This window comes from Strongylocentrotus purpuratus, unplaced genomic scaffold (assembly GCF_000002235.5).
Source record: "Strongylocentrotus purpuratus isolate Spur 01 unplaced genomic scaffold, Spur_5.0 spur5_scaffold_2, whole genome shotgun sequence".
Taxonomy (NCBI): Eukaryota; Metazoa; Echinodermata; class Echinoidea; order Camarodonta; family Strongylocentrotidae; genus Strongylocentrotus; species Strongylocentrotus purpuratus.
The window spans coordinates 17,302,109-17,433,919 of NW_022145605.1; the positions used below are offsets into that span (position 1 = coordinate 17,302,109).

At 38.5% G+C, this 131,811-nt stretch overlaps 4 protein-coding genes across 4 annotated transcripts; 1 reads left to right on the forward strand and 3 right to left on the reverse strand.

Moving 5' to 3' along the window:
• The first annotated feature begins 6,611 nt into the window (after positions 1–6,611).
• LOC574629 (tetratricopeptide repeat protein 28) lies at positions 6,612–49,169 on the forward strand. The gene is made up of 16 exons (XM_030991841.1): positions 6,612–6,808; positions 16,352–16,499; positions 22,829–22,975; positions 28,294–28,419; positions 29,145–29,303; positions 30,044–32,851; positions 33,642–34,214; positions 34,582–34,820; positions 36,363–36,562; positions 36,964–37,516; positions 38,555–38,789; positions 39,554–39,630; positions 43,311–43,422; positions 44,158–44,265; positions 44,921–47,019; positions 47,332–49,169. The coding sequence occupies exons 1-15, from the start codon at positions 6,782–6,784 to the stop codon at positions 46,999–47,001; spliced, it is 7,593 nt and encodes a 2,530-aa protein (XP_030847701.1). The 5' UTR covers positions 6,612–6,781; the 3' UTR covers positions 47,002–47,019; positions 47,332–49,169.
• A 3,361-nt stretch (positions 49,170–52,530) lies between these two features.
• Positions 52,531–63,888, reverse strand: LOC574754 (conditioned medium factor receptor 1). The gene is made up of 9 exons (XM_011673314.2): positions 63,614–63,888; positions 61,017–61,241; positions 59,561–59,697; positions 58,271–58,545; positions 57,658–57,837; positions 56,811–56,900; positions 55,876–56,020; positions 54,619–54,695; positions 52,531–53,795 (listed from the first exon to the last, which is right to left on the reverse strand). The coding sequence occupies exons 1-9, from the start codon at positions 63,788–63,790 to the stop codon at positions 53,578–53,580; spliced, it is 1,524 nt and encodes a 507-aa protein (XP_011671616.2). The 5' UTR covers positions 63,791–63,888; the 3' UTR covers positions 52,531–53,577.
• Positions 63,802–66,023, reverse strand: LOC115926404 (cell wall integrity and stress response component 4-like). Its single transcript, XM_030991088.1, has 3 exons — positions 65,832–66,023; positions 63,939–64,303; positions 63,802–63,813 (listed from the first exon to the last, which is right to left on the reverse strand). The coding sequence occupies exons 1-3, from the start codon at positions 65,947–65,949 to the stop codon at positions 63,802–63,804; spliced, it is 495 nt and encodes a 164-aa protein (XP_030846948.1). The 5' UTR covers positions 65,950–66,023.
• Positions 66,024–92,293: 26,270 nt separating this feature from the next.
• LOC100889265 (uncharacterized protein K02A2.6-like) lies at positions 92,294–95,608 on the reverse strand. Its single transcript, XM_030991089.1, has 2 exons — positions 95,538–95,608; positions 92,294–94,994 (listed from the first exon to the last, which is right to left on the reverse strand). The coding sequence occupies exons 1-2, from the start codon at positions 95,606–95,608 to the stop codon at positions 92,294–92,296; spliced, it is 2,772 nt and encodes a 923-aa protein (XP_030846949.1).
• Positions 95,609–131,811: the final 36,203 nt, after the last annotated feature.

Genomic DNA, 131,811 nt, shown 5'->3' on the forward strand with positions numbered 1-131,811 from the left:
TTCTCATTAGAACTGACGGATGGATTACTATTAACTCAGGACATCTTGCAGAGCCAATGAACTGAGTAGATTTTAGGGTCATGAGGTCAAAGATCAAAGGGTCATATATGTACGTGAGAAATTGCTTGTAATCACGATATTCTGAGAACCTGTTAATGGATTACAATTGAACTTGAATTTAAAAATATTTCTTCTGTTTTGGTTTGTAAAGTTGCTCTATGACGGAGGCATCATTTTCGACTGCGCGCAGTCGAAATTCCATCTAGTTTCCTGTGTTTTCCTGTTTTTTTGTGTGTGAAGGAATTTGTAGGAATGGTTTTGTGTGTGATCAACTGTCAAGCATGGCAAGAGAAGATGCTCAAAAATCATGCAAATTGATTGGAATTGCAAATTTTAGACTTGTCAGTTTGATGTTGTGATGTTTTGCCTTACCAGGGTAATGAATGTGTGGGAGTGACGTAATGGAAATAGATGTGGCAATGTGAAGAATGTGTACTGGCTTATAATGGAGAATTTTGAATTGGAGATAGATGAGCTGGATTATGTTAATATTGTTAGCTAAACGTTACCCAGTTCAAAGAAAATTTTATAGCAATTTGATTTCCGATGATGTTCGATAGATGAACTTTCTTTCAACCACCATACCTTATGCTTATCATTATGACAATCGAAGTGAATGGTTTGATGGATAAAGGCAGGTTTATGTTTACTACAAATTATGGAGTGTGAAGGAAGCGATGTTTGTCCTCACTTCAAACAATTCCTCACCAAACCTCATGATTGATACAGAACAGCTGACAAAAAGTCTTGATTTGTAGCAATATTTGTTTGTACCCATCCATTACGTTCTCGCTATGTCAAGGTCGCGACGTTATGTCCTAGATTGTAGGTTTATTTTGGGGTATTTATTTTTGCGCAAAAAGGTTGTGGTACGTTACATGATTATTTTCATTCAACTCGAGGATGTAATGTTTTTCTAGACAAGTGTTTTCTTGAGTAGTGATGGTGAGCAACGTTGTCACCCCCCCCCCCCACCCCCCCCCCCCCCCCCCCCCCCCCCGTCTCTCCCTTTCTCTCTCTCTCTCTCTCTCTCTCTCTCTCTCACACTCTCCATCTCACCCCTCAGATCCCCCCTCCCCCTTTCTCTTCCTCTCTCTCTCTCTATCCCTTTCTCTTTCTCTCTCCCTTTCTCTTCCTCTCTTTCTCTCTCTCTCTCTCTTTCTTGATGGATTTTAACTGAGGATCCTTCATAGCAGACAAGGTGAAACATTGGAAGCACCTCGTAAGGAGTACCCCACCAACACTAGAGCAATAAATCAATACTAAACGAGTGACACTACCCTCACTGCCCTCACCCCATGACACGAAACTGTACCTCTGCACCACTAAAAGAAATGCTCCTGAAACCCTTTTGCATATAAATAGATGAACTTTTTATATGGGATTCTCTCCACTGTGCTCAGAGGTTATATGTACAATATATCGTCCCTATTTTCACAAAGTGACGGTAGTGAGAAAAATCGTCACGCAAAGTGAATGCAATTTGTGAAAACAGCGACGATATGTCTCACTCATCCTTTTCTAACTCCCCATGGAGGTGTAGTGGAATTGTTGTGTTTAGCGTTGTTTACCTGCGTTAATCATCTCTTGGGCCCATTATCGTGATGCCCTCACAGCTCTGAAAGCATCCGTAAGAATCGAAATCGTATTTCTTGGATGTTGCCTTTGCAGTTTTTCTCATTGTTTACATTTCTCTATTTTCACATTATTTATCATCATTGAGTCATGTGGTACAAGGTGTCTTTGGCTTGTAGAGCTCAACCTCTTGTGGGTTTTGGCAAAAGAGTAAAAAAAAAAATTAAAAAAAATTGCAAGTCAAAACCATGAAAGACAGCACAAATTTGTACATATGGGACAACAATGAAAGGTGATGGACATTTCTAGAATAACTGTCTAGTATAACACATGTCTTACCGACAACTATGTGTTATATTTTTTAAATGAAGGGCAAAGTTTTGTCAATCTCGTAAATAAAATTCATAACTTACCAACCAAACTCTACTGGTAGATCTCGATTGATTTGGTCTGTGAAATAAATCTTCCTGGCAGTGATGTCACTGATGAAAGTGTTCCTAAAATATTCCTATGATATCATTGGAATTCTTAGTTCTATGTTTTGTCACACACAGTATTTCCATGGTAATGGTATTTATATTTTTATTTAACTTTGTGTGAAATGGGCTGGTTCCAAGCCAACCGTGGCGCATTCTATGGGTCAAAGCATATATTTCACTGAGACGATCTGTTGTGAAGATGAATCTTTGAGTTAAATCTACCAGTAGGAAAAGGAAATCAAATTGTCTCTGAAGAGCCAGAAGGCCACTGACTCATACATGTCCACCTAACTTACAAAGAGTTGGTGACTTCTGGTTCTTAACATACAAAATACTTGTACAAGTTTAGGGAGTCTGGAATAATCGATCGACACTTGCGTAGAGATATACAAAGAATGTAGGTCTGTAGGCCTGTATAAGATCCATCCCGGTATCATATGAATTAACCTGGAGGAGTTCCTCCAGGGAAGTCCTTCAACTTTCAAGTTGTTACATCCAACCCTCTTCACCTACCCGGTTGTATCTCCAAGCTCTTCACCTGCATCTCGTATTGCGCTTGGAGGCCACATGACATTAATGTCACTTCTTGCTTCTTTCCATGTCATTTACATGTATATCATTATCCCCATTCAGACGAAAAGAAACTTTGGTTCACTATTCAATGTTTTGTGACATCTGTGAATGGGATTTCAGTTGGGATCTTGTTTCTGTTTATATGACCAGGTTGACACGTTTGGCTATGGGTCGTAACGACCTGTAGGACATCACACTTTTCAGAAAACAAACTATATTTTATTGATAAAGATATAAGAATAAGAACTTTCAACTCTCGTGCAATTGCATATAGATTTAGAGGAGGATTTGAAACGAGCAATTATCGATCATTTTGAATAGCGTTCTGTTGTCAGAAAGTAGTGAGAAGTAGTTGATATATAGTAAAAAACTAATGGAAGACTGCGATGTTGAAAGTATTCAATTTGGATACAATATTCATATGAGGAAAAGTAATTACTTATCATAAGAGTTATACAAAACGTAAAGCTTTCATCATCTGAAGGGGGGGGGGGGGGGGGGGAAGCTGATTTTGAAATGATAGAGTTAACACAAATGAATTTGATAAGTTATCATATAACTGACATGGTGTATAGTTTCCATGTCTGATTGGGGAGGGGAGGGGGGGGGGGGGGGTAAGCAGGTTGGTTTGGGGGATGATGGAGTAGTACCCTTCTTTATACTTGATCCCATTCTATCATCGATAGAGCATGAACTGTCAAGATGGTTGCTCCTATCTGCACCCTGTAGAAGATGTCCCACTTTGATTTTTTTTCGAATCGCAACTGTAGAGGTCTCGTAATCGAGTTGCCTAAGCACTTGACTTGAAATGTGAAGGTCTTGGATTCGATCCCAGGCATTGATCTACATTTGCCGCTCCATACCCAGGAGAGAAATGGGGGCCTGGTAGGATGACACAAGCCTTTGTGTTAGTAATTGCTACCTTGTACAGTTTCCTACAGAACGAATAAAGACTGAAGTTTACAAACAGCGTGAGGAATCACCAGAGTTTTGGAAAATTGGAAATGATATGCTCTTTTGAGAACTCCTCATGGCAAAATGATATATTGCAGTCACATACTTTAGAGATGTGCAGTGACTTTCATACAGGTAAGAAATGTACCTGTAGTTGCAGGAATCATAAAGTTTGTGTCTGGCTTTCCGACCCGAAACTTGAAAATTTGTGACTCTTTGCTCGCAATGAGGGTTAGCAATTCAAAGTATGTGAGGTATGTAGCGACATCTGTGAACTAAGTTCAAGTCTGGATCGTGTTTCTGTTTATATGACCAGGTTCACATGTTTAGCTAAGGTGTGTAACAACCTGTAGGACATCAGTCCCTTCAGAAAATCGACTATATTTTATAAAGGAAAAAAAGAAGAATTAGGAATTGTGCCATGCTATTTCAAGGAGATCTCGAAAAAAGTTTCAGATAAGAGAGATTTTAGGAGCATACAGTGTATATCTATAGATCATTTCAAAAAGCATCCTGTATTATATATTTATTGGAATATTGAGTCAATTGTGAATAAAGTAACAGAAGTCCATTTTGAATTTTCACTAGAATTTATTTTGAATATGCCTTTTAAGATTCATCTGTATGGATAAACAGTATTTTGTCCTGTTTTGTTAATTTAGTTTTCACATATTATTTTCCACTTTCATACATCAAAGCAGCATCAAATCATTTCTGTTAAAGTGCTCTTTTGTATGTCTTATTCCCTACATTGACTTTATTCTCTCTGGTTTCTGTACGAGTTCCTGTTGTTGATTTAAAAAAACATTGTTTTTCCCTTTTCTGTAAAATTGTCTTTCGGGAGCATTAATTGTCACTCTGTGATTTGTTTAGCTCTCTGTGATTGTTGATTGATAGTTGAGGCTGGTGCCATAGCAGACTGGAGCCACTTTATTAGTCAAGCACTCTGATTGGCTGAAGAGTTTCTTTATCAATGAAAATTGAGATTAGTCTCCAAGCAAGCAGAGATGTAGTTGTGTTATCAAGCCCAGTTCAGTCTCGTTGAAGCTCCTAGCTCAAACCTTCATAAATATATTTGACATTGGATAATTGATCAGAATGTCAGTAATTTCCAGTAATCTAAGGCATTGTTTACTATTTTGGAACTGATCAATTAAGTTGTCTTTCTGTGAGGAAAGGTGGATGAATATTTCAGTTTGCAAAGATTGTCTGGAGTTGAAGACTAGCTCGTCCCCGCTTATACCATTCAAATCACAAGCATGAAGTATGCAAACAGATAGTGTGTTGTGGATGTTATCTACTCAGCATTCAGCGAGGGGAGGGCTTGTAGTGTTTTTCTGATGCCAGTAGTGTCTCAGAGCGTTTTATTGCTTTCTGGACGGGAGTACCCTCTCCATCCATCTCCCTAGTGCCTGACACCTCAAGTTATCCCTTTCCTGTCGTCTAGGAGCCCCACTTTGGTTAGGATGCCAACCCTGCTCCTTGTGCCTGCCTCCAGAAACCTAGAGAGACAGAAGTTGGAAGCAAATGAGGTTAATTTGTCACACTTCTAGGAGAGCCTCTTCACACGTTTGATCATGAGAGACTTGTAGAGACTAGAGAGAGATGGGAGTGAGACAGAGAGAGAGACAGAGAAGCATCTTTGGTTGCTAGCACCGATGCCGTGGTTGTCTCAGGTCGCCCGATGACCCGCTCCTCAAGTATTCTGTAACTGTTGATTGATGCCGGCCTCCCGAGGTCATCGTATAAGAAAGCAGAAAGTCATTTCGCTCACTTGGGGGCTGCTCCGCCATGGAGCTGAGCAGCACGAGTCTCTAAACAACACCTAAGGTTTCAGGAGGGAGAGAGGAAAAGGAAGAGAGAGAGTGAAAGAGAATAAAAAAGCAAGAGGGGTGAAAGAGAGGGATATTCAAAGCATGAGACTTGATCTAAACAACACCTAGAAGTTTTAGCAGACAGAGGGAAAGAGAGAGAGAGAGCGATTAGGGAATACAAGGCAGAGACTATAGCTGCCTCGCTTGCGGAGAGAGAGAGCCGGAGAAAAGCAAGTGGGAGAGAAAGAGAGGGAGATTCAAAGCATTCATCACATGCACTGCCGTCACCGTCATCTCGTCGCAGCCAGCACGACTCGAGGCAGCGTGTGAATTAGCACAGAATAGAGCATTGGTGGGAACTCGAGCAGAAAGGGGGAGCAGAACGGTCCGGGGAATCGCAGAGCGACAGCTAGCCCTCGGAGCTGAGACAATAATACCCTGATTGATACATCGGCACGACCTATTCACGGCTCTCTCATTCAGTCTTTCGCTCAACCGAGCGCATTGTGTGCAATATCTTTCTCCTCTTTATTGGATCATCATCATGACAGTGTCACCGACATCTGATAAAGCATAGATAGTGGATTACAGATTAGCTATTCTCTTCATAATAGACCCATATTATTGAATCCTTGTACTTTATTATGAGATTTTTTCATTAGAGGAAGGGTTTTGTTATGACGTGTATACCGATGCTTCTTTCATTAGTGCAATCAGGTGGAGGGAGTTAGCACATTTCTCACGTACACCTTGCATCTTCTCTGACGTCGTCGACTGTGTCGAAGCTGATTGTTTCTGGAAAAATCATTTTCATGCAACATCCATGAGTTATGGAATTTGGAGAGACATGTGTATACATCTCTGACAGGAATTTATTTTAAGAGTGTCTCCGGGGAGCTCATATTATGTTTTGATCGCTGGAGTATTACTTGGATGTTTGTATTCATCGCTAAACTCTCCCGCTGGAATCATATTTTGGATTTATTCATATTTAACTTCATGTGTTTGTTCACATCTGATGAGTGATTTGGTGTCGCACTTCTGTTCATCTATTCATTCAAAGCTTATCTTCAACTTCCTTAACTTGTAATTTAATAAACCAGATAACACCAGCAGATTCCTGCATGAATTCTTTCCACGATGAATTTCTCTGATGCAATATGAGAGAATTTCCGTCCAGAATTCTACAAAGATGACCTGGAAATTTATTTAATTTGGGGTGATGGTACTCTTGAAGAAACTATCTTACAATAGTTGCCAATTTGCAATAGTTGCCAATGGTTTGTGATAGAGGATTTCTAGCGAGGAGGCCCCTGATACACAAGCATGATGAAATGGCAGCCAGCAAAAAAGGTAATATCTCACAAGTGAACTAAACCTCAAATAAGTTGCATTGATCGAAGAACAAAATGTCTCTAGCTGGCTCATGGTTATATTTACTGTTGAGAGCCAGCTAGAAAGGCATTAATCCTATATTACAGTATATCAGTGAATGTCCTTTTGATTCTCAAGAGGCTATATGAAAGCCAGACACAACGACCTTTGGCATCTCAATGATATCATCTGCAAATGGCCGTAAGGTTGTCAGCTAAATGTACATGAATTGGGGTCAACAATGATATTATAATTATCTGCAATTTATGTAGTGAATAACTATTTATAATCATAATTCTTTTAATTGACACTTCTTTCTTTTTTTTTCTTTTTTTGGGGGGGGGGGAGGGGGGGGGCAGCTGCTTAAAGACTTAAGAATTCATGTTTTATTCAACTAATTGTAAGTTGGTGGTAAACTAGTAGCTGTACAAAGCAATGGTATTACTTTCCATATGCTCGTAACTCAAGTGTTACAATTCCAATTTAGTTCCCTCAAATTCACCATCCATTGTATTGCTACACTAATTAGAGCCAACCACATGCGATATTTACATGTAAGCTGTAAAGGGACGCCAAAACAGTGCTCTCCACTCATGTTAGCGGGTATCGTGTTCTATTTCCAATTGACTTTTCTCTAAATTTGGAAACTTGTTTGTAGTAGTAGTAGCAGTGCTTGATGGTGTTCACGACACCAATAATGAGTACCTACTCACTTCAAGTCTTCATGTCCGGTTTGTAATTCATACATGATCAATCAACACTCAAAAAACGTGTGTGTCTTGCTGGTCATTCCACTCCCCTCTCTCTCCTTCTATCCAGGTCTCTCTCTCCCTCTCTCCCTCTCCCTCTCCCTCTCAATCTTTCTCTCTCTCTCTTTCTCTCTCTCTCTCTCTCTCTCTCTCTTTCTTTCTCTGTGTCTGTCTGTTTTTTCTTTCTCTCTCTCTCTCTTTTTTTCTCTGTGTCTGTCTCACTTTCTCTGTCTCTCTTACTCTTTCTCTGTCTCTCTGTCTCTCTCTCTCTCTTTCTTTCTTTCTCTGTGTCTGTCTGTCTCTTTCTTTCTCTCTCTCTTTCTTTCTCTGTGTCTGTCTCACTTTCTCTGTCTCTCTTTCTCTTTCTCTGTCTCTCTGTCTCTCTGTCTCTCTCTTTCTTTCTTTCTCTGTGTCTGTCTGTCTCTTTCTCTCTCTCTTTCTTTCTCTGTGTCTGTCTCACTTTCTCTGTCTCTCTTTCTATTTCTCTGTCTCTCTCTCTGTCTCTCTGTCTCCCTGTCTCTCTGTGTGTGTGTGTGTGTCTCTCTCTCTCTCTATCTCTCTGTGTCTTAAACACAAAGATTATTCTAAGTTATTTAAAGGTGAATGAGATCGTCGTGTCAACACTAAATCATCTGTTTTGAGCCAGAAGGGCATGAACTCTTGTATTTAATAACACAGTGTTAATGCTCTTGTAGCTGTAAAAGACAAAATATTACCTGCCAAAATCATACTGTAAAAATTAACTCTATTGAACCAATGGATGAAACCCAAGTTCCTTTGGCTAACCCGTTCAGCAATCCCTTTACTTACATTCATCTTAGTCAGGTCACTCAGTCGATTTGCCATGTAATGATTCGTGTCAAACAGAAATTGTTCCAAATCTGCCAAACAACAATACCTCACAAAATGATCGGCATTAGAAGTCTCTTTCAGTCCCTGAAAAATTTGAGAAAAAAAGGTAGCCGTACTGGGGGCCTTGTGTTCATTATATGCCTATCCCGTGTGCAGGTTTAATTGCTTTTGAACGCGATATAAGCAGGTTCTTGGTGGCGAAAAACGATAATTTTACTTCACCTGTGTGGAATTGAGAATGCACACCTGAGCTTTCAGGGCTTCCACCTGTAATTACCGTCTATTCAGTGAAAATACCTCCCTGATCATGGGTACAAGCATGGTAATAATGAGTTTTATTGAGAGGTAAAAAGGCATGAGATTGTATCAGTATTTAATTTGGCAATTACTATAAGGGAATCCTGTCTAGGGGATATTCTGTAATCTATTCATAATTATCAATTTAACAACAAAACACTTTTCACACTGAAGTCGGTTGATGACCGTACATCCATTCGGTCATGTCTCTCCACCGGTACTCGCCCTCTTCAACCCCCCCCCCCCCCAAAAAAAAAAATAATAAGGGTGGAGAGAAAAGTCACACTAAAAATATTACGCTCCATAAATTGACCTCTCATATATGTTGCATTGAGCATTGATGATAGTCTCCCGATTCTTATCACTGCGATATTCCTGGTTGCATCTTGATAATGGTTTAGGCAACTTATTTTTTCCTTCATAAGGCTTTATCTCAAAAAGTCAGGCAATGCATTTCTTAGACGTATAATCATGATACCAAATGCTACGCAGAAAGTCTCTTTATTGCAAGTAATACATTTAGTATTGAACGTTGGCTTCCGTTTCAAAGCCGATAGAAACCAAAGCTATCTCTTATCATTCTTATAGTTGGAAAAAAATCTTGAGTTACAGTCTTTGGAAATTGACGAAAAGTCGTAGGGAATTGGAATCTCTCCGAGGTGTTGCCAACTTGGCCATTCAATCTCAATTAAGGAGCGCTTACCTACGCGAGGCGTTCTTACTATAGGAAATCCTAAACTCTGTAATTTATTTGCGCTGGGAGCATCAAATGTGTTGAGTTACTCAGAGAGCAGTACTTGTTGAAAGGGCCCTTAAAAAATGTAGAAGGGATAGCAACATTTTACAGTACCGGGATGTGAGAAAAATTCTTGTTTAAATTTAAAGGTAAAGACCAGTATTGGAAACGCCCCAATTTCAAAAAAATAAATGGAAGCTCTCATTACCAATCATGTGAAAGAATATGTTTTGACTAATACATGATGATAAAAAATTTGCAGGGAAACCGCCTACTAATTCATATATTTGGTCTGTGAGAGATATAGGGTAGTCCCATATACATATTTCTGTGTATAGTGCTTGTAACTTTACGAAGAATGGGCCAAATTTCTTATCATTTTGATGATTCCAGAACCTTGCAGATGCTAGATGCTAGATGATCAACCTTTTCTGATCGATTCCACAACGTTTCTTTCACAATGCAATCGCATGACCATAACTGGTCTTTACCTTTAAATATGTTATTTGGATTTGGTAGTAGGATTATTAATGAAAAAGAGAAGAAATCATCAGTTTGGAGCTAGAAGGGTGTTAACTCATATAAACTTTAAAACAGAGTTTAAGTTCTTCTGGCTCTGAACTCTGAACAGATGTTACGGAGATTGGATGGTGAAGGGGAAATATTGACCCCCCCCCCCTCCCCCCCCAAAAAAAAATATATATTAAAAAAATTAAAAAAATAATAATAATACTTTGCAATAGGATTTTTAACTGAAAGAGCAAAAGAGAATAAAGATGGGTGGGTAAAAAGAACTAGAACCTGCAACAAGGACAAGAAGGGATTTTTTTTTTGAGGGAAAGGGTTAGGTTGAATAGCAAGTCTTTGCTGTCACATTTTTCATAGGAAGTTTTGTTGTAAGATAGAGAGAAAGGAAGATAGCCATGCAATTTGACATGAAATGAACTGTCAGAAGGACCCCATTTTAAATTTCTATTAACTTGACTTTTTTTGTAGTTTGCCCATATTGGGTTACTTCAGTGTTAGACTTAATACGAGGCACTCAATTTATACGACGGAAATAGTGTGGTGAACATATCATCAATATTTCATGACATGAATTTACAATTTAATAAAAAGCACTTGAACATGACAATTAGGGTGCAGATGCAGTCCCGAAATTGAATTTTATTAGTCATCGGGACTGGAAATCAATTTCGTCTAACCAAGCCAGAATATCTCAATTTGGTAAAAATATAATTATGTCCTGAAATGGGGAAAAGAAAGGGAAGATATTTTGTGGCAAAACCCGTGAACATCTGTTAATATCAAAAGCAACATGGATCAATCGTAATTGAATTCTTTTTACTTTTTAATTGACATTAGGTACATGTATGTAATGAAATAACATTTTATTAATTGAGCGATCCCTTTGCTAATGAGATTATGCTGTTTTATTTTGTTTGCTGTGCAATTGATTCAGACAGCTTATTAATGGACAGTTACAAATTTCGATGTGCCCTGAAACACTGGCCTACATGAGCAAATTATATATTGAAAGTCTACCATGTACTGCATTTTATTGATCTATTATACAGAAAACTAGGTCAGAATTATTACCTAAAAGCACTATCCCTACATATATGTACATTGTATTAAATGAGCATCTATGACAAGTGCTGAATACTTTAAAAGATTGATATGATTGTCAATGTCTCTTTCCTACACCACAATAACCACCATCACCAGCACAATGCAATTTCACTGCTCTGATATTTGTAGTAGATGTCTGTGAGGATAATCCTTCGCACCTCTGTCGTCTACAAATTAACTCCTTCTGGCGTCTTCTCCCAAGCTCGACGATTAAACAACATCACATTATTCTTTTATCCTTTCAATAAATGTATACCAGATAGATTTCAGTTTTGACTCCTCTCCCTACACAGTAATACTCTTGTTGGCGTCTTCTTGCTGGCACTCATGCAGTGATTGTAGAACTTCACAATGTTCTTTTTTATTTCAATCAATACCGGATGGCATTCAAGTTTGACATGTAGCACATCTATAGAGGTCATCATTTATAGCGTCATCGTAAAAGCCTGATTGTGGATTCATTGATGAACTTGATACCCCCTGCTAAGGGGGGCGAAGAGTCCCCATCTGATAATCACAATACCCCCATAACACTTTTGTAGGCTTCCAGACTTCCCTGGGGGGCTTTCACACTATCCCATTCTTATTTTAAGATCGATTTTCAAAGATTAAATCATTAAATGATATCGTTAAACATTTGGACATTGTGCTGAAAGAAGTTTTAATTGTTTATTGATTTGTCTGAGAATGTATTGAAGGAATAAACATCTCTGAAATTTACAAAGAAAACTGTCACAAAAATATCTTGATAGAAAAGGTGAGAATTCTATTTGTACCATAGTATGAATGACCCTGTAAATTGCTGATATCATGATAACAATGAGTACATTCAAAGAAGTCCTCTCAATTTTTGCCTCCCATTTAATCTTGCTTTCCTTCACCTTTTATGGATAGATGTTTTTCACCATGTATTTCAAAAGTTGATTAGTACTTTTAACCGTGAAGAAATCAGCATGAAGAAAGAAAAAAAAAAAAAATTTGCACTTGTTGAAATAAGTTTCATAATGTGTAACATATTGAAAATAAATTTAGGTCATTTATCACTGATTCACCTGTCATTTGACTTGATTACATTTTTTATTTTTTTTATTAGCAATAAGTAGGGCGAAAAAGAAATAGATCTATATTAGAGTGAAAGTACCATCTATCATTTAACTTGTATTTTTTTATGGCTAAAATATAGGCAAGTCAAATTAGGTCAAATACTAACAATTTCCCTGTCTTTTATGACCTGATCGTCATAGCTGGGGTAATTCGTGATCAATAAAAAGGCTAGATAAAAAATAGATTTACGATCGTGTAAATGCACCACTAATAACCTTGCGCAGCTCATCATCTACGACTCTGACTTTCCATTATGGATTCCGTGATTTTCAGTCAACGCCCTGGCACGATTCTAACAAAGATCAACCCTACGCCGAACGTGACTTATCGATTATTATAACGCTATGTACATCCATTATCCCTTTTTTTGTATTGTTTTGCTTTGTTTACATCTGCACCTGCTTGTAAGGTGACAACGTTGGAGAATGGAGATTAGAATGTACATGCGAAGAGCTTGAGTGCATTAGTTTTCTTTTATAGTGATAATGCTCTTTTGACTCACAGCTAAAGAAAAATTACCAGAACATCATACATGATGATTTGATGTCTCTTATCAATGTGCATTCATGATTTTCCCACGCTTAGTCATTTAAGAAAAAAAAAAATCATTTAATGGCTAATGTACCCTGCCCCACAATCTTACCATGAATGCATGTTGTAAGTTTTTATGAAAAGACATGATCACAGAGAAAAATATTTAAAAATCTACCTAATTATCAATAGCCTTGTCAATCACCGAACTTAAAACGTTCAAACATTACAGTGATGAAAATTGTATACCATTATCTCCAAATTAATACATGATATAAAAGACTATTATTATTATATCATAATCTAAAGCATGGAGTTGCCCTTTGTGTCCTACAAACTTTTTGTTCTAGTTTTTCCTAGAGCTACTGTCTTTAATATTCGAGGGATTAAGATGGACAGGTTCTGTGATGATGGGATGGTCATACATGGTCATCTGAGTGATAGCGTGATAAAATATTTGTGGTCATCTCTTAAGCCCCAGTCCCATATAAAGCCGGACCAGCACGGACGAGCACGGACCACTCCGGACCATCCCGGACCATGGTCTGGGGTGATCCGGGATGGTCCGGGATGTTTTGTTCAAAAAAGTGTGATGCTTTTAAGCTACAGTCCCATATACGTCCCGGACCGTCCCGGACCATCCCGGACCCCATCCGGGGTGATCCGGGATTCGGTCCGTGTTGACACCGTGTTGGCACTGGGGTGGTCCTGGATGGTCCTGGATGGTCCTGGATGGTCCTGGATGGTCCTGGGCGGTCAATAACTCACTCCCGGACTGCCACGGATCAACACGGACCGCCCCGGTGCCACTACGGATGACCCCGGACCCAGCACGGTGGCTACACGGATCACCCCAGATCAAACTATTGTCCCGGACCGTCCCGGACCATCCCGGCAGTTTTTGACCGTCAAAAACATCCGGGGTCGACTCCCGGACCGCCCAGGACCATCCAGGACCATCCAGGACCATCCAGGACCATCCAGGACCACCCCGGTGCCAACACGGTGTCAACACGGACCGAATCCCGGATCACCCCGGATGGGGTCCGGGATGGTCCGGGACGGTCCGGGACGTATATGGGACTGTAGCTTTAGCTGGAGATTAAGTGCTCATCATATCATTTCTATCCTCTACCACACATACAATGGAACACTAAAAATATACAAAGTCAATGTCTTACACTCCTGGTAATTATGGTATGCACTGCGGTGGATAGCACACAATCTTGCTGATAATATGAAAAACAAAAAGGGTGTTGTTAAACATTCTATTTCTCCTCTGGTCAATTCAGTATAATAGACATGAAAGAACAGATGGTATGAGATAATACATAATACTTCTTGCTGCCTTGCTATACTTGAGAAATTTGAGTAATTTTCCCTATTCATAATCTAATATAGAAAATTCTTCTCACATTCTTTCATTATAAATCTTAATGGCCATAGAGATTATTGACCAAATATGGATGGATCCCCCCCCCCCCCCCCCCCCCTCTCCAAAAATGGACTCTGGACATCATGACACAAATGACACTGAGAATAGAAGGAGATATGACATATTGTCAGCTGAGAGTCAGAGGGGTGTTAACCCTCATCCTTTAACTCTCTGGACTGCCATTGTATTGTCTGTTTGGAGTCATAAGGGTGTTAAATCTTATTCTTTTAGACACAGTTAATAGTCTTCTGGCTCTCAAAAACTTGAAATCATCTGTCTAGAGCCAGAATGGTGTTAACTGGGTGTTAAGTGTATGAGTTGACGCCTTTCTGGCTCAAAACAGGAAATATGCTCCAAAGTTTGAAAATGTAGAAGTAGACCAAAGCAGTCTTTTACATGTTTTGTTAGTCAAACGATGTTAAAGGTCCATGTTCATACCAAACGGGAAACAGTTAGTATGGTGTTAATGCCCTTTTGTCTCTCATCCGACCAAATTGTAATCAGTGGTACAGTATGTGTGAGAGATGGGGCCTTATACTTGTAGCGAATCAGTCTACCGGGAATTAGATTAAACAAGACAGGGGCTCAATTTACTTGCAATTCGATTCCATTAAGCAGAAGCTGTCCCGACAGTCTCTTTCGATTTTAGGTCAATGTCTCGTCTAGATTATTCAATCTTAGAAGATGGACGACTGCTGCGATAAGATACGGAAAATAATTAAAGACACTTCTTTTTCCTTCGAATTTAGGTCATTAGGCCTGTCTCCATCAGCCCGCAGTTGCAATTAGCACAATATTTGGTCTAGAAAAAAACCTGAGAAATTTGGTCTTGTTACCGAAATATGCCGCTATTTGGAAAATAGCTGGCTAATTTGCGCCTGTCCGAGCTAGTTTGTGATGCGCGTATCAATCTTTGAAGAGATGACGCCGTGATAAGAAAATGGAAAGTAATTCAACATGCTTGTGTGAAATGTGGAGTAATAATTCACAAACCTGAATTCAAAAGCCTTTTCTTTGAAGGTCAAGTATAACATTCAAAGATTTTGTTGCATTGTGCAATAGATTTTGAAGAACACAATTTAGCAAGTAATGCACAAGATGTAAATTAATGTTATTAACTATCTTTATGCCATATACAAGTGGAATACTGTTCATTGGAATTAGTGTGAAGAATAGGTTGAAAGTTTCATAATAATGGTGCATAATAAGGATTAACTTCATCTACTTTTGTCTTTTCTATGCAAATGAGATTTTGATATGAAATTATGAACAATAATTCAAACAAAATAATCTCTCCTGGATGTTTTGTTTATCTTTTTATCATTTTTAATGTACAATTTAAATGGCCTTGTGAATCATTTGATAGTGTTCCCATGATTTCCTAGTGAAATCTTAAGATGCAAGATATCTTTTTCACGAGCCTACTATCACAATGGAAGGTCGTAAATTGTATCTGTTGCTATGCCAACACCTTGCCAATAATTATCTCATGACGTGCTTTGTAAAGTTAACTCCCAGATAGCATCACTCATTATTCCTATACTCTTAAATTATAATTTTCTTCCATTTTTTTTCTCAAAGAGAATTATAGCCAGAGTATGGCCTTGCAGTTGCCTTGGTAATGGCATGTTGTACTATGTTGTAATTTGTAAATTAAGCTTTAATGACACATCATGTTGGCAGAAATATGTTTGGCCTTTGTTATCTAACATTTTGTTATTTTTATGCAGGGTAATTATTAAAAGGGCTTAACTCCGCAGTACTTTGAGTGTTACAGCAATGCCTTCAAAATTACATGCCAGAGAGTTTTGGAGATGAATCTTTTTCATTAAAAAATCATGTAGCACTACATCAAGAAAAAATAAAAGCATTTTTAGCATTGTATGGTCACATGCTATTATTTTCAGGGCATGCCTGATTGTCAGGTTATCCTACGAATACTCCTATTAACATTTCCTGCATCAGCATCTGAAATCATAATTCTCTTCTTTCGATATCCAAGCCTATTATATCAGGGTGTTGCCCTACAGTGTCTTGGTCATCACCCTAATATCAGCCTTGTCCTGCATGGTGCTGAAGAGCATCCCAAAATGTGTGACATAGGTTACCTCAAACCTGTTAATTCAAGACACGTTGAACTATACCATCTAAACCTGTGATTTCTTCCTTTTTCTTTCATTTTCCAGGCCTATTATCGTCAGGGTGTGGCCCTGCAGTGTCTTGGTCGCCATGCCGATGCGTTGGCTGCATTTTCCTCCGGTCTGGCCCAGGATCCCAAGAGTCTTCAGCTCCTGGCTGGTCTTGTGGAAGCGGCTGTCAAGTCACCACTCAAAGGTAACAATTTGTTTATCTTGCGTGTTGCATCTTAAAGGCATTGTTTGACAATGTTAAATCTCAGATGCACGACTCTACGTGTTATCAGTGTCTGTGATATAATGTAATATTGAAGCTCTAAAATATTGCATTTCAAAATGATCATGAAGTGCCTCAAAAAAGTGTTGAGTGACCGGTTTTACCATACTCATTTTCCATAATAGACTCTAGTGTTATGAAAACCGTTAGGAAAACTTTTTTTGAAATTTCGATTTCCAATCATAGATATCTTGATAATCAGACAGGCGATCGGCTTGTAAAAGTCATGTGATCCCAGACTGACCTCAAGGTTTATAATTATTGCAGCATGAGCTTAATCCAGGATATTGTTTCAGAATCTGAGACAAAGATACCCAATCTCTTTAATTAGTTCTCTTTAAGTACCACTTATTTTTACCTGTTTATTGAAGTAGAAGAATTTCTGTTCTATCGGTCTGTCTTTGAATGTGAGATAAAAGGCTTTCCAGGAATCCTAAAAGGAAATGATGATATTTTAGTATTGAAAGAGGGTGCATTTAAGAAGTTAGTGGTAATTCTTGTTATTGTTTTCAAAAGATGTCAAAGGTTTTGTTTACAAATATAGATTGCTAACATATACTCACTAATCATTTGGTTTTCTTAAACTAGAGTTACCAATCCAAGTTTCATTATTAACCTTTTGGTACCACAAAGTGACAACTTAAGTCATCTTTGAGAAGAAAAAAATTGTCTGTATGTGTATGTATGTGTGTGTAAATAAATCAGCTACATCAAAAGTAACTGAGAAAGAAAAATGTGCTGCATGATTAAAAATGTAGTTCCTCTGTAGTCAATTAAAAACGAAACTAATATAACTAACTAAATAGTACAGGAACATTTCCGCAATCATTATTGCCTAGAGGTCATGTGACACATAAATGACCACATGATACCGACCGAGGTCTTGGACCAAATTCACACCTGGTCCAGGTTGCATACAATGATCCAGACAGATGGAGGTACCGGTATAACATATCCAATAATGTAAGGCAATCCTTTAGCTAAATGCAAAAGGTTTTGGTTCATTTTGAAATGTTCTGTCCAACTATAGGTAGTTTAATGATGGGCCTGTCCGACTGGAATGAGAGAATGTTGGAGATAGAGAAAGAAAGATAGAGTGAGGGATTGAGATAATTAACAACAGATATAAATTGTAGTAAGAAGACATTAGAGAGAGAGAGAGAGGGGGGGGGGGTTGTAAGGGACAAAGAGATTAATAAGGGAGGGGAAAAGAAACTATAAGAAGCAAATACATTTATGTAGAGAAAGAGGGATATTTTAATCAAATAAGAAAAAAATTCAGGAAGAAAATTGACGGAAATGAAAGGTTAAGCTGTCAAAGGAATGATTGAAAGGGTGGAGGATAATAAAAAAAGAGAAATTTCAGAGAGAACGGGAAGGATAGTTAAAGGTAGATGAAGAGCCAGAAAAGGGGGAGAGGCAGGATTTAAAAATAAAAATTGTGAAGCTGAGCAGAAAGTGAAGAAATTATAAAAACCCAGACAGCACCATCATAGATGAAGAAATCACACACAAACATAAGGCAGATGGCACAGTGAAAGTGGAAATAAGCATGAAATACAAGCACAAAGGGGAGAGGATGTTCCAGATACAAGAATGTATTCATCATGAATGCACATTTGATGGATTAGGTTAATGTATGCCTCCAGGTAATGTCAACATGAAATGGAGTGGAAATTGCCCGTGATCAATGTGCTCCCACCTCTCTCCATCTTCCCATGTCCTTTCTCCTTGTCTTGGCTCTTCATTTTCTTTGCTACCTCTTTATAAGCCTTCACATGAATTCTATTTTTAATAATTTGCTGTGCGTCTGTCTATAATTCTGTTTGGATTTCATATTGAAGACTGCACCACTCAGAAACATTACTGGCACTTATTGTTGGTTTTTCAGAGCCAGAAGGGTATTAACTCTGTATTAAAGTATATGAGTTGATGCCCTTATGGTTCCAAACAGATGATATCGTCTGCTGAGAGTCAGTAAGGCATTAGCTGTGTGCAAATGACATGATTGCCCTTCTTGTGCTCAGCTGACATTATTTCGGCTTCTCGAGCCAACTGAATTGAACAAAAAAAATTGCATGCAAGAGTTTGGGACAATAACATATTCATTTTTATGATAATTACACCTTGAAGAAAAAGAGCAGATGGTTTTTCTTTTTAGATTATTGAAGCCATTGCTCATATAGCACAAGACAAAGGTGTCAGATGAGGGATTTTCCCTTTCTCCCTAATCCCTTGAAGGAAAGCCACAAAGAATTAGGAAAAAAACAGAAGGAAAAAAAAATGGACAGGATATTTTTTAATAGTAACAATTAGGATTTATTTTATATATTTTTTATATCTTATGAATTACATGTAAGGTCACCAATTTGTATGGACGCAGCGAGGCTATGTAGGAATCTGTCACTATCATATTCAGTTGAATGGAACCACTCACAAAAAAAAAATGAATTGGATATGGATGAAGACATATACACCCAAAAGTCAAAATGAGATATTCAAGAATCAAGTGGTTTAGGATTCTATAGAGCATTCGGGGGGTGGGGGGGGGGGGGGTGAGATCTTATATCAAGGCCCATAAGGCTGGTTCAACTCAGAGTAAACTTGTACAATTGTGTGAGTGTGTGTGTGTGTGTGTGAGAGAGAGAGAGAGAGAGCATTGACTACTCTAGTCACAAGTTGCCTTTCTCATTATCTAGTGAGTAGTGTGTTATTCAAACATACAATATCTCTTTACTGAAACAAACACGAAACTGATAAGTTTGAATACATTATATAGCGGCATGAAACCCCAAATATGTAGCACAACATACTTCATTGACAATGATCATTTTTTTAAACAATACATAAATCTACAGACATTCAAGAAATGATCTGGATGTATGCCATGGTAAAGTCTGTTCTCTCACTCTCAGTGGCGATTCGATTCGTCATTACAACTCTCGCCACTCTTAATAATAATAACAGTGTCGCAAGCAATCAAATTATTTGTTGATCTGTCCCCAAGCTAGCGGAATGATTGGGTAAATCTACGCGTAAGGTGATCCGTGCTGCGGAAACGGAATAGTGTCAGTTGCCAAGCACTGCAACTTACACAAACAATATCCAAGGCATGTGAGCCCTACTTACTACATGTCTACATGGTCTTGAAAATATATTATTTTCCTTTACATAATGCATTTTCCATTTGTAGGAAGAAAAGTAGCAATTAAATTTGGCATTGGGTATGTATTGTGTTATTGTACTGATAGAAATTGCCCTTTTTTGTGTGTGTCTGTGTGTGCGTTTTTTAAATTTTATGGTACTTGTACTTTCACTGAAAATCTATGTCATCGACAGAATTCATACAAAAGCCATAGATGACTGTTTACCAAATATATTGATAATGATAATAAGAGGCAGATAACTTTATAAGGCGAGCATATTCATTAGGGAATTAAGAACAATAAAATTGTTTCTAACTAGTGTAGATTAATGGTTATAGATCATTATCAAATGGATGAATTTTAAGGCAAGCCATTAGTTGATGAATCAATCATTCCTGTAAACAATCATTCCTGTAAACAATAAGAAAATCAGAATAATATGATATAAATAATATAAATCTGTGCTAGGTGATTCTATTGCAGGGCTAGATGGGTATTAGAACAATGAAAATGGTTTAAAGAAGAAACATCACAAAACAAGACAAACATAAATATAGATTGCTAATCAAGAATATTATTATGATTTTGTACCTCATGCTGGAAAGAAACTTGTCCTTTAAATTCTGACGCCAGAAGACAATTTTGTTCTTCATGTCTTTCAAAATTCACAGTTCCAGTAGTTTGAGGCAGTTCGTTGAGTTTGAAATTTACGATGAACCTGTTTTTAATGCCTCCTCTGTACTCTACTGCTTATCATGTATCATTGATCGACAATGTAGAATTGCAAGCCCCTAAAGAGTCGAGCGAGTGAGCAAGGAAATTGCCATCTCCCAGACCCCCAAAGCAAGGTTCATGTGTTCAAATATTTATGACTTCATAGATGCACTCTAAAGGGGGGGGGGGGGGATATGATGGCTGAATTGTTTAATTCATGAGCGATCGGACATTTATGAAGTCGATTTATGGACTTTTGCTGCAAAAATGGAATGGGGAAGTGCGATTAAAACATCTCCAAATGTACATTGTGTGTTTGGAGCCAGAAGGGCTTTTATTCATATACTTTAACACACAGTTAACATCCTTGTGGCGCCAAACACATTGACATGCTGATCAAGATATGCTTGTCAACTGTCTAAAGAATTTTTCTTTTATTATTTGCTGTCTGGAGGTTGTTGTGTGCCAAGCAGTAGGGCATAAACAGATGCATGGCTAGTGGATGTACTTTACGAAATGTACATAACACGATCGTAAATGACTTGTGAGAAATCAACTTGAGGCGAAGTTCAATACCCTATTTTATCTCCCATAGAAACTGTGTTGGGATTACATAGTACATCGTTGTAATGTTCGCACTTGTCAGTAGATAATGGACAAAGCTACAACTAAGTAGCCTGGATATTTTGAAAGTCTTGGGGATTTTTTTATATTTGGAGTTTTTAAATATCATATTTACTACATCTACACCACACATTTCCATCCATGTATTGTCTTTGTGTCATCAAATATGTAAAGCTACGGTCACAAAGGTTCATAAGAACGATTATTTCGTACGAATCTCCCTGTTTTTCCATTGTCTGAAAAGCCTTCGTAGCAGCCCGTAACGGTATTTGTGACCGAGGCTTAAAACATTGTTTAGTCTTAAATACAGTAAAAACTGTCTGTAACTGTCTGTAAAGGCCACCTGTCTATAGTGGACATGTGTTTGTCACCCTTGAGAAAGAATTGTATGTTGTAGACCCTGTCTAGAAAGGCCACCTGTTGACAGTGGCCACTTTCTCTGTTTCTCCCGAGTGACCTTTATAGACAGGTTTGACTGTACTCTACTGTATTTTGTTACCATTTTATTAAAAAATTTAAAAATACAAAAAAAAATGCATTTGTACCCTTCTACTAAATGTATACTTAAATAATATACATGCTAATCCAGGCACGCTGGTCAACTCTTTGAATTTAGTTGTTTTGGTTTGCCAAAAAGAGGCATTCACTTCTTTCTTTAGTCCCACTGCATTTTCTCCCTGTGGCTCTCTCCCTGAACGAAAAGTGAAAACCACCAAAGTGAAATGAAATGAAAATCATAAAGTTACTTTTTTAGTTTTGTGGCTTTTCACGGGATTCAAGTGATTACCACAATTCATAGAATTTTTCTCCTGCTTTCCCTTGGGGGAAGAGAAAAGCTGGAGAATGAAAGGGTATCTGGCTTTTTCTTCTGATTGGATTGAAACTGCCTAGCCTGCAGGGGGCTGGCTCACCGCGATTTTAACCGACACGCAGAAAAAATATCTCTCAGCAACATTACGATTATCTTTATAATAACAATAACAATATAAAATGCTGTTTATTTTTCATTTTAAACATATTTAAATGTGAACAAATATGGGGGGGGGGCGGGGCGGGGGAGCTCACTATGATTTTACCGACAAGCAGAAAAAATATCTCTCGGCAACATTACGATTATCTTTATAATAACAATAACAATATGAAATGCTGTTTATTTTTCATTTTAAACATATTTAAATGTGAACAAATATGGGGGGGGGGCGGGGCGGGGGAGCTCACTATGATTTTACCGACAAGCAGAAAAAAAATATCTCTCGGCAACATTACGATTATATTCATAATACAATAACAATATGAAATGCTGTTTATTTTTCATTTTATATATTTCAATGTGAAGAAGTACGAATGACTCTTATGTTCAATATAAGATTTTTTTTAAACAACTTGCCTTAAAATTGTGTCCACATTTTGGTACAGTTTGCTTATATTTTGTAAGAGAACAAAAATACAAACCATGCCAACTTCTATTCCTACATTTGGTATAAATAAGCTGGTTATAAAGTCTTAATCTTTCTAAATATGCTGATTATCTATGTGAGTGACGTGCGATACAAGATTATTTCCATCAAAGTCCTATCGCTTGAGAAATGCTTGTTTCAAAACCCTAATTTCATATTCGTGAACTGGACACCTAAAACAAAGTCTGTATTCATTCTCATTCTTATTCTTATTTTTATTTGATTGTAACTCAATGTCCCTTTCCAACACAGTTGTGAGACTTCAATCTAACCCAATATCATTCTCCTTTTTCTCCACATCTAAATTCAGACAACTTCGAGCCGACCTACAAGCAGCTAGTCTCTATGAACCTGGATAAGAGTCCGTTTGTAATCATCTCCGTGATTGGTCAAGAGCTCCTAGCCGCCGGCTATCATGCATCCTCATTGGTCGTTCTGGAGTCTGCACTCAAGATAGGTAAGGTTGTTGTTGTTGTCTGTTTGTGATTGGGTGTTCATTCATTAAGAATATTTATGCCTTTAACTTGTTATGAATTTGTATGATAAGAGTGGTTAATGCTAAGGGAGTCTCGTTAAACTAAATACTAACTATTGTAAACGCTTTGGTCGGTTATGTTGAACTAGTAAAGCACTTTATAAGAAATGGATATTATTATTATTACACTGATGATAATTATGACAAATGTCATTATTGGAAAATGAGATTTCATTTATAAAAAGTACAGAGGGACCAAACCCTAGTACGTACATTTTCTTTCGAAAGTGATATAAATTGACATTTCAATTCACTTTTGTTCCATCTTGGGTATTTATTTTTAAAACTTTATGTAAAATTCAAGTACAGTCTTTGTTTTATAGCTGAAGCTTAGCAGCTACGGGGTGAGTGACAAAGAGGTGAATGTTGTAAATATCAAGGAGTTTTATATCAAGTTACTTTTTTTTTGTATGAAAGGAACAACTTGAGGGATATTTGTGTTAAAAATTGTAAAAGTGTGAGAGAGGAAGAGAGAGACAGACAGACAAGACAGAGACGGACAGAGAGAGAGAGAGAGACAGACAGACAGACAGAAAGTGTGAGAATAGAGCGATGGTGTATGAAAGATAGTGAGAGAAAAAAGTTCCTAATCAATTTATTCTCATTATCAGCTATCAGAGCATGTCAAATTCCATTAAAAACATTGTCTTACCTCACATACCATCTACTGTTAGAACCTAATGGCCCATTTATATTCAAATAATGCATGCCCTTGGCTTACTCCATATTATTTCATTATTACAAAATTTTCTCTAATTTTTTACCAATCTACTAGAAGGCAGGTATATATCCACACTATTTTTTTCTCCCAGGGGCTCCGGGTTTATATATTGGGCCAAATTTAATCTTTTTTTTGGGGGGGGGGAGGGGCATGTGTACAGGGAGCCTCTTGGGGATTCTAGATCTCATTCTGTGCTTTTTGATGGAGCAGATTTTTAATTTCTGTTTTGCTTTTGTTTTTGAGCAACCAATAATGAGATTATAAGAGAGGACAAATTCATATTACTTAATTTCAGTTTTTTAATATTAAAGGTAGTTGAATGCTGAATCTTCAAAATCTATTATTGCTCTCATAGTTTTGTAGGACTCGGGTTTTTAATAAGGTTAGTCTAAATGAGTTAATGTCCTTTTCATTCAGTAGTCAGATATATATTGTAAAGCAAATACATTTACATATACATGTATACCGGAACAACGTTACAGAAGCAGAATTTTGGAATAAGGATGGTAACGATGGTTACAAAAAAAAATGCACTTACAGACATGCCTGTATAACGTAGGCTTACATACTCGTAATTTGGTGATGATCAAATTTCTTTTTCGGGCTGTTAAGGACTTCATGATTTCCCTAGAGGTCTTATATTATTTCACAATACCTATGATTTACTGCTTATCATCTACTGTTATCATTAAATGAATTTCTATGTTTGGGATCGGGAGGGGGGTAGTTGGTAGTTAGTTGCTCTAAACAGTACGTGTACTCATTGTGGGGTCACGTTTCAGGTGATGAAAAATGGATACTTTTGCATGACTGTCAGCTAGGGACTATAAATCATAATTTTTTTTTTATGTGAAACAACCTTGATGTAATGAATGTTGTCCTCCATTACTAATTGGAATCATTTGTCAATTTCAGAAAATAATTGAAGTTCATCATTCTAAAGTGCCAAATTTACTTCCACAGCAGTTTAAACAAGGATTGATATATATGGCTATAACAGATAGTAATACATCAGAATGTTCTCAGTTTTATTAGATTATGGAATTTAAATTACACCCTCGTCCATTTCCATTGCCGGATCATTTCAATCACCTGCATGTTTGTGAATATTCAAGATGTCGGCCGCAGGTTTGCATCAGCATCACTATGGCGATGACCATCAGCATCACCATGACGATGACCATCAGAGTCATCCGATCCCACTCCTGACACCATTTTCTATCTCCTTCCTTCATGCATCATCACCTATAAGCCTTTGCTTTCACACCCAGCTAGACAGACAGGGTCCATCCATGCAAATAGGACTTCACCGAAGGACAGTGCATGTGAACTTGCTCGGATAAACTGGAGAGAGTGGCCTTTCGTCATCGTCTTTTCCTGCGTACATCCACCTATCTCTCTCTCTGTCTCTGCATCTGTCTGCCTCTCCCTCTCTTTCTCTATTAGTTTCTCTCTTTCTCTCTCTCTCTTTATTTTGTTGTTGTATTTACCGCTTGTCGGATGGGGCATCCGTACCAACACAAGTGCTGTTTTTCACAGGGGGGGGGGGGGGGTTGTCCTGTCTCTGTCTGTCTCTCTTTCTCACCTCATTTCTCTCATTCTCTTTCTCTTGTATCTATTTCTGCATCTCATTTTCTGCATTTCTCTCCCCTCTTGTTCTCTCCCCTCTTGTTCCCTCCCATCTCCCACTCTTTCTTCCTCTTCTTCATATTGCTTGTATTTAGTTCCCACTTCTTGTCCCTCTACATCTCTCTGTGTCTCTCTGTGTCTCTTTCCTAGTCTTCCTCTCCACTGTTTTGTATCTCTCTCCCTCTTTCAATCGCCTCTTCTATTTCTTTTTTCCTTGTTTCTCTCCGATTCTCTCTGTCTCCCTGCCCATCTGTCTGTCTGTTTGTCTCTGTCTGTCTGTTTGTCTCTCTCTCTGTCTGTCTCTCTCTCTCTGTCTGTCTGTCTGTCTGTCTTTCTCTCTGTCTCTCTTTCTGGATCTAGCTTTCTATTTCAGTATCTTAAACCTTGTATCCCTGAGAAGTTTATCCATCACACAAACCATCCATCATCTAGTCCACCTCATTAGACTGCTCTCGCTCTTTCAGTCTTGCGTGCCAAAGACTCATTTTGTACAATCTAATGCCCATAATTCAATCTTGTCAGATGGGTTGATGAGTCGTAAGAAAGTACATAAGTTGAGAAAATATCACATTCAATAAATAAAGGCTTCCCTGAAATATTGAGAATATATCACATTCAATTAATTAAGGCTGTTCTGAAGTATTGAGCATCATAAGTTCCATAAGTAGAAGATCTAGAATTGACTGGGAAATAAAGAGAAAAGGGGGGATTATAATTATGAGCATTTTTGCCTCTGATTTTCTGTTGTAAAATCAAATGAACAAAGGTAGTTAGTTAGTAAAGAAAAAGGGTTTTTTTTTTAAGGTTGAAAACTTGAGGAGTACCATTAGAGCACCAGCTTGAGATCTAAAGAAATAAATGAAAATGAATGTAAGTTGGAAAGTATAAATAGAAGTACGATCACTGGGAATTGAGGTAAATTAGTATGAGGAGAATGTGTGAGATCTTGGAGGGCTTGGAAAGGGAGAGGACTTAGAGAAAGAAGAAATAAATAAAAATGAAGGTAACTTGGAAAGTATAAATAGAAGTAAGATCACTGGGGATTGAAGTCAATTAGTATGAGAAGATCGTGTTAGATCTCGGAGGACTGGAAAAGGGAGAGGATTGAGAGGAAGAAGAAATAAATAAAAAAATTAGGTAAATATACATAGAAGCAGAAAGGAAAGAAAGGCATAGATAGTCTTGGTCTGAATTCCCAAAGAAAGATAAAAATGAGCTTTCCTCACCCTTGTATATTTATTTACATACGTTGTTTAGAAGCTAATCCCGTAGTGTTGTAGAGGCGTAATCAGGCCGTGAAGTGAATTCAGATGAAAGCTTGGCCCCGTGCTAATTAATTTGTCATAAGTGATCATATGGCTGAGGGCTAGCGGTGAGCATCAAAGCTCTATGCTGCGCAAGCATTCATACTTCAAGCTGTGCTGATTAACGGTTGAGATTAACTCATACACTACTGCCCAATCATACCATCACACACTAGATGCATGGGGATAATGAGTGAAAGTGAAATCCTAACAGGAGACAGAAATATCGAGCACCGTTGGAGCTGTAAAGGGGGGGGGGGGGGGCAATGAAAATTAGGCTGCATCGGAAAGTTATGAAATTTTCACAACTGAATCTACAAAAGCCAGCTGCCTTTAGTCTATATATTCTTATCCTGTTGTGTTTATTTATGACTGGAGCTATATTTGGATTGACACTGTATAGATGTAGGTCTTTGAAATAAAAGTTGGAAGGTGTAAAAATGGGGAGCACAGCTGAATAACACTTGAGTAACTTTATGGACTAAACGTATTCCAGAAATGGCTCTTGTCATAGGTTGCAAAGTTGGAAAAGCTCAAGAGTACTTTTTTTAACGAGGTGAATATTCAAAATGTGTACAGCATTGGGCTTAAAGTTGTAGAGTTCATTGTACTGTCTATTATCATGTATTATCATGAACAGTATACGGCTTAGAAACGGCTCTTAACATACAAAAATACTTGGAACACCATTGAAGCTAGCAGCTGTGTCTCCCCTTTGTACTTGATGCTCTACTTTGGAGATTGAAGTATTGGTGACTAATGAGCTTTAGGCTTGAAGATGAGGGTTCTAGGGTGGAGGAGAGACCTTTGAAGGGTAGGGAGGAAGGAGTGGATGGGACCGACAAGGGTGTTGAGGGTGTTTGGAAGACGAGGGAGAAGTTGGGAGGATGGAGGGGTGTGATTATAGTGTAGTTGAAGGGGGCAGAGAGAAACTGAGAGAGAGAGAAAGATAAAAAGAAAGAGGGAGAGAGAGAGAGAGAGAGAGAGAGAGAGAGAGCAAGGGGAGAGAATGAGAGAGAAAGAGAGAGGATGGAGGGGTGTGGTTATAAGTGTAGTTGAGAGTAGTTGGGGGACAGAAAGAGACTCTGAGAGAGAGAGAGAGAGCCAGAGATAGATAGAAAGAAAGAGGGAGAGAGAGACAGAGAGACAGAGAGACAGAGAGACAGAGAAGGGGAGAGAATGAGAGAGAGAGAGGGGGGGGGGGGGGGGGGGTGGGAAGAGATTTCAAGAGGAAGATTGGGAGGAAGAGGAAAGGGGATAAAGAAGTAGAAAAAGATGTGGATAGCAAGAGAGGTATAATCAACATCAGGAGACCGTATCGAAATAAGCTTGGAACAGAACAAATATCACTATATTTTGATGAATGATCAATTAATTAATTTCTTTATATAGCATCTTTTCCTGTCATTTTAGATCAAGTGGGCCAGTTTACCTTCAAAGAAGAAGTAATGAAATAGAATATCACTGAGTTTGAATATATACATATATACGCCTGTGCAAATCAAAATGTAACTACAAATATTTTGGATGCAATTACCACCACACATTTCTATAAATTCTTTGTCAACTTCTTTCCTCACTTTCAGGTTCAAGTAGTCTGAAGCTACGAGGCTCTGTCTTCTCGGCGTTGAGCAGTGCGCACTGGGGCCTCGGAAACACGGAGAAGGCTATCTCATACATGCACCAAGACCTGTCAGTCGCAAAATCACTCAGTAAGTTCACCTCGATTGATTCATGTAGTGAGAAGGGCATCATGGAGATGGGGGGGGGGGGGGATGGTCTTTCTCTGGTAAAGAAAAGATTTATATTGATACTGTTTGAAAACTGGTTTGTCTCAACTATCTTGGTCAAGATATGAGTCTTTCTTGTTCTATAGAATATCCTGGGCCTCATTTCACAAAACTTGTCATCAGTGACAAATGATAGTTTTTTTTATAAGGTACTGAAATCCTTGCTTCTGATTGGTTATCAGCAGATTTTTCAGTGACTTTTGTAATTTTTCAAGGAAAAGGATTTGTGAAACGGGCCCCTGGTCTACATGAGGCAGTTCAACCCTTTCGTCACTAATAGAAGTCATAGCAATAGTAAATTCTCTTCAAGTCCAAATTATAGCCAAATTTAATAAAAAATCTTTATCTCTGTTTTGTTAGTATGTTAGGAAGAAATGTTTTCACAGGAACAAGCTTTACAGTACTGCACCTATCTGTTTCTGAAGACAAAACAGCCTTCCTTAGATGCTTTGAATTCTTGGTCAAGATGTACATTTTTGGCTCAGAAAGTGTTGATGAAAGTAATGCAAAGTCTACATTCAAGATTATAAAGTGACATGTGAGAGTTACATATACCAGAGGGTTTCTGATATGCTTAAGATTATTTGAAACCCTTCTCAACATGCATGACAGTATCATAATTTTGCTGCTTCCTTTCTCCCCTCCAGGTGACCATGTGGGTGAATGTAGGGCCCATGGAAACCTGGGAGCAGCGTACTTCTCCCAGGGCAACTACAAAGAAGCCTTAACTCACCATCACTTCCAACTCTACCTAGCTATGAAACAGAAAGACCGGAACGTAGCAGCATCAGCACTCAGTAGTTTAGGTAAGTGTTCTCTCTTTGTTCTCCTTCTCTTTTCTTGTCTTCTGTTATTCCCTCCTCATTCTTTCTTCTCTCCTCTTCTTCTCTTCTCTTCTCTTCTTATTCTCTTCTCTTCTCTTCTCTTCTCTTCTCTTCTCTTCTCTTCTCTTCTCTTCTCTTCTCTTCTCTTCTCTTCTCTTCTCTTCTCTTCTCTTCTCTTCTCTTCTCTTCTCTTCTCTTCTCTCATCTCTTCTCTTCTCTTTTCTTGTTCTTTTCTTTTTGTCTTCTCCTCCTTTTCCTTCTCTTCTCTTCTCTCCTCTCCGGTTCCCCTCCCCTCCACACTTCGAAATTTGTATGATTGCCTGGCAAATTGAAACTAGTTGGACTATATTTAAAAAGTAGGGCAAACTTGCACATCAATAGCTTAAAGGTTTAAGGTACTTATTGTTTCATCATCATCATTGTAAAGCAGAGTAAAACAAATGTTTTCCTTCGCCAAAGTACTTATATAAATATATATTCTTTTGCCTGCACCAGTTTCAAGATGACAAATATGTTTGATTATGTCCGACACTGATCAGCTGCGAATTCAATGTGAGCTCCATCTGCAATAGGGTTAATTTGCTATGTATGCATTTCACTTCTCCTCCAAATCCTCACTAGAATTGTGCTATTCTTATCCCAATACAAATCAGTGGTTTTATGATTAGAAAACATATGATGAAATCACTTGTGGTCACCTCATCGTTTCTCTTTTTATGCAGGTCACGTATACTCAGCAATTGGAGACTTCCCCAATGCACTCACAACACACAAGCAGTGTGTCACTCTGGCACGACAACTCAACGACAAGCAGTTTGAAGCTCGGGAGATTGGCAACGTTGGCGCCGTCCAACTCGCACTTGGAGACTTTGACAAGGCACTGGAGTGCCACAAAAAGCACCTGGACATCGCCAAACAGCTAGAGAATAGAACCGAAGAGGCCCGGGCCTACAGTAATTTAGGAAGCGCTTACCATTATCAGCGGAACTTTGAAAAGGCATCGCATTACCACAGTGAGGTGCTGACGATCGCGAAGGGACAGGAAAATCGTGCAATGGAGGCGAGAGCCTATGCAGGACTTGGCCACGCTGCCAGGTGTTCGGGGGATCTGAACACGGGTAAGCAGTGCCATGAACAGCAACTCAATATATCACTCAGCACCAAAGACAAGGTCACGGAAGCGAGGGCGTGTTCTAACCTGGGGATCGTGTATCAGCAGCAGGGACAATACGAGACCGCGCTGAAGTGGCACAAAGCACATATGAACATAGCCACGGAGATGAACGACCGTGCTAGCATGGGACGTGCGTACGGTAACATGGGCAATGCGTACAGTGCCTTGAACCAGCATGAACAAGCTATCAAGTACCACAAGCAGGAGCTGACCATCTCGCGCGAGGTTAACGATAGGGGTGCAGAAGCATGCACCCATGGTAATCTCGCTGTTGCCTATCAGGCGATGAACATCAAGGATAAAGCCATGGAGCATTATCAGAGCCATTTGTCAATAGCGGGTGAATTGAAGGACAAAGCCAGTGAGGCAAGAGCATTGAGCAACCTTGGTAACTATCACAGTTCTAGAGGGGAGTTCCAACAAGCGATTCCATTCTATGAGCGATACCTTGCATTAGCGAAGGAGGTCAAAGATCTCGAAGGACAAGGCAAAGCATACCATAATCTAGGATATGCTCTCTACTCCTTAGGGAACTATAAGGCTGCTGTTCAATACTATGAGAAAGATCTCTTGCTTGCCAGGGATCAGAAAGACAAAGTTTGGATGGGAAGGGCCTATTGCAATCTGGGTTTGGCTTACAGGACGTTAGGTAACTTTGAGAGGGCCGAAGACTGCCAGAAGTGCTTCTTGACGATCACACAGCAGGTCAAGAATGCTCCTGGCAAGTTTAGGGCTTTGGGAAACCTTGGGGACATCTTCATGGCCAAAAAGGATACAGAAGGTGCAGTGAGGTTCTATGAGCAACAGTTACAACTCGCGAAAGTGGTCAGCAACAAGGCGCTGGAAGCAACTGCGTTTGGTGCGCTCGGTGCTGCTCAGAGAAAACTGAAACATTATGACAAAGCACTGGCACACCACACACAAGAATTGCAGTTGTATCAAGAGCTCAATGATCTTAAAGGAGAATGCAAGGCTCATAGCCACTTAGGTGCTGTACATACCTCCCTAGGAAAATTCCTTGATGCTTTTAAATGCTATGAGGAACAACTGGAGAGAGCACGCGAGCTTAATGATGGACCCATTCAGGCACAAGCCTATGGCAATCTTGGTATTACCAAAATGAACATGAACCTCTTTGAAGATGCTCTAGGCTATTTTGAGGAACAACTTGGAGCTCTTGAACAAGTAGGAGGCAATGTGGTGCTACAAAATCGTGCAAGTGCTTTTGCAAACCTTGCAGAGTGCTATGAAGCACTGAATGATCTTGAGGAAGCAATAAAGTGTTATGAACAGTACCTACTTATAGCACAAAGTATAAGGAATCTAGAAGAGCAGGACAAAGCTTACCATGGTCTAGGGAACGTCCATCGCTCACTGGGAAACCTGCAACAAGCCTCTTTCTGTTATGAGAAACGTCTACTTTTAGCACATGAAACAAACTCTGCAACAGCCAAAGCATCAGCTTATGGTGAGCTTGGTTGTTTACATAGTCTCATGGGTAACTTTGAACAAGCGGTATCTTGTCTTGAAAATCAAATGAGGATAACACTTGAAGCAAATGATAAAGCAGGGCAAGCAGATGCTGCTTGTGGACTAGGTGGTGTGTATCAGCAAATGGGAGAGTTTGAGAAGGCTCTTGAGTTTCATGAGGATGACTTGAAGATTGCAGAGGAAACCAATAACCTTTCTTGTCAGGGTAGGGCCTTTGGAAACTTAGGAGTGACCCATGAATCACTGGGGAACTACCAGAAAGCAATTGTCTATCAAGAACAACATCTCAGTATAGCCGCCCAGGTCAATGATAGAGTAGCGAAGACCTTGGCCTATGCCAGCTTAGGTAGGGTACACCATGCCCTGGGTAACCACACCCAAAGTGTCACCTACTTCAAGCAGGGACTGCAGATTGCAAACCAACTCGGTCGCAGGGAGGACGAGGCCAAGATCCGGCACCGACTCGGTCTCGCCCTCTGGTCTATCTCCAAGCTGGAGGATGCACAACATGAGCTCTACCGCGCTGCAGAGATCTTCGAGGAGATCCGAAGAGACGCCCATGGAAGCGGAGAGTACAAGATCTCACTCTTTGATGCTCAGTCCGCATCCTATCAAGCCCTTCAGCGTGTCCTAGTGGCCCTTGATCGCGCGGATGAAGCTTTGGCAGTCGCAGAGCGTGGACGGACAAGAGCTTTTGTGGACCTGCTGATGGAACGTCAGACTGGAAATGAGACGGCATCTATGGACACGACTCTCATTACCAATGATCAGATACAAGACCTTGTCAGCAGGCAGAATGCTCACATCCTCTATTTCTCTATTGCTGACGGTCATCTGTATAGCTGGCTGATGAATCCATCGGATGGTGAGACCATTTCTTTCCCTTTTGGAATTTCTTTGGGGTTTGAAATAGCTAATCTCTTCAAATTCGAAAATACAATTAGGATTTCAGCTTTATACTAGTCTTGGATTGAAGTGCTTAACCCATTTAATACAAAACCAGTGATATGTGGGAATTGAGTCTGTGGAAAATGTTTGTTTCACTAAAAAGTCATATCCAATCGGTTCAATTCAATTTTCAATTTCAATTTATTATTTCATAAAAAATCACATACAATATATATACATTGAGAATTGTACTGGATCGTTTAACACCCGATAAAGCCGATGGCTTGAGAGAAGTGGGTGTACCCATAACATAAATGACAAATGTGGAAAATACAAAACATTAAAATTCACAATAAAACAAAATGCAAGACGTATACAGGACATTACAAACTAAAACACAATAATAAAACAGAACAACAAAATTTATATGTTAATTGTATGCATCATAGGAAGTCATATATATGTGGCAAGAAGACGCAACTTGAATTTCGACTTAAAAGAACTAAGGTCACATGTTTGATTGAGTTGTCAATATTATTCCATAATTTCCCTCCTTTAAAAGCAGGATATTCGGCTTATCTCTAAATGTAACATTATGCTTATATTTGTATATATAATAGGAACATCCATGTGTTTTCTTAAATCAGTTGAAGTTGCTCCTCGGTCCTTTCCTCTAATGAATAAATCATTAACATAAATATTCTAGAACAGATTAGAAAATTCTCAAACTGAAAATATAATTCATTTTGATAATGTTTACATTGTAGGTATTGTCAAGTTCCATGATTGTGACTTAGCCCACATTGACAAGGACACCAAGGCTGATGACCAATCCTCCACAGCGTCCTCCACCACCTCCCTGCCTTCCCTGAACCTGACCAACGGCATCTCCTACTCCTGCACCGCACTCCTGGAGCAGTACATCAGTCATGCCCGGGAAGCCCTGGGGGTGGACACCCACATCCATTACAACGGGGACATCACCAGCGAGACGGAGTCGGAGGCTGACGATCTCCTGCAGCAGCACTTGGAAGAGCTATCCGCCAAGCTGGACTCGGACCGGAGCGGCTTCCTGCGTCTCACCAACCGCAATAACATCATCAACAGTTCATCCCGTAGCATTGCCAGCCTGGCAAGTCAGCTGAGTGGTGGGTTAGGAAGCCTCAACGGGAGCATCGCCAGACGAGAAGCAGCCAACAAGCTTCTGAGGCACAAGTCGTGGTCTGGCAAGCCTCCGTTGAGGGCGCTGTATGATGTCTTGATTGCACCATTAGAAGATGCCCTGCCACAACCCAATGGACCTGATACGCCAAGAACAGATCTTGTGTTGGTGCTAGAAGGTTAGTATTGGTTGGAAATATATATCTTTTATTTAAAAAACCATTGGATATCTCTAACAATATCTCTCTTGTCCTTATCCAAAATGCTTTAATGAAACATTCCTTTCACAACAATCCAGGTTTTTGAAATCTGTTAGACTACCTAAAGTGAAACTGAATACCTCATGTCATTATCACCATCGTGTGATGGTCGCAGCCAAGATGGAGTTCAATTTGTCAACACCTCTTGTGCTTTTTCATCATAATCTTAGTAATGTCCTTTATTTCAAAATTAAGACTCTGTGCAGTTATATCTATGAAGTTGTGTAATTAAACCATATTTGTTTAAATCCTATAGCGATTTCCTTTGTCATTTTCTCTTCATCAGGAGACCTGTACTTAGTGCCTTTCTCCATCCTCAAGGGAGGCTCCTCCACCGAATCCTTCCACGAGCGCTTCAATGTTCGGATGGTCCCCTCTCTTCGTGCGCTGAACCTTAACATGTACTGGGAGCAGCGATCTCCGACCAGCAGTGGCATGCAGCCTGCCCTGGTGGTGGCCAACCCTAAGCTTCCTACCAGCGTCATCGACAAGTGGGGTTGGAGCGGGATGGCTGGCTCAGAACAGGTCAGTCAATGATCTATGGGAATTCAATTAAACTCATCTTCCACACTTGCGTAATAACAATGATAACGATCACAAATTAGTCTTCACCTCTCCCCAGAACTCAACCTTCTCATTAAATCAATTGGTTTTATAATGAATTAATTTGTATGATTTTTTTTATTCATGAAAGATGGTATGAACAGAATTTGGCGCAAATATGTGAATAATACCTGCAATTAAAACTAAAACAATGTTCAAACCCGCAGCATGATAATAATAGACATTCAACGATGATGATATTATTTTTTTAAACCACAGTAGTTAAAAGAAAAACTTACAACCTGTTTCTTCTCAAATGTTCACATTAAAAGATTTGGAACCTCATTTTGTATACCTAATACAGTCCTTTACACTATTGTTGGTACTGAGATTAAGATTGAGTTGTAGTAGTGGAGAAAAATGAAATTACTCCAATTCAAACTTGGACTGAATTTTGCTAATCCAGACTACCAATCTACTGACAAACTGATAACAATCATTATAACTCAAGCCAGTTTGTTCAAAATACAGTTCAATCAACGTAACCCAAAATCAGCTTTGTTCATTTCAAACATCTCATTGGTATTTAGCTACTACTGTACATCAAGAGATGAAAATCTTAAGTGAAGAATTGCATTTTCCTGCTTGTAAAGAATTGTTTTCTCCCAGCACATCTTTATAATTATTGAAAAATTACACTCCAGAGAACCATACATGTAAATTTATGTATTCCAGATAAATATGGTTTTGTTTGTAATTCAATAATACAATCAAATTATCAAGGGGTTAGAGGGAATAAAAAAGTAGCTAAAAACTTTGCCAGGTTGTAAATTTTCTTTGCCTAAAGGCCTCTTACGGGAATCGCACATATTGACTTATTACAACCAAGGGATATTGTTTAGTTGAGATAAAACTGGTTACATTTATGCCGATTGCTCCTACGGGAGTCGTTAAATCTTGAAATATGATTCATCATTCCATCTACATCCTGGTCGAGTTTCAGCTCGAGTTGGGGGTGATGTACCTGTTGCCATGGTAATAGATCCAAAGGTCAAAGGTCGACCCCAGGACTCTCATGAATGTTTTAAAACAATGCAAAAACTTTTAAAAATTGTTTTTTTTTGCATGTTTTGGTGTAAAGCGTAAACTTTTTACATAGTAGATATAAAAGTATTGTGAATTATGATTCATTGATGATATTTTAAATTTGTTTGTCATAAACCCATAATTGTTACCAGAAAGTTTGATTATAATAAAGCAGCCATCAGTGGATGAAGTGTCCATGAAAGATTTCATCTCCATAGTTGCTGTATTTCTTTATTTAATACGATAAGTAGCAGAAGGATGTGACAAATAAAGTTTAAATGTTAAAAAAATAATTAAATATGATTTAATAGAGTAATTCTGAGTCGAAAATTAGAGAGCTGATTAACCAAATGTATTATATCTTAGAAATACAATATTCCAAAGAAAAGTTATCTTATTTTCCATAAAAATTTTTTTTTTGTCTCTTGCTCGTAATAGGAGGCATCAACTGTATCAGAACTTCTCGGGGTCAAACCACTGACTGGTGCCTCGGCCACCAAAGAGGGAGTCCTTCATGCCATCGAGAGTGCCGAGTGCCTCCATTTTGCTACTCATGTTTCCTGGAAGCTTTCGGCTCTAGTGCTATCACCCAAAGATCCTACCCCGATATTGAGTGCCTCTCCAATCCATCTTACAAGGTAGATTTACTACTTCTACTACATCTACAATTATCATTCTATTGTCTTAACATCTGCTTGTTTGGAAATGGATTGACCAAGCTGAATTAACAAAGCAGTGAATGTTACGTCATTACTAGTGTAGCAGTTTGGGAGGTCATGGTTTCAGCATATTTCCTTGATTCTAGGCTCTTTTCAATGTCAGAACGGATTGCATAAGAATGCCATTTCTTTCACAGATATTAGATATGCTTTAGCAGACAAGCCCTTGACAAGGCTATGTAAACTTTATATAAAATACTGAATCAGTATGTGAGGTAAGTTTTAATGCATTCTGGAAACTGTCTCACAGGTTTGACAGGAATTGATATTTCTGGAGGGAAAACTGATCGCTTTCTTTTCTCTACTTTTTTGCACCTCAGTGCCAATAGTCCCAACTCTCCTGAGCAGCTGGACCTGAACGACATGAACAGTCCCGAGCCCCACGCTCGCAACGGCTCCCGCTCTGACATCCCCTCGCTGAGTGACTTCCTCCTAACAGCAGCTGACATCCTGGATCTCCATCTCACCGCCAAGCTTGTGGTCCTTAGTCCCTACGGCAACGAGGGGCGTGGTGGCGGCGGCCGCATCACCTCCGACTCTGTCATCGGCCTGGCCCGCTCGTTCCTGGCGGCGGGGGCCCAGAGCGTCTTGGTCCCCCTCTGGTCCATGCCAGAGTCGGCGGTTCAAGTCTTCGTCAGGGCCCTCTACGATAAGCTCCTGGGCGGGAGCAAGGCCAGCGTGGCTGTGGCAGAGGCCATGAAGAGCGTCCGGGAGGTGAAGCAGTTTGCGCATCCGTCCAACTGGGCGGGGTTTGCTCTCGTGGGCTGTGATGCGAGGCTGAGCAACAAGAGCGCCATGTTTGGTAACGCCCTGGGTGATGTCCTGACCACGCCTTCCAAGTGCAGAGATGCCCTGAGAGTACTGCTACATCTGGTTAGTAATCACTTTGAATACTTAGCCATATATATATAATTTCAGTTATATATTTCAAATCCTATAATCTCTTTACTTTGATTTCTTCATTTTGTAAAAACTTGACAGAACTCTCATTCATTTGCTTTAAAGAGATTGGATAACTTTGTCTCAGATTCTGTAACAAAATCCTGGATTTGGCTCATGCTGCTAAGATAATTATAAACTTTTAGGTCAGTCAGAAAGCCCATGACTTTTACAAGCCGATTGCCTGTCTGATTATCAAGATATTTATGATTGGAAATCAAAATCAAATTTTGACATTCGTAAACGATGCCTTTAAGTTGCCTCTTTATCTGTGATTAATTTCTTCTCCCCTTTCTCAGTTTACTCGTGTTTGTGTTATCACTGCTCTTGATTGACAGCAACCTATCTGTCTCTCCCCCCTCCCCTCCCTTCCTTCTTTCCTCTACCCTTTTCTGTATGCAGGTCTATCTCTTCTACCCTATATCTCAGTCTCTCTGTACATCTACTTGTATATCCTCTTTCTGTCTCTATCTCAAGATTTCTTTCTGTCTTATTTTCTTTTGCGTCCTTCCTCCAGATTTTTCATTTTCAATCTTCATTATCCATTTCCCTATTCTTCATTCCCCATCTTCGCATTCCACCACAGCCGGGGGGCATTTCATAAAGCTGTGCGTAAAGTTTTGAATGACTTTACAAATGATTTGAATATGAAGAGCCAAATGGGATGTCCACAGTTTTTCCTGAAAAATTAACAAAATGTGACTGTATTTCCCATAATCTCAATTAAACTGTAGCCAAAAATACACTTTGCATTAAAATGTTTTGTTATTAACGATAAGGTTAATCTACATCTGCATATTTCAACTTTAGCTTATGCAATTAAAAGGATTTGAGTATCCATTTAGCTCTTCATATTCAAGTCATTCGTAAAGTCATACGTAACTTACGAACAGCTTTATGAAAACCCCCCCCCCCCCCCCCCCCCCCCCGTTCTCATATAACCAATCTTATTTCCCCTTTCTCTGCTTCCAGATTGAGAAATCCCTGCAGCGGATCAACCGCGGTCAGACCAACCCCATGTACACCACCCAGCCGAGCATCACCAAGAGGGTGGGGCCGGTCAGGGGGTGGCAGGAGCTTCTCAAGTCCGTGGGCTTCAGATTCGAGGAGGAGATATCTTCCTCCATCCCGCCCTCCGTCTTCTTCCCTCAGTCGGACCCGGGAGACAGGCTCCTCCAGGCGAGCTCCAGTCTCCAGGCATTGCTAGGTAAGTACTTGAGGAAATAGAGTGGTGAAGTGTGACGTCATCAAAAAAATATTTTTTAGAATTTCTAAATTTTAACTTCATTTTCCGAAAGAGCATCAAAAATAATATACAAATTGTGAAAATCAATTTAATATGTTGAGTATTGGCTGAGATATGACCATCTGAATAAATAGAATTCCTATTGGAACTCAGTGTTATTTTGCTCCGGTTCATAACAATGCGAACAAGAGCAAATAACACTAAGTTCCTAGTAAAGATTGAGAAATTCTAAAAATAGATTTTCATGATGTCACAACTTCAGTACTCTATTTATGTTGAAGAGGGTGCTACCAAAGTCAAAGTACTATTTTACATTAGCTTAGTTTGGTTATTGAATCCATACAGCATTTGCATGACCATATTTAAACTTCAGTTTCTAGAATGACCTGAAATTCAAAACGCTTTGTTTACCTAGGCAAGAACAATCATAGGTTTTAGGAGAAAATAAGTTTGTAATATCTTGAGACGACGGTGAGAATGTGTATAGTTATAATGAGTGATAAGGGATGTTTCATAGCCATATTGCTGGGTACAAACGTGCACGTGGTTTGAGAAGTTCATCATGCTTTCTCTGTTAGAGCAATTACAATAAACAGTGCCTCATATGAAACAAGTAAATACATATGACCGCAATATGAACTAGGAAGTCAGTGGAAGATTTTGTCACTAATTTTATCAATAACTTACATTTATGCAAAGCCTTCTCCTCTTTCATATTTTCCCAGGACTCACCAATCAAACCAACCTGGCTATATCCAAGCTTCTACCGTTCCCGGAGGCAGCTTTGGAAATCATTGAAATGGTAAAAATTCATATTTTCTCTTCCTATCTTGGCCACTTTGCTGTATCATTTTGCATTCTCATATTGTCAACAGACAACTAGAAGAGCATATCTGTTCAGAGCCATATATCAATTGCTTTTCCAGTCCTCAGTTAATTTTTCTATGCTGTCAGTAACATGGGGGAAGTGTGATGTCATATTTAAACTTTAATCAGTGGAATTTGGACTTGTAATTAAGGTGAAATGTTTACACTTATGCGCATCATATCATTACATGGGAAACGGTAATTGTGGGCTACATGTCATGTATTCACATCTTTATTTATTTATTTTGTATTAAACAAAAAAACAAAAAACTCATGTTAAATGTATTTATCATCAGTATAGTCATGCATCATTTCTAGATAAATCATTTTTATACAGATTTCATTTGGATCATTGTTTTATGTGTTCATCTGAAGTGTGGATTCTTTGTTTATGGCATGAATGCATTCCATTTTTGTTCCATACCATCTCATGGGAAAAGATGTATTGGTTTAGTTAATGTTAGTTTTCCATATCTGGTATCCCCTTTTCATGGTAAAATGATTTATCTCTGGTATAGCATCACATCATTGAAGAAGAACCCATTTCTATACACATTCCATTTGATCATTTTTTTCCCATGTTCATCTGCATTTTCAAATCCCTTGATTCTTTTTTTGTTGTTAATGATTTCAATCTGTCAAATGCATTTCCTCATTCCATTTTCATGGATTCATTCACCTCCATCGTATCTCCATGTATTTCTCCCCACACCCCACCCTCATGCATGTGCCCACTTGCTCGCCCCGCCCTGCCCCGCCCTGCCCCGCCCCTCATCGCCCGAGCAGCTCGGCATGTTGCTTGTAGAGTTGGAGAAGAGACGCGAGCAGAAGGGAGGGAGTCCCGTGCTAGAAGCCAGTAGTTTACACATCCCTAGCTATCTAGAGTCCCCTGGAACCGTGCAGAAACACATGGTAGTAGAGAGTGTGTCGTGATCTAAATGCACCTGCTTGCTTTGTGTGTATAAAAGCGCACCCTCTAACCCTCAAAGCACTTCGTATGATCTGCATATCTTGCTCATAAATAAGGACAACCTCGTGTATTCTTGCATTTATGAAAAAAGCAGCTAGAAAGTATGCACTTTGTGTATTCCTGCATATAGGGGGATAAAGAATCACCCATATTTTACACAGCACCTAGAAAGAATTCACTGTAATGAACTTTAACACCCAAATCACACCAACATGACAGACACCAGAACCCAGGGCAGCGTCTCACGAAACCGTCATAAGTTCAAGTTCACTGACATCCCATTGAAATGTTCAAATGCTTCTTCTTCATTATTTTTCAACCGATTTTGATTCTGATTGTTTCATATGATAGGGCTAGGAGGGGGATTTAAAATTTCTACACAGAATCGTGAAATTCATTATCTATGCTAATTTATGCAAATTTATTCGAAATCACAAAAAAGGCTTCTTCTCCTTCATTTCTTGACTGATTTTGATTTGGTTTGCCTTATCTGGTAGAGCTAAATTTGGAACACTAAACTTCTACTCAGAATTGTGAGATTTTGCTCCATTGATTATTTATGGTACTTTATGCAAATGAAATGAAATTATGTCCCTTCCAGGGCATCAAATTTTTATTTTTTGACCAGTTCAAAAGTGTACCACATAAAATTTACGATATTTGTTGTTGCGAGATGCGGATGAGCGCTACGTCATTGACGTTCTGGTTTATCATATTGAATTGCGTTATGCAGGCGAGACCGCCGAGAGCGTTTCCCTTGTTTAAAAACATTATCCCAAATGGCCAAGACTCGATGGGTTGTGGAATCTGTATAGACTATGTTCAGCGATGTGACTGGGGTCGTAATTTTGCACTTTATGCAAAGTTGCACCACCTTCAAAGCAGATTGTGTTTCACATCGGTCTTGCATTTCCAGTGTTACTGCACTGGATAAAACTCTCACCTGTACAGAATGAATCATTTGTCTACTGCCCGCATCAAGGCCGTCACTGCCATTGACAATACACAGTTGTTACAGGCCTTACGGCCATCTTACGCACAACCGACCATTTCTTATGTGGATGCAATCTATTTTCTGTATAATTCTTGCACTATCAATTTCAAATGCTTCTTATCTCCACAGTATTAAAACATATATATTGCACTGGAATGCACTTACCGCACACTTTTTCACAATGCTTATGATCATTATTAATGCTATATTCCATTGGTTTGAGGCAGAAGGATATTAAATCTGTACCGGGCACTTAGGTTTTAGTAGCACCTTTCTTGCCCTCACAGTACAAAGGAATTTGTCAGTCTTCTGCTGTTTATTTTCATAAATGAGCATACTAACTCTAACTCTTATCTTCATCTGCTTCTTCAGGGTTTTTTATTTAAAATTTTTTTTTTTTAATTGTGTAGTGAAACGAGCTGAGATTACATTTCTCTTTTTGTGCTTATTGAAAGATGCTTTATGCAGACCTACATTTTTATGTCCTTTTTAAAGAGAGTCAATGGCTTGCAAACAATTCAATTCAATTTAATTCTTTTTATTCATCCAAATTCAAAAGAATACATGGAAATTATATTGATGTGTTTATAATCATAGAAGAACCATCAAAATAAAAGATAGACAAGATGGACAGATGACAGATTTATCAAACATGGAAATAGTTTATAGAGGAAAATGAATGAACTCTGTATCTACTTTTGTCCAGTACAGGAATAAACAGAAAATATTTGTCTCATCTTTTATCTTATCAGTCTAGAGTTTCAATCTGTAGTGAAGAAACATGTTAGAAGTCTGATTAGATAGCTGCTAGAGGGTCATTTCATAATGTGTGGTAGAATGACTTCTCAGAATTGTATCCCTAATGCCATCCCTGAACCTTAAAGGGATAGTTGAGTTCTTGTTTAAGACCGCAAATGCCTTCAGAGTGCATGGTTATTGCTCTTATTCTTACTTATGACATTTCTAAAGCCCTTTTAGAACCTAAAATTGCCATGGAGGTATTTTAGACCCCAAAATAGGTGAATTTAGATTGAATATGATCATACCAATTCAGCTCCACTTTCAAAAAAATATGGTGACTGTTAATTAATCAATTTAATAAAAACAATACACGGGCCGGTTGGTTGTGCGCATTATATAACCAACACGAAAAAGCCAACAAAAAGCCAATATTGGCATTGGCTAGAGTAAAACATATACCTGTACTGCCCTATCTCGTTTTTTAACCGTGCTCAACCGCTGGTTAAAAATTACAGAATATTTGTGGGGTACCACAAATATTAGAGATGGTTATATTTATGGATATTTCAACCATCTCTGAACCGATTTTCATCAAACAAAGATGATTTTGTCATTTAAATTTTATATTCTTTCAAATTTGACACTCGGTTTTTCATTATCTCACAAAATAGTTATTTTGTGTAGTGCCCTCTGCAACAAAACTCAACTATCCCTTTAATTTAAAACCTGATTACAATCCTAACTCTCACCTTAGCCATATATAGTGATGAAGTAAATCATGGAGCAATTGTTGCTAAATGTCAGATCACCCTGATACCCTTGTAACCTTCCTCAGGCCCTGGCTATTGCTCTTTATGTTCCTGAGTGAATAATGTAATAGTGACCCTTTCTCATATCTTCCTCTCCATAGCTCCAGCATGTGCAGTCCAAGTACTGCAGGGATGGAGAGGGGGGCATGCAGTTACCAGTCAACGTCAAGCTGTGGCAGACACCTGGATGTCATGAGCTTCTGTCTTCATTAGGTGAGAGACTAGAACACACTAGAATATGGTTTGGAAGTCAGCGAATTCTATCTTGCGATAAATGACTAGCTAGCCTAACCAAATATATATTGGTGATACTCAAAGGATTTGAGGTTTATTTTTTACCAATTTGTTCTTTAATGTCAGAAGGAAAGTGAAGAGATATATAGTCCATTAGTAATATTACTAATCTTTCTTTGTGAGGTTTCAAACGATGAGGGCACAGAATGTTTATCCTGGCATGTCCAAAGGATTTGGTCAAAAGGTGCTCGATAGGTTTCCAAGTTTTACAGTATTATGAACCTACATTTACATCAGAAAGATCATTGTTCTGTGTGTTTTGTTTGATCAAAACTATTTTAGAGCTATCATCTCAGTACGATTAACAGATAAACAAAAATCTTAGGCATGATCGGTAAGATATGGGACAAATCGAGGGTTCAGTGACTCAAAGACGTAACTCCATATTTTGCCAAAATGAGTATTTGATATCAAAATGTAAAGAAAAATGTGGGCTTTCCAGGAAACACAAAGAATTAACTCCACCCATCACCCCATTGAAGTCAATGGCTAGTGAAACATAGACTACACTCCTTAAGGCCCAAGTGCTCAGTGACACATGAACCACTTTTTCTCAAAATGGCCAAAATGAAGTTACGACTTTGTGTCATTGACCCCTCAAAATTATCTTGGACTTGTCCACTTAACTTCTTTCCTTTTCTTCCTTATCTTCAGGGTTCGATGTGATAGACATGGGACCAGAGGAAGTCCTTCTCATCACAAGGAAACAAGTCAGCAGAAGATCCATCCATTACACCCTGCAGGGATTGCTGGCTATCTTCAGTAAGTACCTCTCAACTCATCATCCTTTGGAAGCTGTTTTAAAGCCCCACTACACACTACTTGTAGCTGCTTGGGCCCTCTATATTGCAAACAATGCCTAATCGATGACCACTGGTCCCCCATGATCCCCTTTTTCTTATGTTAATTGAGAGCTGATCTGATGAGAGAACCACCTGTCAGTGACCATGCTGGGTAGTCTAATCCCACCTGGCAAACTAGTGCAGATGGGCTTTAAGCTTGTGTTGGGACCTGTCTTTATCATTAATGGTGTCAACTGACAAGAAGTAGTACTTGTCAGGTGAAGGAAAAAAAAACGAGAGAAAAATACTTTCTGTAAAGAGGGCTTCAATTTATTTCTGAGATCTCAGCATACATCATTTATTTCCATTCGGCTGGTAACAAATACAGCAAGTGCTGTGGCAAGGAGTATGAGGCTTTTGCTTATTATTTTCAAGAATATTGGGTGCTTACAATTGTATTAATTGTTTTATCTATTACAATTGAATTTTGTAGCCTGAAAAATAAAGAGAAAAAAAAAAAATACATTGTGCCATGGTGTTGAACTTTGTTAGAGAATTCAAATGGGATACAAAATGGAACATTGGATTATTTCTTTTTGATTGAAACTTTCCATTTTTTTTCTTCTCTTTTAAAGATCCATCAGAAGCTCCCAAGACCTTGCCTTTGGAGAGTTTCTCCTCCATGGAGAGTCTGAACTCTGAGACATCCGGTACCTCTATGTCTGGGATGTCAGGGTTCTCCATGTCAGCCATGTCAGGAACATCCATCATCTCCAGTCACTCCCTGAAGTCCGGAGAGGTGGTGGTGTCCAAACCCAACAAGGTCTCATCAAGGTCTATGATGAGAAGCGTCAAGGAAGGCAGACAGAACCACCTTCATGCAACAACTTCCACCCCGAAGGCACACAACTGGAGAGGGGATTACTCCAGTACCAGCTTGACCTCGCTGGGTTTGAACAATCCAGAGCTGTCACCGGTGTCGCCAAGTCCGCCTACCGTTCCTGAAGGGCGGAAGGAGAGAGATGGCAGCAGGAGCGATGAGCGGTTGGGTCATCTGGGTATTCCTCAAGAGGTCCTGGCCTTCCTGCAGGATGAGAACGCCTTCAGTCCGGAATCGGTGCCGCCGCCAATAACGCTGAAGGCCGAAAGCCCTGTGTCAATCAGTTCGCAGAGGTCGTCTAGAGAGTCGTTGATTGGTGGTACGTATTCACCTGTCGCAGGGACTGTTAATCCTGCGTTCATTGATGAAACTGATGATATGGTCAGTGAGCGTGGCTACACTCTTGCAGCCCTGAGACGGATGAGTCCTACAGCCAGAGGAAAGCCTGTAGGCACCAGGCCCAGTAGGTCACCATCACCAGGAGATGTCTTCTTGCCAAACGCAGCTTCTACGAGTCTAGGACAGACGTCAAAGAACAGTAGCCGGGGCAATAGCCCATCAGGAAAACAGGTCGTAGCTGGAAAGACAAGACGTCAAAGTAGCACTGACAGTGTGGAGAGCACCACTAAGGGTGCGAGGCAGAAGAGCAGAACGTCCCCGCTGCAGGCGCTTGGTCATGAGAACATTGCCATGAAGATTCTGAAGGACACCATGAAGCATATGACAGCCGTAGAACGCATGCAGCAGTACTCTGATCTCCAGCACAACAGAGAGAAGCTACGCAGAAACAGCAGCCAGGATCGCGTGAGCCCCATGGAACAAGAGACCAAATTCAACAGTACTTCCAGCAGCAACAATAACAACAGCGCAACCCCTAGCAATAAAAGCGCTGCTCAGGTCAATAATCCTGTCTCTGCAACAGTGGTGGAGAGTAAGATACAACACCATACTGCCAATGCAGCAAGCATGGGCGCCCCTACCACTTCTTTGGTTGGTCGGTTGGAGAAGGCAGGAAAGAAGCCCCCTCCTCCCATCAAAGCAAAGCCTCTCTTTGACAATAAGCCTCGCAGTGGAGCTGGCAATAATCAAACTCCTCATTCCAAACCAAATGGCGTGATTCCAAGTAGGACCAATGGATTTAGTCCTCAGGGAACCAACTCCACCCATGGTCTGACAAGAACTAGTCTAGGACCTATACCTTACAGGACTAACAATAGCCATCTCAGAGAATCAAGGACTAGTGACAGTAGCGACAAGAGTTCTGATTACCCTCGTAGTCCCATCTCAAGTGATCCTGACAGCATCCGTCATACCCCACCATACAACAGCCATTCCATTCATAACAAGTCCACCTTGCCACTCACCAAGCCTATAAGCTACTCTTCACCGCCCGACTACAAACAAGTCATGCTATCCCGCCAAAAGGGCTTAAATCCAAGCCCCAATAGTAGTGTAGATAACTCGAGCAGTTCACCTTCTAACCAAATATCCTCGAGCCAGAATATCAACCGACGACCTGGAAGCGCACTCAGCACCAACAGCAGCCTCTACTCATCTACGTCCTCGATACAAAGCGTCATCCACGTCCCCAGCGTGGGGACTGCAAATAGGCAGACCCCACCCCGACAGCTTGCCATTGCCAGGCAGGGCAGTCTAGACAGCAATGCCTCGACGGATAGTCTAGGTCTTACCATGAGCCCACGCACACCTCAGTCCCCCAACAGGCCTTTGATGAATGGAGGCATCAGGTCGCCTCTCGCCTCCCCGAGGGATCGCACCAAAGATGGGGAACGCAAGATTGTCGGGCAGAGGGTATTCCAATCATCGCCTTGCTAACTGAGGCTACACCTCCAGGGGGGTGTTTCACAAAGATCCTAAGTAGAACTTAACACTAAGTTGGACTTAAAAATTATGGAAAGCCATTAGCATCTTTGAAAATATTTTGTAAAAGTTATTTTGAAAGGCATTAATTGTTTATTCAAATCATTCATATTGTCTATCATCAAGGAGATTTCATGTTCTGGATGTTGAATTTATAAAAAGTCTAAAATACTTGAATTTCTGCTTTTGAATATATTTCATTTTAGGACTCCAATGGCTGTCCATAATTTTTAAGTCCAACTTAGAGTTAAGTTCTACTTAGGATCTTTGTGAAACACCCCCCAGTACTGTAAGATAATTATTGTGTATGATGTCAGGTACAACATCTATCCTTCAAAAGACAACTAAATGAAAACGGCATAGAATCATTTGCTTGGATTCTTGTTAGATTTTGTTCCGACACATGCTCCAAAACAACTCTAAACCAAGAAACAGTTGCCAGAAGTACTCAGCAACAAGAGTCACTTCACAAAAAAATTATTATCCACTCATATACTAAACAGTATGAGTAGGTGTTGAAGTAATCATTATTGCGTTCTTTAATAGATGTAATAAAATTGGAAGAGGAAGTTTTAGCCCTAATTTATCAAAAAGGTGTGTGGCAACTGTTGTCGGTTAGGAAATGAACAATAACAGATGGGGAGAATGTGATGAAGTGAAACACATTTATGTGAATACTTTAGATCTGTTAAATTATGGTGAAGTATATTGGTGAATCAATTCGGCACATGGCTATTATACAAATTTGTACAAATGTACATGCCCACCGACATGACCAAAGACAGAACCCACAAAGATAAACCAAGTGCTAAATAACATAATTCCATGATTTGCTGTTATTTTTAACAAAGGTTACACTTGTATCTTTCCAATTGGTTATCATGAAGACTCTTGTACTGTTGGGTAACTATGATTTCTAAGGATGATGTTTTCAGTTGGTATGACTCTCATTTTTAGAAATCCTTTCCTTTTTTAAAGGAAACTGTAATGTGCAACTCATGGTAAAGTAAAGTGGATTGGTTTGGTATACACCATAACAGGAAAAGAATCAGAATTTGCTGAAATAGAATGCACTTTTTTTAGTGACGCAGGGATCTTTCTATAAGTCCCTACAGGTAATGCACACACTCACATTTTTATGCATTTATTAATTTTGTATTCAAATGACAGAGAGAGATCTGGAAAAAAAGAGTAAAAATAATTGGGAAATAACAAAAATAGAGATAATGAAAGAAGAGTACGGAGTGAATTATTTTTTATGATCCAGAAGGGTCTTAACTCTTTGTAAAATTATAACAGCCCTTCAGGCTCTCAACAGACTGTTTATTACCTAATCAAAAATAAGCAAAAGCCACGCTACTAATTGCTTAAATAATTTCTTAATTTTCATACAACTTGTAATAGGCTTTCCAGGTAGCTTGCACTCTACAAATAAATAGTACTTGTTTCATTGAGTTTACAGGGCCTTCTGGTCGGCCATGGAGGATTCCTTATTTGGAAATAATTTGATTAGATTTCCAAGTGCCTATGTGATGATAATTTCCATTTATGGCATTCCACTTTGTTTTGCTTGATTTTACTGTAATTTTTAACAGTAATAATATTTATACTCTGCCTCCTACAGAGACACGATTTTTATATTCTAATATCTGCTATTTTTGCAAATGTATTCCCCTGTTCGCTTTTGTAACCTCAACTTGCGGTCACAATATATTTATAGGTGTATTCTAGTATTCAATTCCATTCAATGCTTCCACAAACTATGACATTTCAAATGTTATGCTAGAAATTCAAATTTAATGATGTATTATGAGTGTGCAAAATTTATATCACCTGATGTATATACTTTATTAATACTGTACATATGTATATATATATATGAAATGTTGCTCATTTTTAAACCAAATTTTTACTGCATTGCTGACATTTAAATTTAGAAGCAAGGTGTATGTACATTGATGATGCAATGCTAAAGAGCATTCTATTTATGTTTTTAATTCACTATTTAAGGCCGTGTAGTTCCTATTTTAAAAACTTTTATTCTCTGTTTGTGCTTTCAATTTTATTGTGTTGCGTTTTATATTAGAGGGCTAATTTCATATTCTTATAGCTTGGTTTTTGAAATAAACAAACAATATCAGAATTAATATGCCTATAAACAAAATAAAAATCATAACTCACTTTGGGTAAACTGCCAACAGATCCAAAATCAAGGCGTAATTAAATGGAAATATTTAACTCAGACGGATAACAAATTTATGAGCTTGAATATCAGATTTTATCATTTCAAGATATAACTTTGAAAGAGGAATTTTTCAACATAAAGTGAGGTCTGTAGTCACTGTTTCCAAACAATTACATACATGCCAACTGTTCAGATTAAAGAGGAACATTCCTCTTTTTGGGAGAAGATAATTATCATTTTAATGCAGGTGTTCCTCTTCCTGTACAAATTTGTCCGTAGTATTGAATAGGAGAGTTTAATAGGATTGTTCCTCTTTTTTTTTAAATAGCATAATTTGTACAGATTTCTGATTTTCAAATGTTGGCATGTATGCAATTATCTGCTAATATAACTAAATTGGTCAAATGTTACTAATTCTCAATAGATCACCATGCACTTCCAAAATTGAGAATTTTTATATTCTGCAATATTTTCCTTCTTTTAATCGCCATTTTACTTTTTAAACATCCGTTCAATTAAGTCATCCAAATACATTTTATTTTTTAAAGTCACGTCAGTCTGAATGAAAGTACAGTATTACAATTTCCTCATGAATTTTCAAAGTAGGCTTATGTTTGGTTGAGATAATTTGTAATTTCTAATAATGGGTTTGTTTGTTTTTTGCTGGTACTTGGAGCAATTCTGTGTGTGGTAATGGTCTATTCTGTTGCTTGTATTCTCCGTCCAAACATTATTTAAAGTGCACTGATAATTTGCAGACCACAAGTTACGCTTATTCATGTATGATATGTTTTTAAAGTATGGTAATTGTACTCGTTATTTTTGTCATTGGTTCATTTATTACTAGAAGTAGTCCAAAGAATGAAAAATATGCGATAGTTACCATTGAGATGAAAGGTTAATAAATTAGCAGAGATAGTGGGCAGGGGTGTGGGGGAATGATCATAGTTAGAAAAAGGTAGAATTCAATATAATATTGGATTTCACGTTTGCATGAACAAATTTCACCCCTGTATGGTTTTGAGTCAGTTCAACATTGACTGTTATCTTAGACTTGGTTGTTATCGATGAAATTGCATTGAAATTTAGTTTTGAAAGAGCAACTTGTATTCAGATAATTCACCCAATTCATACAGAGACTAAGGGAGATCCAATCATATGTATTCTACTCGATCATATTGCACATTTAATTATGGTGCCCAGTTAAATTGCCATTTTATGCTATTTCATTGAGCTATTCCTATTCATTATGTCTTGCATGAAATGAAATGAAATACTATTTCAAATAACTAATCTTTCTTTAGCTTCTTTTCTGAAATATCTCTTGTTATCGGTATGAAAATGGAATGTGCTATCTTTCGAATGTATGTGTAGGGGAGAAATCTAGGACTTAGCTGTACTCGTTATTTTAAAAAAGATTAATATTTTTGTGATGATCTTTTAATTGTGATGATCTTTAATTCATCTTCACATGTGTCTTTATTCATCCCACCTCGGTTTATGTATTCCAGCTGCTGTTTGTAGGAACATTGTCTACAAAATGTATACTATGGGCTTGCCTTTTGTTATTACTACATCTGTTGTTTTGATGAGTTATTATATTTCTAAAAATTGTATTCCTGTATTGCTTTTTCACAGGAAGGCCAACTAATTGAATTATTAACATTATTTATTGCTATTACAAGTATATATATATATATATATAAATTGAGATTGTTTGTATTAGATAATAACAATGTAAAGTGTTTTCTAAGTATACTCAAATCTCTTGTGCTACTACACACAAGACAATATGCCACAATGATTGAATAAATGCTGTTGTGGTTGACATAAAAAAAATTGGTAATTCTTTGTTTTATTTCATTTTATAAGACATTTGCATAGTACTGATTAGGTTACAAAGTTAAAAAAACTCATTTGGAATGTTTAAAGAAGTTTGTACAATCATATACATTTCAAAATAATTGTTTTATGAGAAGACAGAAAAAATATTATGGCACATTTTGAAAGGGAGAAAGAGAAAACAGAGCAAGATAAGGGGGAGAGAGAGAGAGGGAGGGGGTTTAATATAAAAAGAATACACCCTTTCACGGTTACAAGCATGCGCTGACATCAGCGCCATTCTAATTTACGAGTAAAACAAAATTGTTTACTCGTAAATTAAAATGGCGCTCATGTCGATATGTATAAAAAAGCAGAAATACAAAGTTGTAAACCATCTAGAGACTTCAAATAAATTGCGATACTGGCCTTAATTAATTACTTGTTTACAATTTTTTATTTTCAGTTTACTTTACGGATAACTGATTTTTCTTATATAACTGAAGATATGGCGTATATATTCAGTACTGAATGAACGCCATAAAACTACTACCAACAACAACAACCCTCCACCCCTCTCCCCCCCCCCCTTCCACACCGCTCCCTGTCTCCATAACATCAGTGTCCCCTCCACGTATGTATCCCCATTTATACAACTGTCCAGTATTGTAATACCCTTTTCACATCTACCAAATATTGCTTAACCCCGGGAAATAGGTGGGGCTAAGGGGGCTCTTAGCCCCACCAATTCCTTCCTTAGCCCCACCAATTACCCGGGGTAATTTTAGCCGGCTTTCTGTTCACATTACGTTTTGCCAAAGTGGGCTAACCCCACAAATAGTACGGGACTATCTGGCCCTGCAAAATAGCAGGGTTAGCCGGGCAATTGCGGGGTTAGCCGGGCAATTGTGGTGCTAAGCTGCGTAGTGTGAATCCGAACCGGGCTAAGGAGAAGCGGGGCTAAGCAACAGCCAATCACAGACAGCGTGGTCGTGTGGTCGTGAATTTGCATTTATCGCGCGCTATGCATGCAGTTCACGTTACGCATGCATGCTCTCTGTATTGACGTTTAGTCTTTTACGAGGCAGAGGTCATTATGAAAAAATCTTTATTATAAAATTGATTAAAAAAAATAGTGAAAGAACATGTAGCTCATAATTTTTTATTGCATTTATCATTATCAGTCATATTTACGTAGGTAAATTTATCAAGTGAATTGGATGAAAAATGGGTAATTGATTTGTATCGGTAAAATAATAAAGGGAAAACGCTTTGCGCGGTAGCAAAAGCATTAATATTCATGAGCTATCGAATAGTCCGGGGCTAAGGCGAACGTAGTGTGAATCGCGTGAAATTTCTTAACCCCGGCTAAGCACATAGTCCGGGGTTAAGAAAATAGATGTGAACAGCAAAAAAAATAGTATGGGGTTAAGGATAGTATGGGGTTAAGAAAAATAGATGTGAAAAGGGTATAAGATATTTATAAACTTAGCTGGATTACTGTCAAATTCTCTGCATCAAAACGTATATAAGCCATCCACTTTGTAAAATATTCTCCTAATATAAATTTATAATTTGTAACAAATCGTACATATTCCATGATTTCTAAACCATCCCATGACATTCTGTTATCTTTCTTACTTGGTCCTTTTTTCAAACTTTCTTACGTACTCTCGTTTTACTATATCCCTTTGCTCAATTTAATAAATTCAACTTTCAAAAATATATCCTTTCTCTGCTTTATTCCAATATGTCTTGCTCCAAATACAAGTTCAGTGATCATTCCAACCTATCATAATAATTTATATCCCACTATCATATATACTTTCCTTTGTGGTTTTCCACCCGTCTTATATCCTAAACTATTTAAGCTAATACTTTGCGACTTATTTTTTTCGTACTGCATTCATTTTTCTTCTCTTTCCTCTCGATATATAAAATGTCGTTTGTTTGGAGCAAAGCATCTGATTGATGCACGTCTGTAAAAACCTAATGACACACATACACGCCACAGGGGACTTAAGTTGTTGTAAATTGATATGAGTTAATGCCCTTCTGGCTCCAAACAGACAATATCTAGTAGCAGTTACTCATTCAATGATTGCCCAAAACATTACAAAAGGCCTGTCCTCATCAGCTCGAGATTGCCAAATAACCTGCTATTTTAACTATCCCGATCGCAAATTATCCAGCTAATTTGCATCTTCATCAGCCCTCAGTTGCAATTAGCGGGATATTTGGTCGAGATAATCATCCAAAGATATTTTGGGATAGTTTGTAAATTATCCTGCTATTTGTCTGAAGTCTCGAGCTGATGAGGACGTTATTTGTAAATTTTGGGCTTATTTCCCAAATCAGAAATAAAAAATAGCAGGTTATTTGGCAATCTCGAGCTGATGAAGATATACCTAGTGTACCTTCCTTGGACATCTCATTCTTTCCTTTGTGATTTAATTACACATCCTTCTTAAGATAATTCAAAACTATCCAAAGGTATCTTCCTTTGACTTTCATCTTTGTGTTTTTCACTCCTCCTTTTGTTTTGCATTCTCCTCCTCCTCCTCCTCGCTTTTTAGTCTCGATGCAAAGCCGCGCAACCGTTCCGATGCAAAGCCATGCAACCGTCGAAACTGGATGGCGGCGAGCTCGTACCCGACGACGATGACGAAGTCCGGCAAGAGAAGGTTGACCTTTGGCACCCGACCTGTCATGATGTCCGCCCATTTAGCCATGAAAGCATCACCTGAAAAGGAATAATATTGATGAAGATTATCTATTTATGTTCATTCGTTTGTTTATTCATTTCATTTTTATAAAAAAACACAGCAAAAGCAAGTATATGTACATACTAAGGAAGAGAATGTTTAGCTTATACGATAACTTCAAATGAAATAGGAAAACAAAGAAAGAGCCCATGGTGGCCTTGTGTAAAAAAGTTCCTCTGAATATCATAATTTATATTACTGAGTATATATTAGTTAAAGATATGTGTATTTTTTTAAAGACTATTATGATATATGCGTATAGGCATCACTATGAAAGACTTGCTTGTCGATATTCAGTTGATATAAATCCCCCAGTCTAATTGGTCTAATCGCTAGACCGACTTAAACCGACAAATACCTGACAAAATCATGGCCATTGGGGTATTTTCCCTTCAGAGTGACTGCAGATTTATTCAAATAAGTAAATCCTTTTTTACTGATTCTTTTAACTCTAATTCTCCATTTCAAGTTCATTGATAATAACTACCAAAATATAATTCTATCCCATTGCATTTGATCATTTTGAGCAAAAGGGTGTTTGCAGAGATAATGCAGAGACCAAGACATCATACATTACATCTGCTATCGACCGCCTGCTTTCAAATTAGTCTGTAGAAGGACCTTTGATCGATAAGGATTCTACATGTTATCTAATACAAACAATGTAATTAATTTTGTCTGCAGAAAATCAAAGCGTATAAGTAACTAAGAGATGCTTATATGAATAATTTGATCTTTCCAGTTCATATAACTGTAGTGGATAACTACACACAAGATCGTTGAGACAGCACAATGTATCACCTTTGCGTTGGATCGCTGCTGTAGCGGCATCTATGAGAATGGGGAACTTGTACTGGAGGTAACTGATACGTGACGACCTAAGGGGGAAAACAGAGCAAAGGTTATCACGTAACAGGTTCTAACATGTTAATATCGTGTTCCCTGTTCATTACAACTTTTTCAGTATACATGTATCAGGGCAAGTGTGTATCATGATTGTACGACACATGTATGCTCTAGCAAAATTTACTCTGCACTCAATTTCCAACATTTAAGTCAAGTCTTTCTTTTGGTAACTTTAACTCGGGTCCCAACATGAAACCTAACCCTAACCCTAAATTGAACCTGAACAAAATGGTGGATTACTGATGGCTAATAATTAGCAGCACAGATATAATATGTTCCTCTCCTACATCTAAAAGAAGGAAGGTTGAACCATCAACTTATTTTTTTTCAGGAAATTCTTTTTTGTTAACTCTTTAGCTAGGTGACTATAAAGCATGCAGGCCTCTCTTTTTCAACTTTTTAGATCATGCTTAACTAACCCCTCCAATCAACATGCAGCAGTGGCAACTGTGGCAATTCCCCCCCCCCCCCCCTCTCTCTCTCTCTCTCTCTCTCTGCCTGTCATATCCTTTCTTCATTCTGTCCCTGATTCTTTCAGTCTTCCCCTTCCATTCATCCATGTATTTCACATTCTTTTTTTATCACCATCAGTCTCTTATGCTTGTTATCTTTCTCTAATTTCCTTTCTTTCATGAAGGATCTCTTACTCCTTTGCAATCAGATTCTCACAATCACAAATCACACTCATTACATGCACTGCCAACAACAGCTACATGAGCATGCATTATTTATTGAATCAATTAAGTTTGCACATCACAATAGGTATGTCTTCATCAGCTCAAGATTTCCAAATAGCCCGCTATTTCTGATTTGGGAAATAAGCCCGAAGTTACAAATCGCGTCTTCATATAAGCTCGAGCTTGAGATATTTTGCTCAGCGTTTGCACATAGTGCGCGTATTCGGGCTGGTGAAAACGCACCGGACAAATAGCAGGATATTTTTTAAACTAGCCCAAGTTTTCTTGGGATGATTATCTCGACCAAATATCCTGCTAATTGGAACTGCGGGCTGATGAAGACGCAAATTAGCAGAATAATTTGCGATCTGGATAGTTGAAATAGCGGGTTATTTGGCAATCTTGAGCTGATGAAAACAGGCCTATCGAAAAATTCATATATTCAACCATTCAACATGGTAACATCATGCTTTACCATGCGAAATCGTTTCCGAACTTGTCCATCCAGCGCTCATGATACATCTCCATTGCCTCCCTGGATACGTTCCCATGAGTGAGGACCTCTTCCAAGAAGCCTGCTGCTAAGCGACCGCCGTCCATGGCAAGATGAATGCCCTCCCCTATGGAATATCATTAATGGATTATGAAATAGGACAAAAATCATTTCACGAATATAAAAATCATGCCCTTGTATGATATATATAATGGAACTTCAGAGGATCTGTCTCTTATCAGGAAAGAGTATTTCTTGTTATTTTAGAGGACCGACAGTAAAGATTGACCTTGAAAATATCCGGTGCTAGAAAAGCATTTTTTTTTGTAAATGAGCGCAACGTGCACTAATTATAATTCATACTTTTGCTTCTGCGTTAAAGCCTATTTAAAGAGAGGGGCTAACCTTAGGATTAGGGATAGGGTTATTATCACAGGAAGAGACAGAGAAAGATAGAGAGACAGTGAGAGACAGAAAGAGACAGAAAGAGAAAGACAAATAGACAGAGAAGAGTAAGGAGAGAAAAAAGGAAGACAGAGGGAACAAGGACAGAGAAAGAGAAAGATGGGTAAGAAAGTGAGGAGAGAGATGGCACAAGATAGAAATAAAAAAATAAAAAAAAGAAAAGAAAAAGAGATTAAAAAAGAGATATGAATAATTTAAATAAGTAGCAGAAAGAGGGAAAGAGATAAAGAAAGAGAGAAATCAAGAAAAAGAAAAGAAAAGAAACATAGATTAAAAAAGAGATGTGAAGAATTTGAATAAGCATCAGAAAGAGGGTGTGTGAGAGAGAGGGAAAAACAAATCTGAAAACAGCATCACTAAATACGAGACAGAGCAGCCAAAAATTTATCACTAGAATGGTTGTGACTGTGTGTTATCCTATAAAACATTCACATTTGAATAAAGATACGTACCTGTCATAGGGTCAATCATACCAGCTGAATCTCCGACAAGGATAACCTGGTTGCCATAGGAACGGGGTACACCACCAAAACGGAGACTAGCTGTAATATGAGATGATAAAAACGTTTCACACATACCAGCAACAAAATTTACCACAAGCTTACTTTACATTATTATATGGAGATAAACACGATATCTAGATCAACCAGCTGGATACTTCTTGGAACGACATGGTTTACATTTTCTCCCTATCAAAGTGTATTTCAATACTTCACAGATTCAAAGTATGTTTTACCAACGCTTGGCTAGATCGTATTTTTTATCCCAATGTCTTTTTTTTAGGTTTTATCCTAATAATTCCAGCAGTTTCTTATCTAACTTTTTGCTTGTTTGTTTGTTTTGTTTTTTTGTCTCTTCTTAGTTGGAGCAGTAAACCTAAAGTACATCTGTCAAATGATTAAATGACTTGTCTGAGACTTAAATGATTTATAATTTGCAAGAAATGTCAATAAAATGGAAAAAAATGGATATGCAACTGTAACAAACATTTGAAATGGCAAATATATTTCAACCATACGATTTTCAGACCTACCAGAAAAAAGGGGACTAGACATATATCTACTAGAGTATGTGATAAGATGATCCTCAAAATATCTTTTAATGCTTTAATTTGTGTTTCAAGAGCCAAGTAATTATTACTTTATGATATCACAATTATGGATTTTGTACTAATAAATCACTTCATCAAAGCAATAAAAAGGCTATATGAATAAGCTTGGTTGTGAATTTTTTGTCCTCCTTCAAGAGTTAAAAGTCATTATAACAATTATATACAAGATCCAAATGACTTATACCAACCGACTTTCATCCTTTCAACCTTGGCCTTGTCACCCAGTGCCCTGCTGACATAGGGGTCATTCTTCATGATGTTGTCATGCCAATAGGGCAGGTCATCGTTGCCAACCTGAGGATTACCAGGGATGATGTACACGCAGTAATTCAGCTCATCGTTGGGATGGCGGAATAGGGCAGAATAGCCTGGAAGATAAATTGTAGAAATTATTTTACGATAAAAGAATATTACAAACTACCAAACTATTTTTTCGACTTGAGTTTTACCACTCTACTGCATAATATATACATGTTTGTACCTATATGATGTACCTCATACGATAAAAGACCCAACCTTTTACCCAACCGTATACAATAAGAAAACCCTTTTGGGACAGAATTTATAGGGCTAAATTGATCACATATTGTGTTTCATATTGGCAATAATTACATTTTTCTTATATTGCTACATTGTTTAAATAATATGTGATCTCTGAAAACAATATACATGGGCGAGAATGTTCTTTATTTTACCTCTTTTAGTACATATTACATTCATTGTGCACATGTACCTAATTGCTTTTCAGTGCACTGTATTCATGAAATAAATTTATGCGAACATCAGCAGCAATGTCATTACCTGGAAGCATGTCTTTGTTGTAAATCACCACCCCGTCGGCTTTGAACTTGTGTGTCCCCGGCTCCACGTAGGCCCTGGAACACGACCCCTGGGGCGGGGTACGGACGATCCCCAGCTTGGTGGCCAGGGCGGATGGGGCGCCGTCGCAGCACGCCAGAACGCGGGCCTGGTACGTCTGCTGCACCCCACCCTCCAGGAACAGAGTCCACAGTCCCGTTGATTTATCGAGCGTGGCAGCAGACACGGAGCTGTTCTCCTTCAAATCCGCCCCAGCTCTGGTGGGCGAGGGAATAAATATATGGTGGTGGTGGTTATTTTATCTGACTGCTAAGAAAGCATATGCCTTTAAGTCAGCAACCAGACGGCCGACGGCTTAAGGTCCTCTCCGAGGGACCTGGTAATGAGGATTAATGCCATACGAAAGGGCACTAGCACATTGACTGGGTTTCGAAACTGGGTCGCCGGATTCCGAGACCACTGCTCTACAGACTGAGCTATCGCGCCTTCTCCTCAATCAGGATCTACGTGTCAATTTCACTAGCAGACCTACTAAAAAGGGTGACTTGCTCTAGGGTCGCGTCACCCACTCTCGGTGTGATATTGCCGCCATAAATCTACAGTAATGTTGTAGTCACTTGGGACATTTACAGCTCTGTGCATAACAAATACAGTACAGCTATCTTAGGAAGATGTGGAAGTGTTCAGTTTAAGTAATGTGTAATACTATTGATGCTAATCTGTATTTTTTTCCTGACATTAAATAAGCTAATATATTCCTAAAGATAAGCAACCAGGAGACCTGTAGCTTTAGGTCCTATCAGAGGGACTTCATAATCAAGGATAATATATGCCCTACCAAAATGTTACTCCAAGGGCCTCCAACCCAATTAGAACCTGTTACAAAATAATGATTTCAACTCTTTTCTTCAACTCTGAATCTTGAATATATAAGGAAATTTGTCCATCTAATCCATCCATCATTTCTTTGTATAAATATATACCTCTCTACAAGTTGTAAGTTAATAATAAGACAAAACCTACAATATTTCAATGTGCTTACATCATACACCTATCCTTTTTTATAAAAAAAAAGTAATAATTTATGCATGATGGGATGTTTTTACATTTCAGAAATGATCTCATAAAAATAATACTTTTTTTCAAATTATAAAACAATTTTAGAAACAAACTCTAAATACATCTATAGGTAAAATAAAACAAATATTTATATCATATCATCAGTTCATATTTATTTACTTTGCTTTAATAGTGAACAGTGACTGAACTTACTTTTTGGCTGCCATGGCGATAGCGTTGTCTAGATGGAGTCTCTTACACGCAATGGCTGCTGGGACATCTCCCATGATCTCGAGACTCTCCCCTATGTAACTCAGCCCACCTGGACTGACCAGACCTCCGCTGTCTGCCTGTTGGGAAATAATTATTTAATTTTATTTAATTTTATTTATTTCCATGTCAAAATTAAAAAAATCTCATATAATATTCAATACACAAACATAATAATGAAATATCTGAAGTTGAAGAATCATGAAAAGCACATAAATTGCTTTATAGAAATTATCGTACAATACAAAATGTTTGGTTCTTCTTTTCACTGTTTAAACGCTTTTTAAGCCAAATTATATTATATTAGGAAATCATTTCAAAGGCACGCACAAATTAATTCATGTAAAGAATTGTGTGCTTCTTGTTGAAGATTGTCACAAGCAGTCTTTTGATATGCAAACAGACCAACAAATATATTCCCCAAAATGACCTTTGAGAACTTTGTCAATTAAATTAACAATTTGACAAAAATAAATGGACCCATAGAAGTTTAATATTTAATCCAAAGATTTTTTAAATAGCATGCTGATAAGCTTTAGTATTAAGCTATAAATAAGTGTGATCATATTTATGATTGTCATAACTTTAACTCACCAGTTTAATATCAGATATTTTGCCATGATGACAATATGCTATTAAACAGTTATCATCTAAAATATGAAGAAATGAAGCATTTTGCCCCTGAATGCTTACAGACAATTCTTGTTAAAGATTGTCAAAAACAGTCTTTTGATATGCAAACAAACCAACAAATATATATCATTGTGCACCGTTTCCCATAAAGCTGGAATAATGTTTTTCCTAACCTCTTTTCATGAAGTGATTGTGACAATTATGAGTATTCTTGATAAAGTTTATATCTGTATCTTCTCATAACTTCATTGATCAATTTCTATGACTATGTATTGATTGGCCAATAAAGTTCTGAAAGGATATAATCTAAATCTATCACATATAAAGCATATCGTCACAATCACTTCATGAGAAGATGTAAAAAAATATATATATCCCAAGTCTATGGGCAACTGTGTATTTCGAATGTGAGAATCATAACTGCATGAAAATGTTAGATTTAGGGGATAGCTTCAGAACACATGAGTAGAACCAGTGTTAGTAAATGAAAGTGTGCATCAAGTTTAATAACATTCATGAGTTCTTAGCCTCTTCACATCCCTGCAGGCTCGTTCCACTATCAATTATAATTGTCCAGGGGGGATGTTTTACAAAGATCCTAAGTTGAACTTATCTCTAAGTTGGACTTAAAAATTATGGAAAGCCATTAGCGTCTTTGATGGCTCTCCGTAATTTTTAAGTCCAACTTAGAGTTAACTTCGACTTAGGATCTTTGTGAAACACCCCCCTTGTCAATATTTATTTAAATATCAATATCTCTTTTTACCACATGAGCTTTCTTCTGGTTGATAAGATCCTCGTAGATACCCATATCCATCAGGATCTCTACCGCAGTCTTGCAGACCGCATCGCCGCAGTATTTGTCCCTCGGGAACTTCTTCTTCTCGAGGAGCAGGACCTTGCGGCCAGACTTGGCAAGGTAGTAGGCCAGAGTAGACCCGGCGGGTCCAGCTCCTACGATGGCGACGTCGTAGTGGGCCTTCTTAGCACCCTGTGGATTGTAAAAGTATTGAAGAAAATGAGGGTTCAAATTCACCCCAATACCATCTCCACCCCTCCCCCCCCCCCCCCCCCCTCTACCATCCCTCATTCTAGAATCTAGAGAAAGCTTCTGGTAAAGTTTACCACTCAGACTTTTACCCCTTTTCTTTTACTTGCCCTCTTGATGGTTGTCAGAGGGTAACTGGTACACATTTGAAGGGAGCAATTGTCTAGGGAACTTGTTTTAAGGGGGAGCCGTCCTAAGGGTAAATGTCCATGGACAATTTTCCTTGGGGTATTCTTCCTCATTCAAACTTTTTCCAATTTTGAAAGAAATAGTTGTGATTGATGTGAGAACATTTTTTTTTTTTTTTTTTTTTTTGGGGGGGGGGGGGGGTAATTTTCTTCTTTCAAACTTCCCTTATTTGACTCTTACAGGCAGTGTCTTGATATTACTGTATCTCTACTCGTCTCTACTTTACTTCCTACTTCGTCTACTATAACATGTAAGGAAGTTCTACAACACATATATGAGACCCTGTAGGGGGATTGTACATGGTTTGTATCAATAGCTACTAATGGCAATGATGGCTATTACAAAAAAGCTCAGCTTAGAAATTGAGATGTATGTGATCATGGACAAAAAAATATATAATTAATGAAAGAAACCTTGCTTCAATTTCCCCTTAAACTGAAAATTTTCTCTTATTTATTCTTTATTACCAAAAGTGAAGTATATTCTCATCACATTACCAGTTGACATATCACATGGGATATATATTTAAAAGATCTGTCCTCCTTTTCTTTTCAACATTACATTTGTACTTCTGGGAAAGTCAATTTGTATTTGCAATTGAATACATGATGTATCTAATTTCAGCATTGTATGATTGACTTATATATTATGGAGTTATCCTCGCTCCATTTTAATATGTCCCAAACCAAAAGATATTTGTTTATAATAATCGCCCAAAGTGGAGAATATTCTCATCACATTACCAACTGATATATCAATAATATTGGACATTATAGATCTGTCTCCATATCTTTTCAACATTTCCACTTCTGGGAGGTACATTTGTATTCAGAATAATAAATAATGGATATCCACTAAGCAATGTATGGTTGATTATAAATCATGGGGTAATATTTGCTTCAATGTATGCCCCAATGATAGTTGGCCTCTGCATCTATCTCGATTCTTTGATTGACCTCCATACTTTCAAGTTGTCAATTATATATTTGTATTGGTTGTTTTTTTGTTTTTCAGTTGACACATTTTACGCAAAATCAATTATATCATTAAATCAATTATATTATATACTGTTACAGTTATTTAATATTTTTTATTTGACTTTTTGATAAATGCAGAAACATGTGCTAAAATATATATATTTTTAATTTTCATTATATTGAAAGTGGAGTATATTCTCATCACCATATTAGCTGCTGAAATATTGATCATATGAGATATTGATTTCAAAGAAATGTTCTCTATTTCTGTTCAAATACAGATTTCATTTGTACCTCTGAATGAATAAATGACATATCTAGGTTGACCAATTGATAGTTGATATACCATGCATACACTTTAATGAACTGCTTTTGTCAAATTTGTGTCAGTTGAATTAAATTAAATTCACAGTGAAAATACACACATGTCTTCATTGAACTCAGACTGTTTGGTGTGTTCCTCAAAAAGGGGAACCAACTCGTCTATAGATTGAGATTGAGCAATTAGACTGATTATAAACAAAAAGTTTTTCTTTGTTGCCTATGGTTTGACTTATCCGAGAGAGGGGCACAGGGGTCAAGTGCCCCCCCCCCCCAAAAAAAAAAATGCACTTTAAAAATTCATGTGTACCCCATCACAATCACATCACCACTTACAACTTCTTTTAAATGGTGGGGGAGGGGCTCATGAGCGATTTTGAGACCTATGTTTTTTTTTCATATCGTTTTTTTTTTTTTTTTTTTTTTGGGGGGGGGAGGGGTCATATTTATATATTTTTGTGATCCCCTCCCATGCTCAAATATTGAAGAAAAAAATATCATGATCATATACATTGCAACATAAACATTACGTCATTTTTGAAGACATCTGTGTGTACCGCCCCCCCCCCCCCTCTCTCTCTCCCAACACCACCACCTCCATCATTGCACAAATTATTATACTTTATTATTTATAATTTATATCAGATATATTGAGACCTTATCATGGCTCGGGGGGGGGGGGGGGTATCAGAGATTTGTGACACCTTCTCTTTGCATTGCCACATCAAATTAGTAGTAGTGTTAGAAACAAATCGTTGGGAGGAAACAGTATGCTAGCTGAATTCGGTATTGACCCAGCTAGGTATCACTAAATGTCTTTTCTCTCACCTTTTCATCTTGAAACATCTTGGGTAGAGACGCCATGGGTCGTTTGGTAGCGAGGACGATGTAGGCAAAGTAGGCGAGGGCGGCAAGCATCAGTATCTTGATGAAGACGATGGGTCCAAACACCAACGTCCAGTGCGTGATGATGGCGATATATTGGAGCTTGATAATGACTTCCATCCATGGTCCCGTCAAATCGGGTTCTGAGGCAGACGATGATGATGATGTTGATGATGGTGGTGGTGGTGATGACGGTAGTGATGGTGATGGTGACAGTGGTGGTGGTGATGATGCTTTTGTTGGTGGTGGTGGGGGTGGTGATGAAGGCTTGCTTTGTGGGGGTGGTGGTGGTGATGCTTTTGTTGGTGGTGGTGGTGGTGGTGATGAAGGCTTGCTTTGTGGAGGTGGTGGTGTTGCAGGTGAAGATTCGGTCTGCGGTGCTGGCGATGATGATGATGATGGAGGTGGTGGTGGTGATGGTGATGGTGATGGTGGTGATGGTGATGGTGGTAATGGTGATGATGATCGTGGTGGTCGAGGAGGTACTTCTGGTTTGTATTGAGGTACTGATGCAGGTGATGATGTTTGGGCCTGTGCTTGTGGTATTGTTGTTGATGGTGGTGATGATGATGATGGTGGTTGCCCACCTAATTGGTGTTCTGAATTGGAGTCCATTCTGAGTTGGAAGTGTAACTGCATGGTGTTAAAAAAGGGACAAACACCATTCTTCATAATGTATTACCACACTCATTTTAAAACAGTGATAATCTTTTCTTTGTCAAAAATAAGACTTTGCAATTCATTCACTTGCTGTCATGAAATGGTATAGTAAACGAACAATTTCGATTATCAATTTCTGATTATAGACAGTCTAAAATATCAATCACCAGAGGCTATGTCAATAAAATTCTTAGCATACACATTTTAATTCTATATACCTTTTCACCAATGTATTTCAATCTATGCTTGTTTCTCTCCCTGTAACCCTTATGTTCCATCCATTGTTTTCACCTGCTATGAGTAATGTCATCTCTATGATTAGAATCCACTTTGCTATGTTGGGCAAGATTCTGGCAAGCATTTTAGTTGTACAGAGAAACTTTGTTTAAAAAAGGTAGACAAAGAATTAGACGTATCAGAACAATTACCGCCAGGACAATCACCCCCAGAAAACTAGCTCTATGGGCAATAACCCCTCGGAAAATTCCCCCGGAAAAGTGCACCCCTGAAACCCCCCCCCCCCCCCTCCCCAAAAATGTACAAGATATTTATATAATTTATAAAAGAAGATATTCTTGACATAATGTGATGCCTTTTAGCATGACATTTGAAAATATGACGTACCAGTTGAAGTTGTACATGTATCATGCACCGAATATAAGCTTAAGTTGGAAAGACGTTTTTAAATCAATAACAAAAAATTAACTTTTCAATGGGGGAAAATCATAGCTAAGAAGATAGAAATTATGTTTGGTGAAAGATATAAAACAGGGGAACAATATTATTGTAACTAATTCATTTAAAAAATCCTAAGATATGGCAGTTGAAAAATCTATTTCATTTATGACAAACCTTCACCCCAGAAGAGCACCAACTTATTTATGCAATTTGCGTTCTGGCAATTGTAGTACAAAGGATAATAGCAGGTGAATGACATGCTTTAACCCCACAAACACCTGGGAAGGAAGCGCCCATGAATTTGAACACATTTACTTGATAAACGACTTCACATAGTACGTCATCAAGAAAATGATGGTGCCCATTTCGTGCTGAGAAACTGTACATTATTCTTACTTTATCAATATGCCTCTCTCATACATTTTGGTGGAGAATCTTGTAGATTAATGGGAAAGAATATAATAAAGCTCTCAGAATAAGTGAAGTTATTTCTTGGGATGAGATAACCTTTAATACCACTTTACACCAGACCGTTTTACCCCCTATTTTACACTCCATACTTATCCACCTGTAAAACCAAATTAAGAGACCCTCATTCAATTTATGTGAAAATGACATTCATACAAGTCGTATTAATCTGAACGCTGTAACGCTGAATATATGAATCATGTCATAAAACATGAAACATGATTATAAATTCTACAACATGAATCAACACGATTCAGTTGTATTTATCAGGGTCACTAGCTTGTTAAAACTCTTTGAACACGACACATTAACAATCAATAGGTCTACATAAAAATAGAAACTTTGAGATACATACCGAACTTAGCTGCTTTGCCCCAGTCTGTACGATCCGGTCGAACGAAAATTGCGAGACGAATGCCGTCTGAAGGGCCGATTCTAAATCTAATACCGAATCTGTCGATAATAATTAGCATGCGGTATTTCACTATTTACACTTTGATTCTCTCGACATCGCCATGAAGGACTTTGCATTCGGTAATTCATAGACGGTCATACTCATTCACATTCGAAAGAAACTACTTATTAGTTACCAGCTCACGAAAGCGCAATTGAATAACGATTTGCTCGCACTTTCAGTTTACGCATATACAAATGTCCCTATTTTTAGTTGATCGGCAGTGCAATTCCGAACGCAATATCAGACTTAAAATAGTGTCTTTGTTGTACATTCAAATCCAATGATGAAAGGTTACCCAGCTTGAAAACTCGATTTAAGCAGAATGATATACACAATAACACAACAATAGCCAGTGGTGCATTTATATCGCCATGTTAAGTCATGCACTACGATAAAAACCAGGTGAATGCATGGCCGCAAAATCAAATTATAACACCGGCGCGACGCGGTTACGAAGAATTCTTTTGAAAACAGCACTCAATGCGGTAGGCCTATTATATGTTTTGAAACACAGGCTACATTCTATTGATAAAGAATAAAAGACAAATATTGATCATTCTTTCTGTTGTTTAGTCGTCATTGCAATAGAAATGTTTACTAATGTATCTAAATGTATGCATGTTTCTCTCTCTATATCACCCCTTGTTGCCAGCCATTTTATTTCATTTGATTTCATAATGACATCTCTATGGGTGGAATCCGCTTTGCATACATTCGTTGTTGTTATGTCGGGCAAGCATCTTGCAAGCTTTTTAGTTGCCTCGAGAAACTTGTGTCAAACAAGTATGCATAAACTTAGTCAAACAGGCCTATCGTTTGTTCGAGAATTTTCGCTTATCGACTATGTCGATGTAGGCCTGCTACAACTTTTTACGATATAATTTAGATAAACTTTTGAATGTAAACGGGGTACTCAGACCACGATATGATGCTGGCTGAGTGAGATATTAAGGTACAAAGGTGAACAGGATCGAGATAAAACGTTCGGAGACTTGTGGTCGAGTATCAGTTTTCCCACTTGATAAATTATTCCTGGTACATAGTTATGGCCTATAATATTGAAATGATATTGAAAGGAGTATATTGTTTAGACGTTTCAGGAAGTTGTTTAATGTATAGCATCCTGCTTTTAACCTGTTTTCAGACTAAACGTTGCCATAATTATTTAACAAAATCCAGACTTAATAATGCAATCTCATTCTCTGTATACTTTAATGAAATAGCAAGAATAGACTTCGTTTGGCCTTGAAGGTGTCCGTAGGCGTTTAAATTTGGTGTTGCATTTACCCTTGAAATGAAAAATTGATATCATATCAGTGTCAATATTTTTTTATTTTCATTATCATTATCAAGTATTAAGTATTTGGCCCACTGAACTCAGTGATAAGGATAATCAAGACTTTGTCCTAACGACTTTTGGACAAGTTTATTCCCAACTCGTTTTCCATTTTGATCAAAATAACAGGGAGGGGGAACGCCATGGGTGTTGGTAAAATTTTATGTGACAAGCGTTTGAAAATCTCAGTTGCCAAGAATGTTATCAGGGTGTTCGGTATCCACAGACTTAAATAAATAGTTCCACAGTTCCACTTGATACCAGTGGCGGATCCAGTGGCGGATCCAGGGACCAGTGGCCCGGGCCCCTCGGGCCCCCCCCCCCTTGAGAAAAAAAATCATGCAAAATCACGCGATTTTAACCTTTTTGGGGGTTGGCCCCCTCCCCCTGGCGCTCAATGGGGGGGGGGGGGGTGCAAATTTTAAAATTTTCGAGGACCAAAAAAAAAAAAATTGTGCTCTCTACCCCCCCCCCCCCCCCCCCCCCCCCCCCCCCCCCCCCCCCCACTGAGCGACTTTTCGGCTGGCTGAGTCGTTGCGATTTTTTTGGGACTCCAACAAAAAAAAAAAAAAAATGTCCGCTTACCCCCCCCCCCCCCCCCCCCCCCCCCCCCCCCCCCCACTGAGCGACTTTTTGGCCGGCACGATTTTCAAATTTTCGGGAGCAAAAAAAAAAAAAAGTTGGGCCCCCTCCCCTAAGAAATCCTGGATCCGCGCCTGCTTGATACTATCTGAACGCAACTCCTTCCACTCAATTTCCCTATATCTTACTCTCTTTCATATTTTTGTTGACCAACCACTATAGAGTACCGAAGCTGTGACGTCATAAAAATCTATTTTTAGAATTTCTCAATTTTTTTTTTCTTCATTTTCCGAAGAGCATCAAAAATAATGTCCAAATGTCAAAAACCAATTGAATATGTTAAGTATTGGCTGAGATATGACCATCTAAATATATGTTCTATGGGAACTCAGGCCAGAGCATATAACACTGAGTTCCGATATCTCAGCCAATACTTAACATATTCAATTGGTTTCGACATTTGGACAATATTTTTGATGCTCTTTCGGAAAATGAAGAAAAAATTGAGAAATTCTAAAAATAGATTTGTTGATGACGTCACACTTCACCAGTCTATTCCATGATATTGTATAAAGAACATGTTTTTACGTACAAGGACGTCAGTTCAAGCATGATGAACCCTTTATCCTATATGTATGATTTCATGTGATCATCTTAGAGAGTACAGTAGGCTATCACAGTTGAAAAAACAGCAACTTTGTGAAGGTCTCTTCACTTCGTTTCACCATGAACTTGTCAACAAAATCTGTACGATCGTCTGCGCTAGAAAGCTAAAGCTCGCCGGTGTGACGTCATGTGACGCGTTAAACCGTGGGTTAAATTAGTTTAAACAACCCCTCTGAACAGGCTAACAATATGACGTCATAATAATTATGACGCGTTAAATCGTGGATTAAATCTAAACCTCCTTCGTGAATTGCAAAATGATAACCCACGGTCTAAGTTCGCCGGTATGACGTCATAATTATGACGCGTTAAACCATGGGTTAAAATTTAAACCTCCTTTGTGAATTTGGGCCAATTATGTTTGTAATCATTAAAATAAGTATACATTAATCAATCAATACACTTGGCAAAACATACTGTAAGGTTGGACAGTTTCCAAAAGAATACTAATTTTCACGATATTTCATTCACTCTTTGGGGATGCTTTTCCGAACATAACCGTCTTCCGTTCCCGTCAAACGGTTATACGGTGAAACCTGTCTATAAAGATCACCCAAGGGAGACAAGAAAAGTGGTCTTTATAGACAGGTGGTATTTATGTATAGGTAATTCCTTTAGTACATGTTTCAATGAGAAACCATTTTTCAAGGGAAACAACAAATGTGGCCTTTGTATAGGCAGGTGGTTTTTCTATACAGGTGGTCGCTAAAGCAGGTTTGACCGTACTATGGATAATATATTTTCACCCTGTATTGTGACACTCTCCACCACCATCTTCGACCAACCACACAAAACTCCACACTCCATCCCCGTCCTGATAATATTATATCACCCTCGAAGACAACGAAGACAAAATCTTAAAGGCGGAAATGATACGAGAAAAGTGGAAGCATTTTGTTTCGGTGCCACGTAAAAATGTCGGAGTTAAAAATATCAGAGTTAAAAATGTCACAGGTAAAAATGTCAGGGGTAAAAATTTCTGAGTTAAAAATGTCAGAGGTAAAAATGTCAGAGTTAAAAAATGTCACAGGTAAAAATGTCAGGGGTAAAAAAAATCAAAGGTACAAATTTCAGCGGTACAAACAAAATTGTTTCATGTCCAACATTAAGTCTCAGAGAAAGTCAGAAACATATCAAATTTTAATTACATATTATGATTCCATATTATGATATTATGAGTAATATTCGTCAGGTATCAGTGGCGGATCAAGGTCAGGGCCGATTAGACCATCCCCCTTTTTTGTCAATCTATAAGGCCTAAAATAAAAACTTGTTGCTTTGCCCTTTGGGTGCCAAAACATGGGTCGGTCGGTCGGAAAAGTTATTATTTTTTTAAACTTTTTTTTTGTCGCCTTCTCTGGGCCGATATTTTTTCCGATTTGAATGTTTTGTGTTTTTTCCCGTTTTTTCCCCGCCCTCTTTTGGCTGATATTTCTAAGTTTTTAATGCTTTGATACATGTGTTTCAGCGTGATCATTCCATTGATATCTTTTTCACCTTATAATTATCTATGGTTTGCAGGAGTGAGAATTTCGGAATAATTTGATTTTATGCATTTATACCCATTTAAACAAACAAAATACATATTATTTTGTATTCATTAATATAAAAAAATCTAAAAAAAAACGGTTAAAAAAAAAAAAAATTAAAATACCGACCGTAGATTTTCAGATTTTTGGGTAGGTCGCAAAGGGCAATGCAACAAGTTTTTATTTTAGGCCTAAAGGGGTGGGGGGCGACGGTAGAAACATGGAGAAAAGAAAGAGAAACAAGACCAAAAGAAAAGATGAGAGAGGAGAAGGGGAGAGAAATATCTATATTAAAAAAGTAGGAGAAAAGAAAAATAATTGAATGAAGAAAAAAAAAAGGATTTATATAGAATCCTTGAAACTTCATATCAATACCTTTGGCGCGTAATCAAATAAAAGAAAGGAATAGGGGTCTATCAATTCGGATTAAACCTTCATAAATCAACTCTTTCAGAAACGGTTTAAATTAGACAGAGGTTATATTATAATTTATTGCGTTTCTTCGTCTAAATTGTTATCAACAAGACAGATCTTTTAGTTTGAGGGGTGCTGAATAGGCCAATAATAAACAGGCGAAAAGCGGAACGAAATCTCTAATACCCCCTCCCCACCCCACACCCCACTCTGTTAAACAGATGGATAAATAAAACGATGGCGCTTCATGTCGAGGCCTATAGACACATTCTATATCTGACTTACTAATTATTTTGTTTACTTCACATTATTGTCCACGAAAGCACGCTATTCTAAAGCCGCCGGGGTTTTCGCGTCAGACTTGTTTATCCAGTCTAAATTTCAGACCATTTCTTTGGGGATATCTTCCGCGAAAACTGCGCCTGGCTTCACTGTATCCATCTCCTACATGCACAATAATTGTGAGAGCCTCAAATTTCAAAAGATGGAATAAAATTTCAAAAGATGTTGACATTCCTTCAGTCAGAGGATATCATGTCTAGTTTATCATGGGGAGCACGGGGCGACTTCCGGATTTATTTCATTAAATAACGTTTCCCTTCTTTAATTCTATTTTTTTCGTCTGCAACATGAACACTTTTCCTTTTACCTGTAAAACGCATTTCGTTACGATAATGTGCATGATAATCATTGTGTAACTAGCTTTTGTCTCTTATATTTTTCTATCATCATCATCATTTGGAGGAGGGGGCGATTTTGTTAGGGTGCTGTCTGGCGGTCTCCTTTTCTCCCGATCCCTCCCGATCTCTCCCTCCCTCTCTCACTCTCTCTCTCTCTTTCTCTATCTCTCTCTCTCTCTCTCTCTCTCACTACCCCTCACCTGCCCTCTCGATCCGATTCATTCCCTTTTTTCTACCCTTCAAAACTCCCCACACTCCCTCTCTCTGTGTGATTCTTTTATTGTTCTATCTCTCTTGGAAGGAGAGAATATATAAATCGTATTGGAATACCATTTGACTGAAATGGACAAGTCTGAAATAATTGAGAGAGAGAGAGAGAGAAGGAGGGAGAGAGAGAGAGAGAGAGAGAGAGAAGCAGGAGCCATGGTATTACAAAGAAGAAAACAAGAGGCACAAAATAATAGTAACAAGAAAAACCATTATTTCAACAACTAAAGTTGTCAAATATCGGTTGAATCAATATCGTAAATCACTTAGTTTTTAAACATAAAACTGACAAACTGCCGATTAATCTTGCCACTATGATAAAATCTAAACAATCTGTTCGTAATTATATGATACTAGAAATCCTGATAATTATTTGATTGATAAAATGTCCATCAACAAGTTCTTTGTTTACTTTTAGACACACTGACCCAATAGTTGGGATTCTCTCCCCAGAGATATCCGTGATTCTACTTTTTGTTAACTCTTTAAAATCAAACATTAATAAATACTTTATCTGTTTTTAAATCAATAGTAATGTATGCATGTTAATTGTTAATACGTCTACTATATGTTGTGTACACCGTTCCGTTATAGTTATATCTTCTATAGGCAATCATTGTTGAAAGTTGTTTATAACAGGGACTGCCTCGATTCATTTCTATTGATTAACTTTTTATATTTCTGGTATATTTCTAAACATGTTTCAATTTGTGTGTGTTCTCTGTTTATTATGATCTGTATTTTATACTTTCCTAAAAATGTGATTTTATGGATTTGAACTGAAATAAAACTTGTAATGTACTTACTTAAATTCTAAATGTCACCCTTTTTTATTTTATTTTTATTTATGCTTTTCATATCATCTATTCAAAGCCAAAATAAGGGTGTTAACACTTTCTTAAAGTGTAATGAGTTAATACCCTATGGCTGTAAACAGATAAATCATCACATTCTTTTGCACCGTTATCATCACGTAACCTTTAACATTATCAAAACATGCTACAGGGCTCCTTTATAAAGCAAGCTCTTGTGGTTTGGCACTAACCTACTCTGAAAAAAGACATTAATGAATAAATAACGATACTTCTAAATTACTATCCAAATAACTATGGTTAATCAATTTTTCATCATTATGAAATAATGACAATCTACCCACACACAGAAGAAAAATAAATTCATAAGACGTACACAGTCATTGCCTCAGATAAAGTTTATTGTAAGTTTTAGTTTATTGTCTCCATATTTCATACGATATGACAATATAAAACAGCTCTTTGTAAATTATAATCACGCGAAAGGAAATTAGATACAAACACGATACAAATTTAGTTATTGATCTAGTTACTTAACAGCTTTAACAAGACAAATATATTTATTTGATAGTGAAATATGAAGAAACCTAATAAAAAGCAAAGCTTGTAAAGAATAGGTTCAATATATTGCAATGAAGACGATCGTCGATAATTTGAAATGGCGCGATAAGAAAGGTATTTTGAAAAAATGTTAATGCAATTTATAAGATGATGAAGCGGATTCTAATAAAATGATTGGTTGAGAACGTACACGTGACCAGGTATTTATGTTGCCTAAGTATAGTATAGTATAGTATAGAATTTTATTGTCTTCTTCCGAAGAATGAAGAAACTTGCCTTCCAGGTGATACATATACATAATCAAACATTTGCATAAACATTACATAACTTATAACAAATTTACAATATAAGTACAATAATACCAAAATATTCAAATGCATACAGAATACAAAAGTATGAAATGAATAACATGTATACATAGAATACGAATTACATAAAACATAAGGATAAATGGAAGAAGACATAAGGAAGAGATAGAGAAAGAGATAGAGAAGGTGAAAAGAAAGAAGGGGGAAAAGAAAGGAGAGTAACAGAAAGAAAAGGAGAGAGAAGGAGAGAAGAAGGTGAATTAGAGGAAGGTAAGCGAGAGTTAGAAAAGAAAGGAAAGAGGGAGAAAGTACATGGTATATTAAGGTGTAGTGGGAGGGCAGCTGCACTGCTGCTGCTCAAAGGAAAAGAACACAAAAAAAAAAAAAAAAAAAAAAAAAAAAAAAAAAAAAAACCAACTCCTAAGTACAATGCAAGGTAAAGTCGGTGGGGGCATGCAAGGTGGCTACCATGCCAACCATTGTTGTTAGCTTGGAGACAAGTTCAGCAACCCTGCACGCGCCCGTCGAGAATCCCGAGCTAAAAAGCTAAACAATAAAGGGCGGATTCATTCAAGACCAATTACAAGAACTACTAAATCAGAAATCACCACATATTCAATGGGCACTAGTACGTGTTGTGTATTGAATGCAGGCATGGAAATAGCGGCGGGCGCATGCCAGGTGGCCACCATGCCAACCATTGTTGTTAACTTGGAAAACATGTTCAGCCACCTGGCACGCGCCCGTCGAGGATCCCGAGCTTAGAACTAGAGGTTGATTCATTAAGACCAAATACAAGAGTTATAACAAGAGATAATAAATCACCATTAATGGGTACGAAAAATCACAAGAATATAATTATACATTTTGAAAAGCATGGAAAAGTCGGCGGGCGCATGCCAGGTGACTACCATGACATCCAATGTTGATATGGATATCATGTTCAACAACCCGGCACACGCCCGTCGAGATCCCGAGCTAGAAATAAAGGGCTGATTCGTTTAAAACCAAATACAAAACAAAAAAACAAAAATTTTTTTTTACTGAAATAAGAAAAAGCTACGTGTTGAAATGCATGGAAAATTCGGCGGGCGCATGCCAGGTGGCTACAATGCCAACCATTTTTTACTTGGTAACGTGTTCAACAACCCGGCACGCGCCCGTCGATGATCCCATGCTAAAAAGAAAGGGAAACAAAAAATGGCTGATTCATTTAAATTTAAATTTAAAATCAATTGTTATCTTGTTCAGCGTCGTTGGGTGGTGTTGAACAGACGTATTGCATAGGGTACGAATGTTCTACGAAATCTTTCTGTTCTTACACGTATCTGACGTGCCCTACCAGACTCATTAAAAATCACTACTTGGTTAAGAGGATGTGAGGGGTCCTTAACAAGTTTCTTAAAATGTGTCAAAATGCGCTCGTCAACTATGTCTCCCAGACATTCAACATCTCTGCCAATTATTTTCTTTGCTGCTTTAATAACCCTTCCCAGCTTTGTTCTATCCTGAACCCTCAGAGAATAAAACCAAACAACACAGCAGTATGTAATCACAGATTGAATGACTGAGCTATAAAAAAGCTTCATGATATCTTTACTCACACCAAACATATTCATTTTCCTAAGAAAGTACAACCTCTGGTTTGCCTTCGAGTATGTTTTCCTAACATGCATGTCCCATGACATACTACTATCAATGTGAACTCCCAAGTATTTGTATTCGGTGACAATATCAACATCCTCATCATGAACAGTTAATGGAATTATGTCGTTCTTCTGCTTTCTGAAATCTATGATCATTTCCTTTGTTTTTACTATATTCAAGACCAGATTGTTTCCTTGACACCAATTTACAAACTTAGTTACTTCATCTCTGTATGGTTTTTCATCATTCTGACATATCAGACCCATGACTACTGTATCGTCTGCATATTTAATAATAGTACAGGAATCATTTTCCATCTTACAGTCACTAGTATAAACGCTAAACAAAAAAGGAGAGAGTACACATCCTTGGGGGACGCCTACATTTGTTGTAATCAAATCAGACTGCGAATTGTTAACTTTCGTCCTCTGTTCCCTATTCACTAGAAAATTCAGAACCCATGAGCATAAACTTGGATGGACCCCCAAGACCTGAAGTTTCTGTTTCAAACACATAGGATCAATGGTATTAAAAGCCGAGGAAAAGTCAGCTAACACGTAGCTTTTACTAATTACCGGTCATTAATGAATACTAATGGCCGGTCATTAGTAAAATAATATTATAAAACCTCATTTTATAAAAAACAAATAAAATATCATCTTATAAAACAAATAATACACATCATTTTATTCGGGCATAAATTACCCACACTCGGTACCTTTGAAACAGTCCAAACACCTTCGGCTATCGCCTCGGGCGTGTTAGACTGTTACAAAGGTACCGTGGGTGGGTAATTCTTACTAATGCCCGCACTGCTGTGTATTATTTGTATAATATATATCGTAGGCCGGAGTTTCAAATATATATTAACAAAATTGTATATTAAAAAATATATAAGAAAATATATAAAAATAAAATTTACATAGTTATACAATTTACATAATATACACAAACCGTCTCAATTATACAAGTACAATTTACATAATTATATCAATTTACATAATATACACAAACCGTCTCAATGTATAAAAATATAATTTACATAATTATACCAATTGACATAATATACACAAACCGTCTCAATGTATAAAAATATAATTTACATAATTATATCAATTTACGTAATATACATAAACCGTCTCAACATACTTAATACCTACTCAAACCTACGCATGCCCGCTCTCGGCGAGCCCCGGGATTGATCTATCACCTTTTTGTGTAAAGTGACTATTTTAGAAATCTTCCATTTCTTTGGAACTATACTGTTGGTCATAAAAGTGGAATGATTTTTTAAAACACAAATTTATGGAATGATTTTGACAATGAATTATTCCTAACAAATTTCAATAATAGTATACATTCTCAGATTTTATTTAATAATAATTGGCGAGCGTTTGTTTTGCTTGACTGCTAAAGGCTGTGAATGCTACTATGCTTATTTACTATGGGACCTACGCCCTTAAGTCATAACTGACAGGGCACTAAAATAGCTGATTGACACAGTTTTTACCCTTGGGCCTCACAGTTACGAGGCCATTGCTTTGCCACTGAATCATGACTGTACGTAGCGGGGGTTAGGGTAGCCCCCACAAATAACAAAAAAAACAAAGAAAATTCTTTTTTTTCCTTCTCAATCAATCATTGCATTTTCACCCGGTCCCCACCAGAAAAAAAATCCTCTGTGTGGCCTTACTTTGAACCATAATGCATGGTTGTAGTGTGATAACATCATCGTAATCCTTGCCAAGTTGATGAAAAACACTTATATCCTCTTCAAGAATAATGAATGTTGAAATGACTGAGGCGGAGGTATAAAGGATTGTATATACACTCAAAAAGTTATAAAATACGCGTATAAAAATTGTTAGTATAAATGTCGATATGCTTTTTCATAAAGTCACCATAATTTAAATTTATTTTTGTATATTCTTTGTATTTTCTCTTGCCCCTTTGTATCCTGTGATTCATTACACGAACTTGCCTTGAATCCGAATAGGTTTAAAGACCAGGGGGGTGTTTCACAAAGATCCTAAGTTAAACTTATCTCTAAGTTGGACTCAAATTTATGGAAAGCCATTATCATCTATGAAAATATTTTGTAAAAGTTATTTTAAAAGGCATAAAATGTAGAGTCATATCATTCATATTTTCTATTATCAAGGAGATTTCATGTTCTTGGTGTGGAATTTATAAAAAGTCTAACATGCTTGAATTTTCGTTTTTGAATATATTTTATTTTAAGGCTACAAATGACTCTCCATAATATTTAAGTCCAACTTAGAGTTAAGTTTGACTTGGGATCTTTGTGAAACACCCCCCTGGTCGTGATTAGTATAAAGATAACAATTTGTGCACTGCTATACAAGGCAAGAGTAAACAATATTTATATGGTACATTTTTCCACTTGACCTAATACAGATCTTAATTGTTTTTGGGTTGTGTAAGTTTGTGAAACTTCACGTTTCATCTGCAAAACTGAAATTTACTTCCATGTCTCATGGAAGATGTAGAGCCTATCAAGAGTGCAGAAAGCAATCTCTCCCGTCTTGAATTCTTGCAAATGGCACCATGCGAGATTTGGTGTCATTATCTTGAAGTCAGTTAGAACGTTTTTGATGTAGGACAGCTTTTTTGTGTACTTAACGATGCTCAACAGACCCGGATCGTGCTTGACCCATGCAATGATTACTGAATCATCCTGACACACAGCAGGGTGAGGGTTTTCATCAACCTTGCTGATGCTATGAATGCAAGCACCGGACACATCGTCGATCACGTGTACCTCTTTCCCGAAATGCTTAAAGACAATCGCTTGACTGGATGTCATCGCAAAAATCTGCGCGGGTATAAATCCGTTACACGTTATCTCTCTAATTGCCTTCCCCCCTTCTGGCTTAAATACCTGTATTCTGTTGTCTACCTCGTAACCTACGAAGATTAGCCCATCCTTGCCAACAGTGAGACCGCCATACGAACCTCTCGCACCAGCCATTGTCTCAAACTTTATATCATCGAGCTTTTCACAAAGCTCTGAGTACAAGAAAATTCTGTTATTAGTGTCCCGTATGACGTATCTACCATCAGGCATGAAGTGTAAGGCACGAACTTTAACAGATGACAGAACGGGATCTTGTATGATACCCTCAGAAGAATATAAACATATTCCTCCCTTCTGGCAACCAACAGCCATCTCATTGTTTGGTGATATTGCCATTCCGTTCATGATGTTTCCAACAGGCAGCGGATCGTCCGTGCGCAGAACCCATTTTAATTCCTTTTGTCGAAGCTGGCCCAACTGGAGTCCATCTGATCCCTCACCCCTGAAGACAATTCTTCCACCTTCCTCAGCAGTTCGTCTGGGCAGCTCCTCATCGGGCCCAATCCGGCTTAGAAGCTCTTGCATCTCATGACACATCGCCTTATGTGAGGTCAGAACCTCTGTCTGGAGAGGAAAACTGAGACCATTCTTAACCAAGTCCCGAGCTGTCTTAATCTGGTCTATCTGCTTACGACCTGACTCCTCCATGTCTCCCAATGAAGTCTCAAGTTCCCCTAGCTGGTGATCAACTTCATTTTTCAACACCGTTTTTCTTTCCTTCAACTTCTTAACTGATTCCTCAAAAGCCGCATCTATTTCATCCTTGAGTTGTTCCTTAACGTTATGCATCCATTTACGCTGGTCTGCAACGAATGTAACATACTTGTCAACGTCGCATATCTTTGCATCCGCTTCAGATGCAAGTTCGTTGACGTTATTCTTTTGCGTAGTTTCATGTACGCCTGTAAGTGAAGTCTTCCCCCTGCATGTAGGACACAACAGAACGTCTTTGTTCCGATGAGACTCGAGGAGAGTCTCGTGACAACCCTTGCTGAAGGTAACGGAGCAGGTCAAGATCTTGGGTTCCTTGAAGAAGCTCAGGCAGAGAGGACACTGCAGAGTCTTGCGGACAGTCTGCTTTAACGAATTAGTAGCCATCATTGACAACTCAAGCACACGACCTACAGGGAAAACAAAAAACATCGGTGAATTAATTGGCCAACTCAATCAAACGTGTCAAACATTTTTGTGAATACTTTGCAGGCTAGTATTGCACTGAAAATCACGAAATATAATGCATTACACGATTAATAGGGCATACCCGGTTCATCAATATGAAATTACTTAACGCTTCTTCTTTGGAACTCACGTTACGAATTAGCTCTAACGGCGACTATGCTTCCAATACGAGGTGAATGAAAATGTTTTAGTCCGCAATAACACATTGTCACGAGTTATATGAGTATGAAAACAAATAATTGTTTGTAGAGAGTGGGAATTCCCACCGACATTCAGCGACATGCGATAATTCTGCTTATTAATAAATGAACCGTTAAGCACTTCAACAATCTCTCTCGTTATAACCAGTGAGCTTGTGGGAATTCCCCGCTACTGTACTGGATATTAAGTACTTTCTGGTACTGGTACTGTTTAGTTTGGGTCATAATTATTTGTATCAGTCATTGTTATAGATCATTCACCTCAGATGTCTTTGTCTTGAATGTGCTTGTGGTATACCAATAGGAGCTTCGGATTTATTTCATCAAAGAACGTTTCCCTTCTTTGTATGTTTTTCGTCTAGCTGCAACATGAACACTTACCCTTTCACCTGCCAAACACATTTCGGTATAATAATGTGTGTAAGTACTTTTCGATCTGTAATTTTTCTATCATTGTTGTTGTGGCCGATGTTATTAGGGTTCTGTCTAACGGTCTCCTTTTTTTTTTCCTCCCTCACTGTCCATGCCTTCCTTCCTCCCTAACTCTCCTCAGCCTCCCCCCTCTCCCCCTCTCCCTCTCTATCCTTCTCTCTCACCCACTTCCCTTCAAACTCTCTTTACCCCCTACCCGCCATCCCTCTCTCTTTGTCTGTATGTCTGTCTCTCTTTCTCTCTGTCCGTCTGTCTGTCTCTCTGTCTCTCCCTCTCTCTCTCTCTCTGTGTCTGTCTCTCGCTCTCCATCTGTCTGTTTGTCTACCTCCATCTCTCTCTCTCTCTGTCTGTTGTACTCCCTCTCTGTTACTTTCCTCTATCTCTCTTGGATGGAGAGAGAGAATATGAAACATTTCATAAGTACATAGTAACAGACAAGACAAGAATATAATTATGAGAGTGGGGAGATGGCAATATACAGGTGGGAAAAAAAAGAGAGAGGGAGAGGCAAACAATAAATTAACTCTTGTACATATTGTTCTTACTTAAAGAGATGGTCGAGTTCTGGGAAGAGGTGACAAATAATTTGTGAGTGTTATCATTGTTATTATGCAAGTGTGGATGAACATCAGATAAAACACGTTCCCTGAAAAGCATGGTTCTTCAAATGCCTCCATATTCTAAATATGGCATGTAGCAGCATTATCGGGACGGATTTTATGCCACATGTTTGTGTAGGCCCATATACATCTTTCTGTGTACAGTACTTAATTGTAACTTTACCAAAACTGGGCCAAATTTCTTGTCATTTTGATGTTTCCAGAACCTTGCAGTACACACCAATACTTAAATGCTATACGATCAACCATTTCTGATCGACCCCACAGCGTTTCTTTCACAATGCAATCGCATGGCCAGAACACAACTTTATCTTTAACTTTAAAGGAGGCCGGAGAAGAAAAACAATGTTGTCAGATTTCGATAAATTTTGCATGTATATAAAGAAGAGAGTCTTATAAATGAAATATGAAAGCCAAACATTGTCATCCAGCCAATAAATCTTCGTTTGAAGTGACCAATTTGCAACTCTATATTTTGTTGGCTGTGCAACTTTGTTTTTAGATCCGGGACTTGTGTGACGTAAAAGGGAAGAACCGCCGCTAATAAGCCAGTTCATAGTTGCAGTCTGAGCATGAGCAGATAAAGGTAATTGCAGACCAAATAATGAAATATACGCAGACAAAATACTGGATACGTGCTCATGAAAGTTATGTAATTAGTATTCATGTATGCACAAGCAATGCACTCCATGACACAGGTGGAAGTATTCTTAGAAAAGGGGAAACTAAGGCAATTTGTGTAGCACCTCCATCGCTGCATAATTATGATGGCATCGTGTCTTCCCTAGCCCATTCTCGCTTCGAGTCGCTCGTGGAGGCTTGTTTAAATGATTGTTTTTTTAGTGTCGGTTGTATTTTCAAATCATTGATTGAATTGAATCTTGTTTATGAAGTGTTAAACTGGCATAATATTCTAAATTTGTTGAATTTCATTGATTGTAATGTTTTTCTTCTCCACCCTCCTTTAAGGGAAGGGTTTGCATGGTGTCATGATACACCAATTATGTTTAGAATTTACAAATCATATGTTGAGAGCCAGAAGGGCTTTAACTATCTATCATTAAAAGTATATTAGTTAATGCCCTTCTGGCTCCAAACAGAAAATATGCTCCTCATAAATTATAGTGTTTTTCTTTGTTTTGTTTCAACAACAGCAATATTATGTTTCTATTATTCATCATGTAACAATTTATAAAATCAATGCATACTGGAGGGCTTCCTTGTAAAGCACGCCCTCGTGGTTCTGGGACCAACCTACGTTTTTAAGGTATTAGGTAACTTTGCCTCTGATGCTAAACAAAATCCTGCATTTAGCTCATGCCGCAACCAACCTTTAGGTCAGAAATGAATACCATGACTTTTACAAGCCAATCGCATGTTTGATTATCAAGATATTTATGATTGAAATTTCAAAAAACAGTTTTCCTAATGATTTTTTTAAATAACGCTACAGTCTATTGGGGAAATTGAGTATGGTAAAAACCGGTCACTCCAAGATTTTTTATTTTTCAAAGCTCTTCATATTCGTGATCATTTTGTAGTGCAATTTTGTTGGGGCTTTAATATTACACCATATCACAGACACTGATATCACGTAGGGTAAACATCGTTAAAATAATTCCTTTACAGAAGACAAAAAAAATTAATTTAATCTAATTAATCACGGCTAATAATATCATAATTATGAAATAATTATGACAGTATATCCACACACATAAATTCATTCAGAAGAAGTACATAGTCAGACCATGTTTAGAGATTGTGTCAGATAAAGTTTATTGTAAGTAGCATTGCATGAGAAAGAGTCAGTAGGAAGGTTTCCATAAAAATGGCAAAACTAATACTTAAAATAATATCTTTAAAATAACAAAATACTGTTCACAACAAAATCATCCAACAAGAGGGGGTATTTTAAAGGTGCCTTCAGCATAAACAAAAACAGACATAATTACACATTATATCATGCATACAAAATTTATTGGCTTTGATTGGTTGAGAGCTCGTCACGTGATCAGAAATATTCCATCTATTTTAAGGTTGCTCTGAAAAAGTACTATATGAGAGTACTATTTGGGAGTTGACAAAAAAAAATTGTGATTTATTTTTCATAGTAGCTCTAACGGCGACTATGCTCCCAATAAGAGGTGTATGATAATATTTCAGTCCGCAATAACACATTGTAACGAGTTATATAAGTATGAAAACAAATAATTGTTTGTACGGAGTGGGAATTCCCACCGACATTTGGCGACATGCGATACTTCTGCTTAACTGAACTGTTCACCCACGTAACTATGTCAACAATCTTTCTCTTCATAACAAGTCCCGGTACAAGTCAAACCAGTTTGACTTTTTTCCCCCTTAGGGAGTGGGAATCCCCGCTATTGTACTGAATAATACAGGCGCGGATCCAGGATTTTCCAATAGGGGGGGCCGGAAATTTGAAAATTGCGCAGACAGTTTTTCAACTCAACATACCAATACTGACAAGGTCATATTAGAAGCACCATACCGGTAATTTTGTTTTGACATTTTCATCGGGGGGGGGGGGGGGGGCTGAAGCCTCTTGCCCGAAAAAGTAATTTTCTGGTTTCACAATTCGGCTAGTGAGCGAAGCGAGCGAGCAAAAATTTGAGGATAATATGTATTTTGTGAAAGTGTTATTTATCACCAAAATACACGAGAAAAGATATAACAAATTCATATTCGGGCAGCTCGCTGTCCCCTCCCCCCCCCCCATTATCCGCGAAGCGCAGAAGCTTTAATGTTCATTAAATTATTAGAGAAAGAAGACGATTCGTTGTACCGTTCTCGGTTGTTAATCATTGTCTGAATTCAGTTTCCATACCCCCTCCCGCGCGAAGCGCGGAACCTTTGACGTTTCATTAAATCATTAGAGAAAGAGTACCGTTCTCGACTCTTAATCCTTGTATGAATTGAGTCCCCCCCCCTTCCCTCTCCCGCGCGAAGCGCGGAAGCTTTGACGTTTCATTAAATTATTAGAGAAAGAAACCGATTCGTTGTACCGTTCTCGATTCTTAATCATTGTCTGAATTCAGTTTCTATACCCCCTCCCGCGCGAAGCGCGGAAGCTTTGACGTTTCATTAAATTATTAGAGAAAGAAGACGATTCGTTGAACCGTTCTCGATTCTTAATCATTGTCTGAAATCAGTTTCCATACCCCCTCCCGCGCGAAGCACGGAAGCTTTGACGTTTCATTAAATCATTAGAGAAAGAGTACCGTTCTCGACTCTTAATCCTTGTCTGAATTGAGTTCCCCCCTCTCTCTCTCTCTCGCGAAGCGCAGAAGCTTTGACGTTTCATTAAATTATTAGAGAAGGAAGACGATTCGTTGTTCCGTTCTTGGTTCTTAATCATTGTCTGAATTCAGTTTTCCCCCTCCGCGCAAAGCGCGGAAGCTTTGACGTTTCATTGAATTATTAGAGAAAGAAGATGATTTGTTGTACCATTCTCGACTCTTATTCCTTGTTTTCCCCCTCCCGTGCGAAGCGCGGAAGCTCTGACCTTTCATAGTGTAATGAAATTATTAGAGAAAGAAGATAATTCGTTGTTCCATTCTCGACCCTCAATCCTTCTCTGAATTCAGATTACCCCCTCCAGCGCAAAGCGCAGAAGCTTAACGTTTCATTAAATCATTAGAGAAAGAGTACCGTTCTCGACTCTTAATCCTTGTCTGGATTGAGTCCCCCCCCCCCCCTCTCCCGCGCGAAGCGCGGAAGCTTTGACGTTTCATTGAATTATTAGAGAAAGAAGATGGTTCGTTGTTTCATTCTCGACTCTAAATCCTTGTCTGAATTCAGTTTTCCTCCTCCCGCGCGTAGCGCGTAAGCTTCTGACGCTTCATTAAATTATGAGAGAAAGAAGATGATTCGTTGTCTCATTCTCGATTCTTAATCCTTGTTTGAATTCATTTTCCAGCTCTGACCTTTCATAGTTTAATGAAATTATTATAGAAAGAAGATAATTCGTTGTTCCATTCCCGACTCTTAATCCTTTTCTGAATTCAGTTTTCCCCTCCAGCGCAAAGCGCAGAAGCTTAACGTTTCATTAAATTATTCATTAAATTTATTCATTAAATTAGAAGATGATTTGTTGTCCCATTTTAGACTTGTCAAAAATGTTTCTTTGTCTGCTCCTTTTTTCGTCCTATGTCCTCTTACTGCCCCTACCGCCCCTAGCTACGCATGCTTTAAAGGGGAAATGAAACAATCATTATTGTGATAGCATACAATTAGATCAGTACACTGTAAAAAAGAATTTGTTCATTGGTAATTTTTACGTATTTTTTCCACGTAGAATTTACTTGAAAACATTAGTTTTGCCACTTACGTACTAAATTTAAGTATTGCTAACTCAAACTTTCAATTTAGTAGAACATACGTGGAATATTTAAGTAAAATCAAATACATAAGAACTTTAAGTAATTTCAGCTTGTATTAATTTAGTAATTTTAACTCAAAATCAGAAATTATACGTATTACTCAAACAATTTATGTTGATTATTCTTATCTTTTTAAAGAAAGGACCGATGCAGTGTGTAATAGAAATATTTACATAATTTATGAATATTCATTAAGACCAAATTAAACTCTTTTTAAAATAAAACAATTCTTTTTTGTGGTTGAATGAAAATTTAAGGACTTTAAAACATTTACTAATTCATTTAACATGGCTAAGCAAAGACAAGACAATTTTTAATTGTTACCCAGTTCAAAACAAATCAAAACTTGATATTTCAGGAAATTGTCAACCAATTTTCCTTTTAAGATGCTACGATCAGGTATATATACAATTTGGAGCCTTTCAATATGTGTCGAATTGAAGCGTATGTAATAGTTTGTGATGGTGGTAGATTAAATCTTAAATAGAAGTAGTGTCAGTGATTAGTGATTAATCTTAAATAGAAGTAGTGAATGATTAGTGGATTTTACTTGTTAGATTAGATGGGTACCAAATCGTGCAATATGTAAACCTATCATAGCTTTTTTTTAATTATCTAAAATGATTACAATACTTAAATTATTTACGTTAATGTAACTCGATTTCACTGAGTAAAAATTTATTCAGCTATTTCGACTATTATTTTTTTACAGTGTAGAAATGAAAGGGGAAAAAAGATCTATGTATACACCAACCATGAAATAATCGCGACCGGGAGCGTCATATATCTTAGTTTTGTGTTATCGGGCGAGGGCCGGAGCGGAGCGACCAAGCGAGATTTTGCAATGTAGAATGCTGAAATTATGCATTCTAGAAAATCCTTTAGTCCAATATGTACGTTCTTTCCGTTACATGTATATTTCTTTCTAGCTATATATCTAAATTTCCGGGGGGACGTGTCTCTCTATCGGGCCCAGGATCGCCGCCGCTGTCCATTATCACTACCTACATGAGTTCAAATATAAGCACAAGCGAGTTGGTATGAGCTGAATCCAAATGAAGGGCAAAATAAGAATTGTGAAGCGGCCCTACCGTTAATTTAAAATTTGACTGTGAAGTATATAGCTTCTATTTGAAAGACATCCAAAACATTGTGCCCTTTTCAATTTTTTTCAAAAAGCAGGGGCTGTTTGTAACGTTTAACTTTGAATCCGTGGCTCGAGATTTTATGCGGCCGGCCCGGCCCCCTCTATTCAATATCGTTTCCCAAGCCTTCTGGAATGACCCCAAATCTCCCGATTACAGTTTTTCACTTATTCGTCGTTACTGTCACTTAGCGACATTTCCTTGTCTTTCCCCCTTACTCACCCGACTTTTCACTTCCCCTTCCCACCCACCCCCCCCCCCCCCCCCACTCAGTGTTATCTAGGGTATGCGCATGTATGTTTCCTCTCTTAGTTTGAAAGCACCCCTTTATCTTCGGTGTGTATATAGAGTCAGTGCGGGCCGGATTTGTGTGTATTACGGGCCGGACTTTGTTGCGTGAAAAGTAACCCTTCATCGGAAATTTTGGGAACACAAAATCAGCCCCTCCGACCCCGGAGTGGGAGTGAGGTGGGGGGGGGGGGGATCTTCTTTTTTTTTTCTTTCTCTCTCTCTCTCTTCTTTATTTTCTCTTCTCTTTTCTTTTCTCTTCTCCTTTCTTTTCTCTTCTCCTTTTTTTCTTCTCTTCTCCTTTCTTTTTTTCCCTCTTTTTTTTGCGCCGCCAATAGGGGGGGCCGCGGCCGTTTCGGCCCCCCCCTGGATCCGCCACTGAATAATATAACACTGGTACTATCTGGTACTGCTACCGTTTGGTTAGGGTCATAATTATTTGTATCAGTCATTGTTATTGATCATTCACCTCAGATGTCTTTGTCTTGAATGTGCTTGTGGTATACCAATAGGAGCTTCGGATTTATTTCATCAAAGAACGTTTCCCTTCTTTTATTTTGTTTTTGTCGTCTGCAATATGAACAACTTATCATTTCACCTGTAAAACACATTTCGGTACAACAATTATTGTGTGTAAGTAGTTTTTGAATCTGTCATTTTTCTATCATTTTTTGTTGTGGCCGATTTTATTAGGTTTCTGTCTTGCGGTCTCCTTTTTTCCCGCTCTCAGTGCCTTCTTTCCTATCTCTTTCTCTTCTCTGTCTCTAATCCATTCTCCTTTTCTCTTCCCTTCAAACCCCCTACCCCTCTCCACCATCACCTCTCTTTCTCTCTGTCTGTCTATGTTTGTGTATCTCATTATCTGTCTCTCTGTCTGTCTGTCTCTTTCTCCCCCTCCCCCTCTCTCTCTCTTTCTCCCTCTCCCCCTCTCTCTTTCTCTCATACTCCCTCTTTGGTACATTATTCTATCTCTCTTGGATGGAGAGAGAATATGAAGCATTTCATAAATACAAAGAAACGGACAAGACTATTATGAGAGATGGAGAGATGGCAAAATACAGAGATAAACGAGGAAAGAGAGGGAGAGGCAAAAAACAAAAAATTCTTGTACATTAAAAAATGTCACCTTTTGTTTCCTATTAATTTTCTGATCAAATAATATTCCTTGGCATGATACACCAATTAGGTTTACAATTTACAAATCATAATGCTGAGAGCCAGAAGTAAAAGTATATTAAAAGTATATACCATTATGAGTTAATGCCTTTCTGGCTCCAAACAGAAAACATGCTCCTCATAAATTACAGTGCTTTTCTTTGTTTTATTTCAACAACAGCAATATAATGTTTCTATTATTCATCATGAAACCAATTTATAATTAAAATAAATGCATGCTGCAGGGCTTCCTTGTAAAGCACGCCCTTGTGGTTCTGGGACTAACCTACTTGTAAAGGTATTAGGTAACTTTGCCTCTGATTCTAAACAAAATCCTGGATTTAGCTCATGCTGCAATCATATTTATAAACCTTTAGGTTAGAAATGAATCCCATGACTTTTACAAGCCAATCACATGTTTGATTATCAAGATATTTATGATTGAATTTGGAAATTTCAAAAACCGTTTTTCCAATGGTTATTTTATAACACTACAGTCTATTGGGAAATTGAGAATGGTAAAACCGGTCACTCAAAGAATTTTACTTTTTTAAAGCACTTCATGATCATTTTGTAGTGCAATTTTGTTAGGGCTTCAAATATTACACCAAATCACAGAAACTGATAACACATCTCAAGGCAAAGCATCTCAGATTTGTAAAACTTGAAACATTATTAAACAATGCCTTTAAAGAAGACAAAAAATGAATAATAATTACTATCTAAATAATCATAGCTAATCATTTCATCACTATGAAAAAATTACGACAAGATACCCACACACATAACGGAAATGCATTCATAAGTAGTAACACATAGTCAGACTCTGTTTAGAGATTGTCTCAGATAAAGTTTATTGTAAGTAGCATGGCACGAGAGAGAGTCAGCAGGAAAGTTTCCATAAAAATGGCAAAAATAATACTTAAAAATAATATCTTTAAAATAACAAAATACTGTTCACAACAAAATCATCTAACAAAGAGGGGGTGTTTTATAGTTGCCTTCAGCATAAACAAATACAGAAATATTACACACTAAAATACCATTTATCTCATTACAAATAAAATAAAAGTAAAGAAAAAACTTTCTCTCAAAATTAATAAAATAGAACAAAAACATGGAAAACATTTTCAAATATACCTAATGGTCACAGTTCTCTGTACAAACAATTGCTAAACAAACATGAATTTAGGTATCTGAAATTCGTTGAACATTCGTTGTAAACACAATCTTGTCAATGCAAGATGATGTTGAATTTTATAACACATATTTTACACAGTGCATAACAATTGGCATTTTTCTCTAAATTCACAGTTAATTGCAATTTTACAAATATACAAGCAAACAATCAAATATAGAAATATTTCTGTGAATATAATAAGATGCCATGAAAGGAAAAAAATAAGATTATTATCAAAATAAACTGCATATCTGTTAACTAAAAGTAACATTTTAAACTTGCCAAAGCTTGCATATTAGAAATACAATATTAAAAAATTGTGCATATCTGTTAAAAATATAATAATTCTACATCTACCGTTCATCACCATAAATTTCCACTTAAATAATAATCAACATCACAGCTTAAAGAAGAATCAACCAGTGGACAATAATAATTTGTTCTTAATATTAAAGGTATATAATAATATACAGTGAAATATGCTTTATAAGCACCTACATCCACATGTTTAGAAAGAGCACATTTTCTGTTTCCTTTAAAGAATAAAATTTTTATTGAAAAGTAAATGGAACCTGTACACAAAGATCAACTGCCAATAAAGACCACTTTTCTTATCTCCTTTGAACAACCTTTATATACAGGTTTGAGTGTATAACACTTCTATTTTCACCCACTTCCTTCCTGTGCCTGGCTTTCAAACAAACATTATCAAAACAAATTGTATAATGAGTTTCAAGACGAAAGTACAAATATGATGGATTATAATATAAATATCACTCTTTTAGTAGTTCGATAACATCATCTCAATCCTTGCCAATTTAATGAAAAGACCAATATCCACTTTAAAAAATATTGATTTTGAATTTTTGATATTGAGGCGGAGGTCTAAAGGTGTATTCACTCAAAAAGTTATGAAAAAAGTGTTTCTTATTTGACGGTGATAAAGGTAATTGATTCCACATTTTAAATTAAATTCAATCTCCTTTCTTACATGCTATTGGTATGAAATTGACAATAAGAGCTATATGCTTTCTCAAAAAGTCACCATGATTTAAATTTCATTATTGTATTTTCTTTGTATTTTCTCTTGCCTTTTGTATCCTGTGATTCATTGCACAAACATAACTTGAACTCGTATAGGTTTATACTATAGACCTGGTCGTGATTAGTATAAAGATAACAATTTGTGCACTGCTATATACCAGGCAAGAGTAAATATTATTGATATCATGCATTTGTCCACTTCACCGAATAATAATCTTAATTGTTTGGGTTTGTAAGTTTGTTAAACTTCACGTTTCATCTGCAAAACTGAAATTTACTTCCATGTCTCATGGAAGATGTAGAGCCTATCAAGAGTGCAGAAAGCAATCTCTCCCGTCTTGAATTCTTGCAAATGACACCATGCGAGATTTGGTGTCATGATCTTGAAGTCAGTGAGAATGTTTTTGATGTAGGTCAGCTCTTTTGTGTACTTGACGATACTCAGCAGACCCTGATCGTGCTTAACCCATGCAATGATGACTGAATCATCCTGACACACAGCAGGGTAAGGGTTTTCATCAGCCTTGCTGATGCTATGAATGCAAGCACCGGACACATCGTCGATCACGTGTACCTCTTTCCCAAAATGCTTAAAGACAATCGCTTGACTGGATGTCATCGCAAAAATCTGCGCGGGTACAAATCCGTTACACGGTATCTCTTTAATTGCCTTCCCCCCTTTTGGCTTAAATACCTGTATTTTCTTGCATTTATTGTAGCCTACGAAGATTAGCCCATCCTTGCCTACAGTGAGACCTCCAAACGAATCTCCCGTATCGGACATGGTCCCAAACGTTACAACAAGCTTTTCACAAAGTTCCGAGTACAAGAAAATCCTGTTATCAATGTCGCGTATGACGAATCCACCATCAGGCATGAAGTGTAAGGCACGAACTTTAACAGAGGTCAGAACGGGATCTTGTATGGTGCCCTCAGAAGAAAATAAGAATATTCCTCCCTTCTGGCAACCAACAGCCATCTCATTGTTTGGTGATATTGCCATTCCGTTCATGATGTTTCCAACAGGCAGCGGATCGTCCGTGCGCAGAACCCATTTTAATTCCTTTTGTCGAAGCTGGCCCAACTGGAGTCCATCCGATCCCTCACCCCTGAAGACAATTCTTTCACCTTTCTCTGCAGTTCTTCTGGGCAGCTCCTCATCGGGCTCAATCCGGCTTAGAAGCTCTTGCATCTGTTGGCACAACGCCTTATGTGAGGTCAAAGCCTCTGTCAGGATTGGAAAACTGAGACCATTCTTAACCAAATCCCGAGCTGTCTTAATCTGGTCTATCTGCTTACGACCCGACTCCTCCATGTCTCCCAATGAAGTCTCAAGGTCCCCTAGCTGGTGGTCAACTTCATTTTTCAACACCATCTTTCTTTCCTTCAACTTCTTAACTGATTCCTCAAAAGCCGCATCTATTTCATCCTTGAGTTGTTCCTTAACGTTGTGCACACTTTTACGCTGGTCTGCAACGAATGTAACATACTTGTCAACGTCGCGTATCTTTGAATCCGCTTCAGATGCAAGCTCTACGCTGTTATTCGCATGCTCTAATATGCCACACTTGACGCAGACGTACGTGTTACAGTTGAGACAAAAACATTCTTCGTCGTCACGTTTTTGACATTTTTTCCATTTTCTTTGCAATGATTTGTCTTTTTGATTACAGTTGGAACAGACCAGGCCTTGGGTCTCCTCATCTTCAACAGGTGATCTGACTGTTATGTTTGGTTGCAGTCTATCCACGTCTCCACCAGGAAGCGAACTCTTTCCCCTGCAGGTAGGACACAGCACAACGTCTTTGTACCAATGAGAGTCCAGGGGAGTCTCGTGACAACCCTTGCTGAAGGTAACGGAGCAGGTCAAGATCTTGGGTTCCTTGAAGAAGCTCAGGCAGAGAGGACACTTCAGAGTCTTACGGACAGTCTGCTTTAAAGAAGTAGCCATCATTGACAACTCAAGCAAACGACCTGCAATGAAAAGAAGGGGGAAAAAATCGGTGAATTAATTGGCCAACTCAATCAAAAGTGTCAAATATTTTTGTGAATACTTAACTGGCAAGTATTGCACTGAAAATCGTGAAACATAAAACATTCCACGATTAATAGGGCCTAACCGGTACTATTGTGATGGTTAGACTACCTTACAATTACTGTAAGTCAACAGACGAGGCGGTGAGACGTGATCATGGTTCAACCATTAATACCACACAGCCCAGTCTCGTATCTGGTAAAGTTTAGTCTTATTTCAAGCAGTTACAATGATACACATTATACTACATCTCCCCTCAAGTATTTGACAGTTCTTTTCAAGTTACATTAAAACACTAATTTGGGAATGCAGGGGTGTATATATATTTCTTGAGCCAACTTCTTGTTTTCATACACAAACTTTGTATTACATATCCAATATCCCTTGTCAAGTAATGTTCATTACTAATCCTCTATCTTGATTTCTTCAAACTTCTTTTCTTCATGCTTCCCTTTTATCTTCTACAAAGTCAATCGATGTGGTTGTTTGACTAGTCTACCAGAACGGGTATGGTATCCCAGTGTGTTTTGAGGATCCTGGGTAGGCGGGGGATTGGGAAGTTGCTCAGGACCTACAATGTTGTCATCATTGAGAGGGGTTGAGGGGGTAGAGGGGGCTTTGTCAGGGTCAGTGACATCCGGGCTATGAAGGGCTACCAAGGCACGTCTGTTTCGTCTCACCTACCCTACCATTATCCGTTTGGATGATGTAGGAACGTGGATGACGGGTCCCACTGACCACTTGACCACGGCGAGCTTGATCTCGGATCCACACTCCGTCACCTTGCTGTAGGGTTGGTAGGATGCGGGTTCTATGTCGTTGGTTGTAGTTCAGTGTCTGATTTGAATGGTACTTGTCTTCTCTCACTCTCACCTTTTCCAAGTCTTGAGCATGGACTTGTGGCATAAGTGTATCAGGTAGAGTGGGGAGTTCAGTTCGCAGTCTCCGTCCCATGAGCAGCTCACATGGCGCCAGACCATTCTGAAGTGGTGTCCACTGTTAACTCAGCAAAGCAAGGTCGATATCATCGTTCTTTTTCAACAAGGCTTTCACTGTTCGTACACCTCGCTCCGCTTCCCCATTTGCCTGAGGATACCTTGGCGAGCTGGTAGTATGGACAAACCTATACTTCTCAGCGAATTTCTGGAAAGTCTCATTCGCGAATTGTGGTCCGTTATCCGAAATCACCACATCAGGGATACCGTGTACAGCAAATATCTCCTTCAAGGATTTGATCACGGCTTCAGAAGTGTGTCCATGTAGCCTTTTTACTTCTATCCATCTTGAATAGTAGTCCTCTACTATAAGAAACATCTTTCCTTGATACTCAAAGAGATCCATTCCTAGTCTCTCCCAAGGACGCATTGGGAAGGATGAAGTCATCAATGGTTCTTTAGTCTCCTGACTATGGATGGTACAAGTAGTACATCTGGAGATCATCTCTTCCGCTGACTTCGAGAGGCCTGGCCACCAGACCGACTGTCGAGCTCTGGCTCTGCACTTTGTGATGCCTAGATGACCTTGATGTAAGCGCTGTAGGATGTCTAGTCTCAGAGCCCTGGGAATGACCAGTCTTTCATCATACATGAGCAAATCATCAATCACACTGAGGTGTCCCCTCTGTTCAAAGTATTGCCTGAGGATAGAGTTGTGAGGCATGTAGTCAGGCCAGCCTTTCTCACAATACTCTCTGATTAACGCACATTCTTCATCAAGTCTCTGTGCGTCTCTAATCTCCTCCAGTCTCCGGTCTGTTGCAGGTAAGGTGAGGGTAGATGAAGATGCGAAGGCTTCGGTCAATTCGTTTAGCTCAGCTATGTCCTCTGGCTTTGGGGATGCTACTGGTGCTCTTGAGAGGGCGTCTGCTGTGGCCTGTTGCTTTTCAGGCACGTATTCTGTGGTTGCATCATATCTCATCAACCTTAGTCGAAATCTCAGCACCCTAGGGGGCAACTTTGACAATTCCTTTGTGTTGAGCAGTGTGACCAAAGGCTTGTGGTCAGTTTCAATGTTGAAGGACATACCAAGAACATAGTCACTGAACTTTTCACAAGCCCATGTAGCCGCTAGAGCTTCCTTCTCAATGACTGCGTAACGTTGCTCAGTCTCAGTCAGCGAACGGGATGCATAGCAGACTGGCCGTCGGTGTCCATCCTTCTGAGTCTGGAGCAGTATTGCTCCTACTCCAGTCGACGATGCATCAGCAGCAATAGTTGTAAGCAATGATGGGTCGTAGTGGGCAAGAACTTCAGTGACATCTTTCATCATTTTCTTTATGTGCACAAATGCTCTCTGTTGTGGTTCCTCCCAGCACCATCCGTTGTCCTTCCTCAAGAGTACACGTAGTACTACCAAATTGGGTAGGAACTTTCCAACTTGATGAACAATACCCATGAATCTTTGAAGTTCTGTGATGGTCCTTGGTGCCGGAACCTCTCTGATTGCCCATGTTTTTTCTGGATCAATTTTCACACCTGTTGCATCCACAATGTGGCCTAAGAATTTCATTGTCTCTCGTGAAAATTCACATTTGCTGTTAAGGGTGAGGCCAGCTTCCACAACACGCTGCAACACTGCTCTCACCCTAGTGTCATGTTCTGCTGTTGTAGCTCCATGTATCAGAACATCATCCATGTAGTAGATGACTCCTTCCAGACCCTCCAGGATACCAGACATTGTGTGTTGGAATATCTCGGGAGCGGATGAGATCCCGAACGGTAGCTTATTGAAGCAAAACCTACCGAACGGTGTGATGAAAGTTGTCAGAAGCTTCGATTCTTCATCTAAGGGCAGCTGCCAGAACCCACTGTCTGCATCCAGCTTGGTGAAGATAGTGCCTTTCCCTAGCTTGGCAAGGCTTTCATCAACTGATGCCATTGGATGTACTTCCCGCTCTACTGCTTTGTTGAGTTGTGTAAGATCAACACAAATCCTGATTGCTCCACTAGGTTTTGGGACTGGTACCATTCCGGAGCACCATTTCGTAGGCTCTGTAACAGGAGAAATTACTTCTTGTTCTAACATCGAGTCAATTTCCTTTTTCACTTTTGGCAAGAGGGGGTGAGGAACTCTCCGAGGTGTGTAGAGACATACCGGTTTTGCTCCTGGGGATAGTGTGATATAATACTCATATTCTAGTTTCCCCAATCCAGTAAATAGCTGTGGAAATTCAGCCCTGAAATTCGCCTGCTCCTTCTGGGTATCTCCAAGTTCCTCTACTCTGATCAATAGATTCAGCTCTTCACATGCCTTTCTGCTGAACAATGAGCAATCTTGATTCCTGACAACGTAGACGGTTTCTGAGACTCTCCTATTTTTGTGTTGGAGAATGGCTTTGATCTGTCCCAAAACTTCTAGTTTTGTTTTTCCTGGTCCGCAGAGTCTCTTACCTACAGGCTTCAGTTTTATTCCACGAAGCCACTGTAGTCCATCTGATAGTACAGTTACCGCGGCACCACTGTCTAATTTGAAGTGCGTAGTGTTGCCATCTACTTGAAGATAAGCACCCCAATAGTTCTTGCTGGTGTCCTTAATCTCACCCAGGAAAACAGTCTCCACGTCAAGGGAATCCTCCAACTCATGCACTGTATTCTTTGCTCCAAATGATGAACTGCGGCATACCGCTCGAAAGTGACCTATTTTTACACACTTATGACATGTAGCCTCTCGGGCGGGGCAATTGGCACGGTCATGCTTCTGTCTGCCACAAAACATACAACCACCTTGCATTTGACTTGTAAGTGTGTCTTGCTGACTGCGTTTTGGTCTTACATATTTTGTGTCACTTACATTTCTTCATTTTACTTGCTCTACTTGGGCAACATCTGCATGTATTCCTTCACCTCGAACAACTGGTCTATTTGCTTTTCGAGCTTCTGCTTGCCTGCTTACTTGAACGGCCTTCTCTAATGTCAAATCATCCTTCGCTTGGAGTTGATCAGACAATCCATCATCAAGCACACCAACAACCATCCTATCTCGGATCAGTTCATCTTTTAATGTTTTGTACTCACAGTCTTGAGCTAGCCGATATAAATCGTTAATGAAAGTATCTACACTTTCCCGAGGCTGCTGGCTACGCCTGTTAAACTTTGTACTTGCAACGGTAGTGTTCTTTCTTATGTTGAAATGTGCTTCGAATGCTGCCACAACGCTTGTGTAAGTTGCGGTGCTTTCATCAATACCCCCGAGTCATAATAATGTCGTCCGCACAGTCACCCATGGCATACAACAGTGTACTGACCTAGCTGTTCTCCATCCGGCTGTGAAGCGAGCCCCGATGTGGTCCGATAGCGCTTGAACCTCCGGTACCATTTTGGCCATGCATCAGCTTGATTCAGGCCAGCAACCTTCTCAAAAGTCTCTGGTAATGGGAGTGATTTTTCCATGATTCAATTTTTTACCGCTGCTACCCTATTGTGATGGTTAGATTACCTTACAATAGGGACTTTTAGATTTGCGTAGACTGATACGTGTGACGTCCATTCAAGACGTCGATCGTAGCATATATAGACCTATTGTCTTCGTGCGAATCTAAAAGTCCCTAATTACTGTAAGTCAACAGACGAGGCGGTGAGACGTGATCTAGGTTCAAATTAAAAACCACACAGCCCATTCTCGTATCTGGTAAAGTCAAGCAGTTACAATGATGCACATTATATACTACAGGTACAACATTATGAAATTACTTAAAAGCAATCTTCTTTGGAACTTACGTTTATACGAAGTAGCTCTAACGGCGACTATGCTCTCAATAAGAGGTGTATGATAATTGTTTGTAGAGAGTGGGAATTCCCACCGACATTCAGCGACATGCGATACTTGAACTGTTGACCCACGCAACGCAAGTCAACAACCCCTCTCGTTATACTTATAGCATGCGGGAATTCCCCCAACAATGGGGACTTTTAGATTTGCACGTCGACATAATGGACTGCTACGTGTGACGTCCTTTGACTTAAAGGGACGTCACACGTAGCAGTCCACCGTGTCGACGTGCAAATCTAAAAGTCCCTAATATGTACTGGATAACATACAGGGGCGTAAATCCGTACCGAGGAGTGGGGGGATGATCGGCGATAGCCATCACATAGCACGAGCACACGCCTACACCAATTATTTACGCAAGCGCGCGCGATCGCGCACGCACGCAAACACAACAGACACACACACACACGCACACACACACACACGCACACACACACACACACACACACACACACACGCACACACACGAACGCACACAAACGAACAAACACAGACATACCCAAACACATGTACATAATTTTATACATGCATACATACATGCACGCACATGCCTAATTTGACAACCATAAAGTAAAAGAATTGAACATATTTCGAAATACTGACAGCTGCAAACTGTGGTGCTTTATAATAATGAACTCCGAAAGATTGAGTATTTCGTCAGGAAGATGCGAACTCTTTATTTTGAGTCCCATCAGAAAATAATGTATAATGGTCATGGGCGTCGCTAGACCATTTTCAGTGGGGGGGGGGGGGGGGGGGGGGGTTGTAGAGGCCAACGAGTACCGACAAAACTAGCCCCCAATTACCGACAAAATTAAATGTCCCAACATGGGTGTCGATCCCGGGGGGATGGGGGGGATATATCCCCTCCCCCCCCAATATTTCAGGTGGGGGGGGGGGGATGGCCTGTACAATAATCCCCCCAATAATTCACCCTCAAAACAAAACAAAAAAATTAATGATGAGAGCCCGATGAGAGTAGTTAATGGTTATTACTCGCAAGATGACCGTCAATATACACATTTTGTTATCTCATTTTCATAATACATACATATATACGAAGTAAATGTGACAACCGTATATGAGACAAGAATAAATTGAATTCGCGTTCATACGGCTTCATCAGGAATTGATGAATTTATTCCCTTTGTTCAATCAACAGCATCATAGTAATGCAGTGCGCCAGATGCAAGACGCAGCGTTAAAAAGCAACGAGCTAAATGTTAAACGCGAAGCGCAAAAGTAGCAATCTGCAACATCAGACAATCCTAGACAGTGTAAGCATAGATGCACTTTATGACAAATTATGGCGAATTGCACTCAGACAAGGACACGATACAACGAATCGTCTTCTTCCTCTAATAATTTAATGAAACGTCAAAGCTTCCGCGCTTCGCGCGGGAGGGGGGGAAATTGAATTCACACAAGGATTAAGAGTCGAGAATGGCCTACATCGAAACGTCTTCTTTCTTTAATAATCTAATAAAACGTCAGAGCTTCCGCGCTACGCGCGGAGGAAGGGGAACTTGATTCAAACATTAAGGATTAAAAGTCGAGAATGGTACGAAATCGTCTTCTTTCTTCAACAATCTAATAAAAAGTCAGAGCTTCCGCGCTATGCGCGGATGAAGGGGAACTTGATTCAAACATTAAGGGGGTGTGGGGGTGTGTTAGGGGGTGTGGCTGATAGGCCTACCGCGCGAAGCGCGGAAGCTTAGACGTTTCCTTAAATTATTAGGAAAAGAAGACCATTTATTGTACCATTTTTTTTACTGTTAACCCTTGTCTGAATGAATTTCCTCCCCCCCCCCCCCCTCCCGCGCGAAGCGCGAAAGCTTTGGCGTTTCATTAAATTATGATAAAAAGAAGACGATTTGCTGTACCGTTCTCGACTGTTAATCCTTGTCTGAATTTAGTTCCCCCCCCCTAGCCCCCCTCCCGCGCGGAAGTTTTGACGTTTCATCAAATTATTAGAGAAAGCAGACGATTTGTTGTACCGTTTTCGACTCTTAACCCTAATAAGGCCGGGCTATTTGAGGTCTTAGTATGGCCGGGGGGGGGGGGGGCATTATGGCCCCCCTTAAGATCTCGGCTGCGAAGGGACCGATCGCCGCGAAAATTTGCACGCATGTCAAGTGAAGTGTATAGAATAATATGATAATTTCAATTTTTTGAAAAATTCACTCATTTGCATATTTATGGTAATTTATGCAAATAAAGTCATAAAACTCACATTTTTACCCATAAATCAAACATTATTCATAATTAGGCATTCTTTTTCACTACATATATTCATTAGACCATTCTGAATAATAATACAACAAAAAAATTTGGAAGAGCCAGCTTATTCCTTATGTTATCCCTTGTTTTGATAATTTCTTATGTATTTCATTGTTTTTGTTGTTTTATTTCATTTCTTACTACAATTCAATTATTTTGACACCCAAAACAACCACCTAAACTTTAAACAAGACCCAATAACCCATGTTTGATCTGTTTTTAGGAATAATGATTTTTCCATATGTTTTGTACACAAATCACGAAAATGAGCGATTTTCGGGCTGACATGCAAAGACAAAAGGTCACGTGACCTTGTAACCGTAGGTCCGATTTAAAAAAAAAATCTTTTAAAAGTTGCGCAAGACTCTAAAGAAAAAGTCAGGGAGTGGCGGGGCGCCATCCATATGCGTTCTTGAGCAATCAGAAAAATCGTGGAGGGGGGGGGGGCCATAATGCCCCCCCGGCCTTATTAGGGTTAATTAGCCCTATTTATCTTAATTCAATTTACCCCTCTCGCGCGAAGCGCAGAAGCCTTGGCGTTTCCTTAAATTATTAGAGAAAGTAGAGAATTCGTTGAACCGTGCTCGACTCTTAATCCTTGTATTAATTCAGTTTCTCCCTCTCTCTCCCACGCAAAGCGCGGAAGCTTTGACATTTCATTAAATTATTAGAGAAAGTAGACGATTTGTTAAACCGTGCTCGACTCTTAATCTTTATCTGAATTCGGTTTACCCCTCCCGCGCAAAGCGCGGAAGTTTTGACGTTTCATTAAATTATTAGAGAAAGCAGACGATTGGGTGTACTGTTCTCGACTCTTAATCCTTGTCTGAATTCAGTTTCCCTCTTCCCGCGCGAAGCGTGAAAAGCTTAGACGTTTGATTTAATTATTATTATATTACGATTCGTTGCACCGTTTTCGACTCTTATTAAGCCCTATTTATCTGAATTAAATTAAATTCATTCAATATGAACAACAAATTAATTCATTCATAGACCTACACAAACATCACATGCATTGCAGCCCTTAAATATCATCCCCTCGTCCCTTAAGTTTTAGGTGTGTAGCGACAAATGTTACAGTGCATTCATTTATAATTCACTGGTATACATATTGTGTTTTTAATCCAAAATGGCCGCTTTAGAAGTCATTGAGAGTTCGAGGATTTGGTATTACGCCATGTCCTCAGAACTGGTTTTAACTCGATTTATTATATAACGATGTTTATTCATTAGTATTTTGATCACATGACCAATTAACATAGATGTACGCGTATTTATTCATAAGTATTTAGATCACGTGCCTTATTAACATACATGTGCGCTTGTTTTGAACCAATCGCGCTGTAGTTGATTGGCGCTCTTCTGATTTTCCTGTGCGGGAATCAGTGAGCTGTTTTAATATTGGTATACACACATGCTGTTATTGTGTTGATATTTGTACCTAGAAAATTGTATCCAACGAGGATTGAACTGCTACGTCCCCGGACCATTCCCGGTGGACGTGCTCACCTATTTACATCTTGTACGTTTTGCAAGATATATTTTGACTCTCTCGATGTTCAGCATTGACGACACTTTAATTCACCAGCAGTGAGAATAGAACATTTAATATGATCTAACGTTTTTCTCACCTGTATTATTGTTTGACAACCTTTTATCATCGACTTCATATGATATATATTGTCTCGACATTTGATTCTTCTACCTGCATCGCAAGTCACTGAAGTTGATCTATTGACATTGACTGCATCATCATTGTATTCATCTGTTTATACTGATTCATCATCATCGTCTTCATCATCGTTGTCTTCATCATCGTTGTCTTCATCATCATCTGCACCATCATTGTCTTCATCACTGTAGACGTAGACCCTAGTCATCGTCTTCATGCATCATCGTTATCGTTCATCTAGCGTCGATCATCGTCTGCATTTTCTACGCGATCGACAACCAGCTCATCGACCACCGTTTTCGACTAGCTAGTTTCTACATCTATCTAGAACTTGAAGAAGATCTAGCCTACTTTGAATTCAACTCCAATGACTCACGTAACGTTAATTATATTGTGATTTATGCTTTGCATTGTTTATCATTGTGAGGCCTTATTTTGACTGACTGAGTGCCTGTTGTTGAGTGCGTACGCTTACTAACACATATTTTACATGTTTATAATTGCACTAGTTCTAGGCCTATGCCTGGTCTACTGATCTAGATCTGCTATAGTCTAGATCCACTGATATATTGTTGTATTCTCGTGTTGTGCATTCCGTACACATACACAAGTAGAGATTTGTTTAGTGGTTTCTTGAACCACAATATTTCGTGCCTATGTAAGTAAATCTAAACGCTGTCTAGCTTAGATTTGAGTAGTATTTTCTTGACTGTTATTATTCATGCAGTGTGAATGATATTTAACTGACTTGTTTTAGTACTGTTTTAAGTTGTACTGAACAGCTAGACTCCTGATATTTCGAGACTTGTATTCAGCGGTAATCATTAATACCATAGTGACTAAGTTGAGTCTCCTTTACATTAATGTGCTGTTGGAAGTTATCTATGTTTGATTATTAATAGTAACTACCAAGGGCCTAGTGATAGTTTAATTGTCTGTCACTGTTGAGATAGACAGAAGAGGTTTCTGATAATTCTGTAATCATTGTATCTTATGTGAAATTATAGAATATAGAACCAGTTTTTAACCATAATCAATTTGTCTGGATGTGATCATTTATTAAGTGTTTTCTTGTCTGGAGGGATACTGCTTTTTAGTAGTTTAATTAAAAAAGGGAATTATGTGGGATTACTAGTTAACACGCAACATAGTCCATACCCCATGTAGTTTTCTAAAGGTGTGAACAAAATGACAACCACCGAGTAGGACTTGGGCAATGCATAACAGTGATAATACTAAGACACTAATTTGATTTGATTGTTAAATTTATCTTGTACCTTTATGCAAATGTATTTTGATAACAATTGTGTTTATTGTGGCCTTTTTCTGATTCCGGTACCTTTACGATGTCCAGTTCGTACTTTCAATGTTATTGTATGAATGAACACATACAAGACTAGTGACCCCCTATTCAATTTTGTATTTGAAATCCCCTGCGACCCACATCCAGGTTGTATAGTAGCTGTGTAACCATTCTTTCATGGGCAAGCCTTTCCTGTATGCTAATACGCAGATAATGTGAAAGTGGGACTTTACATTGAACCCTTCTTTATTTGTTTGCGTTCATAAAATAATGCTCTTTTATTCGATTTTGAGTTTAGGCTTGTAAGTTCGGGGCAATGCGGCGTTTGGAGGGCATGGTGCTTTGGGGTGACGAGCATTGTTCACAAACAGTGTTCGTCAGCCCAATGCGATGTGTTTTTTTTCCGAACGTGGTGCTTCCAATGTTATTGTATGAATATGAGCACACGCAAGTAACTCCTCATTTTATTTGTTTTGAAATCCCCAGGCCCAGCGACCCACATTTAGGTTGTATAGCTTTGTATTGTACACATCTTTCTTGGGCACGCCTTTCTTTTTTCTTTCTGTCCGTTGCTTGTTAAATTGAGTATAAATGTGTACCATTTAAACGTGTAGATCTTGAATAATGACTGAATAATGACTGCTTATTTTATGTTCTCTTGAATATGTAATAACACTTTGAAATCGTTTCATTCATATAAGTATTATTTGTATCTTTTGTAGGAGGGCAGGTCCAAGCTTTTTGGGTTGTGGCGTGCGGGACGTTTGGAGACTTTGAACGGGAGGTGGCAGCGTGTGGAATTGTTTGTGTGGCTGTCTTTTGGTGTGGGTCTGTGGCTGTTGTGGGCTGGTTCGTTTGTGGGGGGTTTTGGTTCTGGCCAGTTTTTTGATTGGTTTTAGATGTGGTTGATGTGCTGCGTGACGTGCGGGACCACATCGTCCCGTACGTCGCGCGGCGCATTGGTTGCATTTGGAATTGATTGGGAGATTGGTCGGAGCTGGAACTTTCCGCGGGTGAACTGGCCCATGGTGGCCGCAGACTCGTGCCGGGGGATGGCCGTATGAGTGGTTTCATGTGTTGTTGTTTCTTGTTTGGGGTCTCTGGGTGTCCTGTGCGTCGCAGTCCGAATGGCTTGGACCTGCCCAAGACGTAATCAGGTTATTTTCAAACATGATTTTGTTCATTGAAGGTTTATGTCCAATTTTGTCATTTTTGTATTTGCACTGATGTGTGTTTAGATTTACTTATAATAGTTATAATTAATCGGGAGTCTTGCTTGAGGACACCGCGGTCATGATTTTGTTGATAATTTTCTCAATATTGTAATTATGTATTTTTTATTTTTGGATAGATCTTTAGAATTATGTTTTTTTGATATTCTCACTTTCTTGTCACTGCACGCTCACCCTTCACTCCTTCACTCTTGCGCGCTCCATGTTAATATGTCACTCAAATTAAATGAATCCTGATGTTTTAATAGATGACCAAAATTTAATTGAACACAATAGTGAATATTATACAATAAATGAATTTAATAAGAAGATTGATTTCGATTTTAATAACATTCATGATCAATCTACCTTAAGACCAACTAATAACATTAGTAATCAATTTAGTCTACTTCATATAAATGCTCGAAGTTTGAATAAAAGTTTTCTTCCTTTTGAAATATTAATGGACTCTATTAATAATTTTCCCTTTTCGGCCATTGGCATCACAGAAACGTGGTTACATGAAAATTCACCCGAAATGTTTAATCTTTATAATTATGAAATGATACGTAAAGACCGTAAGAATGGTAGAGGAGGAGGTGTTGCCATATACATAAATAATACATTTATTTTCAAAATTCGAACTGATATAGAAATTGAAGGTTCCGAAAGTTTATTTATAGAAGTTAGTGTGAGTAAAAGTAAAAATATGATAATAGGAACTATTTATAGACCACCAACTAGTGATGTAGATACTTTCATAAATCAAATAGATTCCGTTTTGAATAAGATATCGCAGGAAAATAAACATATATATTTAATGGGTGATTATAATTTAGACTTAGTTAATAAAACAAACAATAATATATTGAAATTTTGTAATACTATGTTATTATATTCTTGTTATCCCCATATTTCTAAACCTACTAGAATTGATAATGTAACAATAAGTGAAACATTAATTGATAATATATTCTCAAATGTCATACATGCAGAACATTTAAATGGTATTCTGTACTCAGATATATCAGATCATCTACCTATTTTTGTTATATGCTATAATGTCATTAGTGAGAAAACTAGGAAAAATATTTTCGTTAAAAAGAGGAAAGAAACAGAACAAACTATTGATTCTTTAATTTCTGATTTGTCCAAAGAACAATGGCGCGAGATATTCTCGGTTGAAGATGCTAATTTATCATATCAAAACTTTTTGCATAAACTCTCTTTTTATATAGATAAGAATATGCCATTTATTAAAAAAAAAGATAATATAAGTATAAAACAGCCATGGATTACTCGGGGGTTAATGAAATCAATTTTAACTCGCAATCGTTTGTATAAAATATCATTGCGTAAACCAACTGCTCAGAATAAAGATAGATATAAACATTATAGAAATAGATTAACAACTTTAATTCGTGTATCACGTAAACGGTATTATTCAAATAAAATAGAATCTAATCAAGGGAATGTAAAGGTATTATGGCAAACAATTAATGATCTCTTAAAAACTAAAAAGAAAGTATGCTCTGATATGATAGTTGAAAGTGGTAATGAAATCACGGACCCTCATTCAATTGCTACTGCTTTCAATAACTATTTTGTTAGTATAGGTCCACGTTTAGCCTCGACAATACACTCAAATGAAAACTTTAAGGATTATTTATTTGATGCTAATGAAAATTCATTATTTTTTATTCCAGTGAATGAAAATGAAATATTAGAGATAGTTGGATCGTTTAAGATGAGTAGATCATGCGGTTATGATGGAATAAGTGTGTATTTATTAAAGAAAATTATTTATTGTTTGGCCTCTCCCCTAGTTCATATTTGTAATTTATCACTATCGACAGGCATTTTCCCGGACTCCTTAAAGATAGCCAAAGTGATTCCTATTCATAAAAAAGATGATTTAACTCAAATAAAAAATTATCGCCCTATCTCGCTATTGCCGGTCATTTCCAAGATTTTAGAAAAAATTGTTTATAAACGCCTTTATTCTTTTTTACACGAAAATAATACTCTTATTTGCAATCAGTTTGGATTCCGAAAAGGTTTTTCTACTGATTATGCTTTGATACAATCTTGTGATAAAATAACTCAAACACTTAATAATAAGGAACATATAATTGGGGTTTTTATGGACCTGTCAAAAGCTTTTGACACCATGAATCATAACATTTTGTTGCAAAAACTTACTCATTATGGTATACGAGGCACAGCCTTAAACTTGTTTAAGAATTATTTAGTTAATCGAAAGCAATTTGTTTCATTTCAGTCAGTTAATTCCCCTAACTTAAATGTGTTATGTGGTGTTCCACAAGGATCAATTTTAGGCCCCCTTCTTTTTCTTATTTATATTAATGACATAGTAAAGTCATCACCACTTCTTACTTACGTGCTTTTCGCAGATGACACCAACATATTTTATTCTCATAAATGCTTGAATACTCTAATTTATACTCTCAATAATGAATTAGTTAAAATCTCAACATGGTTTAAATGCAATAAATTGTCACTTAATTTAGATAAAACATGTTTTATAAATTTTTGTGCTTCCCAAACACACTTTGATCAGGTTATAAACATTGTTATTGATGATATTTCTATAGTTGAAAGGAAATCGACAAAATTTTTAGGTATAACTTTGGATTCAAAGCTTACTTGGAATAATCATGTAAATAATATTACAACATCAATTTCAAGGGCAGTTGGGGTAATTGGTAAAATGAGGGATCTTGTACCCGAGAAAATACTTTATACATTATATAATGCATTAGTGTTACCTTATTTTACATACTGTAATGTAGTTTGGGGGAACTGTAGTATAACTAAGATTAATATAATTTTTCTCTTGCAAAAAAGAGCACTTAGGATTTGTACTCGTTCTAATTACTTAGCTCATACAAATCCGTTATTTTATAGATTAAACATTTTAAAAGTGAGTGATTTGCACTTATATCAAACAGCAATCTGTATGTTTAAATACACACAAAATTCACTTCCTCTTTTTCATGACGTATTTATTCCTAATTCCCATGTTCACTCATATCCAACGCGTAATTGTACTGATTTTCATTTACACAATCCTAAAACTTTGTTAGCGCTTAAGTCCATAAGATATCACGGTCCAGACATTTGGAATGCACTCCCTAGACATATTAAACAGTGTACATCTCTCTATTCATTTAAAGCTACACTAAAAAAAACACATTATTTCACAATATAATGTATAAAGGTTTTTAAAAAAAAAAAAAAAATTAAAAGCGTTTTTTCTAAAACTTTAGAAACTACATTAAATTTTGGTCTGACGTTACATAGTAATACTGATGATTCAACATTTTGGCGCTTGAGGACACTTGCACTTGCACACACACGCACCACTTGCACCCTTGTTTTTGTTTAGTTTCTCTCTTATCTCTGTCATTAACGTATAATTAGTAGCCATATAAATATGAGATTCATATGCTAATTCTATAATTATTTATATTGAATACAACTGTCTATATTCACATTTAATTGTAATATATATCATTTGAGTATCATGGCCCCCTCTTCTTGTTAATTTGCCAATATTTCACATCTCATTTTTATTTTAGCTCGGTTGACCGTCTACTCAAGCTTTTGCTTATAACGGCGACCTTCTGCTTTCTTTCTTTATACACGCAATGGCCCAACGTATAAGTTTACTCTTACTCATGTATTATACATTTGTTTCTATATTTTGTATATTGTTTGCATACCTTATGTTTTATATAATTATCCATATTTGTTGTATAACTGATTTGTTTGATTGCAGAAAATAAAGTCTTTGAAATGAAAAAAATGAAAAAAATGAACAGTTACCGTATTATTTATCACTCTCAATCAGATGCGTTCACAGTCTTCACACCTCTAAAAAAATGTTCCTGGAATTCATATAATGTGTTTATTAATTAAATCTAATGAATTTTTTAATTTCCTCAGCTCTGTTCTCAAATATAAAAATAATAATGTGTACAGGCTTACCTTGAAATAACTTAAGAGACAAACGGCCACTGTAAGTCTTGAACACGCCCCCCCCCCCCTCCACATTCCGGGGTCAGAGGGACCGCATGCGCGTTCCTAAAATCTCCAGGAAAGAGGTACTTTTTTTCGCGCGACAAAATCCGGCCCGAGAATTGTAAAAAAAAAAGGGGTGTATTTGACTTTTCACCCGGAGATTTCTTTAAAAAGGGGGTTGTTTTTTTTTTCTCTCCTGAGAAATGTAAAAGGGGTTTATAAAATATCTCGAATATCATAGAAAAATTGATTAAATCCCGGGATCAAATTCCTAAAATTCCTGCTAGCTTTGAAAGCTCATTCAGGATTATTTCATTTTGAAAAGTAAAAACATTGGCCCCAGTCCCCCTCGATCGACTAGAGCTTACCTGAAATAGAGGGGGGGGGGGGGGGGGGTGACTGGTACATTTAGCAGTGTTCCGGATTTAGGGGGGGGGGAGCCGGGCATCTACTGTACATGATTGCACTTTTTAAGCGCTCGCGCGCTGGCGCACTTTACGTCTTGGCTATAATAATACCTTGCAAAATAACGAAAAATTATTCTGAAGTTAATGAAGTGCTTGTTCGCGCACGTCGCGCAACTACTCTTAATGATCATGACATAGTGTATACGTGTAGGCTTTACAGTTATACATACATAAAAAAAAATAACTCATTTCTCATGCATTATGCTGAAATTGAAACAATCACATTTTTTTCCTTCTTCTTCTTCCTTTTTTTTCTCTCTTTTTTTTTGTAATATCAGGGGGGATATTTGTACAGGCCATCCCCCTCCTTCAAGCGAGGGGGGGGGGGGGGGATGCACCCCCATCCCTCCCGGGATTTACGCCCCTGATAATATATCACTAGTACTATCTGGTACTGGTACAGTTTGGTTAGGGGCGTAATTATTAGTATCAGTCTTTGTCATTGATAATTCACCTCATAATGTCTGTCTTGAATGTGCTTACGGTAATATGCCAATGGGAGCTTCGGATTTATTTCATTAAAGAACGTTTCCCTTCTTTTATTTTATGTTTTTCGTCTAGCTAATTACCCCTTCACCTGTCAAACACATTTCAGTATAATAATGTGTGTAAGTACTTTTTGTATCTGTAATTTTTCTATCATTGTTGTTGTGGCCGATGTTATTAGGGTTCTGTCTAACGGTCTCCTTTTTTTCTCCCTCCCTCGCTGTTTCATGCCTTTTTTCCTCCCTAACTCTCCTCAGCCTCCCCCTCTCCCCCTCTCCCTCTCTATCCTTCTCTCTCACTAAATAAGATCTGGCTATTTGTGTCAGTCGATATCAGTAGACTTCAACAATGATCACGGTCTGTAAACAAATGAGATAAAAGAAGATACCCTTAATTAACATCAAACTATAACATAATCCTCTATCTCCCCCAAGTCTTTGGTGCAAAAAGAAACGAAAGGCTAACGGTTCGACAAAGACTTAAAATACGACCCAATGATCAACGACAAGTAAAATGTAAGAACAAGAAACGTGAACGCGGACCAGGCTAAAACGAAACCTAACGCATGACGGAATGTCATCAAAAACTAGCAAAACAAGAAATGCAATAGCCAAATAGCAGTTAAAGAATTAAAGACATAAGGCAAACTGTTCGAGTGTCAATGTCACATGTCATAGTCTGAGTGCCAGACAGGTTTGGCTGGGCAACGAGTAGATCGCCTAGGAGGAGCACTGGCCCGGCCGACGGGTGTGAGTGACGGCAACTGCGTGTCGACAGAAGGGACAGGAACAACCAGAGATGGGCGAAGAGAACGACGGGGCGGGCCATTGGACGTCCCAGAAGCGGCAGGGGTCGTAGGAGCTGCCCGGGCAGCGGGCATGACAGGTCCCGGCTGGCTGGTGGCAGGGGTGTCAGCGCATGCCAGTGGTGGCACCATGGGTAGGGCTGTTTCAGGGCCTGAAGCGGGATCCCCAGGCTGTTCAGTAGGACGTGGCAGGGCCCCTACGTCTGGCCGCAGGACGGGCTGTCGAGTTCTCGGACGAGTTGTGCCAAAGTCACCGTCCATCACCAAAGGAGGGGGGCGTGGGTACACTGGAACATACTGTCTCAGGAACTTCCTGTTCCGTAGTGTAACTCTCCCGGAGCCTTCGACGCGGATCACGTATTGGTCGAACTGGCGAACCTCGACCACGATCCCAGACTTGTCCCATTTAAGGGGGTGTGGTCCCATCTGGTTCTGTACACGAACATGGTCACCAACTGTAAGGGGCGGAAGCCGCTTGGTGTGCTCTGACCAGCGTTCAGCACTTCTCATGTGGCGATTGCGAAGTGCATCTTCCCGAGCCGCAAAGGTCTCACGCCAAGTGCGGTGAGGCTCGTATTTGCCAGGTGCCACCGGAATAAAGTCCCGAATAGGATGGCCGAATACGCACATGGCGGGAGAGAGCTTGGTGTCCCTGTCAGGCGTGTTCCTGTACTGAAGCATCGCACGTTGGAATGCGTCAGTGTCGAGGGCACCGGTAGGGCTGGTGTTGTCCAGGAGAAGTCGCTTGATGGTCTTTACACCCACTTCAGCACGACAGTTGCTATGGGGGTATGCCACGGAGGAAAGGCGATGATGGATACCCCAGTCTTGGAGGAACCGACGTGTGGCTGCTGCCGTAAATTCGGGGCCACCATCTGAGGCCAGCTCGTCAGGGATGCCGAATGTGACAAAGATGCGTCGTAGGCAAGCGGTGAGGCCATCTGCGCCATGGGTAGATCTCTCAACTATTGGCCAGTTGGAGTATCGGTCGACGACAACCAAGTAATTGCAGCCTTTGTAATGGAAGAAGTCAGCACAAATACATTGAAATGGGTAGGCCGGGGAAGTCAGCGGAGCTGGCGGCGAACTAGGGTTGGACGGCGCAATCCGATTGCAGTGGTCGCATCTAGTACGGAGGGTGGAGATGGCAGGGGTGATGCCGGGCCAGAAGACAGATGCCTCTGCCCTGGCGGTCATGGAGGTGACCCCTTGGTGGGCAGCATGGAGGTGGGTCAGCACTTCCTCCCTGAGAGAAGGGGGGATAACGATGCGGTCCTTGTAAAGCACAACTCCATCAACTGTATAAAGATCGTCCCGAAACTGAAAGTAGTCACGGAGGGGACCCGGGAGTTCATGGCGGAAGGCTGGTAGACCGGACTCAACTAAGCCAACAAGGGAGTGCATGTCCTCGTCGCTGGCTGTGGCAGTACGCACCCTGTCCCACGTGACAGATTTGAGGTGCAGGGAGTCCAGGGAGGACACAGAAGACGAGAAGGTTCCTGCTTCGATGGCGTCGGCACCCGTGTCAGCGCGAAAGCCAGCCATGAGTGTCAGGGGTTCTGTCAAGTTGATGGGGGGAGGACCAATGGTCGCAACATCGTCAGGCAGGTGTAACTTCTGAGGTGCACCAGTCGGGTGACGTGAGAGGCAGTCCGTTGCACGGTGTCGGACACCTGGGACATGGACGATCCGGAACCTGTATCGCAGGGTTTTCTCTTTCAAGTTCCTCAGACGAGGGTTGGGGATGTCTGCGAGGGAGCGGTCAGTGAGGATCTTCAGAAGGGGCTTGTGGTCGACAGCAAGGATGAGGTCCTCACATCCAAGTACGAAGTATCTGGCCTTGTCTAGGGCATCAGCCACGGCGAGGGCCTCACCTTCGATCGGAGCATAGCGAGATTCAGCGGCGTGCGTGAACCTGCTGCCTACAAGCGTGATTTGCCATCCAGTGGGACAACAAAATGGTTCCGAGGAACTGCAAGTGCAGTGTTTCTGCAGAAGCCAGAAGCCAATGCCATGCTTCGACCAATCTGTAGCCAAGCAAGTGGGCTTGCTCGGGTCAAAGATCTTCACCCCTTCCTCGATTTCATTGGCGATAATGGCTTTGGATTCATCAAAGGCACTTTGGAGGGCCTCGTCCCACGTGAAGGTTGTGGTTGGCTTCAGGAGCTGGCGGAACGGCAGCATCTTTGCAGTCATGCTGAAGGCATAGGACACTTGATTGACAAGCCCAAACCAAGAGCGCACATCGGTGATGTTCTTTGGTGTAGGGAAGTCCAGGATGGCCTGTAAGTATTTCTTGCATGGACGGACACTGTCGGGGGTGATCTCGAATCCAGCAAACTCAACAACATCTGCGCCCAGCACGAACTTGTCAGGGTTGAGGGTTACGCCATTCCGACCGCAGACATCCAGCCACTCGACAGCTTGGAAGTAGCTATCCGCCAATGTATCCGCCCACAACAGAGCGTCATCCACACATTTGGTTTTGTTGTGAATGTCCGACACGATCTCATCATAACGTCTGGTATATCCATCACCGGAGGCAATGTATCCTTGAGGGGCCATCTTGTAGCGGTATCTGCCCCAGGGGGTAATGAAGGTGGTCAGGTGACGGTCCTCTCTGCAGAGTGGCACGCTATGGTAACCATTCCATGCATCAAAGACAGTTTTCTTCTTCTTGTGTGGGACCGAACGAGCCTGGTGGAATGGTGATGGTGTGTGGTGTGTCTCGCGTGTGGCGTGGGCGTTGAGCGCCTGGAAATCGACAGTTCGTCTCGGTGTGCCATTCTTCTTTGCGCAAATTACCATCCGATGACACCAGGTAACAGGCTCGCCAATGGGGACCGGTTCGAGCACACCCAACTGCACGTCATGATCCAATCCTGCTTTCACAGCATCCCGCCAGTGGAGTGGAACGGGTACTGGTGTGTGGTGCGCAACTGGCTCAGCATCGGGGTCGACCATCAGTTTCAAGGGTGGGCTGGCCATGAGGGTCAAGACTTGGTGTTCACAAGTGTTGAATGTGCTTGATTGGTAGTACTCCAGGAGGTGCTGTTGTAGCTTCATATGGTTGTCATCAGTGGCAGGGAATGGCAGCTTTGTTGGAGGTGGGGGAGGTAGTTGACGCCTGGGGCAGTCACAAGGTCCCCCAGAATCATCTTGGAGGGCTGCTTGTGTTTCTACCTGGTGTGCCGGTTGAGTCGTACCCAATATAGGGAAGGTATCAGGGATGATCCCTAGGGCGATGCATGCCTCCTTGCTGAGGAACAGTTTTTCAGAGCTGTCAGTGACGTACGTCATCTGTCGAGTTTCAATGACCTGTCCTCGGTCGCCTCTGCCAGAGAAACGGATGATGGCGGCCCCAAGGATCCGGATTCCGCCTTTGGTAGCTGTGCGCATCTTCATGTCGACCGGTAGGAGATCCGATTGACGTAACCCAAGGCGTCGGATGACCTTGATTCCAGCCAGACAGCTTTGGCACCCTGTGTCTGCCATAGCAGGAACCGAGCAAGACACTGTAGGGGTAGATAGGTTTAAACCAAAGGCAGTGCAGTCATCAGGCACGATCCTGAGGGTCACGCCAATGAAAGGCTGGGGCGATGACCGTCTCTTCAGCCACGTATTGGTGAGGTTGTCATAGACGTGGTGGTCCAGGGGGACGGCTGATCCATGATGGGGCGTGTCTGTAGTGTGGCAAGAGCAGAGGGCATCAAAGATAGCCCCTTCGGTATCATTTGGGGCCCCAGGCGATGAGCGTTTAGGTTTGTCTTTGCTGCGGCACATGCCCTCAATGTGATGCGGCCTATCACAATGTGTGCATTTGTGGCCATATGCTGGGCACCGAGTTTGTCGGACGCTGGCCGGGGCACTCTTCCCGTGCCCTCTCCTGCCGCAGTAACCACAAAGGTCCTGTTTCTCCTTAATGGGTGTCACCTTGGCTTTCCTGTAGGTGCTGCTAGCCGCGTCCACTGAGGAGTGAGAGTCCAGGAGAGAGGAGGCGGATCGTTTGCCGGCTTCTTTGGCTTCGACGAACTGGAACACCTCTTCCAGCATCATGTCCTGATTCTTGTTGCCAAGGAGGTCAAGCTGGATTTCGGGGTCACTGATGCCCCGAGTGAGGACGTCCCGCATGATGGCGTCAGTGTAGTTGACGTTGGCGTCACAGCCGGGGCACTTGATGAGGAACTTGCAGATGTCTGCCTGGCCACGTAGGCGGGCCCCGTAACTGCGTACTGTTTCATCTCGGTCCTGGCGCATGTTATGAAGCGCTACACGGGCCACCATAGAGTTCTCTTCACGGACTGCCAGCTTTTTGATGGCTGTCAGTACATCGTCCACGGGCTTGCCGGTCAGACTCCCACCAGCTGATCTTGTGAGGTCTCTACGTAGGGGTTCGTCGCAGCATTCGAGCAGCTGGATAACCTTGTCCCTGCCGGTGACCTTCGTGGCCTCGACATAATCAATCCATCAAGACAAGAAGTACGCCCATTCTTCACTTGAGCCAGCCGCAGCTACTGTAGGACGTTAAACCTTCTCCACCTTGGCGGCAGGTCCAGCGGTGTGGAAAGCGCTGTGGGCAGTGATTAAGGCAGCTACGATGGCAGTCTCAAGGTCCGGGGTAGTGTAGTCACACCCAGGGATGGGGCAAGCGACGACAGGCATGGTTGATAGTCACCGTGATCATAAATAAGATCTGGCTATTTGTGTCAGTCGATATCAGTAGACTTCAACAATGATCACGGTCTGTAAACAAATGAGATAAAAGAAGATACCCTTAATTAACATCAAACTATAACATAATCCTCTACTCACCCACACGCTCTCTCTCTCTCTCCAATCCATTCTCATTTTCTCTTCCCTTCAAACTCTCTTTACCCCCTCCCCGCCATCCTTCTCTTTGTCTGTATGTCTGTCTCTCTTTCTCTCTGTCCGGCTGTCTGTCTCTCTGTCTCTCTCTCTCTATCTATATGTCTGTCTCTCGCTCTCCATCTGTCTGTTTGTCTACCTCCATCTCTCTCTCTCTCTCTCTCTATCTCTCTCTGTCTTTTGTACTCCCTCTCTGTTACTTTCCTCTATCTCTCTTGGATGGAGAGAGAGAATATGAAACATTTCATAAATACATAGAAACAGACAAGACTAGAATATAATTGTGAGAGTGGGGAGATGGCAATATACAGGTGGAAAAAAAAAACAAAGAGAGAGGGAGAGGCAAAAAAATAAATTAACTCTTGTACATATTGTTCTTACTTAAAGAGAAAGTTGAGTACTGGGAAGAGGTGACAAATAATTTGTGAGCGTTATCATTGTTATTATGCAAGTGTGGAAGAACATCCGATAAAACACGTTCCTGAAAAGAATGGTTCTTCAAATGCCTCCATATATGGCATGTAGCAGCATAATCGGGACGGATTTTATGCCACATGTTTGTGTAGTCCCATATACATCTTTCTGTGTACAGTGCTTAATTGTAACTTTACCAAAACTGGGCCAAATTTCTTGTCATTTTGATGATTCCAGAACCTTGCAGTACACACCAATACTTAAATGCTATACGATCAACCATTTCTGATCGACCCCACAGCGTTTCTTTCACAATGCAATCGCATGACCAGAACTTACTCAACTTTATCTTTAACTTTAAAGGAGGCCGGAGAAGAAAAACAATGTTGTCAGATTTGGATAAATTTTGCATGTACACTGTTGGTCATAATGGTAGAATAATTATTTTTACCCCAATTTATTGAATGATTTTGACAATGATTTATTCCTAATAGATCTAGATAATATACATTCACAGATTTTATTGAATGACAATTGGGGAGTGTTTGTTTTGCGTGACTGCTAAAGCATGTGTGTGCTAATATGCTCATCAACTAGGGAACCTACGTCCTTACGTCATAACTGACAGTAATGGGGATTAATGCCTCATTAAACGGCACTAATATAGCACATCGACACAGTTTTGATCCTGGAGGCTCACAGTAACGAGGCCATTGCTTAGCCAATGAATCATGCAGCCATGATTCATTGGCTAAGCACACATGCTTTAGCAGTCACGCAAAACAAACACCATCAAGATTTCCATAAAAATGGTCACATTTCTCTGTACAAACAATTGCTAAACAAACATGAATTTGGGTATCTGAAATTCGTTGAACATTCGTTGTAAACACAATCTTGTCAATGCAAGATGATGTTGAATTTTATAACACATATTTTACACAGTGCATAACAATTGGCATTTTTCTCTAAATTCACTGTTAATTACAATTTTACAAATATACAAGCAAACAATCAAATATAGAAACACTTCTGTGAATATAAAAAGATGCCATGAAAGGAAAAATTAAGATTATCATCAAAATAATCTGCATATCTGTTAACTAAAAGTAACATTTTAAACTTGCTAAAGCTTGCATATTAGAAATACAATATTAAAAATTTGTGCATATCTGTTAAAAATATAATAATTCTACATCTCAGTACCGTTGATCACCATAACTTTCCACTTAAATAATAATCAACCAGTGGACAATAATAATTTGTTCTTAATATCAAAGTTATATAATAATATACAGTGAAATATGCTTAAGCACCCACATCCACATGTTTAGAAAGAACACATTTTCTGTTTCCTTTGAAGAATAAAATTCTTATTGAAAAGTAAATGGAACCTGTACACAAAGATCAACTGCCAATAAAGACCACTTTTCTTATCTCCTTTAAACAATCTTTATAATTATACAGGTTTAAAAGTATAACACTTTTACTTTTTCACCCACTTCCTTCCTGTGCCTGGCTTTTAAACAAACATTATCAAAACAAATTGTATAATGAGTTTCAAGACAAAAGTACAAATATGATGGATTATAATATAATTATCATGTTTTTAGTAGATCGATAACATCATCTCAATCCTTGCCAATTTAAAACAAAGACCAATATCCATTAAAAAAAATAGTGATTTTGAATTTTTGATATTGAAGCGGAAGTATAAAGGAGTGTATATTCACTCAAAAAGTTATGAAAAAAGGGTTTCTTATTTTGCGGTGATAAAGGTAATAGAAACTACATTTTAAATTAAATTTAATCCCTTTTCTTAAATGCTATTGGTATGAAATTGACAATAAGAGCGATATGCTTTCTCAAAAAGTCACCATGATTTAAATTTCAGTATTGTATTTTTTCTTGCCTTTTGTATACTGTGATTCCTTGTCCAAACTTGTCTTGAACCCGAATAGGTTTATAAACCTGGTCGTGATTATTGTAATGATAACGATTTGTGCACTGCTATACCAGGCAATGGTAGATAATATTTATATCGTGCATTTTCCACATGACAGAATGATAATCTTAATTGTTTGGGTTTTGGAAGTTTGTGAAACTTCACGTTTTATCTGCAGAACTGAAATTTACTCCCATGTCTCATGGAAGATGTAAAGCATATCAAGAGTGCAGAAAGCAATCTCTCCCGTCTTAAATTCTTGCAAATGGCACCATATAAGATGTGGTGTCATTATCTCGAAGTCTGTTATAAAGTTTTTGATGTATTCCAGCTCTTTTGTGTACTTAACGATGCTCAACAGACCCATATCTTGCTTGACCCATGCAATGATTACTGAATCATCCTGACACACAGCAGGGAAAGGGTTTTCACCAACCTTGCTGGTGCTATGAATGCTAGCACCAGACACTTCGTCGATCACGTGTACCTCCTTCCCAAAAATCTTAACGACAATCGTTTGACTGGATGTCATCGCAAAAATCTGCGCGGGTACGAATCTGGTACACGTTATCTCTCTAATTGCCTTACCCCCTTCTGGCTTGAATACCTGTATTTTCTTGCCCACCTTGTCACCTACGAAGATTAGTCCATCCTGGCCAACAGTGAGACCGCCAAACGAATTTCTCGCATCAGCCATTGTCTCAAACGTTACCTCAAGCTTTTCACAAAGTTCTGAGTACAAGCAAATTCTGTTATTAGTGTCCCGTATGACATATCTACCATCAGGCATGTAGTGTAAAGCACGAACTTCAACATATTTCAGAACGGTATCTTGTTTGATACCATCACAATAATATAAGAATGTTCCTCCCTTCTCGCAGCCAACAGCCATCTCATTGTTTGGTGATATTGCCATTCCGCTCATGATATTTCCAACATGTAGCGGACCTTCCGTGCGCAGAACCCATTTGGATTCATTTTGTCGAAGCTGGCCAAAAGCTTGCAATGGTTTGTCTTGTTGATTACTGTTGGAACGGACCCGGCCTTGGGGTTCCATAACTTCAACAATTGATCTGACTGTTAAGTTTGATTGCAGTCTACCAACGTCTCCACCAGGAAGCCAAGTCTGCCTCCTGCAGGTAGGACACAATAGAACGTATTTGTTCCGATAAGACTTCTGAATATTCTTAAGACAACCCTTGCAGAATGTATGGGAGCAGGCCAGGATCTTGGGTTCATAGAAGAAGGTCAGGCAGACAGGACACTCCAGGGTATTAAGGACAGCCTGCTTCATGGGAATAGGCCTAGCCATCATTGGCAACTCAAGCATACAACCTGCGAGAAAAAAAGAAGAAAAAAAAAGCTTCGGTGAATTAATTGCCCAACTCAATTAAAAGTGTCAAACATTTTTGTGAATACTTCACTGGCTAGTATTGCACTGAAAATCGTGAAATATAAAGCAATCCACGATTAACATGGCCTACCCGGTACAACATTTTGGAATTACTTATCGCTTCTTCTTTGGAACTTACGTTACGAAGTAGCTCTAAAGACGACTATATGCTTTCAATAAGAGGTGTATGATAATGTTTCAGTCCACAATAACACATTGTTACGAGTTGTATGATTATGAAGGAAAACAATATCACAAGATACTTCCTCATTCCTGAACCGTTCACCCATGCACGTCAACAATCCCTGTCGTTATAACCAGTTAAATGAGTATGATTTTTCCACCCTTGGGTTGTGGGAATTCCCACCAATATGAAATGGATAACATAACACTAGTACTATCTGGTACTTATACTGTTTGGTTAGGGGCGTAATTATTTGTATCAGTCATTGTTATTGATCATTCACCTCATTATGTCTTTGTCTTGAATGTGCTTACGGTATGCCACTGGGAGCTTCGGATTTATTTTAATTGAAGAACGTGTCCCTTCTTTAATGTTATGTTTTTCGTCTAGCTGCAACATAAACAGATTACTTATCATTTCACCTGTAAAACACATTTCGGTATAACAATTATTGTGTGTAAGTAGTTTTTGAATCTGTCATTTTTCTATCATTTTTTGTTGTGGCCGATTTTATTAGGGTTCTGTCTTGCGGTCTCCTTTTTTTTCTCGCTCTCAATACCTTCTTTCCTATCTCTTTCTCTTCTCTGTCTCTAATCCATTCTCCTTTTCTCTTCCCTTCAAACCCCCTACCCCTCTCCACCATCACCTCTCTTTCTCTCTGTCTGTCTATGTTTGTGTATCTCATTATCTGTCTCTCTTTCTCTCCCTCCACCTCTCTGTCTCTGTCTCTCCCTCTCTCATACTCCTTCTTAGGTACCTGTTGCTTTAATAGTTGAATTTGTTATGTCAGAAAACATATTATTATACACTAAAATCATTAGAATCGGACGATGTTAGTGTGTTAGTGAATTTCTAAAGTGCATTGACCTTTTTGACCATAGCGCCCTCATTTATGGTCGAAGGTGTAACAAACTATACATTTTTGGAATCCTTATGACCAGACGAGTAATTTGATATGAAATTTGATAAGGTTAACTGTGTTGGTGAATTTGACCACCAGTCAAAAGTATGTTGACCTTTCAACGTTTTTTTTTACCATAGCGCCCTTATTTAAGGTCGGAGGTACAGCAAACTATACATTTTTGGAATCCTCATGACCAGACGAGTAATTTGATATGTATATCAACACGATTGGAATATATTTGAATTTCAACCCCTGTTTGACCTTTGTTGACCCCTCACGAAGATGCCTGGGATTTTCAAGGGGCAGCCCAAGTCAAAATTGTTCGGTATTCATCAGGGAACCCCAAAACACTTTCAAACCTTTGTTCGTAGAGATTGGTCACGGACCTACAGGCTGGTCTCCTACTATTAGCTCATGCTGCAATCATAACTATAAACCTTTAGGTCAGAAATGAATCCCATGACTTTTACAAGCCAATCACATGTTTGATTATCAAGATATTTATGATTGAATTTGGAAATTTCAAGAAGCGTATTTCCAATGGTTTTTTTTTATAGCACTACAGTCTATTGCGAAAATTGAGAATGGTAAAACCGGTCACTCAAAGATTTTTACTTTTTATAAGCACTTCATGATCATTTTGTAGTGCAATTTTGTTAGGGCTTCAATATTACACCAATTCACAGACACTGATAACACATAGGGCCAAGCATCTCAGATTTGTAAAACTGGAAACATTATTGAACAATGCCTTTAAAGAAGACAAAAATGAATAATAATTACTATCTAAATAATCAAGGCTAATCATTTCATCATTATGAAATAATTATGACAATATACTCGCACACATAACTTTAATAATGCATTCAAAAGTAGGAACACATAGTCAGACTCTGTTTAGAGATTGTCTCAGATAAAGTTTATTGTAAATAGCATGGCATGAGAAAGAGTCAGTACGAAGATTTCCATAAAAATGGCAAAAATAACACTTAAAATAATATCTTTCTTTAAAATAACAAAATACTTTTCACAACAAAATCATCCAACAAAGAGGGAGTATTTCATAGTTGCCTTCAGCATAAACAAAAACAGACATAGTACACACTAAAATACCATTTATCTCAATTCAAATAGAATAAAAGTAAAGAAAAACTTTCTCTCAGAATTAATGAAAGAGAAGAAAAAAAAAGGAAAACATATTCAAATATACCTAATGGTCACAGTTCTCTGTACAAACAATTGCTAAACAAACATGAATTTGAGTATCTGAAATTCGTTGAACATTCGTTGTTAACACAATCTTGATTTCAGCAAATAGTTAATGCAAGATGATGTTGAATTTCATAACACACATTTTACACAGTGCATAACAATTGGCATTTTTCTCTAAATTCACAGTTAATTACAATTTTACAAATATACAAGCAAACAATCAAATATAGAAATACTTCTGTGAACATAAAAAGATGCCATGAAAGGAAAAATTAAGATTATCATCAAAATAAACTGCATATCTGTTAACTAAAAGTAACATTTTAAACTTGCCAAAGCTTGCATATTAGAAATACAATATTAAAAAATTGTGCATATCTGTTAAAAATACAATATGTCTACATTTACCGTTCATCACCATAAATTTCCACTTAAATAATAATCAACATCACAGCTTAAAGAAGAATCAACCAGTGGACAATAATAATTTGTTCCTCATATCAAAGGTATATAATAATATACAGTGGAATATGCTTAAGCACCCACATCCACATGTTTAGAAAGAGCACATTTTCTGTTTCCTTTGAAGAATAAAATTCTTATTGAAAAGTAAATGGAACCTGTACACAAAGATCAACTTCAAATAAAAAGACCACTTTTCTTATCTCCTTTAAACAACCTTTATATACAGGTTTGAGTGTATAAAACTTCTACCTTTTCACCCACTTCCTTCCTGTCCCTGGCTTTCAAACAAACATTATCAAAACAAATTGTATATATAATGAGTTTGAAGACGACAGTACAAATATGATGGATATTATAATTGTCATGTTTTTAGTACTCAATCCTTGCCAATTTAATGAAAAGACCAATATCCACTTTAAAAAATATTGATTTTGAATTTTTGATATTGAGGCGGAGGTCTAAAGGTGTATTCACTCAAAAAGTTATGAACAAAGTGTTTCTTATTAGGCGGTGATAGAGGTAATAGATACCACATTTTAAATTAAATTCAATCTCATTTCTTACATGCTATTGGTATGAATTATTGACTATAAGAGCGATATTCTTTCTCAAAAAGTCACCATGATTTAAATTTCAGTATTGTATTTTCTCTTGCCTTTTGTATACTGTGATTCTTTGTAAAAACTTGTCTTGAACCCGAATAGGTTTATAAATCTGGTCGTGATTATTGTAATGATAAATTGTGTGCACTGCTATACCAGGCAATGGTAGATAATATTTATATCGTGCATTTTCCACATGACAGAATGATAATCTTAATTGTTTGGGTTTTGCAAGTTTGTGAAACTTCACGTTTTATCTGCAGAACTGAAATTCACTTCCATGTCTCATGGAAGATGTGAAGGTTATCATGAGTGCAGAAAGAAATCTCTCCCGTCTTGAATTCTTGCAAATGGCACCATGCTCGATTTGGTGTCATTATCTTAAAGTCAGTGATAATGTTTTTGATGTAGGTCAGCTCTTTTGTGTACTTAACGATGCTCAGCAGACCCGGGTCGTTCTTGACCCATGCAATGATGACTGAATCATCCTCCTGACACACAGCAGGGTAAGGGTTTTCATCAACCTTGCTGATGCTATGAATGCTAGCACCAGACACATCGTCGATCACGTGTACCTCTTTCCCAAAATTCTTAAAGACAATCGCTTGACTGGATGTCATCGCAAAAATCTGCGCGGGTACAAATCCGTTACACGTTATCTCTCTAATTGCTTTTCCTCCTTTTGGCTTAAATACCTGTATTTTCTTGCATTCATTGAAACCCACGAAGATTAGCCCATCCTTGCCTACAGTGAGACCGCCATACAAACGTCCCACATCAGCCATTGTCTCAAACGTTACATCAAGCTTTTCACAAAGCTTCGAGTACAATAAAATTCTGTTAGCGATGTCGCGTATGACAAAACCACCATCAGGCATAAAGTGTAAGGCAAGAACTTTAACAGATGTCAGAACGGGATCTTGTATGATACCCTCAGAAGAAAATAAAAATATTCCTCCCTTCTGGCAACCAACAGCCATCTCATTGTTTGGTGATATTGCCATTCCGCTCATGATATTTCCAACATGTAGCGGCTCTTCCATGCGCAGAACCCATTTGGATTCATTTTGTCGAAGCTGGCTCAAAGCTTGCAATGGTTTGTCTTGTTGGTTACTGTCTGAGTTGGAACAGACCTGGCTAGCTGGGAGTTCCACAACTTCAACAGGTGATCTGACTGTTAAGTTTGATTGCAGTCTACCCACATCTCCACCAGGAAGCGAAGTCTTTCCCCTGCAGGTAGGGCACAACAGAACATCTTTGTTCCGATGAGACTCGAGGAGAGTCTCATGACCACCATTGCTGAAGGTAACGGAGCAGGTCCAGATCTTGGGTTCCTTGAAGAAGCTCAGACAGAGAGGACACTCCAGAGTCTTACGGACAGCCTGCTTTAAAGAATTAGTAGCCATCATTGAAAACTCGAGCACACGACCTACAGGGAAAAGAACAAAAAAATCGGTGAATTAGTTGGCCAACTCAATCAAAAGTGTCAGACATTTTTGTGAATACTTTGCAGGCTTGTAGTAGTATTGCACTGAAAATCACGAAATATAACGCATTACATGATTAATAGGGCCTACCAGATTCACTATATGAAATTACTTAACGCTTCTTCTTTGGAACTCACGTTACGAATTAGCTCTAACGGCGACTATGCTTCCAATACGAGGTGAATGAAAATGTTTTAGTCCGCAATAACACATTGTCACGAGTTATATGAGTATGAAAACAAATAATTGTTTGTAGAGAGTGGGAATTCCCACCGACATTCAGCGACATGCGATACCTACGCTTAACTGAACCATTGACCCGTGCACGTCGACATACTCTCTTAATTTCTAGGACTTAAATTTTAAATCCATTTTGAGACTTAAAATATTTCAAGTCTTTAAGACTTAATAAATTGGGAATTCGACTAAAAGTTTTATCGAAACCAGCTTCTAGATATAAATCTTGGAAAGACTTAAACTTCTCGCCAATAAGATGTGCATATTTCCAGTTGCACCTGTTGATGACTGACTGTTGGCATATTTCCAGTTGAACCAGCTGACACCAATTAATTTGCATATTGAATATGGGGTGCGTGCAGATCTATGTTTTTTTAACAATTTTTCTGAATTTACAGCATATTTCTTAATTACTGATGATTTAGGTATATGCAATTCATTTCGAAAATACTACAAATATAAATTACAAGTTATTAGGACATTTCGCTACTTCGTATGAATTCCATTTAATTAAACATGAATAAGGGAAACATTAACTATGAACTAAAATAATTTCAATAAAATACAAGTATATGAAAAAAAATTCGATTAATTAAATTATGTATAAGTCTACTTATTACCGATGCCTTTACATTGATAATACAGACGTACCAGTATTGAAGTGTTGTTGCCGTTCAATTGGTTGGAAGTTTTACCAAATGGTTCTAATGGCTTAGCTAGACCAGTAAATCTAAAAGACTTGAAATATAAATACAATTGACTTAAACTTTAAATCTTTCAGGGACTTAAAATTTTAAGTCTTAGCTTAGATTTATTTTTGAAATGAATCCAAGAAAGGTTTAAAATAAATATTAAAAGACTTGAAATATAAATCCAATTGACTTAAATTTTAAACCTTTTCAGGGACTTAAAATTTCAAGTCTTAGCTTAGACTTATTTTAAATCCCAAAGGGTTCGTCACTAATATCAGTCTCTGTTAGATTTAAAAGTAAGACTTTAAGATTTAAAAATAAGACTTTCAAATTTAGAGAGTAGTGGACTGCTACGTGTGACGGCCTTTGACTTAAAAGGACGTCACACGTAGCAGTCCACCGTGTCGACGTGCAAATCTAAAAGCCCCTAATATGTACTGGATAACATAACACTAGTACTAACTGGTACTGGTACAGTGTGGTTAGGGGCATAATAATTGTATCAGTCATTGTTATTGATAATTCACCTCAAATGTGTTTGTCTTGAATGTGCTTGTGGTATACCAATGGGAGCTTCGGATTTATTTAAGTAAAGACGTTCCCCCTCTTTTAGTTTATGTTTTTCGTCAAGCTGCAACCAGGGGCGCCTCCAAAGGGGTGGGGTGGGGGGGGGGGGGGTGCGCGACGGGGCGACACCCCCCCCCCCCCACCTGTCAGGATACTGTTGGTAAAATTGCGCTGCCGTCGGGAAAAAAGAGAAAAGAGGGAGGGAAAAAAGAGAGGGAAGGGAAAAAAAAAAAAAAGGAAAAGAAAGGAAAGAAATAAAAGGAAGAAAAAAAAGAAGAAAAAAGAGAAAAGGGAAACAAAAGAAACGAGGGGGGGGGGGGGGTGAAAGAGAGGAGAGAGAGGGGGAGGTAAGAACCTGAGAGAGGAGGAATGGGAGTAAAAGATAGAAGGGGGTTGTTGGGTGGAGTCGTCTCGTCGAGGGAGCAAGAAAGACGCGCATAAATATGTTGTGTCGGGTCAGCTGTGTCAGTTTTCTTGCTCGGACCTCGTGTACTATATCAATGCAGAAGTTTGAAGTCGGTGAGATGTATAATGTCTGTCGGCCGACAAGTTTTTTTTCCCTACGAACTGTGACTTTTTATCCGCTGTGACGACTTTGAGAGTGACTACAACTACAATACTTGTATTTTCTCGAAGTTTCACTTTCCTATAATATCGGCTAAAAAAAACAGACGTTTATAATTTTCGGAAAAACTAAATTCAAACAAGGATTAAGAGTCGACAACAGTACAACGAATCGTCTTCCTTTCTCTAATATTTTGATGAAACGCCAAAGCTTTCGCGCTTCACGCGGGAGGGGAAACTTCATTAGACAAGGATTAAGAGTCGAGAATGGTACAACGAATCGTTTTATATCTCTAATAATTTAAGGAAACGTCTAAGCTTCCGTGCTTCGCGCGGGAGGGGGGGGGGGAACTAAATTCAGACAAGGATTAAAAGTCGAGAACGGTACCACGAATCGTCTGCTTTCTCTAATACTTTAAGGAAACGTCAAAGCTTCCGCGCTTCGCGCGACAGGGGATTTCAGACAATTAGGGCTTATTAAGAGTCGAGAACGATACAACGAATCGTCTTCTTACTCTAATAATTAAGGAAACGTCTAGGCTTTCGCGCTTCGCGCGGGAGGGGGGGGGGGAACTGAATAAGTGTCAAGAACGGTACAACCACAACAAATCGTCTTCTTACTCTAATAATTTAATGAAACGTCTAAGCTTCCGCGCTTCGCGCGGAAGGCCTTTCACCCACCCCCCTTTAAGTGATTCGCTTGCTCACTACCGCCCCTCCCTAAAGTAAGATCCTAGCTACGCGCCTGAAATATATAGGTATGATGCTGACTAAGTTGACGATTTAATTCGTATATTTATGTCGTTGAGGAAAATGACCATTTTCGCATATGGCTGATTGATTTTTATGTGTTTTTTAATGTTTTTCTTTTCCACCCTCCTTTAAGGGAAGAGTTTGCATGGTGTCATGATACACCAATTAGGTTTAGAATTTACAAATCATATGTTGAGAGCCAGAAGGGCTTTAACTATCTATGATTGAAAGTATATGAGTTAATGCCCTTCTGGCTCCAAACAGAAAAAATGCTCCTCATAAATTACAGTGCTTTTCTTTGTTTTGTTTCAACAACAGCAATAGAATGTTTCTATTATTCATCATGTAACCATTTATAATTAATATCCAGGCATGATTCAGGGCTCCCTTGTAAGCATGCCCTCGTGGTTCTGGGACTAAACCTACTTTTAAAGGTCTTGGGTAACTTTGCCTCCGATTCTATATAGCTCATGCTGCAATCATAATTGTTAACCTTTAGGTCAGAAATGAATCCCATGACTTTTACAAGCTGATCGCATGTTTGATTATCAAGATATTTATGATTGAAATTTGAAATTTCCAAAACCGTTTTCCCCAACGGTTCATAATCATAACACTACAGTCTATTGGGGAAATTGAGAATGGTAAAAACGGGTCCCTCAAAGATTTTTTTACTTTTTTGAATCACTTCATGATCATTTTGAAGCTAAATTTTTGTAATGCTTCAATCACATACACTGATAACATGTAGGGTCACGCATTTCAGATTTGTAAAACTCGAAACATTATTAAACAATGCCTTTAAAGAAGACAAAAAATGAATAATAATTACTATCTAAATAATCATAGCTAATCATTTCATCACTATGAAATAATTACGACAAGATACCCACACACATAACATAAATGCATTCATAAGTAGTAACACATAGTCAGACTCTGTTTAGAGATTGTCTCAGATAAAGTTTATTGTAAGTAGCATGGCACGAGAGAGAGTCAGCAGGAAGGTTTCCATAAAAATGGCAAAAATAATACTTCAAAATAATATCTTTAAAATAACAAAATACTGTTCACAACAAAATCTTCTAACAAAGAGGGGTTGTTTTGTAGTTGCCTTCAGCATTAACAAATACAGACACATTACACACTAAAATACCATTTATCTCATTACAAATAAAATAAGAGTAAAGAAAAACTTTCTCTCAAAATGAATAAAAGAGAACAAAAATATGGAAAACATTTTCAAATATACCTAATGGTCCTAGTTTTCTGTACAAACAAACATGAGTCTTGGTATCTGAAATTCGTTGAACATTCGTTGTAAACACAATCTTGATTTCAGCAATTTGTCAATGCAAGATGATATTGAATTTCATAACACACATACACAGTGCATAAAAATAGACATTTTCTCTGAATTCACAGTTAATTACAAATATTGAAGAAATCCTTTCATCGTAGACATCAATGTACAATTTTATCGGAAAATGCAACTTTTTTCAAATATCTACGTGCATGTGCGAATCGATAAATATGGAAATGTTACATAGCAAAAGTTATCTGTCGTTGCAGATCTAAGAATGGCATTAAATGACAGATATATTTACGTTTGGCAAGAGTATTTTCTAAGCCTTCTACAGTCACTTCATCACGAGAAAGTAAATCTACTGTACACAACTCTCTAAAATGGCAACAACATAACCTTTGACCTACTAATAACTACAACATTATCAAAATCAATAGTTTGATAATACAGCTTCGTATATTCAAGGTTTTTTTGCAGTCTTACTTAATTTGGTCACTTATTTGTTTAATAAAAAATTTAAAAAATATGACCAAATCTTCATGTTATCGAACCCAATGAGATCTACAATAATATGGAACTTCTGTGCTGAAATACAAAGACAAGAATTACTTTACAGGAATCTAAAATGTTTTTTTCTTTCAAATGCCCTGTTAATGCTATGAAATCTTGACTTAAAGTTTAGACCAAGGTATAATGAGGATTAAAAATGCCAGAGGATTTTAACATACCCTTAAATATAGAAATATATATATCTCTGTTATGAATAAAGAAAAATAAATTAGTGAAAATAAAAAGATGTCATGAAAGGAAGAACAAAAAGTTATCATCAAAATGAACTGCATTCCTATGAAGTAACATTTTAAACTTTCCAAAGCTTGGATATTAGAAATGAAATATGCCAAAATTGTGCAATCTGTTAAAAATATTAACATGTCAACATCTGCAACTCATCATCATAAATTTCCATTTACCGGTAAATAATAATCAAAATTACAGCTTAAAGGAGAATCAACCAGTGGACTACAGCATGTTATTATTCCTAAAGGTATACAGTATGCGGTGAAATATGCTTTAGCACACATCTGTCTAGAAAGACCACCTTTCTATAAAGAGCACATTTTCTGCTTCCCTTGAAAAAAATTGTTTCTCATTGAAAAGTAAGAGGAACCTGTACATAAAGATCAACTGCTTATAAAGACCCCTTTTCTTGTCTCCTTTGAGCAGACTTTATATACAGGTTTCACAACAGTTTTTAAAGATCCATTTCACAATATTTTTGTTTTTCTAGATCACCACGCCGTCAAAAGCATTCCAGATCGACACTGTAGCTGTATCAACTTCAAATAATACCACTATGATACCGTGTCCCTTTAAATAAGTAACTCACAAAATCAGAAGATGATACGCTTTTGAATTATTAATTTTCGACCTTCGACCTTCGACCTTCTTCAGCCTCAAGAAAAATGGGTCCAAACTGGAATCAACCATCAACGACCTTTATGAATTAGTTATGCATTTCAGCAAGTATTTGCCCTCCAAACTCTCCTGCCCCCCCCCCCCCTCCCCTCCCCAAAGAGGAAGAGGTAGATGAGATTTGAAATGTCACACCAATCCATAGGCTTAAAAACTGAAATATTTATTATTCACATAATATATTATGCATCAATGCTATTCCGGAAATCAAACCGTAAGTTCTCATTAACCCTCATAATGCCATGTGATTCCATACTTCACTATAGAGTGAGTAAAAAAAAAAGGAAATCCTTATTTAAGCCTCAATATCTAAGACTCAAAGTGAAATGGCTAAACTTTATTATAATGGTATGGTAGTTGACAATGTCATCTTCAAGTTAAAATCTTTCTCACTCAAATGCAGTCATGGATTACTGAGCACTACCCGATTAAAAAAAATGGGGGAAAAATATCAAAATTATCCTTGCCAAAGTTAGTGACAAATGGTAATCAGGAGTTCATTTAATGGTGTGTGAGTGCTTTTCAATAGTTTGAACGAAGATCATTCAACCAAAACCTTGGATTGACCATTCATCTCATGAAGAACTTGGGCCAGAGGAAAATTTGGTTTTTAATAGAATCGTGGAAAATAATGCTGTTCAGCTGACCAAAATCAGATTGTATTGATTAAGGTTTCATATCAAAGGAAATATTGTCTGTTCGGAGCCAGAACGGCATTATTTCATATAGTTTAGCACAGAGTTAACATCTTTCTGTCTCTGAATAGATGATACAATAGGCTATATAAGTTTATTTGACATCATCTATATGCACTGATCACAATGATATATTTAGGGATGAATCCAAGTTTCCTTTTTTTGAGTCACACTGTATAGTCTGAATTCAATTTCAACCTGTCATGTCTGATTATCACATCAGATTTTAGCATTTGTAATAGATCTCCATCATGGAGCTCAAATGGAATAATATATATGTGAGCACTGCAATAACATTCCTATTATTAGAGCGTATTTCCAAATCGTCTGCTTGGATTTGATTAAGCCACAATCATGAAGTCATCTGCAGCCAATTATGTTCTTGTAAAGCAATTAAATGGATACGAATGGATGTAGAACAGTACAATTAGATGGAGGCCTATCTGACAGACACACAGGGAGAATGTGTGTATTTCTTCGCCCTAAATGTTAGCCCACACAATGACAAGTAATGTTTTTTTAAAGGTCAATATGACATATTCTAGCTGTACACAAAGTATTTTGTTGCCAAGGTGATTGGATACACTATAGATGTAATCCAAGTTCTTGAAATGACAGAAAATAGAATAAAAGGAAAGGAGGTACTAACTTACAGAACTTACATAACAACCAACATTTAAACAAATACCTGAAATATATTGAACGATAAACCTGTATTTTACATTGGTTTGCGCTGTGTTTTCTTTTCAGCCTTGAAGTTGTTTGTGCACACACTAAAAAAAGATTACAGACATGACAACTTTTGTACTTACTGATCTGAAGGAAATTCTAGAGCTTTAAAAGTGAGAGTAAAAGCATATCTACAAAAACAAAACAAAACAAAACAAAACACATAAAAGACAGAATAACCCTGTAGAATTGAAAGTGAAATGATAATACTATCTCTTCTTAATACTTGTGTCAAAAATAAAACGAAGGTGATATCAATTTTAAAACTTGACGAGGTGACACCCTGCTTAGAGCCTATATCAGTTAATATTTAAAGGTAAAGACCAGTATTGGAAACACCCCAATTTCAAAAAATGAAATGGAAGCTCTCATTACCAATCATGTGAAAGAATATGTTTTGACTAATACATGATGATACAAAATTTGCCGGGAAACCGCCTACTAATTCATATATTTGGTAAATTTGTTTCTCTCATGGTCTGTGAGAGATATAGGGTAGTCCCATATACATCTTTCTGTGTATAGTGCTTGTAACTTTACGAAGAATGGGCCAAATTTCTTATCATTTTGATGATTCCAGAACCTTGCAGATGTTAGATGCTAGATGATCAACCTTTTCTGATCGATTCCACAAAGTTTCTTTCACAATGCAATCGCATGACCATAACTGGTCTTTACCTTTAAACCTCTTAGTAATGTAATAATTACTGTATGAATTAAATGAATGTGTACATGTATGATTATCATGCATTGTATGGTCGGCTGGGAGCCAGAAGGGTGTTAAAGAGAAGGTTGAGTTCTGGGAAGAGGTGAAAGATAATTTAGGAGCGAATTAGCATTGTACTATGCAAGTGTGGAAGAACATCATATAAAAAAATGTTCCCTGAAAAGCATGGCTCTTCCAAATGCCTTAATATTCTAAATATGGCAAGTAACATCATAAAAATCGGGATGGATTTTTTTTCACCACATGTTTGTGTAGTCCCATATACATTTTTCTGTGTACAGCGCTTGTAACTTTACCAAGACTAGGCCACATTTCGTATAATTTTGCTGATTCCAGAACCTTGCAGTGCACACCAATACTTAACAATAATTCTCATCGATTCCACAATGTTTCTTTCACAATGCAATCGCATGACCAGAACTCAACTTTATTTTTAATTTGTATCATTTTCTGTTAATGCCCTTTTTTCTCTAATCGTATCATCTGCTAAGAGTTAATAGATCACTATCTAATACCATTTCACCTAAGATAATCTTTAACCACATCACCTGCTGAGAGCCAGTAGGCCTTAACTCGTATCATTATACTATTTCACATACAGTTAATACCCTTCTGATACCCGCATGATATCATTTATTAGTTATATCCCAGGTGACACAAGTTCCAGGAGACCAAAAGCTGAGGAAACTGAAATAAAAAATACATCCCGGAAACTGAAATCACACATGGAGTGAATTCCTGATGAGGTGTTAGAAAGGCCCTCGAGACTAAATATTTTTAGTCTGTACCTTTTTCATCTGTTCAGAGCCCCGAGGTTTTAACTCTGTTTTTTATGTATCCGAGTTAATGCCCTTCTGGATCCATACACAAAATACAGTTCTAAGAGTTTCAAGAGATTCACATGATTTATTTATGGCATCAATAGCACAAGAAGGGTTGCGATACAGAATGTTGGTCTCATAACCCTTAGAAAAAAGGGGAAAAAAAAGGTTCACAAGCAAGAAAAAAAAGTTGTCTTGTGGCCATCAGTCCCATAAATCTTGAGTTAACTGGGCTATAGACAAATTTCTTGTTTTTCTTCCAAAATGTGTTTCTTTATAATTTAATAAAAATGGCCCTAGAGCTAGAGATGGCTTTAAGAGAGTAACATATTATTCACCAGAACCACAAAAGGTGAAGAAGATGACGGCTGAACGTTGGCAGATCTCTTGAAAGAAGAGTCTTGAAAACAATGAATCAAAGACGTGTATCATTAATTTGTTGGGAGAACAACTCGTCGTAGTCAAGGTTTAGGTATATTTTGCTTTGGGCAGTCCCTTTCTTCTCACAAACACAATGATATTTCCTTACACGAAGAATGGCCTTCTCCAGGAAAAACAGTAACATATCTACTTTTCCCATGGGCTTACAAAATCCTTAGTCTACTTTTGTTCAATAATAACACATCACCTTATATATCACCAAAGCGCCTAGAGATATCATACATGTAATAAAAAATAATTTCAAAAGAAATTCTTAATTGTGTTTTGCTCTCGGCCTTGAAGAATAGGAATGCAAATTCAATTTATCCCTGGAAGCAAGGTGAACTGTACAAGAAGTGGTTCATCTTACCCCAACAATCGATACTTTATATAAAATGTACGAAAGAGAATAGATACCGTCAGCTGCCTGCAAAAAGGAGGTTATCACCATTGACAATAAATAGCTCTTACAGCCTTTTGTGGACAGCCATCATGCGTTGAGAGGCAGATGGGCATTACCTTTGGGTTAAGCCCAAGGCACACTGTACGATTCTCCTGCGACCTGGTTTTTGATGAATCATATTTTAAATGTGAATATAAACGCTCATCAACTTCCTGATTTATGTTCTAAATAATGATAAATACTAACAACTGGAAAGTTTGGGCATTCAAACTCTATTAAAAGCCAAATCGGCTTCATATTGTAGACAATCGCACTAGTAGTATGACGTCACTACAATTCTTAGCTAATTTAGCTTCCCCCCCCCAAAAAAAAAAATAAGATTCATGAAATCCCTTGAAAATTATATCAATATTAATCACATGACTATTCGGTTCCTCGGTCATTAAGATTTCACATGTTTGATTGTTCATATCAATTGCTATTGCAAAGTCTTCCAACATGTTATCGTAGTCAGATCGTATACAGTATGAATTTAAAGGTTACAAGGTATGCCCTTCTGTTTCTCAGCAAATAATATGTGAATTTACATTAGTATCAACCTGAAAAACTAGTTTTGTTCACTG

Excerpts from the sequence above, each read along its gene's own strand:
- LOC574629 (XM_030991841.1), top strand. The coding sequence starts at position 6,782 with ATGATGAAATGGCAGCCAGCAAAAAAG. Across the intron at positions 22,976-28,293 it reads GGAGTCTGCACTCAAGATAG|GTTCAAGTAGTCTGAAGCTA; the intron begins GTAAGGTTGTTG and ends CCTCACTTTCAG. Across the intron at positions 38,790-39,553 it reads CAGTCTCCAGGCATTGCTAG|GACTCACCAATCAAACCAAC; the intron begins GTAAGTACTTGA and ends ATATTTTCCCAG.
- LOC574754 (XM_011673314.2), bottom strand. The coding sequence starts at position 63,790 with ATGGAAGTCATTATCAAGCTCCAATATATCGCCATCATCACGCACTGG. Across the intron at positions 58,546-59,560 it reads ATCGCCATGGCAGCCAAAAA|AGCTGGGGCGGATTTGAAGG; the intron begins GTAAGTTCAGTC and ends CTCGCCCACCAG. Across the intron at positions 53,796-54,618 it reads AGCAGCGATCCAACGCAAAG|GTGATGCTTTCATGGCTAAA; the intron begins GTGATACATTGT and ends ATTCCTTTTCAG.
- LOC115926404 (XM_030991088.1), bottom strand. The coding sequence starts at position 65,949 with ATGCTAATTATTATCGACAGATTCGGTATTAGATTTAGAATCGGCCCT. Across the intron at positions 64,304-65,831 it reads GGGCAAAGCAGCTAAGTTCG|TTACACTTCCAACTCAGAAT; the intron begins GTATGTATCTCA and ends AACACCATGCAG.
- LOC100889265 (XM_030991089.1), bottom strand. The coding sequence starts at position 95,608 with ATGGTACCGGAGGTTCAAGCGCTATCGGACCACATCGGGGCTCGCTTC. Across the intron at positions 94,995-95,537 it reads GCCGGATGGAGAACAGCTAG|ACAGAAGCATGACCGTGCCA; the intron begins GTCAGTACACTG and ends GTTTTGTGGCAG.